Source organism: Haliotis cracherodii, unplaced genomic scaffold, assembly GCF_022045235.1.
Source record: "Haliotis cracherodii isolate W230 unplaced genomic scaffold, xgHalCrac1.p SCAF_6, whole genome shotgun sequence".
In the NCBI taxonomy this organism is placed as follows: Eukaryota; Metazoa; Mollusca; class Gastropoda; order Lepetellida; family Haliotidae; genus Haliotis; species Haliotis cracherodii.
In genome coordinates this window covers 53,292,463-53,421,533 of record NW_027266319.1, presented here as the reverse complement: position 1 = coordinate 53,421,533, position 129,071 = coordinate 53,292,463, and the positions used below count along the sequence as shown (strand labels likewise).

At 41.0% G+C, this 129,071-nt stretch overlaps 2 protein-coding genes across 2 annotated transcripts; one reads left to right on the top strand and one right to left on the bottom strand.

Annotated features, from left to right (window-relative positions):
• The first annotated feature begins 10,702 nt into the window (after positions 1-10,702).
• LOC139445503 (ceramide kinase-like) lies at positions 10,703-39,085 on the top strand. The gene is made up of 12 exons (XM_071226645.1): positions 10,703-10,853; positions 24,565-24,837; positions 27,146-27,274; positions 28,119-28,182; positions 29,618-29,760; positions 30,828-30,902; positions 32,579-32,731; positions 33,466-33,571; positions 34,229-34,305; positions 36,104-36,309; positions 37,511-37,722; positions 38,424-39,085. Exons 1-12 carry the CDS (start codon positions 10,703-10,705, stop codon positions 38,521-38,523), a joined length of 1,689 nt encoding a protein of 562 aa, XP_071082746.1. The 3' UTR covers positions 38,524-39,085.
• An 18,895-nt stretch (positions 39,086-57,980) lies between these two features.
• On the bottom strand, positions 57,981-122,927 carry LOC139445187 (glutamate receptor-interacting protein 1-like). Its single transcript, XM_071226315.1, has 21 exons — positions 122,777-122,927; positions 92,421-92,477; positions 88,201-88,272; positions 87,429-87,492; positions 85,810-85,955; positions 83,893-84,052; positions 83,375-83,520; positions 81,780-81,927; positions 78,905-79,086; positions 77,475-77,684; positions 75,590-75,782; positions 74,745-74,884; positions 73,565-73,642; positions 72,834-72,966; positions 66,227-66,372; positions 65,913-66,054; positions 64,882-65,024; positions 64,617-64,642; positions 62,787-62,949; positions 61,772-62,364; positions 57,981-60,232 (listed from the first exon to the last, which is right to left on the bottom strand). Exons 1-21 carry the CDS (start codon positions 122,925-122,927, stop codon positions 60,032-60,034), a joined length of 3,294 nt encoding a protein of 1,097 aa, XP_071082416.1. The 3' UTR covers positions 57,981-60,031.
• Positions 122,928-129,071: the final 6,144 nt, after the last annotated feature.

Genomic DNA, 129,071 nt, shown 5'->3' with positions numbered 1-129,071 from the left:
AAAGCAAGCGGCGCGTCACGTCCAGCTTACATGTGATGGTACCAAAGTAAGCAGCGAGTCACGTCCAGCTTACGGGCGATGGTACCAAAGCAAGCAGAGCATCACGTCCAGCTTAGAGGCGTTGGTACCAAAGCAAGCAGCGCGTCACGTCCAGCTTACATGTGATGGTACCAAAGTAAGCAGCGAGTCACGTCCAGCTTACAGGCGATGGTACCAAAGTAAGCAGCGCGTCACGTCCAGCTTACATGTGATGGTACCAAAGTAAGCAGCGAGTCACGTCCAGCTTACAGGCGATGGTACCAAAGTAAGCAGAGCGTCACGTCCAGCTTACAGGCGATGGTACCAAAGTAAGCAGCGCGTCACTTCCAGCTTACAGGCGATGGTACCAAAGTAAGCAGCGAGTCACGTCCACCTTACAGGCGATGGTACCAAAGCAAGCAGCGCGTCACGTCCAGCTTACAGGCGATGGTACCAAAGTAAGCAGCGAGTCACGTCCAGCTTACAGGCGATGGTACCAAAGTAAGCAGCGGATAACGTCCAGCTTACAGGCGATGGTACCAAAGCAAGCAGCGCGTCACGTCCAGCTTACAGGCGATGGTACCAAAGTAAGCAGCGCGTCACTTCCAGCTTACATGTGATGGTACCAAAGTAAGAAGCGCGTCACGTCCAGCTTACAGGCGATGGTACCAAAGCAAGCAGCGCGTCACGTCCAGCTTACAGGCGATGGTACCAAAGTAAGCAGCGCGTCACGTCCAGCTTACAGGCGATGGTACCAAAGCAAGCAGCGCGTCACGTCCAGCTTACATGTGATGGTACCAAAGCAAGCAGCGCGTCACGTCCAGCTTACAGGCGATGGTACCAAAGTAAGCAGCGAGTCACGTCCAGCTTACAGGCGATGGTACTAAAGCAAGCAGCGCGTCACGTCCAGCTTACAGGCGATGGTACCAAAGCAAGCAGCGCGTCACGTCCAGCTTGGAGGCGATGGTACCAAAGTAAGCAACGCGTCACGTCCAGCTTGGAGGTGATGGTACCAAAGCAAGCAGCGCGTCGCCCAAACAAGGACAATGTGTGATAAGAGCCTCTTTGAATCCAAATGATCTTCACCATTTAAGAAATGAGGGTACTAAAGTACTGGGCAAAAGAAAGTATACACTTGAAAATTGGATTTGGCCGAAAATATATAAACGTTATCAAAAAGTTACTAGTCACCGAAAAACTGCAAACTTAAGGTCCAAAAACACAACTATGATACCCGTATCAAATACATCACCATCGAATAACCATTTCTTGTTTGGTTTATTTTTGTGCCACCATCAAACATGGTGTATACTTTCTTTTGCTCTTCACAGTTTAGTATTAAGTGTTCATGGACAACTGAAGATGTGCTTGTGGGTCGATATTTCCCTGTGATCTTTGAAAAATTGAAATAACAAAATTCGTAAGTACAATCAAATGCCATGGAGAGAGATATTGATTTACTGGCATATTTCAAGGATGTGTCTACATTCTATTTCCTACAATATCTGTTTAATGGATCATCGATAAACAGTCATGAGCATGTCTGTCCTTGATAACGCCCAAGTTATCGTCGAGTGTGATATCGTTAGACAAGAAGCTATACCTATATCTGTACGTACATACTATACTGTGCTTGGCTCCTGTTATCTTCACACATACTGCTGGCCTCACGACTGGAGTGAGTGAGGATGGTTTTACGCAGCTTTTAGCAATATTCCAGCAATATCACGGCGGGGGACACCAGAAAATGGGCTTCACACATTGTACCCATGTCGGGAATCGAACCCGGGTCTTCGGCGTGACGAGCGAACGTTTTAACCACTAGGCTACCCGACCGCCCTCACGACTGGAGAATTGGTAGATTACTAGCGTTCGTCATGGTATCACCAGGAAATGACTGATGAAAGCGTTGAATTTTTGCCCAATGACCTCACAGATTCTCGGCCATATCAATATGAGCCCGTAGTTATTCAAACTAGTCTGGACAGCACGGAAAGACTGGAGAACACAATCTGGTATTACATGCTGTCCTGAATGTAATAGACGTGTATCTAATAACAAAGAACCCGCGAGGCAGTTATTTTTGTGTAAAAAGTACCAGGTGTAGATTGGCGGTTACCATTGTCATGTCTGTAGCCATCATTGAAGATATGAGTAGAACACTATGGATTATAATACTTCCTATATTACCATTGAAGATATGAATAGAGCACTATGGATTATAACACTTCCTATATCACCATTGAAGATATGAGTAGAACACTTTGGATTATGACACTTCCTATATCACCATTGAAGATATGAGTAGAACACTTTGGATTATGACACTTCCTATTCCACCATTGACGATATGAGTAGAACACTATGGATTATAACACTTCCTATACCACCATTGAAGATATGAGTAGAACACTATGGATTATAACACTTCCTATACCATCATTGAAGATATGAATAGAACACTATGGATTATAACACTCCCTATACCATCATTGAAGATATGGCTAGAACACTATGGATTATAACACTCCCTATACCACCATTGAAGATATGAGTAGAACACTATGGATTATAACACTTCCTATACCATCATTAAAGATATGAATAGAACACTATGGATTATAACACTTCCTATACCACCATTGAAGATATGAATAGAACACTATGGATTATAACACTTCCTCTACCATCATTGAAGATATGAATAGAGCACTATGGATTATAACACTTCCTATACCACCATTTAAGCGTGGCAGGGAGAGTCTTGACGACGATCAAAGTCCTGGGCCCCTTGCCACAAAGCGATCTTAGCGCTACGATTGTAGTAAGTCAGTGTTAAAGAATGGGAATTACGATCGACTTAGCGCTAAGATTACTTTGTGGAACGTGGCCCTGGCCGGTAGTCATCAACACCAAAAATTATCCAGAGAATCCACGGTATGGTGTTGACCGACTGCCGAATGACTGAGCTTCATATTGTTATTTCATAAGGCATTTTAGTGGCGAGATTATATTTTATTATACAGAAACTTTGGCATTTAAGAAAGTATCAGCTCGTTGGGTTCCAAAGCAGCTGATCTCTGATCGAAAACGCACCAGCAACATTACTCGTGATAAACAGCTTCTGTTTGAAGCTGACCCAGAAAGGTTCTTGTAACGTTGTGTGACCATGGATGAAACTTGGGTAACCACTTCAATCCTGTGTCCAAACAACAATCTGAACTGAATTGAATTTTATTTATATTCAAGGCTACATAACAGTGCATATTGAGGTTAACAGAGAAAATAATAATATACAATGGCGATCTATACTTATTATATACAATCATTGGTGGGTAGAAGTATTTCATATATTACTTAAATGTCTTAATAACGACTTTGCAGAATTTTGCAAGTTTCCTACGAACGTTTACTTTTTTACATCGAAACATATACATCATTTTATTGACAGGGGGAAATTGGGTAAAGTATACATGTAAGTATAATTTCCGATGATAACTAAAGTAGTCACCTAGTAATGATACCCATCGCCTAAAAGGTTACATATTCATTTAGAAACAGGTAATTTGTTTCATTTTTCAGTTTCTATGGGTAGTCGGTGACACGAGGTTCTGCAATGATAGAGACTTGGGAGGTAGAAGTACAATATATCTTTTCTATTTCGAACATTTGATTATATACTCTACAAAAAAAGAAACGCAAAGGCAGATATGTGTGAGGTAGAAAGATACATTTATACGAGGAACCGTACAAGGTATTGAGCCAAAATGTTGTGGAGAGAACACTTGGTGATTGTAGTCATCTTAGTTATCGGTACATAGGAAAAGTCCAAGGTGAAGGTCAGCTACAATCAATAACGCGTATGTCCCTCGTTGGAATCGATAGCGGCCTAACATCTCTTGCTCATGGAAGAGACGAGTATGCGAATCGTATCTTGTGGATTGGTAGCCCACAGGGCCTGCAACGCAAAAGCCAGCTGCTGCAACGTCCAGGGTGGTGACGTCGGCGTAGCCGTCTATCCAATTCACCCCACAGGTGCTCTATCGGGTTCAAATCCGGAGATCTGGAGGGCCAAGGGAGAACATCAACGTTGTTGTTGTGTAGACAGGCTCTAGTGGTCCGTGCTGTATGCGGTCGAGCGTTGTACTGCTTGAATGCACCGTTGCCGTTGGCTGCAATTGGGAGGACGTGTGGTAGGAAAATTTCGTTGATATATCGTTGAGACATAAGATTGCCCTGGATATGGACCAAACTTGCCCTGCCCATCATAACGCTACCCTACCAAACCTGTAAGCAGTTTCCAGCGTAACGTTCTCCCCGACGTCAGAAGACCCGTGCTCTTCCATCCCCTCGACGGAGGAGAAATCTTGATTCGTCGCTGAACCAGACATCTCTCCATCGCAGTTGAGACCATACCCCGTGTTGACGACACCAATGCAGTCGCTGTTGACGACGTTGTCGACTCAATATGACGCATCGAACAGGACGTCTTGCTCATAGACCTGCTGCTCTTAAACGGTTTCGTACGGCCTGGTCGGAGATTCTGCGCAGTCCGGGTATTTGGGATGCGGTTGAGGTGGCTGTGGTCGTCCCCGAAATCACGTAGGTGGCGCAGTCGGATTTAGCGATCTTGGGCGGGGGTGGTTACTCTTGGTCGACCTTGGCCGATCACGTGTTGACCAATACGGTTGAAACCGATCCCATAGTCTTGTGGGGGTGCTGGGCGCTACATTGAAAAACCTGGCTACAGCTGATCGGGATTCCCCCTGCCCGCAAGCGGCCTAAGACGTTGTTTCTTTGCACTTCTGTCAATCTTGGCATGTTGTTGAACTGTCACTGTTCGATTGACGCGGATGCAAGTCAATCAAAAACCCTTAAATACCGTTCACTGTGCTGCTGCACGTGCAGTGCGTGCGTGCAGGTCCATGGCCCTTTTGTTAATGCACTGGGTGCGTTTTTCCGAATTGTACGTGTTTCCCAAATAATTGTTTGCATGTCCTTGTAGTGATCATTTTTATCCGGGAAATTTGTCGCTGACACTATAACAAATTAAACTTCTTCATTTTGCACCTCTTGGTTCGCTAACTTTGCTTTTATGGCCAAAAATATCCGTATGGTTTGCATTAAAAATCAGAACACGTGTGTAGAAATAATTATATATTTATCCCACCTCAATGTATTATCTCCCTGTTCCATTAGGAATTGTGCCTTTCATGCCCATATACAGATTAAAATTAATAAATGCAGCAGAGGGTCTGGGTGATCCTGGCTGGCTAGGCTCATCATCAGCTCAGGGCGCTTGCCCCCTCTACACGCAGCCCAGACAGCGAATGTGACTTCTCTCATGAAGCGCTACCTTGTCAAACTAGAATGTTTCGTAGAATGTGAAGACTCCCTAACAGTGCAGCCTTCTGCATTACCAAGATTGTCAGAAGGGCTGTATTCCTGGTAGCAAACTCGGGTACTCTCCCAATGTCAGTCATCAGATTGGGAGGTACCAAGCCTAAGGCACCGAGAACAATGGGCAGTCAGACAACTTGGTACTTGGGATGCAAGCGTGACATTTCGAAAGCGAGGCCTGTATATTTGCCTTGTTTTTCATGAATCATGTCACTCACATTAGTGTCAAAAGAGACAGAAAATTCAATGATATAAATGATTTCCTTGGATTTATCAAAAAGGACAAGATCAGGTTTGTTGGCCTGGATACGTCTCAGGCTGCATACGGGCTTATTCCAAATACTTTTGTATTTATCATTTTCCATGGCCCCCTGTACATATTCTGGGTCGTACCATGGGTGGACCTCTGTGTCAAAACGACAAGAATTGCGAAAAAGGTAAAAAAAAAGTGTCGAGACAATCCATCATGTCGCTTAAGATGCTGTGTTTGTGCCAAGGCTGGGCATCCACTGATGTGTTGGACAGTCTCGTCAAATTTATAGCATTATTTACATTTCTTTCATATTTTGATACAAAATCACACAGTGACGATTTCGAGTGGGAAGTGACTGGTCCTGAGCAACAAAGAGAAAGCCTTCTGTTTCACTTTTCAGGCCAGTCGACGTCATCCAAGCAGGGACTCTGCAGGGTTGCTGAGCTTCTCAACATACTTAATATAACCTCGATGCAGTCGTTCAGATAGCCCCCTCTTGAAAAACTGAGTCAGGGCTGATTTGATATGGCACTTCGCTGGGTTGACATTCATTTCTGTATCATCCAGGAGTACACAACCAGCAGCACATAGATTTTTGCATTCGTACTCTGCCCGAAATATGTCTTTAATATTCTGAAGTTTGTCCCTAACCTACTAACTCAATAGATAATCAAATAGCCACTACCATGGCCAAGGCACAAAACATGTCAAAAGACACTCTGTTCCTGTGTTTCGTTAGAAAATATCACAGGATACGATTATGAAAAAACTCTGTTTTATATGGAAATGTATATGACAACACATGTATTCTCATATAAAATAGACCCGTGAAGATTCCGGGGTAGAATAGGTCTTCAGCAACCCATGCTTGCCGTTTATTGTGACTATGCTTGTCATAAAAGGCGACTAACGGGATCGGGTGGTCAGGCTCGCTGACTTGGTTGATGCATGTCATCGATCCAAATTGCGTGGATTGATGTTCGTGATATCAATCACTGGATTTAAACACGTTAAAACAGATTTTTAAACATAGTTCGAATTTAAACATGTTTAGAGTTAAAACATGTTTCAATAAAGAGCATGTTTATAGTGAAAATTACATGAAGGGATTTAATTTACTGAAATTCGGTGATGACACAGGGGCGGGCGGGTAGCCTATTGGTTAAAGCGTTCGCTCGTCACGCAGAAGACCCGGGCTCGATTCCCAACATGGGTACAGTGTGTGAAGCCCATTTCTGGTGTCCCCCGCCGTGATATTGCTGGAATATTGCTAAAAGCGGGGTAAAACCATATTCACTCACTCAGTGATGACACCAGGTGCTTGCTCAAAGGGTTTTTAAGTCCGTATTATCCATTTTATAATTATATCCATTGTCTGCTGAGTGCGTTGTATTTTCCAGTACACTATCAATGGTGGTGGCATGTCGGTAGACGTCGGTGGTCAATCATGCGTGCCAATATCCAATTGCAAATATACCTCACAATGAGCTCTGTGTGACACGTCAATATGCTGATACTACAATGTATCTAAACAGATAAGAATCCAAACGCTTTGAACGTGTGATAGTATCGGCGACATACTAACATATGTAGCTATTGTGCGTATGTAATGACTGCCGACGTGCGGGGAAATATAACGTGTAATACACCTGACGTACATGCATGAATATTAGTTTATACATGTATATATTCGTAAAACAGCTGAATAAATTATGATAGTCGGTTTCATTTTATGCCGCCTTTAACAATATTCGATGCATGTCACGACGGCAGAAACGAAGAATGGGTTTCGTACATTGCTGCCATGTAGAATCGAACCGAGGTCTTTGGCGTGACAGCGAATGCTTGCACTTCCGGCCTACCCAACCCTCTCTCTCTCTCTCTCTCTCTCTCTCTCTCTCTCTCTCTCTCTCTCTCTCTCTCTCTCTCTGATCACTTCGGGCTTTCCTCCCACATTAAGCTGACATGCAGTGATATAACTGGAACACTGTTAAAAGCGGCGTTAAACCCAACTAACTCACTCACGCAACTCAATTGAACAGAACTAACCATTATGACCCTATTATCGGCTAAGGTTACGAGTTGCATTGCTTTTTGTAACTGACGAAGGTAACTGATGTTATCGAAGGCCACGGTAAGTGCATATATGCGTGTAGGAACGGCTGCACAGATATTTCAGACACAATCTTGTAGGTGTCGACCCGTTGCTCGTGAGACACCCCGCAAATATTACCCACAGGCACGAACACCTTAACGTCGCACGTGCCACACATTCAGTTATGTGTGTGTGCGTGTGTGTGTGCGTGTGTGTGTGTGTGTGCGTGTGTGCGTGTGTGTATGTATGTATATACGTTAGGTTACACTCCCCAGTGGGGACACCAGAACTGATTGTGTCCCTGGGGTTCGATCCCCGGCTGCGTCATACCAGAACACGTTAAAAGATGGTCCTGCTTGTTACCCTGCCTGGCGCTCGGCATTAAGGGGCTAAAACAAGGACTGGTCGGCTCGGAGTCAGGATCCTGTGTCTCAGTGGGGTATTCATGTGAAGATGCGACATGGTATCTCAGTGGGCTAGCACTAGGAAATCGACATTACTTCGGACTAGTACAAGCAGACACACACACGTGCATGCACTTCGCCGTATTAGTGCAATAATCATAGACGCGACGTTAAACCCCATTTCACCTCACCGTACACCAATAGAGGATATATAACAGGGCTAATATGCGTCATACATAGAAGGTATCACGTCACAGTGAAATCTTTTTGTTGTGGACAGTAAACGTCATGTAGTGAGTGAGTGACTATGGTTTTACGCCGCTTTTAGCAATATTCCAGCAATATCACGGCGGGGGACACCAGAAATGGGCTTCACACATTGTACCCATGTCGGGAATCGAACCCGGGTCTTCTGCGTGACGAGCGAACGCTTTAACCACTAGGCTACCCGACCGCCCCAAACGCCATGTAGGTATATCCACCAAAACCTTATGTCCACTGAGCAAATTGTTTCGTTTTAACAAGTCAATAAATAAACAGGGGCGACCTTTGGAAAATGGACTAACTGGAGGAACGTGCTCTGGTCAAGAACTTGCAGAAAAGGGGGCTTGAGGGAGATGCAGTCTAAATATGGGATTAAATCATTTAAAATGTAAATGTGAACTGAAACATAATGTAATATTATTCAAAATAAAACGATATAGAACCTCAACCTAGAAATTATTTTCACTCACAACGAGGGAGGAAAGCCAGAAGTGATTAAAGCCTCACACGTTTACGAATTTGGTGAAACCCACGCGCATGAGAATGTTGCTGACAAACCTTGAAACATTTTCGGGGATTTGAACCCGCAGCCATAGGTTTCTATTGTGCCCAAGGGACGCAACTCTAGATCTGCACAGCGAATTGTGGCGCCTTAGACGATTGCCCCCCATGGGCGGATACAGCTTTTTTGAAAAGGGGGGTGGGGGGTGCACAATTAAGATCTATTTATTGTCTTTGGTGGTAATTTATACAGAAATAAAGATTTTTTTCGAAATATAAAGGGGGGGGGGGGGGGGGGGGGGGGGTCACACACCCTCCGTATTCCCCCCCACACACACACTTCAAAGGAACAACTTTGAAAGCCAATTTCGGCGCCCCAAACTTGCAATATGAAATTAATACAATCGCTGATTTAAATACGTTTAAGTCATATTCAAGTCATGCATTGTAAATTTACATGTTAAATACATATATCATATAGCACGACATATAAGACAAGCACTGAACTATAAACTATAGCTGTGCCATATTTATACCATGTGTGTGTATATATACTAGTATATATGTATATTGCTCTGTGTGCCCTGAATTCAACAAGTTAGTATCTTTGAAATTATCTTCATTCATGGCTTTATCAAAATTAGATCTGTTGGATATTTCTGTCAAAACAAATAAACTGATATTTATGTACATTTCAGTTTATATTAATTGATAAAAATATCCAATGGTGGTATTTACCATAGTATGAGAGATAAATTAAATATAATGATCTTTTTAAAGTTTTATCCATTGTGACTCGCCATCAAGTAATATTTGTTCAATATAATGTGTTTCAATATATTACAAACGCGTGGCGTGATTTATGCCTTGATATATCGGTGTAGACCTTGTGATAACTGGGTGATAGTCTCTTTGTATAATTGTTATATTATCATAATGACTAATTAGGGCAATCGTCAGCTGCGAGATCGATCTAATGCATAAAATGTGAATTAGCAGACAAAGTGTTTTTCAGCCACATGAAACAACAATCCTGCTGGAACTGTCATTTGGCACGAGTCTGTCTTATAAATAAGGGACTTTTAAAATTGTTGCGTCTCTGTTAAATACGGTACATTTTTAAAACATTAGTATCATTTTTAATGCCTGTGTACTGACATTATTATATTGAAGAGGACTCTGTGTATATATGTGCACGTATTTTTTCATCACCATCATCATCATCAGCAGCAGCAGCAGCAGCATCACATAATATTAATGATGATGTGGTTGATGATGATGATGATGATGGTGGTGGTGGTGGTGGTGATCATCATCATCATCATCAGAGAAAGGGTGAAATAACCAAGACCTTGTCCATAGTATGATACCCTAACTCACCTTGGCTTAAATTGAGCATTCGAATTAGGCCCAGTCTACACACTATACATATTCGTAAACGGGACATAATTCACGTTGAAAAAATTTCCTAATTTAGGCATGATGTTTCATATCAAAGCTCTGCTATCTGTCCCATACGTAGTTTTCGTATACAAAAGCATTTGGTAGGATATGTGCTGATGAGTCTGGATCGTGAGGTTTGTGTTATTGCGATGTCCTCGAGCTCCAGCGTAGACTCCTTACTGTGCGTGACGGCGAACGCAGTTCTCATACTGTTCACTCACTGAGAGACGCGAGCCGTGCGTGGAGTTTCAATGGGACGCTCAATCGATTCACGACCGTTTTGTAGTTGAGGGCAGTTGTCAAGAAACTAGTAGAAGTATTCCGATGATGGCTGCCAACGATGTTGTGATCTTACAGTCACCAGTTGATATAGACAATAAGAGTCATGTCATATCCCTAACACCCTCTCAGATCATTGTCGAAGGATGTTGGCGAGCCGCTGGAGACGATTCCGCAACCCCAGAACCTGTCTTTCGTAAGTATGCGTCCCTGACATAGGATTTTCCATTTGTCAACAAACAGCTGACAACGGACAAGTGCGAACTGATCACTAGAGCGATTCTACTCCAAACTTCCCGTCATCTGGAATCCATGTTAAAGACAAACAGCTGATATTCCTATTTTATATGACGATACATCCATTATGCAACCATTTATAACTTGTTTTATATTTTGTTATTGTCATTCTTGGCAAGTGTCCAGTCATTGTTTACGTCCGTCAAAATGTCTGGACAAAGAAAGTGAGAGAGGGTTTGTATAGCATCTGGCACATTAGTAATGGAGACAGGTCACGCAGCTGTCTATGTTGTGTAACGCTAACAGGCTTTCCATGCCTGTGGCCCCTAGTTCAACCCTCTCTCAAAATGTATACATGCCTTCACATCGAGTCATCTTTGTTCACTGCAGACTCACAGTGTTCAGGAGCTAAAAATAATCTCTCTCTCCTGGGGTTGTGACTAATGCCAGAGCGTGATGAAATTTGTTCATCGGTACTAACATAGGAAATAAGTTAACTTGTGTCTTTGCAAAACAGCTTCTCACGACAAGGTTTATGTATCTAAATTTACATATTGTCTAGCTTGTCACACAAAGCACATTGTTAACCTTACGTTGCTCTCAATATTTTTCGAAAGGGTTTTTAAAATTCCTGTCAAAATGTGTCAGGCCTTCTATGGCCTACCTTTTGACAAACCAGATGTAGGTGCACCTACAGAATACTTGATACCAATCCGCCATGTTTGATTGAGGCTACTAATATAGCAGCATGTGACATTTAGACTGACACATCCCAGAAATAAATTATCTTAGTTAAAAATATATATCTTCAAAATAAAAATGATAATACCCAAATGGGGCACGAAATAATACCTTAATTTCAAGAAAAATGAGCCCACTTGCATTTGTATGGTTTAGTATGAACCTCAAAACTGAATATCAATCCAGTTCCTCAACATCAAAAAATGGACATAGACTTGAATAGGGGACACATTTCAACATGTAATTTTCATCAACTTTGGAAACTAAAGATGACATTTACTATGATAGCATTTATTTCAAGTCACCTGTTATTTTAGCGTGGTGGAATATGGTGGAAGATATTCTGTACACCTGCACACATGTCATGCCCTACTAATTTACAGACAGATAAGATCAATCAATGGATGTGTTTTGTATTGATTGTCACTATTTTTTACACATAAAAGTGTTTACTTGGTATTTGTTTGATGGCTGTCATTGTCAAGGGCTCTGTGCACAAACTCCACTGTCAAGCTACATTCAATGACAAAAACCCTGAGTAGATAGGTTTCATTCGCAAATATTGGCGAGAACAGCGGTTTTATAAATGACTTTTGTCCTCAATTACATGTCAGTGTTTACATAAGACAGCATCATTACAATGATGCGAGTTATTGCTTTCTATACCGTACAATCAACTATCATGATATCTTTCCAATCTTTCCCGGAAAGTCTCAGCTGTTTAATTGTCTTGTTATGTTTCTGTATGAATGCAGGATCATTTAATTGGAAATTGAGTCTTTAAGCGCTTGAATTTACTGCACATCATAAACTCATTATCCCATGGAGCTTAATGGATAAAGTATTGCATTAATCATGGTGCTTAAAGCTAATTACCACCAGGTGATGCAAGTACCTGTCTGCACTTCCTTTGATGTCAGTTTATGTACCTACAGGTGATGGGTTGTATAAATGGTAATGTTACCCTAAGGGTGCCCGATGTCAGTTAATCAATTTTCCCAGCGGATGAGATTATAGCTGATGAAGAGTTTATATAAGGCGCACTAATCTCTAGCTTCTACTGGCTGTCTGATACTGCCCTCTCGGGCTCATACGCTGCAGTGAGTCGATTTGCTTGCACAGGCGGAAAGTTGATGGAATACACCTGTATCTGAGTGCTGTTGTAAAAACTCCATACTTTGTTCAAAGGATTAGCCGATAATGCGTTGATCGATTGCTCATTGTTATATAACCCAATGGATTTTCCGTGGATATCATGAGACCTATGTGAAACGCCTGAAACAAGTTGAGAAACAAACACAAGTTTTAATATCCGATTCACTGTATGTATTTTAAAATATTAGATTGTTACAAAGACATGTGACATCGAACAAGTCTCTTTCTACAGATGCAGAGGTATGGCATATTGTTCCTTTATGTGGATATTTACGGATAACCGCCTAATATTATACTTATGACTTCGGTTGTAGTTACAATATGTGCATTTTGTTTTCATTCATTTGCTGTAGCATTGAACAGAATCATTCTTGTAGCTCTAGGGAAGTTCTTTGATATGGGTAAGTGAGTGAGTTTGGTTTAACACTTCTTTTAACAGTTTTACTGTTATAAACACGGCGTGTCTGTTTAATGTTGGAGGAAAGCCTGAAGTGATGCAGATCTCAGACGTTTACCACTTTGGTGAAACCCACGAGCATGGATATGGTGCTGACAAACCTAGAAACATAATTGGGGTGAACCAGGATTTGAAACCAACATGATCTGGGGTAGAATAGGTCTTCAGCAACCCATGCTTGCTGTAAAAGGCGACTATACTTGTCGTAAAAGGCGACTAACAGGATTGAGTGGTCAAACTTGCTGACTTGGTTGATGCATGTCATCAGTCCCAATTGCATGAATCGATGTTCATGATGTCAGTCACTTGATTGTCTGGTCCAGACACGATTATTTACAGACCACCATCATATAGCTGGAATATTGCTGAGTGCGGCGTTAAACAACAAACTAAACCAACCAACCAAAGTGCTTAAAAACATCACAACAGACTAAATATGCTGGGATTAGAAGCCAAAATATATAGGAATGTACTTTGACATTCGTTTTATTTTAATCCTATCATTTTCAGTCACAGGGTGATAAAATTAAACATCAAAATGTTTGGAATTCATTATCACAATAAAATAAGTGAACAGATTTTTGGGGCAATTTGTGAAATAACTAAATATTTAAGCATTTAATAAATTGCCTAAGGGACAATTTAGAAAGTAACATTTTTAGTCCACTAGTCCTTATGGTGATAACTTATAGCAAAACCCTTACAAATGAAAAAATTCTACTAGTTCTTATGATGCCTTAACTATGGGTCAGTTGGGCAAGGACTACAGGACTAGTGCCAATTTCTAACACTGATTTATCACATTGACTGTAACATATACACACGATAAAATAAGCAGTGCTTATGTGAAGTATTTAGTTTTAGTTAGCACAATATTACAGCTATTTGACAGCAGATTGTAAATATTAGAGTCAGGGCAGACAATCCAGAGATTGACATAATCTATCAGGCCTTCCCTGCCCATGGTTTGTCACCTGATAGATTGTTTAATGACAATAACAATAATCTCCATGGTTACACTACAGGTTGCTAATTATTGTATATCTTTCTGACTGCAAACATTCCTTCTGAATAATACATGTTCGAGTAAAGATAAAGCTGCAGTCAACTTCAGTGTATGCATGATCAGATCGTTTTATACATGTATCTGAATGATTTGTGCCAGGTAACCAGTAAAAGAATTCCCAATCAGACATTTTGTACCCAAATCTTGAGACCTACAGCAGGTACCCGGGTAGGGTCAGGTAATAGGGGGTTGGGTACCCGAGTGGTACATTTGAACTTGGTTATGGCATTTTGATCTTAGAGTTAGAGCCCTTAGATAATCAATTCTTAACCTTAGTGTTATGACAAGGACACTTTTTTCCTCTATTTTCAAACACTGTTAGTGTATTAAGTTTCCCTGTAGCTCTTTTGATTAAATTAAAAATGAGTACAGTGAGAGCCTTTGACAACATGAAGCCATTACATACTTTCTCTGTGATAATTCAATGCTTGCCTGTGGGTGATGCATCAACTCTGTTATGCACTTAGGAAGACTGATGCATTTATGCAGGGATGGACCCAGTTTGATTAATGATCCTCATTGTTTCATTAGGAAACATGCTTTCGAGATGATTACATGACTTGTTCCTATTTCTAAGGCAATGCTCAAGGGGGGTTTGTATGGACTGGGCACTGTTAATGTCAAATACGGTAGCTTTCATAAGACCGATGGCTGATGATTAATTTTAGATCTAATGTGGTGATGACAAATTAATTATTTGTCATGGTTCAACATCAACAAAGTCCACTTGTCTGCGACCAGTAGAATTCAGGAAGGACTAGTGACATTTCCTTGTTGACCACCACTTTTACCATTAGGTAGATGGCAAGTCAGTAGCAGATTGTTTTTGTGGATTAGGGAAAATATAAAGTGTTGATGTTCTGATTGAGTTCTTCAGGGAATCTCAGCTGAGCTTTCTAAAAATGATTCTTCTTCATCAGTTAAAATATATCCTGTTTCGACCTTAACCATGGTAACTGACCATAATGATCAGAGTAAAGATTATAATGAGATAGTACCATACTGTTGATATTGTAGGATATTGTATTGTGTGTTGCTGAAATTAGCTGCCTGCACGCTAGACTGTGGTAAAAAAATTAGTCAGGCTAAAGATTCTAAAACGTCCCTAGCCCGACTGCCTACTGAAATTTCAATTGTGATTTGTTTTATGCACACCTCTTAGTCAAGATTAAGAAAAGTTCACCCATGTCTGTAAATCAATATGGCCATCAAAAATAAAATTGATATTTGTCACGAATCGAGGTTGGGAGGTTAAAGTAACCCCTATTCATCTTGTTTGAGTGTCTCTTAAACTGTGTATAACATCCATGGTTTGATTGTAATTCATAGTTGAACCAATTTACCAGCTTTGCTACTTAACAAATGATGACAACCAATGTCAAATATTGCATTGACGATCAATATTTTTTGCTTCCATTTAACCAATTTAACCAGGACCAGGGTTCCAGATAATGTATTGAGCCATTTGAGTATTTACTCACAAGTTATCACTCACAATGGGTAATCATAGGTTTCTTTGGGTAGTCAATATGTATTTTTACTCCCTTGGGTCCAGTCTAATGGCTACTTTTACACCGACACATAGACATTTGATAAAGATAATTCCGATTAACATGCTTCAAAAAGCTCTTCGGGTGCCATCTAATTTGTATCTGGTCATGTGCTGCCCTAAGTGTGTAACATATATAATAAACTCACAATAAGCGAGACATAGCAATATTTATGCATTATACACTGCAGTAGTGTTCATTCATGTGTGATGCCTGTAAATATCGATCTATGAAGAAGTACAGGTAAACAAGCTGTAGAGGCTACATTGGGTAATTACACACAGTTTTATATACATTATACACTGCAGTAGTGTTCATTCTTGTGTGGGGCGGTCGGGTAGCCTAGTGGTTAAAGCATTCGCTCGTCACGCCGAAGACCCGGGTTCGATTCCCGACATGGGTACAATGTGTGAAGCCCATTTCTGGTGTCCCCCGCCGTGATATTGCTGGAATATTGCTAAAAGCGGTGTAAAACCATACTCATTCATTCATTCATTCATTCATTCATTCTTGTGTGATGCCTGTAAATATCGATCTATAAAGAAGTACAGGTAAACAAGCTGTAGAGGCTACATTGGGTAATTACACACAGTGTTATATACATCATACACTGCAGTAGAGTTCCTGCATGTATGATGCCTGTAAATATCGATCTATAAAGAAGTACAGGTAAACAAGCTGTAGAGGCTACATTGGGTAATTACACACAGTGTAGTTATATACATTATACACTGCAGTAGTGTTCATTCATGTGTGGTGCCTGTAAATATCGATCTATAAAGAAGTACAGGTAAACAAGCTGTAGAGGCTACGTTGGGTAATTACACAGTGTTGTTCTACTACTAAGTTTGTAAAATTTCATGTGTATTTGTATGCAAGCAACTAAAATTACTTGGGTAATGGTGATTAATCTTGTGTATTTTATGCAAATACCCAGCCTATCAGGAGCTCTGTGAGATAGCAGGATAAGCTTCCAGGTGTTGAAGTAAGGTCAGGATTGACACAGAGGCTTCTTTGTATTGATTGTGTCACCTTCACTGGGTGTTGCCTCCACATGCTATATTACTGGACTTGTCACGGCTACCTTACAGTAAGCAACACTATATATTTTAATGGGATTATTCTGGCATATGATTGGTTGAATTTCAAGGTCACTACTTGTGAAATAAGCAATAAATTCAGATATAACATCTGACCTCCTTGGCACAGTCAACAGTTGGATAAACTTTGGCTGACATTTCCCGAAAGCTTAAGGTCACCATAGTTTAAAATGGCAATTATGATAGAATTGAACATCTGTGTGTATTACATGATTTGATTTTATGATGAATAGAAATGTTCCCATGCTTTGTTTACAATCAATCTGATATTGATTTATTTTGATAAATATTTTATTACCTAGAATTCAGGTTGGCTTTATTTGATTAGCTATCACTGTCAAGAATAGCAAGGAAAGTGTCTTTTCACATGAATTTGACTGGAATCACAGATATCGGGAACATATATATAAGTGGAATATGACTTGGTGGTCATTATTTTGTCAGCATATACAACAAAATATGAGGTCATTTTAAAAAAAATAGTCCCTTCTGAGTACTTTTTTTAAAAACTTTTGTATCCAGTTATTGGGTATGATGGTTTTTTTTACAAAATCGGGATCACCTGTTACGTCATCAGTATGGATGTTAATGTAAACTGTTTGAATCGTGTGCTGTTTACATGGTTTAGATAGGAACCCAGTCCATCCAAATGCCTCACCATAGTAGATCTGATTTATATAACTATATGTTAATTCTTCTATGACTGTATTGGAAAATACGCAAGGGTTGTAATGCGATACATGTATTGCCGAGGGTAACATTGTAATATACCGGTATACCAGTAATATTGCACCCCAAAAAACTCTACCTATATAAAGTGGCATCAGTCGTATACACTCACTGACCGCTTTGTGCGGAGAACGGAGGGTTAGTGGTTTGACCCCCAACTGCATCATATCAAATCTTTAAATATGGTATTTGTTTTTACCCTGCCTGGTGCTCAGCATTTGGAGGATAAAACAAGACCGACGTCTTGATTCTACCATGACATTGAGGAATGCTTGATTCTGATTAAAAAGAGGTTTCCTTTTTGCTACAGAGAGCGCTCGGTTCCAAATTAGTATAAGAGGTATCTACTCCATGAGGGGATACAGAGGCGGGGGTGCGCACCCCAACCCCCCCCACCCCCCCTTTTTATTTCGAAAAAAACCTTTATTTCTGTGTAAATTACCACCAAAGACAATAAATAGATCTTAATTGTGCACACACACTCACCCTTTTCAAAAAAGCTGTATCCGCCCATGTACTCTACAGTGGGACTACATCAAAACACAGTAGGTTTATGTCCTAAGTATACTGTGTCTGAGTGGTATGGTATCTCAATGGCCTAGCACTGTAAAACACATTTATGTCAGACTAGTACAAGCAGCCACACACATATACATGCATCTGACACAACATTAAATCCATTTCACCTCAACTTATTCATCCAATTCTATTATAGTATCAAAGTTTTCAACAGTGAAAGTACTTTACAAGCCACTATGGTGTGACATGATGAAAAGAGTGTTCAATGATTTCCAAGTTCAATTCAACTTATTAGGCAAGCTTTTCTGCAGTGCCTATGTGTTCATTGTAGTGTTGCGTAAGTAGTATAGGTCAATACATGACCCAGTCAGGAGCCCGCTGAGCACACTAGCTGTTTGAACAACGCATATGGATAAGCAGTATCCGACATGTTCAATAAACTCACTGCTAATCATGTTAATTGTCAACTCACATTGTGTGCAACACGCTAGATTTCCCCTGTGGTCTTTGGTTTCCAACTCTAGTCATGGTGATAGCATATGTTGTTAGCTTTCATGTGTTTACCAGGCCATTGTTGTTCTCATAATAGAAACATAAATGAATATAATGCAGAAACAATGATATGACTGATTTATGAAAATGAATATTCTTTCATGTCTTTGTTTTTGGAATAACATATTGTCAATATGATCTTCCTGAAATATATTTTGATTGTCCTGAGTAGGTATCTGAATAATCAATCTGACGTGTGAATTAAATATGATATTATATCCATATTATGTCAAGGTTCGACACTAGTGCAACCTGTTACTGAGAAGTGCAACCTAATATTTATGCCTACATGGACCTAGTGCATGTTGAAATCATTCAAATTTGTGTCCAACCGTTACATGTCCACATAACATTTTTTTTTAAACACATTCAATACCTTGAAGCTTATTTACCACACAGCGTCGATAATCTCTCTGATACGTGTAATTTGTCAAGCTTTTGGGGGCTTGATGTCTTCAAGCGTCGGGGACTTCAAGATTATGTGGACATTTCTACTTTGATAAGTTTATGGAACCTGTTTTGTCTGGTGCAACTAGGTTTTATGTCAACCTGCACCTAGAGCAAGTTATCAAGTTCCCTAAATCAAATGAATATATGAGCATGATGAGAATAGATGATTGTTATCTTGTGCATGAATAAAACATGTGATGTCAGTAAATAATTTACCAGAGTACAGCCGTGATGTTACTATAGGAACAGGATTATTTCCTCTGTTCATATCAATATCGAGTGTACTAACAACGCGTGTCGGTCCGACGTTGATTAATGTACAATTTGCATACTCGTATATGCAAGGGGCCTACGTATGGTTCCTGTAGGAAGTGACAACTTGGAGACGATGACTTGCGGTATATACAGTTTTACTTTATACATGTAGATATATACATACAAAAGACACTATGTGCCTGGTCAGCACATGGTGGTAGTGGTTGTTGTCTAGGTGCCCCGGAGCACCCAGCCTAACCCTAGCTAGGCTAAGGGTAAGACCTTTTTTTCTCCTTCTCTCCTGTCTGGACCAAGGCTTATATAGCCAAGGTCACCTGACATTTAGTAATTAATAAATATAAATGTAAACAGTAAATCATCAGTGACATACTTGCACACCCTGTTCAGGGTGGCAGACGGTCGATGTACACAAAAATGGGGATTAACAATTAGGATGAGCATCTTATAAATAACAGCAATTGAGTGTTTCAAGGCATATAGATGTCATGGCTCCAGGGTAATGAGCCTTTGCAATTAAATGTTCTTCAGACAATGGGTGTTGTAAATCAGTCGCTATGACAGTACTATGATCCAGTTAGTATGTGATAACTGTAACCATGGTAACCAGTGATAATTAACATGAGAGTAGACAGTCTCGGTTATGAACCTGATAAATTAATAATTGTTGCATAAACATGTCCATTTTGAAACAATTTGATAAGACTTTAAAAACAATATATTGCACACTATGTAATCATGTTCTTATGTGTGGTTTAGCAGACACTTCAAGTGCAGAAATTTGATCCGATATTCTCAAATCTTTGAAAACACGATCATATTTATGTTTTTTAGAACCCAGGTACGCCTTACTCATCTCATGACATACTCGGATTACTGAAATTACATGATTTATGCTCCTTTTCTTTGAATATTTTAGTTTCATATCTGTACTGGTTTCACTTATCATCTAAGGGCTAAAATTTGCCTTGCTGAGTTGCGACCAATAACCTGTGCCAGAAACATATGATCAGGGGTTTGAATCCCGGTTTGCCCTGATTATCATTCCAGGTTTGAACTTGTGCTTGTCGCAAGATAGACACAATTTTTATGGATAACAACTTCTTTAATACTGTGAAAAGCGACGTTTCGGTATAGATCCTTATACCGTTGTCAAGCTAGACTAGAGATCTATACCGAAACGTCGCTTTTCACAGTATTAAAGAAGTTGTTATCCATAAAAATTGTGTCTATCTTATCATCCGTCAACTTCTAAGTAATGCCTATCAAACAATTGTGCCTGTGGGTTTCACCAAAACCATCTAAGACCTGCATTGCTTCCCTTGGCTTCCAACATCAAGCCGAAGGTTCTGATGGTAAAATATAATGTGTACCAGTACTCAAGTTTTTGTGTCTCCCTTTGTGGGCTAGGATACCTGATTTCAATGGTAATATGCTACACAATCGACATTTTGTTCTTTTTTTTCATTGCATCATATTCATCAAATTGTGTTCAGACACTACTGTTTCTCTCCCATGTCTGCACCATGATTTATCGAGGAGTGAAGATGTGGGTTATCTCCCCTGGTCGGATACTCAAGTTTTTGTGTAGGACTCTAGTTCATCTAAACCCAACCCTTGCCCCACTACTTGAATACTTTCTACCCACGAAGATCCGGTGTAGATTTGGTCTTCATCAACTCATGTATCCCGTAAAAGGCGACGATGCTTGTCGTAAGAGACGACTTTCAGGATCAGGTGGTCAGGCTCGCTGACTTGGTTGATGCATGTCATTGTATCCAAATTGCGTAGATCGATGGTCATGATGTCAATCACTGGACTGTCTGGTCCAGACTGGATCTTTATTTACTTTTATTATTTCGGCCCATCATGTAGCTGCAATACTGCTGAGTGTGGCTTTAAACAACAATTGATGAGGTGAAATAAGGGTTCAGTTTCATTCAAGATGATTTCATTTACATTGTGGCGTGTGTGGCTGCTTGTACTAGTCCAGACTAATGGCGGTTTAATAGTGCTAGCATTGGATTGGAGATACCATGGATAGTCCTGCACCATGACTGTGGAATATATTTATTTTATGAACATGAAAGAGAAAAGGGCTTTAGTGCTTGGTTTCACAGTATTGCCTTTAATGCAGTGTTAAAACACAATGTTAAAATACAATTAGAGGAAGAAAATAAGCACTTTAGTATGTTTAAGAATGTCCCAATTTTGAAAAAAAATAATTCCAAAATTTGTCTCCCAGAGATTCCAGATACACATGCTTTCTTTGTGATCATGTTTCACTGTCTGAGACCCCAGAGGACCTGTACCATGTATATTGTCATGTGTGTGTATCATGTATATTGTCGTGTGTGTGTGTGTGTATCATGTATATTGTAATGTGTGTATCATGCATATTGTCATGTGTGTGTATCATGTATATTGTCATGTGTCTATCATGTATCTTGTCATGTGTATATCATGTATCTTGTCATGTGTGTGTATCATGTATATTGTCGTGTGTATCATGTATATTGTCGTGTGTGTATCATGTATATTGTCATGTGTGTATCATGTATATTGTCATGTGTGTATCATGTATATTGTCGTGTGTGTATCATGTATCTTGTCATGTGCATATCATGTATATTGTCATGTGTGTGTATCATGTATATTGTCATGTGTGTGTATCATGTATATTAAATTGTCATGTGTGTATCATGTATAATGTCGCGTGTGTATCATGTATATTGTCGTGTGTGTATCATGTATATTGTCATGTGTGTATCATGTATATTGTCATGTGTGTATCATGTATATTGTCGTGTGTGTATCATGTATATTGTCGTGTGTGTGTATCATGTATATTGTCGTGTGTGTATCATGTATATTGTCGTGTGTGTGTATCATGTATATTGTCATGTGTGTGTATCATGTATATTGTCATGTGTGTGTATCATGTATCTTGTCATGTGCATATCATGTATATTGTCATGTGTGTGTATCATGTATATTGTCATGTGTGTGTATCATGTATATTAAATTGTCATGTGTGTATCATGTATAATGTCGCGTGTGTATCATGTATATTGTCGTGTGTGTATCATGTATATTGTCGTGTGTGTATCATGTATATTGTCGTGTGTGTGTATCATGTATATTGTCGTGTGTGTATCATGTATATTGTCGTGTGTGTGTATCATGTATATTGTCATGTGTGTGTATCATGTATATTGTCATGTGTGTGTATCATGTATATTGTCGTGTGTGTGTATCATGTATATTGTCATGTGTGTGTATCATGTATATTGTCATGTGTTTGTATCATGTATATTGTCGTGTGTGTATCATGTATATTGTCATGTGTCTATCATGTATATTGTCATGTGTGTGTATCATGTATATTGTCATGTGTGTATCATATATATTGTTGTGTGTGTGTATCATGTATATTGTCATGTGTGTATCATGTATATTGTCACGTGTGTATCATGTATATTGTCATGTGTGTATCATGTATATTGTCACGTGTGTATCATGTATATTGTCATGTGTGTATCATGTATATTGTCACGTGTGTATCATGTATATTGTCATGTATAGTATCAGTTGTGTGGAATGCAGTTTGTAGTTCAACAGAATGTATTTTGCTGGGAATGTTTTCATCTGTTGACTTTGTCATGTTTGTGACACCTGGGGTATTCTCACTGTTACCATGGTAACATTATCTGATGCTATGTGTTAATCACGATCTCCATCTGATGCATCTATTGCTGCTGAGTTACAGTTTTACATCACACATTAAACACGCTCTGTTTTGATATGCTGTCTGCATACCTGGAGCCTTTGACTGTTAGTGTTACCATGGCTACGTGGCATAATGTTACGCGTTAATCTTGACAAGCATCTGCAATAACTGTGGAGTTACAATTTGTGTCATGTCCTAAGCTGGCTACATGGTAAACTTTGCTTGTTGTAAAAGGCAACTAACGGGATTGGGTGGTCAGGCTCGCTGACTTGGTTGATGCATGTCATCGATCCCAATTGCGTGGATTGATGCCCATGACATAATTCACTGGATTGTCTGGTCCAGACTCGATTATGTACAGATATGATATAGCTGGAATATTGCTGAGTGCAGCGTTAAACAACAAACAAACAAACGTGGTGAACATTATCATGTTTATTATTATCAAGTTCACTTTGTCTGATAGTTAACCAGCATGGTGGAATGTAGAAACACAGTACAATAAGTATAACAGCTTTGCTTCACATAACCCACTGGGATACTCTGACGTGTAAACTTGACCACCAGATCCGTTTAGTTGCCTCTTACAACAAGCACAGATTGCAGGGGATCAATATTCTTGTCTGGACTCACCAGATGTTTTTTTTGTCTGTAGCGGAAAGATTTTCGTCTGGAACACCTGCTTCAAATTTTGACCCTAACCCTAAATTCAGATATTTGTAACTTAGGTCTGTTCCTCATCATATTTAAGTATTACATATTGGTAAATGATTTTTTAATACATCTAAGGTTAGCTTAAGAAGTAATTTTACAGGGCGTATGGTGTTTGTTACATCCAGATTTGACTTAAAGAGTTCGGGTCTCTTGGATTCAGTGTTTGAAATGATTTTATAGCCCAACTAGACCAATAAATGTTGCCTGCCCATCTTCAAAGTTACCTGCCATCATTCAGACATAAATATTCATTATTGAAAACAAATCGTGTCTTCATTCAGTTGAAATAATGCATACGATCACTGGAGAATCTAAGAGGAGGTATGATGAAACAGAATGTCTGGTCTCATATTTGATATATAAGTATCTCATTTCAATCAATAATGTATTTCAAATTAAAATGGAGTGGCAACATAAGTACTTTCTATTATAAAATAAAATAACAAGTTCCCCAGATGTGCACTCAAAGTTAAATAAATTAAATATGAATACATAGGTCTATGTGTGAATTGATACAGGATTAAAATATGAATTGATACAGGTAAATATGTATCGTTTGAGAATATTATCAATGCAATGATGTATTGGTGAATCGTGACACCCCTAGTTTGCATGGTATGACCGTGTGTTCCAGGTCGTCTGAATAACCTTCTAGAGCTCCAGGAAGTGATCGGGGTACAGTTGGAACAGCAGCATGTCAACAAAGATCGGTTCAAGCGGAAAGATGGCACCAAGGTCTACCTCTGCATCGAGATGCAGCAGATGCATTCCACTGCGTTCTGCGTGTACTACGTCAAGCGGCAGACCAAACATCGGTGGCGCCACAAGAAGATGGTGTTTAACTGTAAGGACCACAGCACTGCACAGATGTGGGTGGACAAGATTCTGTATCTGCTACAGGGACCAGGTATTATTTTTTGTACTATTTTTTATACATGCTAGGGATGGGACGAGTCCAAATTTACTAGCCGGGTACCCACCCCCCTATTACCCAACCCTACTCGGGTACCTGCTGTGGGTCTCAAGAGATAAGTACACAATGTCCGATTGGGAAATGTTTGACCGTACTCCTGTCAAAATGTATCTAGATACAGGTATATAATGATCTGGTCAGGCATACACTGAAGTTGACTGAAGTTTAATCTTTATGCAAATATATGAATTCAGAAGGAATGTGTGCATAGTCAGAAAGAAATGTGAACATTTGTCACTTATAGTGTAACCATAGAGTTCTAGATAATTTTTGCCTTTAAACAATATAATCATGTGACTAACCATGGGTCCAACTCAGTACCCACCCGACCCGAGTACCCAAGTTACCCATCCCAGCCCTATTTAATGCCATCCACTATGGTCCAGAGTCCATTTTCCACCTTTGCCGAACTAGTCTGGAATTTCTGGGCTCGATCATACCGCCACCAGTGGAGATTACGAGTTATGTCCCTTCTGTGTCCTCCCTATTGACCAATCAGATTCCACCTCACATACCACTTGAAATTGCTTCAACCAAAATGGTGGCGCCCAGTCAAGTCGATCTGACTGATAATCGAAATCTTTATTGCAATAAAATGGGTCTTACCTCGCGAAGTAAAACATGAAGCGATTTTGAAATCATCTGTCAATGCTCAGGTGAGTGAACACAAGCTCTACAAATCCTGCAATCAACCAAAATCGCCATGTTTTTTGCGAGCCATGTGTCGATTTCGTCAGTCCAGCTAAAATATGATTCCATAATTCCAGCCTATTTTGGCAAGGTTGGAGATTGGACTTTTATAGTCAGTTAACTCCCTCGGGAAGATGACTATGGTAGGATTTGGCAGCTCCATGCCTTTCTGCTTGTAGCCAAAAACAAAATGATTTCATTTACTGGTTCATATTTGAAACTGTATGCATAGCTAGCATTGCCATTGTGTCCTTCGATTGATTCACATGTACCTTATTTTCTTGTGTATAATGCTCACTTTCCCCAAAAATATATAGAGCTCTTTGTAGAGGGGAGTGCTTTATGCAGACATAAAAGATAGCTATAAGATAAATTGCAAAGAACAACCAAGAACAAAGCGTGCTTTATGTCACGATAAGACATTGTTCTGAGATTCAAACAGGCGCTCACTACTTGATGACGTTGTAAATTGGACGACGTTATTTTTGAGAGAAGTGTCTGCTGGGTTGTTCCTCACAGATGTAGCTGGACAGCACCGATGAACGCAATGGCTGAACGATTGCATCCCAAAGTGGGAAAGATGTGACAATCGGTTTTGTATTGCGAGAAAAGGTGCAGATAATTGGGGTGAAAATTGTGAAAATACCAAACTTACACCCCCTGTACATAAAATGGAGTCGTCCGACATTTGTGTGGTCGGATTATATTCGGGGAGTGATCATTATTTAAATGTTTTCAAAGCTTGTACAATTTAATGACATTCTTGAACATGTTGAAAAGGCTGTACAAAATGTTGATATCCCATATCAGAAATAAACGATGCGTGGTCGTTGTTTATCATACAATAAAACACTGGAGGGAGAATAAACCACTCAGGGCTGCATCCCTCATGGTTTATTCCCCCTGTAGGGGGCACGGGTGGCCCAGTCGTCTAAGGCGACGCGAATCGCTGTGCAGAGTTGCGTCCCTTGGGAACGCCAGAAACCTATGATTTTGGGCTCGAATCCCGGTTCGCCCCAATTATGTTTCTAGGTTTGTCAGCACCATTACCGTGCTCGTGGGTTTCACAGAAGTGGTAAACGTCTGAGACCTGCATTACTTCGGGCTTCTCCCACATTAAGCTGACACGCCATGATATGACTGGAATAATGTTAAAAGCGGCGTTAAACCCAACTCACTCACTCACTATTCTCCCTGTACTCTTTTATTGTACAATAAACAACTCCCACTCGTCGTTTATATCTTAAGTTTTACAAATAGGCTTTACTGTTTTTCCATGTGAAAAGACATTACTGCTGGTTTATTGCTGAGGGTGGCTTTTTACAGGAAACAAACAAATAACACTTTTAACACTTGAAATATCAGTGCATTGTTTAGAATGATTTAGAATGAGTGACATAAGCTGGCACATAGTGGGTCTCTTGCTGAGTGACATGTGCAGAAATGTTGCTGTCAGATGGCCTTCACTGAGTTCTCTCATGGGCTAATATGGGATGTAAACGTTCTAGAGATCTGTGGCATGAAGTGTTAACCAACGGATTGACTGTTACAGAATTTCACAGACCAAGGAGGCTGTTGGTGTTTGTGAACCCTTTTGGAGGCCGGAAGAAGGGACCATCTGTGTACAACATGAAGGTGGCGCCGTTGTTCGAGCTGGCAGGGATCAGCACAGAAGTCATCAGTGAGTGGACTCGGGCAGTACCTGTTGACAGTCAACGGCATGTTCTTCAAAGAGGGGCGACTATGCTTGTCGTAAAAGGCAACTAAAGGGATCGGGTGGTCAGGCTCGCTGACTTGGTTGATACATGTCATCGTTCCCAATTGCATGGATCGATGCTCATGATATTAATCACTGGATTGTCTGGTCCAGACTCAATTATTTACAGACCGCCGTCAAATAGTTGGAATATTGCTGAGTGCGGCGTTATACAAAAAAAAAAAAAAAAAAAATCAAAAGGGCTACCTCCTCCCATATGTTAACATAGATTTAAGCTTAGCTGAGGTGAGGTGAAATGGCGTATAACGTCGCGTTAAAGATTATTGTACTCATATAGCGACATGCATGCACATGTGTGTGTGTGTGTTCGTGTATGGCTGCTTGTACTAGTCCGAACTAATGCCAATTTTATAGTACTAGCCCACTGAGATACCATGCCGCAGTTAAACATGAATACCCCATTCAGACACAGTATACTGACTCCGAACCGACCAGTCCTTGTTTTAGCCCCTTAATGTCAAGCACCAGGCAGGGTAACAACAAGTACCATCTTTTAACGTCTTTGCTTTGACGCGGCCAGGGATCGAACCTCAGACATTCCGCTGTCTGGGTGGATGTTCTACCACTAGACCATGGAGGTTGTCTGGGCAGATACTCTACCACTAGACCATGGAGGCGGTCACTTAAGCCTAGGGAAAATGAAGTATTCCCATCCAGGGATGTGATGTAAGAAGTGCCATGAAGCCTGAAACTTGGGAAACAAGCTATGGTAGAATGAGCCTGATGGGACTTCTCTGTTGTGTTTCAGTGACGGAGAGGCAGAACCATGCCAAAGACGTCCTCCAGGACTACAACCTGGACTCCATAGACGGGTGAGTTGACTGATGTCTACTGTCAATTGGTGAGTTGACTGATGTCTACTGTAGATGGGTGAGTTGACTCCTGTCTACTGTAGACGGGTGAGTTGACTCCTGTCTACTGTAGACAGGTGAGTTGACTGCTGTCTACTGTAGACGGGTGAGTTGACTGATGTCTACTGTAGACAGGTGAGTTGACCGAGATCTACTGTAGACAGTTGAGTTGACCGATGTCTACTGTAGATATGAGTTGACTGATATCTACTATAGACAGGTGAGTTGACCGAGATCTACTGTAGATGGGTGATTTGACTGATGCCTACTTTATTTGAGCTAATCTATGCTTTTACCTCTCCAAGAAAATAACATTCTCGATTATCCAGTGTATTACATGCCCATTCTATTATGATATATACCCTGATATAGGGTGATATTTCATGATATAGACCAAATAGCCATCATAGCTTTGGTTGAGTCCTAAATATGACACAATGCTTACCTTAGCCACCAAAACATATCACAGTGTTCTTTCAAAAGTGGTGATAGCACCAGTACTCAACTTGCCTTTTTGCAAACCATCTCAAATCACACTTATACTCGAGATAACATATTTTCCAGCTAAAAGTAAATAGTGTACCGATAGCTTGGAGGTTGCCATTTTGAATGTTCGTCTTTCCTAAACTCTTATTCAGAAGAGGCATTTTGATTGGTTCAGTGTGCCCTCAATTTTCATTCTCAGCCTTGGGTAGTATACAACCAAAGCTGCCTGTGACGCGCAGAGGGTTTACAGCCACATTATAGTATATATCATAACAGAATGGAGATTTGATACCCTAGATAAACGAGAATGCCTCCATTAGCTACTTCAAAAAAAGCTGGTGGTGGGCTCGAACCTATTGCTTGTGGTCCTTGCTGTGTCAGCTCATGGGGTTCACCAAGGTTGTAGTCTACCCCTCTTGTGACCCGTGAAGATTCCGGGGTAGAATAGGTCTTCAGCAACCCATACTTGCCGTAAAAGGCGACTATGCTTGTCGTAAAAGGCGACTAACAGGATCGGGTGGTCAGACTCGTTGACTTGGTTGGTGCATGTCATTGATCCCATTTGTGGGGATTGATGCTCATGATGTCCATCACTGGATTGTCTGGTCTAGACTCGATTATTTTACAGACGTCATATAGCTGGAATATTGCTGAGTGCTGCGTTAAACAACAAACCAACCAACCCCTCTGGATTGTTGAGTTTTCCTGCTACAAGAAGCTGACACCCTGGGCTATAATGGAAACATTGTTCAAACAGACATCAAAGTAAACTCACAGAAAACCATCTCCCTAGCTTGCTTGATACTGACTGTCCAAATGATTGTTCTCAATCCATCCAAAGTATTTGTAAAATGTTGTTAATATATATTCTTGAACATTTCTGTCCTACATTGTCATGTTGTGCCCCCAGGGTGGTGTGTGTGGGTGGTGACGGTACCTTCTCCGAGGTGTTGAATGGTCTGCTGGACAGATCCACCAAGGAAGGCGGGGTCAACCAGGAGACTCACCACCATCCTATACAGCCAAAACTCCGCGTCGGTATCATTCCTGCAGGTAAATATGTAGTGATTAATGCCCTGTTGTGACCCCTGTGTCAATGCTGTGTATATACACTGGGACCCGTTGTACAAAGCGATCTTAGTGCTAAGGTGATCGTAACTCAGATACCTTAACATAGACTTACGACAGTCGTAGTGCTAAGCTGTTTCGTACAACGGCACCCTGGTCATTGTGGATGAACCTGTTGTGTATTCCATGGCAGAATGGGGCACAGGTGGCCTAGTTGTCTGTGATGCTGTTTATTGTGCAGAGTTGCGTCCCTTGGGCACGCCAGAAACCTCAGATCATGGTTTGAATCCTGGTTCGCCCCGATTATGTTTCTAGGTTTTTCAGCAACATACGCGTGCTCGTGGGTTTCACTGAAGTGGTAAACGTCTGGGACACGCATGAGTTCGGGCTTTTCTCCCACATCAAGCTGACACGCCGTGATATAACTGAAATACTGTTCAAAGTGGCGATATACCCGACTCAGACACTCACTCACTCACTCCATGGCAGAATGAGTCACCCCTACTCCAATTTTGTGAAAAAAATGTGGATTTAGTGGCTACAGTATGTGATCGTGATGGCTCTGTTGTCGTCGTTCTCCAACATGGTGAATTGTTACTCATGTTATCAACCACTGGTTTGTCTCATACAGGTTTTGTTTTTACAGGCTGTATCATCCCGTGTTTTGGTCTTAAGCAACCCATGCTTGCCGTAAAAGACAACTATACTTCTCGTAAGAGGCGACTAACAGGATCAGGTGGCCAGGCTCAGTGACTTGGTTGATGCATGTCATCATGTCCGAATAAATTAATGCTCATGAAATCAATCACTGGATTGTCTGGTTCAGATTTGATTATTTACAGCCGCCGTCATATAGCTGGAATATTGTTGAATGCTGTGTTAAATAACAGTCAACAAACAGGCTGTCATATATTTGAATATTGCTGACTGTTTTGTAACCTTCATTCTCTGATACAAATAGGATGGTGTGGTAGGAGTATGACTAAATATGACTAGTTTTACACGTGCACCTACTCATGACCATTGTGTATCACAGCAAGCCTTTGTTTCAGGGTCGACTGACGCTATTGTGTATACCAGCGTTGGAATCAACGACCCAGTTACTTCAGCAATACATATCATTATAGGTAAGACTCCTGTTTAGGTTCAATCAGCTATTCTTTGCTGTCATGACTCCATTTCATTGATTACCTAGTCATCAGAGGTAGTGCTGTTCAAGTGTTCATGTTAAAATGCAGAAACGTACGTGTAGTTTTTGATGTCATTATTAGACTTATTACCAGCCAAGCTTACTAGACCAAACGGGGCACGGGTGATCAGTCGTCTAAGGCACCACAATTTGCTGTGCAGAGCTGCGTCCCTTGGGCACGCCATAAACCTAGCATTGTGGGTTTGAATCCCAGTTCGCCCCGATTATGTTTCTGGGTTTGTCAGCGCCATACCCGTGCTTATGGGTTTCACCGACGTCTGAGGCCTGCATCACTTCGGGCTTTCCTCCCACATTAACCTGACATGTCATGATATAACTGGAATACTGTTAAAAGGGGTGTTAAATCCAACTCATTCACTCACTACTAGACCAAACAGAATTTTACAAGACTCAGGCTTCAGACAAGTGGCTAAAGTTACATACTGCATTTCCATCATATTTTTATTGTATATACACCTTGTTATTTCCCTGATAGGAATTCAGTGAATTGTGCTTGAAACTTAGTGATTTGGGTTGTCAGACTCATAGACTTGTATACCCTGGGTTGTTGCTTATTATATCTCTCACTGGTCATCATCTCATCTTGTCATTGTCCCCAAGTAGCTGAGGATTCTGAGCAGATTTTAGGTCCCAACCTATGCTTGTTGAAGAGGTGACTAGATTAAATCAGGTGGTTAGACTCAGTGACTTGGTTAATTGTGTGGCACTTAGTTCACGATATCAACCAGTGGTTAAATGATAAACATCAAACAAAACAATCCCAAATTCAACCATGAATTTTGTAAATACTTGATTTTGATTGGTCAATCAGAAGTATTAAATCACGATAAAACCACTCTAATTCCAACAGCCAATTTGATGGCTGTATCATTGCGGAAGCATATATAGTTTTAAAATGGTCCTTCTTTTAAAGTCTTTGTCAGTAGACGGATTTAGATAATAATAAGGTACAATTATATGCTACAAAATGCAAAGTTGCGGTTACTAAGATATTCAAAGGATGTGTGATACTTTCATTCAGAAAACATGACTGAAATCTGCAAAGAGAATGCATTTCATGCTTTGAGGATAACAGAGAGCTTCCTATTTGGCGCTTTTCTTTGTAAGATTGTGATGTAATATTTTTTATGTCCCAATGAGCAATATAATGTCATAATAGTGACGTGCGATGTAGAACGAAATCTTTGCAAGCCTTGCTGAGTTTTCTTTAGTGGTGGCTGCCACATTTTAAGTTGCTGTGCAAAATGCTTTCAGTGCCTGTCATAAGTTCATGTGAAGTAGTACGGTGTAACAAACAGCTTGGTTACATGTTACACAACAAACAAAACAATCCTAAATTATAGTCATACAAAGGGGACATTTGCAGGGAACAGTCATTATTAAGTGAAGGGAGTAATCATTACATGCCGTAAGTTAATGTGATAGGGATCATTAATTTCATCAAATGATAGACCCAGCCTCTATTATAGCCCTAGCGTTTAAAGAGGCCTAGCTTTCATTTTTTACAAGACCTGGCGTTTATTGAAGGTCTGGCATCTAATAGAGGATTCACGGTAATTTTGAACATTTTGACTAGCCTGTGACTGCTTGCAGGTGACTCAGTTGGGATGGATGTGTGTGCACTGTACAACAGGGACCAGTTTATCAAGTACAGTGTGTCCATGATTGCCTATGGTTACTATGGCGACCTCCTAGAAGACAGTATGGGGCTCCGGTGGATGGGTCCAGCCAGATACAACTGGTGTGGTATGTATTAATAAGTGGAATATATTTTATCCTGAATCATCTTTTGTTACCTTCCAAAGATTCGTGAAGTCCATTTCTGGTGTCCCCCTCCGTGATATTGCTGGAATATTGCTAAAAGCGGCGTAAAACCATACCCACTCAATCCAAAGATTCTGTGTATGTGTCTCCAAGTGCTAGATACGGAATGCTGTGAAATAGCAATTATTTCTTCCCAAACAACTCTACATACTGGTCCACAGAAGCTTATTGTTTATAAAGGTATATGTGCCATGAATGAGGTTCTGAAAGAGCTTGGGTGGGGGTGGGACAAAGTTTGCTGGCTCATAAATTTGCCGTAGTTTAAAGCCTGATATGCATGCAACAAATTCCATTTTAAACTTAAACAAATACATGTACTGTTACAGAAACTGGTCAAGTCTGGTCAATGTTGTATTTAGACATGGGACCTTGGTAAGAATAGGTAAACAAAACGTGTTGCTTCTTGTAAGTGGTGACACAATTAGATGAGGAAGTCAGGCACAGTGGCTTGTTTGATTGTGCCATCTGACCCAACGACATTGAATGTTTCTCATAATTTCAATCACCAGTTTTACAGTCCAGACTTGATTTTCTAATAGAGGCTGCTGCCAGATGGTTTGAATATTGATGACTTCAGCTTAACACAACAAACAAGCAGTATAATTTTCCCCCTCCATTTCATATTAAGTAATAGTATATACATGTATTGTTGCCAGGTTTCAAGAAGTTTCTCGCCAACAACTCCTACGAAGGGGAAGTATCCTTCCTGCTGTCTGCTGAGAGTGAAAGTCATCCCCGTGATGGGACCAGGTGTCATGCAGGGTAATGCTTTCAGTCCTGATGTTTTATGCTTCTCAGCAAAATTATTCCTGATGACTATAAAATGATTTTATCATGATAATGGATTATTTAAGTGATAATGGATCATATATTTAACTTAAAGTTGTCTATCACTTCAGTTAGGGGGAAATGGGTAGCCCAGTCAGCAATTGGCTGTGCAGAGTTGCGTCCCTGTTACCATGGGTTCGAAATTCTATTCACTCACTCTATTGGACCATCCTTATTATTAAAGGGGGCACGGGTGGCCCAGTCGTCTAAGGCGCCGCGATCCGCTGTGCAGAGTTGCGTCCCTTGGGCAGGCCAGAAACCTATGATTGTGGGTTCGAATCCCGGTTCGCCCCGATTATGTTTCTAGGTTTGTCAGCACCATACCCGTGCTTGTGGGTTTCACCGAAGTGGTAAACATCTGAGACCTGCATCACTTCGGACTTTCCTCCCACATTAAGCTGACACGCCGTGATATAACTGGAATACTGTTAAAAGCAGCGTAAAACCCAACTCACTCACTCACCTTATTATTAAATCCTTATATTTCTGCATTGTAGTTTTCCCATTGAGGATGGCAGGTTAGAATGTGTACCTCTTTTGATTTTTTGCAAAAAGATAGTGCCATCTTAACTCATGAATATGTTTTTGCAGGTGTAATGTATGTGCCAAAGCAACAGAGAGGAACAGGGATCACAGTGCATCAGGAGTCACACGGCCATTTTCACCAGGTAGGTGTTACAGGTGTCGGTTTGGGTGACTTGGGTTATCACCCTTGGATTTCAAGTCTTCTAGTGTTCATTGGAATACCATTGAGCATAGGGACTTTCATGAGGATGTGTTTCCTAATACACTAGCCTGTAGTGTCTCCCTATTGTACAACAAATAGCTGGAAGTGTCTCCCTATTGTACAACAAATAGCTGGTAGTGTCTCCCTATTGTACAACAAATAGCCAGAAGTGTCTCCATATTGTACAACAAATAGCTGTTAGTGTGTCCCTATTGTACAACAAATAGCCCGTAGTGCCTCCCTATAGTACAACAAATAGCCGGAAGTGTCTCCCTATAGTACAACAAATAGCCAGTAGTGTCTCCCTATAGTACAACAAATAGCCAGTAGTGTCTCCCTATAGTACAACAAATAGCCAGTAGTGTCTCCCTATAGTACAACATATGAGAGTGTGTACCACAATCTCTTGGTGGGAAACACTGCTAAATTGGATTGGAAACCTGGTCTTCGGGATTATTATCACCAGGTATGACAACTTTTGGATTGGTTGGTTACAGTGTGTGACCTGAGTGGCTTTGTGGCATCGTACCACATTAGCATAGATTGTACATCCTCCTTTCAGTCCATTCCACACAACTATTTCTGAATCATCAACTTTTATCTCAACTGCAGATATTTATTACATGCAATGTCCAACGATCCTGTTTTGTAAGGCAACTGTCATTTTCAAACAAAGTGTTTGCCAAGATGTTAGGATGATGAAGTCACCAGTTTCAGCTGAATTCTAGGCCTGCAGTGTTTGTTTCTAAGGTTACTGAAGATATTCTGCAAGTATTATGAAAATACCAAGAAGTTGCTATGAATTTGAGAGCCAAATACGTACATGAGCTCACACACTGTGAATGATATGGGTATTCTAGATTCTGGGGATACATTTTTGTGACCCGCAAACTATGCATAAACAAACAGTCCAAAGGAATTCATTTTGACCGACTGACCGCGTTACCTAGAGTCTGGAAGGTAATTTAAGGTACTGACGTTTACTACAATATCTGAAATACTATCGGACCTACTCCAGTCAAAGTTGGTATGAGATTATTAAACAGTCATACATCACAGGGCCATATGACACAGTTGAACCAATTAACTCAACTCGAAAGGTTGCATGGGAATCACGCACGCTCGAATACGGTGTTAGCGTTGGGCGTCTCAACGTGCGTGATTCCCATGCACCCTTTCGAGTTGAGTTGATTGGTTCAACTGTGTCATATGGCCCTGTGACACAGGGGTAGCATTATGCAGATGGCTGTTTCAATGAATGCTCGTTCCACCCGTGACGAACAGGTCTGGTTGTTGATGAAATATAGTGATAGCTAGATAGACAGATGTTTTATTCATGCACCGATTGTCTTTAAATGTAATATCCAGATATGTATGACTGTTTGATAATCTCATACCAACTTTGACTGGAGTAGGTCCGATAGTTTTTCAGATATTGTAGTAAACGTCGGTACCTTAAATTACCTTCCAGACTATATATTAAGATAATGCTGTAAGAAGTGAAGTGGACAAGGAGCTTAGTTTCATGGATCAGGTGGTCTGGCTCACTTACTTGTTTGATGCATGTCAGTGTTGATCGATGCTCATGATGTCAATCATTGGAATTGTCTGGTCCAGGCTGGATTTTTTACAGACCGCCGTCATATAGCTGGAATATTGCTGAGTGTGGCGTAAACAACAAACAAACAAACTAAACATTTGGGAACATCCACTGCTTAACTTCCTGATTGGGTCTACAGGAGCAGATGGCTGGCACAAGGTGCGTGGCAGGTTTGTTGGCATCAACTCATTCAGTATGAGTTGTCGCACCGGCATGACGCCGGAAGGAGTGTCTCCAGCGACTCACCTCGGCGACGGCTGTCTCGACCTCTGCATCATCTACAACTGCTCTCGTATTGACTTCCTCCGACATCTACATCGGTGTGCTGACAAACAAGCGGACCAGGTGAGAGAATGGAGATGTGTTGATGCGACTTCTTAACCTCCTTCATAGAACCAGAGTCTATTACAATGTCCAGATAGTATTTTCGACCATTGAGTGTTAACTCACAAATTATTCGCATTGGGTACTGATAATTTTATTTCTGTATTTTGTCTAGTCTATTGGTTATTTTTGCACCAATAAGTAGAACTTTATTTAGATAATCATGCTTCAATGCTGTTTCAGGTGACTTGTAATTTGTATCACTTTGTGTGTGTCACACCCATGTGTGTCACACCCATGTGTGTGACATGTCACATAAACTCTCAATAGCGATATACCGTATTCGACGTAAAAAGGGACCAGGGTGCTCTCAAAATTAGAAATAGGGGGCTCTTATTAGAAGATTATTTTGGTGAATAAAAGAGAGTTGAAAGATAAATTTTGTGGTTTATGCTGACAGCCTGAAATGTTTATATACGACAGATATATTTTTTCAGAATTTAATTGCCCATAATTAAGGGTGCATGTAACACACGAGTGCGTATTATACGCGAATAAATAAGTCTCTTGTACATTGATCAATTTGAAGGAGTGCTAATTGGGATTTGGGCGCTTATTATGTCGAATACGGTATGTGTATAATTAGGAGATAAACATACTTAGCTAGGTTTCGTGTAGATTTAACCGCGCTGAATTGAATTTGGACACGAACCCGCAGCGTGAGGTTTCAAATGTTTTATTTTCCGCGGTAAAACTACAGTTAACCTAGCTCTACATTGAAAACACTGTGTGTTTGTCTCCAATAAAAAGCAAACTCTTTGGTGCTGGCAAATATATATATTGAGTGAAGCGGCATGGGTTGAGAGGGTTGTCAATGTGAATTACGTAATCATTGACAAAAGCCTTTAAACAAAATATTGCGCTGTATATGATCAGATTTAAGGGGATAGAACAAGGACTGGTCGGTTCGGAATCAGTATATTATTATTATTATTATTATTATTGTGTTATTTTTTGTTAAACTGGTACCTCAATGGGCTAGCCCTATAAAACCAGCATTAGTAGAAGCAGCCAGACATGCACACATGCATGCACGTCGCTATGTAAGTGCAGTAATCTTGAACACAATGTTAAACTCCATTACAAAGCCCCAATACAGCCTGATGTAATACTCCCTGAACTGTTGACGTGTTGACTACATCGTCTTGACTTGCTGTTCCAGTTTGACTTCGACTTCATCCAGGTGTACCGTGTCAAAGAGTTCCGATTCCAGCCTCTCTTTGACTCGGACATTGAGGAAGCTGAGGAGGCCACAGCCTCGGCCTCTGCCTCTGTCCTGAGGAACCGTCTCGGTCACAAACAGCTCAAGTCCCCCCACAACAGTGTGTGGAACATTGACGGGGAGCTTGTCACATCTCCAACTGTTCATGTCAGGTACACAGAGTTTCTTCTGTTCTATGTGTCTGTGATCTGTTCTATGTGTCTGTGATCTGTTCTATGTGTCTGTGATCTGTTCTATGTGTCTGTGATCTGTTCTATGTGTCTGTGATCTGTTCTGTGTCTGTGATCTGTTCTTTGTGTCTGTGATCTGTTCTATGTGTCTGTGATCTGTTCTATGCATTTGTGATCAGTTCTCTACGTATCTGTGATCTGTTCTCTACGTATCTGTGATCAGTTCCCTATGTATCTGTGATCTGTTCTATGTGTCTGTGATCTGGTCTCTACGTATCTGTGATCTGTTCTCTACTTATCTGTGATCTGTTCTCTACGTATCTGTGATCAGTTCCCTATGTATCTGTGATCTGTTCTCTATGTATCTGTGATCTGTTCTATGTATCTGTGATCTGTTCTCTATGTATCTGTGATCTGTTCTATGTATCTGTGATCTGTTCTCTACGTATCTGTGATCAGTTCTCTACGTATCTGTGATCTGTTCTCTATGTATCTGTGATCTGTTCTCTACGTATCTGTGATCAGTTCCCTATGTATCTGTGATCTGTTCTATGTGTCTGTGATCTGGTCTCTACGTATCTGTGATCTGTTCTCTACTTATCTGTGATCTGTTCTCTACGTATCGGTGATCAGTTCCCTATGTATCTGTGATCTGTTCTCTATATATCTGTGATCTGTTACAGGGTACACACACAGCTCATCTCACTGTTTGCTAGAGGTGTGGAGAAGCTCGGCAAAGACCCGGTGCTCAACTGTCCTCCTTGCTGCTCCAGCTGTGAATAGTGAAGATGTGAGTAGCGAAGATGTGAACAGTGAATGCTTGAACTATCTATTGAACACGCCGCAGGAACATCTGAACCGTCAACACACATCACATGGACGCGCCCTCCATCTCGTCTCGGATATCACCTGAACCTGCAATATGTTTATTAACAGATATTCCACTGGCTTGAGATATGGTTATAACAGATTTCCCTAGTGCTTGAGATATGGTTATTTACAGATATAATGCGAGCTTAAGCTGAAATATTGTTATTAACAAATATCGCCTGAGCTGGTGAGGTGGTTATTTACAGATATAACTTGAACTTGCAGTGTTATTATTTACAGATATTACATGAGCTTCTATTGAGATATGGTTATTGACATATATCACATGAGCTTGTGATATGGATAGTAACAGATATCACATGCGCTTGTGTCATGGATATCAACAGTCAGGATATGATAATGGTGGGCTTCAGATGCAGAAGATGCAGAAGAGCTGTGTCAACTTATTGTTATGTTAGGGACCAGTTCAAAAGTTTGATGGTGGATAAATATCTTAGTTCCTTAAGTTTAAGGATGGGGGTGTGTGTGTATGCGGTGTGTGGGGGGGGTGTGGGGTGGGGGTGTGTGGAGGTCATGTCTGTATCTGACAAAATCAACTTACCTGATTTCTCAATGTCTTATATAGTTACTAAACTAAGCAGAACCTCTGATCCTATTTTCACCATGAGATTGTGACCTCCGTCAGTACGAGTTGAGAGAAAGAATCAGTTAACTCGGCACCCAAGCTCTTCGCACCACTGGTGATGTAAACTGTGCCACATCGGAATTCGCCAGGCATATGCTGTTCGGAGTTGTCAGGAAATATATCCCATCTTTTTTTTCCCATCGCCATCTACATCACAGTGTGTTTTTGAGTATTACAAGGAATGCAACATTTTCAGAATTAAGTTTTTCGTCTGGTGGGGGTATGTCTCAAAAATTAAGGAATTAAGTTTTTTATCCTACATGGAACTTTGGAGCTGGTCCCCTGCAGTTACTACCAACACCCTACTTGTAAACCAACTTGAGAAGTACCGGGACATACCTTTGTCAGTACATCCAGAGCTGCCCAACTTTGCAATAATTAGTGAGTTCCTTGGACGCTTATAGAGTTCATGAGTGCGTGATGGGCACATCTTTTCTTGTTAATCCAGAAATGATGTAGATAGGGAATTCCGTCAATCTCATTAAAATCAGATCTAAGTTCTCGCTACTGCTAAAACAAAGACCTGAGGACATCCCATTACGGGTCACGTCAGACTGAACTTGCACGAATTTTGACCAACCAATGGAAGGACTGTCAAGGAAACGACATTAGCCAATCAGAAGGCAGCTTTCTCGTGCTTTACGGCACTGATTTCAAATTGGCGACTATGCTTTGAACCATATTTTGACAAATTCTCGATTAAAAAATTGAAACCTGAATGGAATGGCTAATAGATGGTCTAGATTGTATGGATTCAGTCATTTAACCCATAACTATCGTTCGGAATACCTAGTGTTAAAGTTTTCGAGGTTGCATGATTAGAAATAACATTCCGGCTGTCACTTTCATGATCTGGTAAGCGACGCTCTGATTGGTCGGATGAAAGGTCGTTCTGACGTGACCCCTAATGGGATGTCCTCAGATCTTTGTATGGCGGTAGCGAGATCTAAGATCTCATTTTAATGAGATAGGGAATTCCGTGTGATCGACACATCCTTTCCAAGCTCTGCAACATTGTGTGGCCCAGTTCAATGCAAGGTCAAAGTTGTTCTCAAGGTTATTCTCAAGTTAGTTTTTAAGTAGTAAATCCAGTCCGTGATTTTATCGTGTTTTTTTATGATGTCAGTCAAAGTTGCTGTATGCTTTTGAGGAAATGTAGGGTCAGCAATTGATGTTTTGAAATTCTCTTATCAAGAAAGAATTGTTGAATATTGTATATTGCTTTTTAATTTGGCAACTTAGAGGTGAAACAAAACATCGGTGCGCCGATCATGAGTTTTCTGTATCGATACTTGCTAAAGTACATTACTTACTGCTTGTTTAGTAACCCTCTGGCATTTTGTCATGTAAAAAAATCACAAAATGTGTTGTAATTAAGTTAACTACTAAACATAGCAGCAACGAAACCATGCTAGCTTTTCCTTTTGAACCTGCTCTGAAATATTTATGGTCAAGACGGTTCTACGCGATTTGATGTAGATATGCATATTGCGATGCATATTTTTTTCAAGAGAAACATGGATTTGTTCAGGCCTAACATGTTAGATTATCTAGTCATGGATAATAATATACCGTATTTGATGTAATAAGCATCCACGGCGATATTTGCTACCCCGGTAATATATTGGCTAGTGAACAATCCCAATTAGCACCCCTTCCAATTGATCAATGTTGACTTATTTATTCACGTATAATACGCACTAGTGTGTTATATGCACCTTAATGATGGGCAATTATATTCTGGAAAAATATATGTCGTATATAAACAGTTCAGGCCGTTAGCATAAACCACGAAATTTATCTTTCAACTCTGTTTTTTCCATCAAAATAATATTCTAATAAGAGCCATCTATTTCTAATTTTGAGAGCGCCCTGGGCGCTTATTATGTCGAATACAGTAACAATAATTATTATACAGTAAACACATGCAGTATTGTTTTGTGATACTGTGTTTAACTGATGAGAAGATAGAGACAGCTAGTTAGGATATGTTTATGGGATAACAGTATTGTAACATTGATACCAAACATGTAAAGACGCTGGCTAAGAAAACAGATTGTATGCTATATTAATTTTTGCATTTATCAACTAAGCAAAGCAATTTTTCCGTTAAATGTTTCATGCTTGTTTTGTTTGTTATTTGTTAGCTATTAATGTTTTTTCAATACGCATTTTGTTCAAATGTTATATCTAGCCATGGATGGGAGTACAGCAAAATTATGAAGATCACATTCTCCCTAAAACTGATTATCATGATAATGGCAATCACAAGTCCTGCTTCAAACCTAGGGGTCACATAGTGTTCATGGGATATGTGATGCTGTTATATTTTGCTGTATTTTTTGTTTTTGGCGAGGAAAAAATACCCTGGGCCAGAGTCCTGCTTTTGGTGCTAATGTCAAAGCTAGATGGGACAGTCTTATTCTAAGTACAGTTAGTGATTAGAACAATGAATGCAGTAATTTAATAATTAGTATGCTCGGTGCTAGCTTGTCATTAGTTGTATTGAACTGGTGGAGTGGATCATCCTCGGTTCACAGGGGAAATTGTTTAGTAGGATTAATATCTTGGAGGTATTAGACAAGGTGCTCATTTATTACCGTAGATTCGAAGAGTCTAGTCAAATTAACTCTCTGGATTATCACTAACACAAGCATATTTGTATCCTTGCAAATTATTTAATTACCGACATGAAACAAAAAAACTTTTTAGAAGGATTATTTTAACAAATGTGCTTGTCTGTCAACATTTCAATTCTTTTTGTTTTGAAAAAAAGGTTGGTTGTTAAATATCCAGGACTATTATCAATGCATTAGAGATACATGAGACATATCAACTTCAGCAAAATATTGGCATGGTCATTTGTAGACATGTTACAAAGCTATTTAGAATATCACATATTATCATCATGTTCATTTCAGGGTTAGGTCAGTCAGGTGTCACAAAATTAGTTGCATGGAAAACATCTTTCGAACTGTTGAAGGTTGTGAGAGCTTGTTTTGATGTATTTTTCATTATGAACATGTACCATGACTGAATGTTAGATAAGGACAAAGATATTCACAGCCTAAACATGACATTTACTATATATCTTGAAATTGTGAAGGTTGTTTGCTATTATCCACCATTAAAAAGTTTAACTTTCATCTTTTATTGGGCACGGGTGGCCCAGTCATCTAAGGCACTGCAATTTGCTGTGCAGAGTTGCGTCCCTTGGGCACACCAGAAACCTATGAGTGTGGGTTTGAATCCCGGTTCGCCCCGATTATGTTTCTAGGTTTGTCAGCACCATACCCGTGCTCGTGGGTTTCACCAAAGTGGTAAATGTCTGAGACCTGCATCACTTTGGGCTTTGCTCCCACATTAAGCTGACACACCGTGATATAACTGGAATACTGTTCACAGTGGTGTTAAACCCAACTCACACACTCACCTTCATCTTTTTAGATGAACATGGCACAATTTACAAACATGCTCATGATATCCTGAAAATATATCCTAATATACACATCAGGATATCATGGACGGTTTGTCTGCACCACTAGATTTTACCAGTTGTGTACAAATGTTGTGCACAAAGGAATTTGGTTGGATAATTTTCAGAATGTGTTTTTCTTTTCATCATTTTCATCAAAGAACATTGATCGGTATGTTACCATAGCAACACTTTGACATATTCAGGAATTTGCATGTAGTTAGTCACAGTAGTGATGACTGCAGTTATAACGGGAGGATAGACAGTGAGCTTGATACCAAGACCAAGATTGGATGATAATCTTTTATGATGAAATCAAACTAGTGTAATGATGCTTTTCTGGTTGATTTTTTTTTTTTAAATCCTCATTGTTGTGTGAAACTACTAACATGAGCAACATCAAAACTGTGAATATTTTAGTTTTTGGTTGTAATTGTAAGAGTTATAGGTAATTATTGGTGTGGTCAAGGAGGTTGCCGATTGTATTTTTGTGTGCAATATACGCACATGCACAAGGTGAAGGTGAACCCCATGTTATTTAGGTCAGTTTAAAATCTTTTATTTAATTCATGCTATCGTAGGCATTTCTTTTAGCAAGTTTTCAATTTACGTAATCGTCTGTTTTCCTTGTACAATGAAACAGAAATAGCTGTCACCTTGAAATATCCAATAGCCAGGCTCCCATTCTCTACTGGAGATTAAGTCAACAATATCATGCACTCTCATTTCAAAATATTGCATCTCTAATTAATAATAATAGTAATGCTTAAATAAGGATAGATATTGTATTTATTGCTTTGATATCCTTCGTGACAAGAGGCATCTTAAAATCATGGTTTCAAACTTGTGCTTGGCTATGTATTCCTTAAAGGTAGTCATTAATCCATACCCAACGTCTGGAAGACCTAAAGTAACATGTGATCTAAATATGTCACAACAGAATTACAGTTCTACAAACAGCACCATTGTTGTGACTACCATTTAAGATGTATGTGTGGGTTAACACAATGAGCTAAGCATTCCTTGAAAATGAGTGAGTGAGTATAGTTTTACGCCGCTTTTGGCAATATTCCAGCAATATCACGGCGGGGGACACCAGAAATGGGCTTCACACATTGTATCCACGTCGGGAATCGAACCCGGGTCTTCAGCGGGACGAGCAAATGCTTTAACCACTAGGCTACCCGACCGCCCTCCCCTGAAAATGAAAGTCTTTTGGGGGATTATGCAGTGCTCCGAATGTACGCTCAATGATTACCTTTAAGTGTATAAATATTTTTGCATCATTACTTTGATGGTGATCTCATTCTGTGTCAGAGTGCTTCTTTAAGAAAACATCTGCAATTATTGATCATAACTAAGGTTAATAATAATTATGGTTAATGAAAATATAGGCATAAATATTATTGATAATAAAATCTGGCCGGGAGGTGTTTTGTTTTGAATGAGTACCGATGTATGATCATGCTTCTCTTGGCTTAAGGTTTGTTTTTTGTTAAAACTTGCATGGTCATCTCTTTCTGTTTCTGGGGCAGTCTGGTAGCCTAGTGGTTAAAGCGTTCGCTCGTCATGCCGAACACCCGGGTTCGATTCCCGACATGGGTACAATGTGTGAAGCCCATTTCTGGTGTCCCCCGCCGTGATATTGCTGGAATATTGCCAAAAGCGGCGTAAAACCATACTCACTCACTCACTTTCTGTTTCTCCATTGTCAGCATCCGAAACATGTTGAAATAGTCATTAAATCTGGGTTAATGAAAGTTTCTTTTGGGTATGGGTTGCCTTGACCCCAGAATAGGATTGAACATTTCAGTATTTTATGTTTTATTGGGATTGTTTATATTTAATAGTTAGAATTAAATTAATTAAAATTAAAATGTTTACTTTACTGTTGTTTCATTGTACTATCCCCTAGTGCTTAGTTACAGTTTCTATTTATTCTAGTATCATAGATACGTGTGTGTGTATTTATTCTGTATTTAGTGATGAGATGCTATGCTTATCAAAAAATATGAAATTCAGCTAGAGTGCTGTAACACTTTCAGCTCCTTTCAGTCTGCTGAAGTAATAGAACGGTTTAAACAGTAAGATCATGAAAATACATCAGATATTAATCATTGTTTCTTTCTTGTCATATAAGATGTTTATGTCATTGAAGGACCTGGCAAAGTTGATATTTTTATTTGTGAGTGAAAACGTCAACTTTTTCTGTCCTGAGCCAAAAGCCAAGTCTCCCCCATGTATTCTCAAGCAGAAAGATGTACATGGTGGCTGATTTATTTTTCATTACTGTTACCATAGAAACTGATGATGGTTTTTAGCCTGCAACCATTTTCTGGTGTGAACAATAACATGGTATCAGGCTTATGTGATATATATGCCAAATGTGATAACGGACCCAAACTGGAATTACCAAAATATGTCATCTTTGTTCAGTGTTAAATGTCTTGTAATGTCAGAATGTATTACGTAAGTATCAAATTGCAGATATCTGGTATTTTCATTGATTCATGTCATATGGATGATAGCATTTGCGGTTTGTAGACCATTGTCTTCAGATATGACTAGCTGATTATATATCCATACTACCATATTTGCCGTATTAAGCACCCTGCTCCAGTGAGCGCCCCCTGCCCAACTATACTAGTCTGTAAGTATTCTTATGAGCACCCACTCTTTAGATGAAAATTTACATGATAGTCGTTACTTTCTTCTGCAGTGCAGAATTGGTATATAAATGCCTTGTAACTATTATCAATAAGAGTTATTTTCGTCGACATTTAAGCAAAGCTTGTTCACTATCACTTGGTTTCTGAAAACAAATTTAACACATTGTGTATGGTTTTGATAAGTGCCCCCTTCGCGAGTTTTTTAAACACCCTGGGTGCTTATTACGGCGATTATGGTATTGATGATACCCATTCACTTTCTCATACTGGCCTTGGAGATTGCCTAGCAACCTACCTCTACAAGACAAATTGGTATTTTCTGTAGTTTTTTTAAATGGTACTTTTTAAGGAATACTAGAATAATGCCATGAAAACTACCTCTTGAAAACGCCTTTCATGTATTTAGAGTGGATGGTTCAACATTTTGTTGGGGTTTAGAAATGAATGCTTGATCACACGTCGGCCAGTGATGTTCCTAACACTTCAACAGTCTTTGATAGTGAAACCCCACCAATCTGGATCTTGTTAATCTGGAAGTCTCTCCGGGCAAATTGTTACTGTTGGGAAGACAGTGCTCAGTAACCCGGACTTGTAAGGCTAAAAAAAGTAATAGTGTTGGTTCTCCGGCACCGCCCACAGCATTAATGAAGTCGGGTGCAGGTTTTCGTTTTTATTTTCATTTAAAAAAAAATGAAATAAAAATTCTAAAACTGTAAATAAAAGTAATGTGATCCAATATAGCACACAGTTACTTCCCTTTACATGCCCACTGCTTTACTGCGCATCTCGTGTTATGGTCATGGCAGCAATAGGAGTTTGTATGCTTGTTTATGTAGGGAGGCCCTTTCCAAGGTTGATGGTACACAGCTGTTTATTTGGTTACATACTAGTTTGACCAAGCCCTGCCTGCCCACACAATATTTTCAAAAGTCATTGCCTGAGAACCAATTCTTATATTTTTTAAAGTCTAATTTGTAATGTGGGCAATTTCACTTGGAATCATCGTCAGTACTACGATCCTCCATGAATTTTACGTCTTTTTTGTGGTGTGGTCGCTATTTTTAAGTAAAGAATACACATGGTTCAAGCAAGAAAGAAACCAGAGAGCATGGAGACCAATAAGCCCTCTGATAACATTGCACAAAGCAATGTTTTGCTTGACATCGTCTTCCACACATTGCTTCATTGTCAGGCAAAGGGAGGGTTGGCACAAAGTGCTTTCACGGAGTAGGGCTCGTTTGATTTATGTCAGTTGTTCATGGCCTCGTTTCTTGAGCTGACTAAAATTAGACACACATGACTATGACGCTGCATAAAAGCCCAGTGTATTCTCTGGGGATAATGGAAACATAGTGTATACATACCCTTGAAGTATTGATGATACCTAGGAAGGTAACACTCTTATTACGGTGATGTAACTACAATCAAGTAGGTTTAAGTAATTGTCATGAGGGGAATGTTCAGGATTTGAGAGCTGAATGGACTGAATCTCCTTGACCCTGAGAGTGAAATGATATACGTGGACTTTGATACGATACATGGTACATACAGACCTGTATTATGATAATGATGATGCAAATACATAATATTTACTTAACAAATGATTAACGCTATCTCAGTAGGGATACAGCTGGGTTCAAGAGCCGGCCATGTCCTACAAATCAACTGTTTGGGATCATTTTGGTTTCTTGGTCTTTCATGATGGACAGGACAGTGAACAAGGAAGAAACAGTCTATGGCCAGTTTTTCACTCATCGGAAATTCCCGAGTATTTCAGTTCATGGCCTTTGTGTTGTTATCGTATCGTATCATGATTAGTGTATCGCGATACATATTGTAACATGGCCTCCATATCGTTGCATCCTTATAACCTAAGTGTCTGTTGCAATATTAAGCCATTGTGATGACGTCACACTATTGTTGTTGCAGTTGATTCCGAGCCCGAAATTCTTTGGACATTCTAACAAAATTTAAACAAGTAAAATTGATGCAGCTATAGGTCATTATCGAAAAATTATACTGAAATTATACATCAACCATAACATGGTTTAAGTCGGGGAAATCATCCGAATCTGTTGATTCGGATTCAAGTGATTTTGCCATTAGGTAAACATTTTGGTTGTATTTGACTTCGATATATAAAGTTTTCTACTAATGTGAGTGTGATCTGTATTTTTTAGAAGGTAGCTAAGCTCGAGCACTATGTTAGATGGTTTTTTTGTTCAGCTAGTGCAATTTGTCGTAGAAGGAGTGCTTCAGTCAGTGATGTAAAATGCAAACTCTGGCTGTTATAAGTGGTGCTTGTCAATTGTGCTAACATTCCTACTCAAAAGATATGATTTTCTTCATGTGATTCCACGGTGAACTTTCTATAGAAATGTGCCAAATGTTGTAGAATGAAACACTAAGTCTGTGAGATATTCATGGATTCTTCACTAATATGTGAGTTTCAAGAGCCATACGCATGTAAGAAATGTTCGGATTAAAAGGACTGGAAATTTGCTGTTTGGGGTGAGTTGAGAGGGTTGGGGTGAGGAGAGAGGGGTGGGGTGGGGTGGGGTGGGGAGAGAGGGGTGGTGAAAAAGGGTTGGTGGCATTGAGAGGGTGAAAACCAGGGTTGGGGCCAAGTAGCAAACAAAGTAACAGGATCTGGGCACAGAAATGATATGGTACACAATTTTTGGTCAATGACATCCATTTTACAGTTAAAAAAATTAAGATATTTGGGATTCATGTGAATTTCATAGCAAAATACTTACGCATCATGGGAAGCATCCTGATGTTCGCACCCCACCCCCCACTGCGAATAACCAGTCCATCAGTTGTAATCAAAATAAGCTGAATTTTGTTATGTAGGCTTGTGCATGCCAAAATCCACAGATATTTTCTTAAATCTCTTCTTTCATGTATGAATGGTCAAAAGGTTTTGGGGTAGAATTAATGACTGAAACTATATCATTTGTTACAGTTTATCTTTTAGTCAAGGTTTTGTGACAATAATTGTCTCTTGTGTGATGTGTGTATTACAGAAATCAGTTGCATATCTGTCTCTCTAGCTGAGTACCATCGATGTCGAGTTTTACTGGCGAGGACATGATTATACAACGAATACAGGTCATCTGGACCTGTCTTGGTCAGGGTGTGCTTTGATAGGTAGCTAGTTAAGACGGAATGATTCATATTTATTGTGTTAAAGGACTCAAACTTTTTTTCAAAACGTCCTTGCCAGGAAACCAACAATTTGATTATCCACAGTTTCTGCCAATTATACTGCAGTAGGCGAAACAGTACACCTCATGAATTTTCAGCCTTTGTTAAGTTGAGGATTATCGGTATGTGCACATTTTTGGAGCCCTCTTCAAATGGGTTGCAAGGTGGTCCAAAGTGCTGCAACTTGCTGTGCAGAGTTGTGTCCCTTAAATGTGACAGGAATCGTAGGATGTCTGTCAGCAGCTTTCATATAATGTTAGAAGTTGCATCTACATCACTATGAAACCCAAGTCCCTGTCATGACTCCTACAGATCAACCTGGTAACTCTGATATCTCAGTATGTTTAGCTGTCTTAGCCAAAGAGTCCTATTTGTTTCCTTTGAAGATGGAGGAGATTGTCTTGTTACTTAGCAAGAGGTCTTGACCAGTTTACCGCACAATATCATCCCATGCTTCAGTAGGCAGGAGCAATATTCAACCAATATCACAGTGGATTGTTGCTCACAATATCGACAACTGGATTGTCTGGTCCAGACTCCATTATTGACAGACCTCTGGCACATAGCTGGAGTATTGCAGAGTATGACGTTAAACAACAAACATACAGTGGGTGACCAAGAATAGGTCAGGCCCATATCCATTGAGGAATCGAACCAGTACTTTACTGTTTAAAGGGACACTTATATTCCTGTTTTGAAAAATATTTGACTTCTAGTATGGCCTTTGAGTAAGGGAATTTTTCGTTAAACGTCTCTTTGAACAGTATTTCAGTTATATCAGCGTGTGAGAAGAAAGCTCAAGGTTACAGGTATGGAGGTTGCAAACCATGAAACATAATCAGGGCAAATCTGAGAATGAAACCCACAACCATAGATTTGTGGCATGTCAAAGGGATGCAACTCTGCCCAACGACACAGGGCCACCTGCACACCCTCACTGGAGGCCGTTGGGCTGACACTTGATGAGGTGTACTGTGCGCACTGCAGAATTCACATCAATCTTCCAGTATGTATGTCAATGCAAGAACCTCAGTCCAGGAACAACAGTGTATGTATGTAGTGTTACTGCTATGTGTCTTGCCGGGGGGAGGGGGGAGGGGGAGGTCCTATGCTGTCTATAATCTGCTTTATTATCCTTCGGGTAAGAAATAACCAAGTTCATAAAAATCATATTTGCACTAGTACAAATATCAAGACGCACCAGTGTATTGTGTACGTCATTGGGAATTCATTGTTGACGTCATTCGTACCTGAGCGGTCATGATCAGTGCTTGTTTCTAAAGGGGATCTCAAAGAGTATAAAGAATTTTTACACTTGCATAAGGATTCTTGTATTACCCTCACTCTAGCTCGGGAAATAAAAGAATTTTCACAATCATTTCATAAAATCAGTATGACACACATGCTTGTATCATCATCTCTGTTGATATCATATTTGTTCATATTCTATTTCTCGGCCTGGAACTGTTAATAAAAGATCTCCGAAGATGAGAGCAATTCTTGTTCCATCCATTGTGAAATCTTCAGTTTTTAATGATCGTTTTGTTGAAGTGTTTAAATCGGCTTTGCAATGGATTGTGGGCTGTTTAATTTCAAATATCTTTCCGGTTGTAACTTTTTCCCGAATCTACAATGTCATTTGTGATGAATGCTGGATTTTTAAACTGTTCGGCAATATGTGTGTATTTCATAATTTCTCTGATAATTCTACTGTTTCATCAATTGTGCTACATTGACGTTACATTCATAACATGTAACTATCGAGTGTGCTATTGCTTACAGTAATATGTATTAATATTGCTGAAGCTTTTCCAATTTTGAACCAAAGCAAAAATATTGTTTTTCTGGCAGAGCCATAATTTTAGTTAAATTCAAATTGTTTTTATAATGATCATTTAAGAACATATATGTATTGTTTGAAATATTGCTATTTTGAATCTTGTATTTAATTTGAAAATGTGTACTGTATGGATAATTTTTTAATAATGGTTTGAAATAAAGTTTGTAAACTAATCGCAATGCATTGAAAAAAATACAAATATACTTTTTTCCTCTCCACATCACTAAATCTTCTTTAATCATAAATATACTACTCAAAAGAAGTTAAGGATCACCTGATTCTTTCATATTACAATAGTTAATCTCATGCCATGACAGATTAACATTACCAATATGAAAGAATCGAGTGATCCTTAACTTCTTTTGAGTAGTATATATTTTGTCATTGAGGTGAGGTATGAATTTACAGTTGAGTCAGTGATTGTTTCTTGAATGTCATGTTTGTAATTCAATGTTGTGAAAGGAGTCTTTCAATAGATCAGTAATCATTCTACAATACTATAGCCATTCTGTTTAAGATGATTTGTTGTACATATCATATATATGATTATACATATCTGGTGTATAGAAATAAACTATATTATGATGTGTATTTGTAACTTTCTTATATGGCTTTCTTTCTGGAAATGTTCGTTCCAGTGTCAACCATATACACATGTATATGTGTGCTTGAAGAGACGAAATTGGTCAAAACGTAAATTGTGCGATAAACATTGCCAGTGACAACCTTACAAAAGAAACTACTAAATCTACTAAGGCTTTGAAAAAGGGAAATGTGTCTCACTTTAAATACTGTGCGTCATATTTGTTGCCAATATTTTTCAAATTTCTTGCATACTTCCTTTTGTCCATAAAATGACATCCTTGACAAGTGACATTGTACTTCAGAGGGGCGGTCGGGTAGTCGAGTGGTTAAAGCTTTCGCTCGTCACGCCCAATACTGGGGTTCGATTCCCCACTTGGGCACAATGTGTGAAGCCAATCTTGGGTGTCCCGCACTATGATTTTGCTGAAATGTTGGTAAAAGCGGCACAAAACCAAACTCACTCATTCACATTGTATTCCAGAGCCGAGTTCAATTGGTTGGTGGGGAAATAATAAAAAAGTGTTTCTCCTGCATTACTTACAGGAATAATCAGTTAAAGTCCTACTGCCCTCCTGACCCATGCAAGTTCCTCACCAACTGGTTGATATGAACAACCACATATCACCCAGGTCAGATGAAAACACAAGCAAATGGTGTAAACGTGTATCATATTTTCACTCAAGTGATTTGTTCATTGTTTAATGCCACACTCAACTATATCAGGCCGGTCTGTAAATAATCGAGTCTGGACCAGACAGTCCAGTGATAGACATCATGAGCATCGATCTATGCAATTGGGATAAGATGACATGCATCAAACCAAGTCAGCAAGCCTGACCACCCGATCCCGTTAGTCGCCTCTTATGACAAGCATAGTCGCCTATTAGGGCAAGAATGGGTTGCTGAAGACCTATTCTACCCTGGATCTTCACAGGTATTGACTCGAGTTAAAATTGAACGTTGCATCAGCATTATTTCAGCCATATAGCGATGAGAACAAAATGATAAATAAACACAACTGAGTCATGAATACAAAGTTATATTAAAGAACAAACTTGTCAAACATATTTTATCTAACAATATTATTTACAACTGTTTAAAACATGGGCTATTAGCCACCAGCAACCAAAGCTAGGTCACCTAGCTTCCTGCACAATACCCCAGCAGGATTTACGTCATCACTTTAGCTACTGGTGGTTGTGCACACTACTAGTCAATATTAAAAATATGCTTAGCAGTGGGTTGGCTTAAAATCCTGACTTAAAATATCTCAATATGTGGGAATACATTTCCTGTTAAAAATCATGTCCCAAGTTTGTCCCAAGATCACTTTGAGGAACCAGGCCCAGCTTGATCTGGTCTGGTGATGACCTTTGTTGCACACATCACCAAAAGAAGTGAGTGAGTATGGTTTTACGCCGCTTTTAGCAATGTTCCAGCAATACCACTACAGGGGACACCAGAAATGGGCTTCACACACAATACCCATTTGGGGAATTGAACCCAGGTCTTCGGCGTGACGAGCGAACACTTTAACCACAAGCCTACCTCACCGGCCCTGCTAAAAGAAGAAACACAGGTGATGTTTGGCGATTTTATTTTTGCACAAAATAGATGATGGATTTGCAGGGAAATAACAGATGGTCGTAACAATGGGAGACAATGACTAATGGAGACTACCATCTGCAGGTGCAGTTGAGCTGAAAGATGACAGACTTGTACTTCAACGCCCTCATGCCCATACGCATGGCACGATTAAAACTTCAAGGGGTAAATATGTTTTACAATTGTCTGTATAAAGGATGTTGAGTGAGTTAAACCTAAATGTTGTATTGGTGACCCAGCTATAGCAATTAAGTCGATGACCACTAGCTTGTTGAGCCTTGTCATCATTCAAATACATGTTAGTCACATGATATGTCACGTGACAGGAAGTGGCAAGAAGAACAATATCACATGATGGATGATTTGTAAAAACCTTACACCAAGCAATACTGTAATACTATTCATGTTCTACTGAACGCGAAATAGCAACACAGGTAGCAACCATTGAGGGACTGTGTCAACAGTGCATTTGTCATATTTATTAATAAATAAAACTTTATGAAATTCATCCATGTATATACATTTCATTGTATTAATAATGCTAGGAAAAAAGTCTGTTAAGTTTGAGAATATATGATGCTGCAGCTTTTGACACAATTCCTACATTTCGGAGGACAAGGCACATGGCGGAGGAGTAATGTCAATCTGTGATGCACACTCTTCGAATGTGGGCGAAATAATGAAATGGGATCCATAGTGAAATAATTTCAATGAAATTCAATTTTAAATAATGAGCATAATAATGAATAAAATATGATGTACAATGAGAAAAAAATAGACAATATTTCAGATATAATTAAAATTCAATACAATTTGCTTCAAGTTAAAGATATCCATTAAAACTTTGATATTCTATTGTAAACATGAAACATCAGAAGTTTGACATGTGCCTGACACATACATGTGAAATTGACATGGTGTACATTTCAACAAGTTGAATAGTTGTATCAGATCCTGCTTTGGAAGAAGACATGATCTGTGTGTTAATGGATCATAGAAGAGTTAATGTTGCATGGGAAACTATGTCAATAATATCCAATGACAATATCTTACATATCAGAACAAGGCAGAACACAGAAGTGATGTATATAGCACCGTGAAATGTTTTGGCAATTCCAAAATCCATTCTCACACACATTTCTACAATGACACAGACAAATAGAATACCAGAGATACAATCATTCATTTTCAAGATACAGAAATGAAATATGCTGTTCCGAATCTCCACTCGCTCTACTGAGAATTTAGACTTTTCTACACTGATTGGCCTATTAGAAAGTTCATCTCATGACTTTGATCTAAACAAACAAGAAACCTACTTTTCGTATTGATGTATACACATGACTACTGAAACAGTATTTTACGTAAGGATTTCACCAGTATTTTGTAACCCTGGAAATGTTAAAAAAGACAATAATACCCTGAAGCAAATGCCACTAAACAATCTGTATGAAACATGAGAAATTTCATGACCACTTGAAATGAATAACTTACAATAAACCCATACAAAAAAGCCATCACGAAAATAGTATCAAGAACACTTTTGATCCTGAAAAAACATACGATCAAGATCGGGAAAATAGTATCATGAACGCTTTTCAGCAAGGTAGAGCATACCGACAGAATCAGGAAAATAGTATCATGAACGCTTTTCATCAAGGTAGAGCATACCGACAGAATCAGGAAAATAGTATCATGAACACTTTTCATCAAGGTAAAGCATACCGACAGAATCAGGAAAATAGTATCATGAACACTTTTCATCAAGGTAAAGCATACCGACAGAATCAGGAAAATAGTATCATGAACGCTTTTCATCAAGGTAGAGCATACCGACAGAATCAGGAAAATAGTATCATGAATGCTTTTCATCAAGGTAAAGCATACGGACAGAATCAGGAAAATAGTATAATGAACGTTTCTTGATCTTGACACATCTAGAAGACCATGTTCCGCATCTTGTCTTATAGACCCCACACAACACATAAATATAATAATCAACTAACATACTCTCATGCAGTTTGCATCATATACCACTTAAAAGAAGTTAAAGAACACCCAATTCTTCCATATGTTATACTTTTAATCTGTGATGGCACGACAGATCAACTATAGTACTATGAAAGAATTGGACATTCTTTAACTTTTCTTGAGTGGTATATATTTCCACTTGTTGCTTAGCAATGTGTGAAAACATGAATTTCAGACTTCACCCAATGAATACAGGTACAACATTTTCGACTGTTATTCCACTGAATTCTCCAAGACAGAATCAAACTAATTGTGTTTCAGTTCATCAACACCAAACAATATTTCTAAATCAGAACATCAGAAAATAACAAAAAGACAGCACATACTTTCAGAAAATAATCATAAACAAAAACAGTCTGTTCTATAAATCTATTAATAAATATGTTTATTTTCAAGTTGAATATTTACAGAAGTATTTTGCAAAGACTTACAAAGCTATATACAAAGCATCATGTACACACACATACTGAAGAATGAAGCACTATATACAGGCTGTGGGGGATATCTAGCTGTGGCAGCCACATCCAAGTGCTGCTCCCTATAAACGACTATGACTTTGTCTGGTTGCTAGACGGAGCTACAGGCAGTTCCACAGGGTGTTCCTAACATATTCCCGATCTGGCACAGATCACACAAACAACCCTGCCATACATGAATCTTATCTCACGAAAATTGCATCATGACTCCCTTACTAAAATCCTTGCCTTGAAATATGTGTACCTATGTTTTCAATCATGCAACTTTCTATGTACCTATCAGACTGGAATTATCAAGAGGGTACAGATTTTTGGCGTCATCTCTAAGAGCAATGGCGGATACCAATCATTACAGGTCCAGTTTCCACCTCAATAAGTAAGTACATTGTTGCATGATCTTAAATATAAGTACTGTATTTGTAGGCAAGTGTCTTAATAAGTGAATCATGCTGCATTAGTCGTTAGATCATGACACATGCACTTTGCTGAAGCATATAAAGTGAGACACAGATGTGGATCGGGGATCTATTGGGAAAGCACTATGGGACAGCCTGTAGCTGTGTGTAGAGACAAGTCAGTTTCAAGATGTAGGAGCAGTACAGAGATATGGTTACTGCATCTAGGAGGATGGCTTGCTACAAAATCATAGCATACATGTCCCACATCAACTTGTCCTGAAGACATAGCAACAATTCACATAGCAGTAACATTCTAATAGAGACCGATGCTGATTTTATACTGGGCTTCACAAACTTGGTCACAGTGCTTCTTAAAAAAGAAAACAGAGGAAATCTTAATATCCCCTAATTCCAAAACACATTTATCCTTAAGTACAGCAAATATGTCAATTCTTGTCATGTTTTATGTTTGTTGTTGTTTAACGCCGCACTCAGCAATATTCCAATTATATGATGGCAGTCTGTAAATGATTATCTAATGATTGACATCATGAGCATTGATCTACGCAACTGGGATACAATGACATGCATCAATTAAGTCAGCGAGCCTGACCACCTGATCCCGATAAGTCTCCTACGGCAAGCATGGGTAGCTGAAGACCAATTCTAAAAAAGATCTCCACGGGTCATACGAGTTATGAAACTGTAAACATGAAGGGTTTGAATACACTACCTTGGCTGCTGTGTCAAAAACAGTAACAGTGGCTATATGCAGACAAATCCATCTTCTTTCAAATAAATACTGACTAAGCTTGTGGAGTTCAGTGCAAGATCACTGGACCCTATCACAACGTTCGTTGCTGTGAGGGAGCATCAGGGCTATCTAGATGTAAGACAGTAGAAGTGGAGCAATACATTGCTATGATTTCATACGATGGTGTATGTACAATGAGGTATGTGGTGACTCAGAGAGCCTGTAATCTCTCCTTATCCTCTCTAATACTTCAGAGCATGCTGGCAATTGGGTCTCTCTGCAGTCACTGTAACAGTTTCCTGCAAGTGAGCGAGTGAGTTGGGTTTAACACCACTTTTAGCATTATTCCAGTTATATCACGGCGTGTCAGCTTAATGTGGGAGGAAAGCCCGAAGTGATGCAGGTCTCAGACGTTTACAACTTCGGTGAAACCCGCGAGCACGGTAATGGTGCTGACAAACCTAGAAACATAATCGGGGTGAACCGGGATTCGAACCAACAATCATAGGTTTCTGGTGTGCCCAGGGGACGCAACTCTGCTCTGCGAATCGGGCGCTTTAGACGACTGGGCCACCCGTGCCCCCGTTTCATGCAGGCTCTGTTAACCTTTATATTAGCACAGAGTTCAGAGTCAGTCAACCAGGCTGTGATCAAACAAAGCATTTCACAGATTTGACTGTTGACTGATCTCAAAACCACAGAATTATGCAGGTGGTCATGGAGAGTGCAGAGATTCTCATCCTGAGTATTAAGACAGTGTAGTCTACTACAATAAAATAAAGAAATAAAGAATCTAACATTATGACAAATATTCAGACATGTGAAGGCAGCTTGACCGGTAGCTAAATAACTTGCTGTTCCCAAATCAGTTACTGAGTGAGTGAGTGAGAGTGGTTTTCCCCAGCTTTTGGCAACATTCCAGCAATATCACGGAGGGGGACACCAGAAATGGGCATCACACATTATACCCATGTCGAGAATCGAACCTGGGTCTTTGGTGTGACGAGCAAACACTTTAACCACTAGGCTACCCGACCACCCCACAGTTCCTTGACACAGATTAAATGGTAACTCAGACATCAGATCCACCAGAGCATTAGACCACACTGCACATGTTGTTACGGTGAGATTACGTATACAAACATCACTTGCGTATTACCAGGTTCCATACACTCAACAAACTCATGCTCATTCTTCTAAATCATGACATTTGTAATAGATTTTAAACTGTTCGAAAACGAAAATTAAAATCCTCGTACACTTACATAGAAGGGCATATAATTCACTTTGCCTTCAGATGACATGCTGGAGAAACACAAACATCTCACATTATAAAATATGGGCTAACATCTCACTGGTATCTAATACTGATGGTTTCAAATGGTATCACGTACAATTTTCAAAATGTAATTATCACACTCTGTAAATGTTTCATGTAAAAAACATCAAGTAAGTCTCCCAACACCCAGGTACAATAACCAACACAAAACTTGGGCAGTGTTCTGAAAAAAAAGGTCTTAGATCTTAGAAAAGTCTTGAATCTTGAACCAGTGGAGCTATATAAACACAGAACTGATGAGGAAAACAAACAAATGTGGAGGTCATCGGGATGCTGAGAGGGATGCAGAGCTTTCACACCGGAAACGGTTGAGATGAGAGAAGTGACGCTTAAACATCAGACAGAAGCCTTGAACACAGACTTGAGGCTAACTACTCAGGCCAGACCAATTCATTCCTGTTTATGTTTTTTTGGTGTCAGAATGAGAACATATACATTTTGTCTATTAAAAAACGTAAGTGCCGATTTATGATGAATTACCCCATAAAAGATTTAAAGTTGAAGTTTGAATTCATCTTCTATCAGTGAGTGAGTATGGTTTGACGCTGTTTTTAGCAATATTCCAGCAATAACACGACGGGGACACCAGAAATGGGCTTCACACATTGTACCGCCTTCTATCAGAGATATTGGCTCCACATACCACCATGAAGGGATGGTTGTTGTACTGAAAAGAGCCCTTGATCGATTGAAACAAAAAGATATCAAAATCAAGCATATTTTTCAATGAAAGTATATGTCATTTTGGACATCTTTTTGGTCACATTTTCAAAATTCATCTGGAAAACAGGAACAATTTTTGTCTGCCTTAAACATTTTGTTTGAGGTTTTTCAAGGCTGTGAAATTATCATCTATACATAATACGTAGAAACATGTTCTACATCACAAACACAAAGACACGAGGTAAAACAGGTCTGACAAGACACAAACATAGAAAAACATCTGAAACACATCCAAGGAAATAAACAGGGTGTCAGCTTTTCATCAATAGCGATGTTACCTCTGTCTGTGTGACGAAGTCTTGATCAGTAAGAAACCAACACTCTTCTCAATATCAAGTGGTTCATTGAAGTAACCTTGTTTTACACAAACAGAAATAACATAACTGACATTTCATGACGACTGCTTTTGACAAAATAATATATACATCATCATTAGTCAGCATTATTGTCGTAACTGTATCAGCTTAGGGGCCGGCCATTTGATACTAGGGGCTTTTAACAGTATTCCAGTTACATCACGACGTGTCAGTTTAATGTGAGAGGAAAGCCCGAAGTGATGCAGGTCTCAGACGTTGACCACTTCGGTGAAACCCACGAGCACGGGTATGGTGCTGACAAACCTGGAAACATAATTGTTGCGAACCAGGATTCGAACCCACAATCATAGGTTTCTGGCGTGCCCAAGGGACGCAACTCTGCACAGCAAATCCCAGCGCCTTAGTTGACTGGGCCACCTGTGCCTCAGAGAAGCAATAAGAAGTTGGAGTTCTAAGTAAGGATAAGATTTATGGACGAACAATGCAAAAGGGAAGTTTTTCATTCATAAATTTTATCCTTACTGAATGGAGATTTAAAACATATGATTTGGAGACTTGAGGCCGCCAATACCTACTGCATGATGCATGCTGCTACCTCGGCTGATTTTAAATCATTCTATGGCAAGAGCACTGTCGTGATGTCTCCATGTCACTCATGGTAAGCAGGGGACACATATAATGCTGATGAAGTTGGACTCCTGACTGTTGTCATGGTGACACATCATCTTGCAGGACTAGGCACATCTTGAACATTGCCATGGTTACCCTGTTTTAGCGTATCTGTGACTAGACCATAATAATGTCACGATCATATCGGGTTGCTGGACTTGTTTCTTGAAGACGTTATGTTGCTATGTCAACTTCTCATCACACAACTGTCATTGGATTGTATTGCCTTACAAACTACCTGGCCCTCATTGTAAGAGTTGAAATATGTCTGTAGTTCCACTTTGTTCCACAGCTTTTCTGGGGGCTCAGTAGGCTCCTGTTGCCATAGTAACAACGATTACTCTGAATATGTCACTAGATTTACATGTTGCCATGGTAACAAATGGTTACAGAATAACGCAGGTTGTATCACCAGAGAATCTTGAAGCAATTGTTACATATGATCAAAGCAGTTGGAGGATGCTTCACTAGATTATGTTGCTGTCATAGCTATGAGATGTCACAGGTAAATAGACTGTCATGTTGCCATGGTTACATGGTTTTTCAGATCAAGCCACTAGACAGGCTGAACATATTTTTGCAAAAGTTCCATATAGTCGATGCACTGGAAGACATTAAACTAAATTCTCTCACTGCCACAGCAATGAGTACTGCAGTCACAGTTTGCAAAACATGTTGCCATGGTTACACTGTCTTGCAAGACAAGCCACTAGACTGCGTGGTGTTGGCGGCGGTGGGTGTCTCTGTCACGTACAACTCCTTCTGGTTCAGCTTCTGTCTCAGCAGTGGGTTTCTACACACAACCATGTGAAGCCTGTTGCCTGCCTCGGCAATCAGCGGCACGGTCAGACAGCAGTCGAAGTCCCGCGTCTTCACACGATTCACCTGCATCCACAATACAAACAAACCTTCACATCAAACATCAAACCTGCATGGAAGCGGTCTACAAAACAGACCTGCTCATCATAGATTTTTTAATTACAAATCTTGCAGAAAATGAATACTACTTCACATTGGTCACCACTCTAAGCAATCCGTAACCTATATGAAGAAAAGACTATGGTGACATAGGTGTCATATTGGTGTCGTGTTAGACTGCAATATGACGTACGTTACGACATACCAAAATGCTTTGCAGTGTTGACAAAGTGATTATAGTGCTACTTCAGCCTTAATTTAATTTTAAGTATGGGAGTAACGATCACCTTAGTGCAGCGATGGCTTTGTGGAACAGAGCCCTGGATTTCCCTTGGCCACCATACCACAATCCACACACTCACGGACCCCTTGCAGCTCCATCTGGGGAGGGGTTTGCACCCCCAAGCAAGGTCTAACCATATGACGTGTGTGTTCACTTGGGTACAGTGAGTATACTCCTTCCCAACCTTTCCAAAATCCTGAATCAGTTTCTGAAACTTCATCCCCTTACTCCATCACCCACTCTGTCCCAAGTAAGGATAAGAATTTATGGATGAACAACTTCATTATTACAATTAAGAGCGATGTTTCAGTGTAGGTTCTAACACCGTTATCAAGCTTGAACCTGTTAGAACCTGTTAGAACCTACACCGAAACGTCGCTCTTAATTGTTATAATGAAGTTCTTCATCCATAAATTCTTATCCTTACTTAGTATTCCAACTTCTAAATGCCCATCAAAGAAGTCACTCTGTCCCCGTTTGATGTTTGTTTCTGCTCACTTTGAGATTTGGGCAAAATGAGCATCCCAACCCTCAATCCTGTTTCATAAATCCTGGATCAACCTCTAAAAGCCGCCCTTATCCCCCTCACTACCTCCAACCCTCAACCCTGTTTCATAAATCCTGGATCAACCTCTAAAAGCCGCCCTTATCCCCCTCACTACCTCCAACCCTCAACCTTGTTTCATAAATTCTGGATCAACCTCTAAAAGCCCCCTTATCCCCCTGTCCCTCCCCCTCCAACACTCATCCCAATTTTTCCTCTTGAACCTCACCCACACCCTGAACCCTCCTCATCACCTTCAACCCTCAGCCTGTTTCATCAATCCTTGATCAACATCTGAAACCCCACCCACACCCTCAACCCCACCCTGATCACCACCTCCAACACTCATCTTAATCTGATGGTCTGAGTCCCACCCTGATCTACACCTCCAACACTCATCTAAATCTGATGGTCTGAGTCCCACCCTGATCTCCACCTCCAACACTCATCTAAATCTGATGGTCTGAGTCCCACCCTGATCTCCACCTCCAACACTCATCTAAATCTGATGGTCTGAGTCCCACCCTGATAACCACCTCCAACACTCATCTAAATCTGAAGATCTGAGTCCCACCCTGATCTCCACCTCCAACACTCATCTAAATCTGATGGTCTGAGTCCCACCCCGATCTCCACCTCCAACACTCATCTAAATCTGATGGTCCGAGTCCCACCTCACCTGTAAGATCCGATCATACATCTTGAGTCCAGCCCTTTGAGCAGCACTACCCTGCCTCACAGCACTGATAAACACGCCCTTCTCATACATGCCGTCCGACAGACTGAATCCGAAGTCCTCCACGGCGCTGTCTTTCTCCACCGTCACTCGATGCAGCTGTATGGGCATCGGGGTGAAGATCGTCTGCATGTGTTCCTGGAAGGTGCGCGACGCCGGCAACGACTCCTTGGACCGCGACTTCACCCCCGAGTTGTTATACCGACTGATACAATCCTGCGACATGGCACTCCGGTTCATACGACAAGCACTCTGGGATCTTGGCTTCCTTACGTCGTCGTCCGACGCACGTGACCGGCGATCCAAACTGGCACAGCTTCGTTCACGAAGACTTAATCCGATCTGTCGCAACATCTCGGAGCCGGAGCCCTTCTCGAAGTCGGCCAGCGTTTTGGCCCACTCGTCGGGTTCGAAGCTGGAACAGTTGCTGCCCGAGTCGTCATCCCAGTCTTCATCTGACATGTGCATGTCGGCCATTCCTTCCCCGCTGCCCTCCAGGACTCCGGCCGAGTCTGTCGACATTGGTCGCATCAAGTCTGAAGAAATGACACTAAATCTTAGGTCTGCACCAAGACAGAAATATCAGTATTCAAATAGAATATCATATCATGAAAAATAACAACCAAGGGTTCGGAAGAAATTTTCCACAACTCTAAAGCTGATATAATTTTTTTAGTTTGTTTGTTGTTTAGCAGTATTCCAGCGCCATGACAGCAGTCTGTAATTAATCAAATATTCAAGTCTGGACCAGACAATCCCGTGATTGACATCTGAGCATCGATCTACGCAATTGGGATACGAGGACACAGCAAGTCTGACCACCCAATCCCGTTAGTCGCCTCTTACGACAAGCATAAACGTCTTTTCCAGCTAGCATGGGTTGCTGAAGACATATTCTACCCGGATCTTCACAGGTAAAAGCTGATACGAAAGATACAGAAGTGGTGTGCACATTTACCCATCATTTTCTTGTTCCTGGGTTGTGGTACTGCGACTACCAGAGGCTGAGAGTTACCATTGAGATGACTGTGACCGATATCCTGCCCGGAGCTATCCCAGGACTCAAGAGCACTGTCCACGCTGGGGATGGGCGTCGCCGGCTTCATATCCTCGCCCTCGTACTGGAATCAACAACATAGAGGGTATTGTCTAAAGAGGCAGCACATTTTGAATCAGTTCCATAGGCTCGGTGAATTGGTTGATGGCAGTCATAGTTTCCTGATAGCATGGGTTGGTGCTCATAATATCAACCACTAGTTTGCCAGGATTTGATTAGAAAATAGTATACAGCCTGCTGTGATATAGCCAGTCTCTTCCAAATCTGATGTTTTACTCCGATATGATCACTCTGCTTAAAGGGGAAGTGTACACGCAAAAATCACTTTCTTTCTTTTTCTAAACAAAACGCAATTTTAGAATTAGTTAGTATCTGTGTTTGAAAATATACACTCATTTTTTTCCACAGTGAAAGTAGGAAGCTCACAATAGTGTGAAAGTGATATGCCGTTATGAGGCCTTCGTTTTACGATCGAAATAGGCCTGAGTTATCCCCCTTAGATTATGACGTAATTGGTGCCAATTCAACTGGGTCCCTGTCTATTCTCAACGCAAAAGATATCAAGGACCAGTTTGCGGTAAAACAACATGGTCTACGACACATTCCGACGCAGTGGTGACTCAGCATAACACAATTCTGGCTGGCATCTGAGATGCTAGAATCACAAAACTGTACCTACACCACGTGAAGCGGCTCTAACAAAGCATGATGACGTCATAATGTTTATCAATTGGCACCAATGACGTCATATTGCAAGGGACATAAGCCATGGTGTTTTTGTTATGGAAATAGAACACTTGGTAAATGTGAAAAATATAAATCGTTTTAGTGCAAAAAATATGTTAATTAAATATGATGTTTTTATATTTTTGTCTATGACACTTCTATGTTAACACTTTTAATGTGGAAAAAGTACAAGAAAAAAAGGTTCATTTCCGTGTGAACTTGCCCTTTAAAGATCTGATGATTCCTCCAGAGGAGGCCAATCAGCATTGAGACCTCTAAATTCTCAGACCAGCATATCTGGTTTCTATATACTGAGGATGAAGTTAATCATCCTGTTAACCATCCATCCTGACAACTGTAGTCTAGAGCATGTACTTTGTGTACCCCTCTGTCAAGTGTAAATGGACACTGCTCCCATGGCCGAAAGAGATGAATACACAATGCCTTTAAGAAGGCGGTGGTCAAATGTAACAAATGCTGTATTTGGGTACCGTATATCGCTGTGTATAAGGCGAGTTTTTCGTACCTAAAATGAGGGGGCTAAGAAGGGGGGTCGTCTTATACACGGAGTCGAAGATCTCACATTTTTTTCCACTGGCGATGTCAACCGGCATTCGATAGCCAGCCCAGCATTTGACAATAAAACTTCGCATTTCGTCCTAAATAACTGTTCCAATAACTATTTCCATACATAAACATGATTTGTATCTCTTTTCCTTGAATAAAGTTTAATAATTTCTGAAAATAAAGTTGAAATGACCCTCGCCTCGATGCAGATTGTCAAACCACCTGACACGGTAAAACAATCAACATCCGTGAGCAGAGAGCCGGAAGTACCGGTAAGCATTTGCATATTGCACATGTGACCTATACATATCTAGATTACCAGTTGTCAGACTTCAATTTTAATATTTTAACTGACATAACAAGGAACATCGACTGAGGTCTTCCTCGCGACTGGTGGAATACTTTTTTTATAATATTTGTCATTCCTTACAGACTTACCAGTTGCAGCAATCGATGTTTAGATCCTGAAAGACAGATAAAACATGTCAATGATATGAGTAAAATTATACTAAATAGACAAACTCTTTGGGGATACAAGAATACTGTCTGAACTCTTTACCAAACACTATGGAAAACGAAATGAAATACTCCACATGCAACTAGACCATACTTTCATAAACATTTTCAAAATTATTCAACAGCAATCTTCCCATGATACATCTATTGCTCTACTTTATGTGCAGAGTATAACATCTTTTCTCACCAATCAGAATGGGCCTGGCTATCTTGAGAGTGACGATATCTCCGGCCATCTGTAACATGTTGATCGCCACAGACAAAGGTTTTGCTCGGGTCAGTTTCCCATTGATGGCCAAGAGACGATCACCAATGTGAATAGCACCTGTCCTGATGAACCAAACACACATCATTAGTTGCCGATCTATGTGCTATACAGCTGGAAAAAAGTTAAACACCACTCCTTTACTTACATATATTCTGAGCTTCCATCTTTGGGAATTCATAGGCTGGCGGAGGTCTGACATACCCACGGGCCCCATCTTGCCAAGGCAAGGGAGTTAACTGACTACAAAAGTCTCGTTTCCACATTTGTGGAACTAGACTGGAACGATGGTGCTATATTTTGGCTGGACTAACGAGTCCATGCATAGTCCAATCAAAATGGTGTAACAAAATCCACATCCAGTAAACTGACAGGATTTGCAAAACATTAGCGCCAACTCAGCGGTACTCATAATCTTGTCATGTTTTAAATCAAGGTGCTCATGAGATTTGATACACTTCGTGAAGTAAGACCCGTTTTACTACAGTATAGAGTTTGATTATTGATCAGATCGTCTTGGGTGGGTGCAGCCATTTTGTTTAAAGAAAACGCAAGTCATATGAGAGGAGGAATCTGATTGGTCAATAGGAGGGATGTAGAAAGGACAAAACTCATAATAGTCACTGGTGGTGCTACAATCGAGCCCAGAAGTTCCAGCCTAGTTCGGCAAGGGTGGAAACTGGACTTTTTCAGTCAGTTAATGCCCTTGCCTCAGGAAGATGATTGCCAGCATGCTCTGAAGTATTAGGGAGAATAAAGAGAGATTATAGGCTTTCTGAGTCACCACATACCTCACTGTGCACAAAGCAGACTTACAGAAGTGTCATAAGACAATGTTAATCATTCAAACTAACAACCATCTTGGCACGGAGATCGTCTTGCTTCTCCATTGAAATAGTGTTATCAATAATTTCTCCATGCATTTATTCTGTAAACTGTACTAATTGACCTACTTCTCTGCGAGTCCCCCTTCGACGAGGTCGGAGATGACGATGGGGTCGAGTGGGTCCTCGGTGCCAGTGATGGTCACCCCCAGGGGTCCCCCGTGTCTCTGCAGCTCCACCGTGTATGTCACGCAGCCTTCTGTGTTGTCCTCTGTAACAGATGACATGCCATGATTATCTCCCTTTACAGATAACACTGTCATCTCGTATGTGGATTTTGGGGAAGAAATTCATTACAAAAGTACTTCAGGAAAATTCTCGAACAGACAACCTTTGTTATCGACCACTAAGCCACGGAGTTGATGGAATTTCTTGAGAGTTACCTGCGTAAGGGTCTTCCCTCTTGAGCTTCAGTTTGATGATGTCCTCGGAGGACTCCAGCAGCACTAGAGCATCCTCGACTGAGCAGTTCTCCATGCGGATGTCATTGACGGCCAACAGCTTATCCCCCGGCTGCACTGAGCCGCATCTACAGATGACAGACATACACACTTGTGGTTAGACAGGATCATGTAGGAGTGACATCTTTTGTTCTGGACACTACATCCCACAAAAACAAGTCAACTGAATAATGGTTTTGCTGTGACAAGTCGGTCAAATATGCAGGGGTCTTTTTGGGTGAATTGGACAGCTAAATCCCTTAAAAACCAGGATCTGTTGGTTGAGGATGTTAATCGAATCAACTCTGTGAGCTTTGGTTTCTCTACCTTACAAGTGTGCTCTTGGATTAAAGATTCCACAATTGTCTGCCCATACTATTTGTTTGCTTGTTGTTTAACGCCACACTGAGCGATACTCCTGCTACATATGACAGTGGTCTGACCACCCTGGTGAGGTAGCCTAGTGGTTAAAGCGTTTGCTTATCATGCAGAAGACCGGGTTCGATTCCCCATATGGGTACAATGTGTGAAGCCCTTTTTCCACACGACAACAATCTTTGAACACTCTCAATATCACAAAAATGTGTGTACCATACTACATCACTAATCCTTGTGTTATGTGTAATTTGTCATGCTTTCTCAGGCTTGACGTAATCAAACAGTGGGTACTTCAAGGTTATGTGCACATCTTCCCCGGCCATTACAGTCTACAGCAATGTTGTCATTAATTTATGTCATCTCATGACACAGTGGTGAGAGAGCTGAGATCGTATATATTTAGACGAGTTAATGCATCTATATTTGAACTTTGATAAAATTATGGGACCAAGGTGCAACCTGGTTTTGTCATATACAGTAACACACTAGCCTAGACTGTCAGTATGTCATATACGGTAACACACTAGCCGAGACTGTCAGTAAGTCATATATGGTAACACACTAGCCTAGACTGTCAGTATGTCATATACAGTAACACACTAGCCGTGACTGTCAGTATGTCATATACGGTAACACACTAGCCGAGACTGTCAGTATGTCATATACAGTAACACACTAGCCGAGACTGTCAGTATGTCATATACAGTAACACACTAGCCGAGACTGTCAGTATGTCATATACGGTAACACACTAGCCTAGACTGTCAGTATGTCATATACAGTAACACACTAGCCGTGACTGTCAGTATGTCATATACGGTAACACACTAGCCGAGACTGTCAGTATGTCATATACGGGAACACACTAGTCGTGACTGTCAGTATGTCCTATACGGGAACACACTAGTCTAGACTGTCAGTATGTCATATACGGTAACACACTAGCTGAGACTGTCAGTATGTCATATACGGTAACACACTAGCAGAGACTGTCAGTATGTCATATACAGTAACACACTAGCCTAGACTGTCAGTAAGTCATATACGGTAACACACTAGTCTAGACTGGCAGTATGTCATATACGGGAACACACTAGCTGAGACTGTCAGTAAGTCATATACGGTAACACACTAGCCTAGACTGTTAGTAAGTCATATACGGTAACACACTAGCCTAGACTGTCAGTATGTCATATACGGGAACACACTAGCGTAGACTGTCAGTATGTCATATACGGGAACACACTAGCTGAGACTGTCAGTATGTCATATACGGTAACACACTAGCCTAGACTGTTAGTAAGTCATATACGGTAACACACTAGCTGAGACTGTCAGTAAGTCATATACGGGAACACACTAGCCTAGACTGTTAGTAAGTCATATACGGTAACACACTAGCCTAGACTGTCAGTAAGTCATATACGGGAACACACTAGCCTAGACTGTTAGTAAGTCATATACGGTAACACACTAGCCTAGACTGTCAGTAAGTCATATACGGGAACACACTAGCCTAGACTGTTAGTAAGTCATATACGGTAACACACTAGCCTAGACTGTCAGTATGTCATATACGGTAACACACTAGCCTAGACTGTCAGTATGTCATATACGGTAACACACTAGCCGAGACTGTCAGTATGTCATATACGGTAACACACTAGCCTAGACTGTCAGTATGTCATATACGGGAACACACTAGCCGAGACTGTCAGTATGTCATATACGGTAACACACTAGCCTAGACTGTCAGTATGTCATATACGGGAACACACTAGCCGAGACTGTCAGTATGTCATATACGGTAACACACTAGCCTAGACTGTCAGTATGTCATATACGGGAACACACTAGCCTAGACTGTCAGTATGTCATATACGGGAACACACTAGCCGAGACTGTCAGTATGTCATATACGGTAACACACTAGCAGAGACTGTCAGTATGTCATATACGGTAACACACTAGCCTAGACTGGCAGTATGTCATATACGGTAACACACTAGCCTAGACTGGCAGTATGTCATATACGGTAACACACTAGCTGAGACTGTCAGTATTTCATATACGGTAACACACTAGCCTAGACTGTCAGTATGTCATATACGGTAACACACTAGCCTAGACTGGCAGTATGTCATATACGGTAACACACTAGCCGAGACTGTCAGTATGTCATATACGGTAACACCCTAGCCTAGACTGTCAGTATGTCATATACGGTAACACAATAGTGGAGATTGTCAGTATGTCATATACGGTAACACACTAGCCGAGACTGTCAGTATGTCATATACGGTAACACACTAGCCTAGACTGTCAGTATGTCATATACGGTAACACACTAGCCTAGACTGTCAGTATGTCATATACGGTAACACACTAGCCGAGACTGTCAGTATGTCATATACGGTAACACACTAGCCGAGACTGTCAGTATGTCATATACGGTAACACACTAGCCGAGACTGTCAGTATGTCATATACGGTAACACACTAGCCGAGACTGGCAGTATGTCATATACGGTAACACACTAGCCGAGACTGTCAGTATGTCATATACGGTAACACACTAGCCGAGACTGTCAGTATGTCATATACGGTAACACACTAGCAGAGACTGTCAGTATGTCATATACGGTAACACACTAGCGGAGACTGGCAGTATGTCATATACGGTAACACACTAGCCGAGACTGTCAGTATGTCATATACGGTAACACACTAGCCTAGACTGTCAGTATGTCATATACGGTAACACACTAGCCTAGACTGGCAGTATGTCATATACGGTAACACACTAGCCTAGACTGGCAGTATGTCATATACGGTAACACACTAGCGGAGACTGGCAGTATGTCATATACGGTAAAACACTAGCCGAGACTGTCAGTATGTCATATACGGTAACACACTAGCCGAGACTGTCAGTATGTCATATACGGTAACACACTAGCGGAGACTGGCAGTATGTCATATACGGGAACACACTAGCCTAGACTGTCAGTATGTCATATACGGTAACACACTAGCCTAGACTGTCAGTATGTCATATACGGTAACACACTAGCCGAGACTGTCAGTATGTCATATACGGTAACACCCTAGCCTAGACTGTCAGTATGTCATATACGGTAACACAATAGTGGAGATTGTCAGTATGTCATATACGGTAACACACTAGCCGAGACTGTCAGTATGTCATATACGGTAACACACTAGCCTAGACTGTCAGTATGTCATATACGGTAACACACTAGCCTAGACTGTCAGTATGTCATATACGGTAACACACTAGCCGAGACTGTCAGTATGTCATATACGGTAACACACTAGCCTAGACTGTCAGTATGTCATATACGGTAACACACTAGCCGAGACTGTCAGTATGTCATATACGGTAACACACTAGCCTAGACTGGCAGTATGTCATATACGGTAACACACTAGCCGAGACTGGCAGTATGTCATATACGGTAACACACTAGCCTAGACTGTCAGTATGTCATATACGGTAACACACTAGTCTAGACTGTCAGTATGTCATATACGGTAACACACTAGCCTAGACTGTCAGTATGTCATATACGGTAACACACTAGTCTAGACTGTCAGTATGTCATATACGGTAACACACTAGCCTAGACTGTCAGTATGTCATATACGGCAACACACTAGTCTAGACTGTCAGTATGTCATATACGGTAACACACTAGTCTAGACTGTCAGTATGTCATATACGGTAACACACAAGCCGAGACTGTCAGTATGTCATATACGGTAACACACTAGCCTAGACTGTCAGTATGTCATATACGGTAACACACTAGCCTAGACTGTCAGTATGTCATATACGGTAACACACTAGCCGAGACTGTCAGTATGTCATATACGGTAACACACTAGCCTAGACTGTCAGTATGTCATATACGGTAACACACTAGCCGAGACTGTCAGTATGTCATATATGGTAACACACTAGCCTAGACTGTCAGTATGTCATATACGGTAACACACAAGCCGAGACTGGCAGTATGTCATATATGGTAACACACTAGTCTAGACTGTCAGTATGTCATATACGGTAACACACTAGCCTAGACTGTCAGTATGTCATATACGGTAACACACTAGCCGAGACTGTCAGTATGTCATATACGGTAACACACTAGCCTAGACTGTCAGTATGTCATATACGGTAACACACTAGCCTAGACTGTCAGTATGTCATATACGGTAACACACTAGCCTAGACTGTCAGTATGTCATATACGGTAACACACTAGCCGAGACTGTCAGTATGTCATATACGGTAACACCCTAGCCTAGACTGTCAGTATGTCATATACGGTAACACAATAGTGGAGATTGTCAGTATGTCATATACGGTAACACACTAGCCGAGACTGTCAGTATGTCATATACGGTAACACACTAGCCTAGACTGTCAGTATGTCATATACGGTAACACACTAGCCTAGACTGTCAGTATGTCATATACGGTAACACACTAGCCGAGACTGTCAGTATGTCATATACGGTAACACACTAGCCTAGACTGTCAGTATGTCATATACGGTAACACACTAGCCGAGACTGTCAGTATGTCATATACGGTAACACACTAGCCTAGACTGGCAGTATGTCATATACGGTAACACACTAGCCGAGACTGGCAGTATGTCATATACGGTAACACACTAGCCTAGACTGTCAGTATGTCATATACGGTAACACACTAGTCTAGACTGTCAGTATGTCATATACGGTAACACACTAGCCTAGACTGTCAGTATGTCATATACGGTAACACACTAGCCGAGACTGTCAGTATGTCATATACGGTAACACACTAGCCTAGACTGTCAGTATGTCATATACGGTAACACACTAGCCGAGACTGTCAGTATGTCATATATGGTAACACACTAGCCTAGACTGTCAGTATGTCATATACGGTAACACACAAGCCGAGACTGGCAGTATGTCATATATGGTAACACACTAGTCTAGACTGTCAGTATGTCATATACGGTAACACACTAGCCTAGACTGTCAGTATGTCATATACGGTAACACACTAGCCGAGACTGTCAGTATGTCATATACGGTAACACACTAGCCTAGACTGTCAGTATGTCATATACGGTAACACACTAGCCTAGACTGTCAGTATGTCATATACGGTAACACACTAGCGTAGACTGTCAGTATGTCATATACGGTAACACACTAGCCTAGACTGTCAGTATGTCATATACGGTAACACACCGAGACTGGCAGTATGTCATATATGGTAACACACAGAGACTGGCAGTATGTCATATACGGTAACACACCGAGACTGGCAGTATGTCATATACGATAACACACTAGCCTAGACTGTCAGTATGTCATATACGGTAACACACTAGCCGAGACTGTCAGTATGTCATATACGGTAACACACTAGCGGAGATTGTCAGTATGTCATATACGGTAACACACTAGTCTAGACTGTCAGTATGTCATATACGGTAACACACTAGCCTAGACTGTCAGTATGTCATATACGGTAACACACTAGCCGAGACTGTCAGTATGTCATATACGGTAACACACTAGCCGAGACTGTCAGTATGTCATATACGGTAACACACTAGCCGAGACTGTCAGTATGTCATATACGGTAACACACTAGCCGAGACTGTCAGTATGTCATATACGGTAACACACTAGCCGAGACTGGCAGTATGTCATATACGGTAACACACTAGCCGAGACTGTCAGTATGTCATATACGGTAACACACTAGCCGAGACTGTCAGTATGTCATATACGGTAACACACTAGCAGAGACTGTCAGTATGTCATATACGGGAACACACTAGCCTAGACTGTCAGTATGTCATATACGGTAACACACTAGCCTAGACTGTCAGTATGTCATATACGGTAACACACTAGCCGAGACTGTCAGTATGTCATATACGGTAACACCCTAGCCTAGACTGTCAGTATGTCATATACGGTAACACAATAGTGGAGATTGTCAGTATGTCATATACGGTAACACACTAGCCGAGACTGTCAGTATGTCATATACGGTAACACACTAGCCTAGACTGTCAGTATGTCATATACGGCAACACACTAGCCGAGACTGTCAGTATGTCCAGCCTTAACTGACCTGTATGAGACACTGCCTTTCCTGACGCCCGTGATGATGAGCTGGTCTCCCAGCTTCCGCTGGGCCTGAGCTGTAACAGGGGGACACCCATCAGTCAAAGTCTTGTCTTGAACCCAACTCCTCGTGGGGCAATCTAGTTGGGACAGGCCACCAATACATGTTAATGTTTACAAGGCAAATGTAAAAGTCAATAAGTAACTACATGTAATGAATACAGTATGAGTGAGTGAGGAGGTGATTTGGGTTTAAATCCATTTCACACAGTATTTCAGTTATATTACAGCATCACCGCTTGATGTGAGAAAAGATGCAGGTCTCAGATGTGAACCACTTTGTGAAAGCCACGAGCATGGGTACGGAGCATACAAACTAAGAAACTAAATCAGGGAGAATCTGGGATTCGATCCCGCATAGGTTCCTGGCACACCAAAGGGATGCAACTCTGCACAGAGAACTGAACCAACTTAGACAACTGAGCCACCAGTGCCCCACCACTCCCTGATGAAAAGAATGAAGTAAATACTACGTTTGAGATTCTAACAGTACTATTCCCTTTCAGTGAAACAGCTGCTTGACTGATGTAGAGTGTAGCTGTATGGCTGTTGTCTGATGCCCTGCCCTGCCCTGCCCTGCCCTGCCCTGCCCTGCCCTGCCCTGCCCTGCCCTGCCCTGCCCTGCCCTGCCCTGCCCTGCCCTGCCCTGCCCTGCCCTGCCCTGGCTACTGATCTTACCGATGATGGTCATGCCGAGGCCGCCGGGCTTCTTGGGAATGCGAACAACGTAGGTTCCAGAACTTGGTGTCACCGATTCTGAAACCCCAGATACATCAGATCAACCTCAACTTGTAATTAATGTCAGATCTTCTTATTTGATCCCAGAAACACTTATGTGACCCTGTGTGTGTGAGCGTGGGTGCATGCATACATGAAATGTGTGTCCGTGTTTATTGTTTAATGTCAAACTCTGCAATATTCCAACTATATGACTTTGGCCTGTAGATATCAGTCTGTAACAGTTATTACAGTGATTGATATTATGAGCACCGATCCACAATGTCACATCATCCATGTCATCAAGTCTGACCACCGATCAATTCGGTCGCCTCTTACGACAAGCATAGGTTGCAGTGGACCTGTTCTAACCCTGCCATAAAGAACACCTGTCTTGTTATATAACAGTTTGATAAAAACAAGACCTATCTTGTTATATATAACTTTTTCCCCTCATTTCATAGTCAGGATCCTAAAATGGTAAATATCTGCATGCTGTAAATCTGGAAGGTTCTGCGAGGAGAAAAATACTGGGAAAACTGGAGGTGAAACACACTCGCAAAAGTTTCATGACGCAGTTATTTCTGCAGACCAACTACATACAATAACCAGAATCTCTAGTCTAACAATCACTGACTGACACTGAGTTACCATTTCACCATGTCGCTTTCAGTGTCTGAAAGAACTGCCTACCCCCCTGCCTGTGGCTGGCAACTTTTCTTTAGGGCTGCATGAAATATACCTCCACCTGCTTGGCTGTCTGGCAGATAATTTTAAGATTGCTTATTAATTCAACTGAATCAAGACATAATTTGTCTCTTATTTTTTTTCGATTTTTCAATATTAATCATGCCTGAATGTTGGCAGTTAACTTTGAAGATGGGCAGGCAACACATCAGCCACCTGACTGAGTGTCGTGTTGGGTTTTAAAATGATTTCAAACACTGGTTGCTTCCTATTTATAAAAAATAACACATGCAGGAGTAGATTTAATATTTGGTAATGTTTACAGTGTGTCAGAATACTTCCAGACTCAGTTAAGGCTAGTGTCAGCCACTTACAGTAATTTCACGACACAAAACTTTCCAGAGTTACAGTATTTCAGTGTTAGACAAACACTCTAGGTCCACCATGCTCTCACCCGCCACATCAAACTCTATCTCCATCATACACCGTGGCCGCGAGTCTCTCAGCAACTGGTTCACCTCCTCCAGGGTCTTGTCAGACAGGTCCACGCCGTTGACAGTCAGGATCCGATCCCCCTCCTGGATCACCCCACACCTGCAGATACATCCAGCAGTGAGACACTGGTAGTCATAGCAACCTTACAGTGCCATAGCCAAGTTCTGGTACGGAATAACTGAGTGTGTGTTTTGAACTGTACTTCAGTTATCACTGCATGCAAACGTAAGGTGGGAGTAAAGTACACAAACAGTATGAATGCGATATGCTTCCCAAGATCAGCTCCTGGCACAGCCAAGGGACACAACTCCACTGAAATGTTGTGCATGAAACAACTAGACTGTCCTTTCTTCACGTTTAAAATATCCTATCAATATATTCTACATTATCCTCTAAGGTTTACGAATCCTGTCGAATCCAGCAAATTGAAATGTGAACAAGATATGAACAAATTGAAAAGCAGTGGGTTTTTTATTCCACTGACCAAAAATTCATAAAATTTTATTTAAAAAACCTCTTTACCATCCCTATCAACAATGATCAATATACATACGTTATTTAAAATACTATAATTAAAACCTGATTAGAATTATACAAAACAACAAATAATAATGAAGCACAACAGATCCATACCTATAATGGAAGGGAGGTTACTCTAAACTTGTTTCCTTTCCGATTCCTCCCAACCCACTTATTAAAATGTTTGCCTTCCTACTTAACATTTTGAGGGGAGGGGGTGGTTGAATATTTGAAACAACAACAACAACAACAGCAGCAGCAGATAATCAGCTTCCAAGGTCTTACTGTTCAGCAGGACTATTTGGGTCGATGTAGGCGATGACAGGGGGCTCGGACAAGATGGCGGTGGAGAAGACGCCGCCCTCCAATGTGATCCCGAGGCCCTTCTTGTCACAGAACAACATGACCTCCGTGGCCTCAGGGTGACACACCTGGTTGTTGGCGGTCAGGACGGATGTGGTGTTGGAGGCGATTGACACTGTAACAAGAAGACACACTGGTTTATCTGCATGTTACAGTTTGTTTGTTTGTTTGTTGTTTAACGGCGCACTCAGCAATATTCCCGCTGTATGGTGGCGGTCTGTAAATAATCAAGTCTGGACCAAACAACCCAGTGATTGACATCAAGAGCATCGATATACGCAATTGGGATACGATGACCAAGTTGCATCTACCAAGTCAGCAGCCTGACCACCTCCCGTTAGTCGCCACTTAAAACAAGTATGGGTTGCAGAAGACCTATTCTACACAGGATCTTCACTGGTCGCACGTTACAGTACCTATTACCTTACGTGTTCTTTTACATGGCTGCTGGCTACTGGGAGCAAGACTGGACTTTCTGTTGGCGCCACAAAATAACAAGTAGGATAAGAGTCAATTTTGGTTCACTGGAAAGTTGTCGAACACATTTAAATGACTGTTAACAATTTTTTTTAATTTCTATCTCTTGAATTATATTTCCTATGACATGGTCAAAGCATAAACGTATATCTGACGAGTGAATCAATGTATTCACTGACTAGGAAAGCCCAGATGTTTGGCAGGATGTTTGGCCCGGATGTTTGGCCTGAATGTTTGGTCCGGATGTTTGGCCTTGACGCTTTTTGGTATGGCGGGGCCAAACGATAAAACCAGCGACCTTACGCTCTGGGCAGACGCTCTATCCACTACACCACTGAGGCAGTCTCCGGATAGATACTCTGTATCCTATATCACTGAGGCAGTCTCCGGATAGATGTTCTATCCACTACTCCACAGAGGCAGTCTCCGGATAGGATGTTCTACCCACTACACCACAGAGGGGGTCTCTTGATAGATGCTCTATCCACTACACCACAGAGGCAGTCTCCGGATAGATGCTCTATCCACTACACCACAGAGGCACTCTCCGGATAGATGCTCTATCCACTCCACCACAGAGGCGGTCTCCGGATAGATGATCTATCCACTACACCACAGAGGCCGTCTCCGGATAGATGCTCTATCCACTACTCCACAGAGGCAGTCTCCGAATAGATGCTCTATCCACTACACCACAGAGGCAGTCTCCGGATAGATGCTCTATCCACTACACCACAGAGGCGGCCTCCTGATAGACGCTCTATCCACTACACCACAGAGCCAGTCTCCGGATAGGATGTTCTATCCACTACACCACAGAGGCGGCCTCCGGGCAAACACTATCCACTACACCATGAATGCTCTATCCACTAAACCATGGAGGGGGTCTCCGGATAGATGCTCTATCCACTAAACCATGGAGGCAGTCTCCGGATAGATGCTCTATCCACTAAACCACAGAGGCGGTCTCCGGATAGATGCTCTATCCAATACACACAAGAGGCAGTCTCCGGATAGATGCTCTATTCACAACACCACAGAGGCGGTCTCCGGATAGATGCTCTATCCAATACACACAAGAGGCGGTCTCCGGATAGATGCTCTATTCACAACACCACAGAGGCGGCCTCCTGATAGACGCTCTATCCACTACACCACAGAGGCAGTCTCCGGATAGGATGTTCTATCCAGCACACCACAGAGGCGGCCTCCGAGCAAACACTATCCACTACATCATGAATGCTCTATCCACTACACCAAGGAGGCAGTCTCCGGATAGATGCTCTATCCACTACACCAAGAAGGCAGTTCTAGCTGATGTTCTACTCACTGCAGGAGGATATCTTTCTGTCCGACCGAGTCCAGTTCTTCTTGCTGCGCCCCGAGCCCCGTGACGGCAGAGTGCCGAAGGGTGCGGACGCCGAGGACCCAAGGGTGTTGTAGCTGCGAGTGGGGAGGGTCCCAAAGCCGTTGAAGGAGGAGATGGACGGCGGCAACTGCGGCAGATTGGGGGAGGAGGCAGCGGGGATGTTGGCCAGAGCTGGAAGGACGTGTTAAACATACAGATTGAACATGGTGCTGGTTTAGTACATCTGCACTCAGTGAGAGATATTTTAATCAGCTTCTAAAACAACAGGAAAATATATTAGCAGGCTAAAACATCACGGGGAAGTCTGCGACATCTTGAGACAGATGACAGACGTGTTTAAAACAAAAGAGAAGTTAACTTCAGGTAACATCACGGGGAAGTCTACGACACCTTGTGACAGATGACAGACGTGTTTAAAACAAAAGAGAAGTTAACTTCAGGTAACATCACGGGGAAGTCTACGACACCTTGTGACAGATGACAGACGTGTTTAAAACAAAAGAGAAGTTAACTTCAGGTAACATCAAAGGATTATGAGAACACCTCCATGACATGCGAGTTTATGCTACGCTGCTCTGCTACATCCGGAGTTATCTTCCCACTAAGAACAGGGAATAGAACCTGGGCATTTTATCTGACAAACAAACACTTTAACCACAAGGCCACTTCCAATAATTGTTGAAGCTAAAAAAAAAGGCATTTGATACATAAAGGTATCTCAAAAATTACTTCCACAAAGAGTTAGCTTGACTATAATGGGAAATATTGAGACTATCCTAAAATTACTCACTGGGGCACCGAATCAGGTGAAAAAAGTCTCAGTAATTCTCACTCAGCAGTATAATGTTTGCTTTATGTTGATTTGCTAGTTTATCAACACACATTTATCTCGATTCCTTATTATAAATACCATCTATATAAACAAATAGATATATAACATAGATATAATATTACAAACATTATTCAGTTTGGTAGATAATTCATAATTCCTTGTACAGTTTCATTAAAATCAGATCTTAGTACTCACTACAGCTGTACAAAGATCTGAAGACATCCTAGTATGAATCACATCAGATTGACCTTTCATCCAACTAATGCCAGCTTATTGGCTTATGTCGAATTTTGTTAACTATTTCATTGGTCGGTCAAAGTTTGTGAAAGCTCATTGTTATGTGACATATAATTGGATGTCCTCAGATCTTTGTTTAGCTGTAGCAAGAACTAAAACCTAATTTTGATGATATTGTTCCTCGTAGAACACGTTATTTTCTAAATATCCTGTGGGTACTACTTTATGAACCCCGTGTATTCATCAAACATGGTTGACTGGATACATTTTGTGCGAGCTCTAACAAGGATAACAAGGATGACAAGTAACCAATCAGAGTGACCTGTTTTGGTCAGCGCCTCCCTCGATGCCTTGTACTCAAGATGTGTGACGGGCAGGATCTCCAGCTTGATCAGCTCCTCTGGTCCAGACTTCATTAACTGGGTTGCCTCGGCAACAGACATGTGTTCCACACTGGCGCCATCTATTGCCAGAATATGGTCACCAACATGAAGAGCACCACTCCTATAAGGGACAAACACCATTGAATCATTAAACCTTACAAACACTGCAAAGAGCTCAAAACAGTTTATACCACAAGTCTTCTAAGATCGTACTAAGAGCATACTGGTGTCAACTGAAAGTATGCAAATATTGAGCTTTTTTTAATATTTTCAGTTTAATATTATGTTGCCTGACCATAAAATAACACAGTAATTCTGTAAACATTTGAAAAAAAAACTGATTTGTCTATGCTGCGCTATGCTGTGACATGTAGCTGTGTTATGCTGTGGTGCTATGCTGTGTTATGCTGTGGTATGTTTCCGTGTAACACTGTGGTGCTATGCTGTGTAACACTGTGGTGCTATGCTGTGTTATGATGTGGTGTGTAGCTGTGTAACACTGTGGTGTGTAGCTGTGTAACACTGTGGTGTGTTGCTGTGTAATGCTGTGGTGTGTAGCTGTGTTATGCTGCGGTGTGTAGCTGTGTTATGCTGTGGTGTGTAGCTGTGTTATGCTGTGGTGTGTAGCTGTGTTATGCTGCAGTGTGTAGCTGTGTTATGCTGTGGTGTGTAGCTGTGTTATGCTGTGGTGTGTAGCTGTGTTATGCTGTGGTGTGTTGCTGTGTAATGCTGTGGTGTGTAGCTGTGTTATGCTGCGGTGTGTAGCTGTGTTATGCTGTGGTGTGTAGCTGTGTTTTGCTGTGGTGTGTAGCTGTGTTATGCTGTGGTGTGTAGCTGTGTTATGCTGTGGTGTGTAGCTGTGTTATGCTGCGGTGTGTAGCTGTGTTATGCTGTGGTGTGTTGCTGTGTAATGCTGTGGTGTGTAGCTGTGTTATGCTGCGGTGTGTAGCTGTGTTATGCTGTGGTGTGTAGCTGTGTTTTGCTGTGGTGTGTAGCTGTGTTATGCTGTGGTGTGTAGCTGTGTTATGCTGTGGTGTGTAGCTGTGTTATGCTGCGGTGTGTAGCTGTGTTATGCTGTGGTGTGTTGCTGTGTAATGCTGTGGTGTGTAGCTGTGTTATGCTGCGGTGTGTAGCTGTGTTATGCTGTGGTGTGTAGCTGTGTTTTGCTGTGTTGTGTTGCTGTGTAACACTGGTGCTATGCTGTGTTATGCTGTGGTGCTATGCTGTGTTATGATGTGGTGTGTAGCTGTGTAACACTGTGGCGTGTAGCTTTGTTATGCTGTGGTGTGTAGCTGTGTTAGGCTGTGGTGTTAGGCTGTGGTGTGTAGCTATGTTATGCTGTGGTGTGTAGCTATGTTATGCTGTGGCGTGTAGCTGTGTTATGCTGTGGTGTGTAGCTATGTTATGCTGTGGCGAGTAGCTGTGTTATGCTGTGGTGTGTAGCTGTTATGCTGTGGCATGTAGCTGTGTTATGCTGTGGTGTGTAGCTATGTAACCCTGTAGTGCGCAGCTGTGTAACACTGTGGTGCTATGCTGTGTTGCCATGCTGTATTATGCTGTGGTGTGTTGCTGTGTAACACTGTGGTGCTATGCCGTATTATGCTGTGGTGTGTAGCTTAGTTATGCTGTGGTGTGTAGCTTAGTATTCTGTGGTGTGTTGCTGTGTAACACTGTGGTGCTATGCCGTGTTATGCTGTGGTGCTATGCTGTGTTATGCTGTGGTGTGTAGCTGTGTAACACTGTGGTGTGCAGCTGTGTTATGCTGTGATGTGTAGCTGTGGCATGTAGCTGTGTTATGCTGTGGTGTGTAGCTGTGTTATGCTGTGGTGTGTAGCTGTGTAACACTGTGTTGTGTAGCTGTGGCGTGTAGCTGTGTTATGCTGTGGTGTTATGCTGTGTTAAGATGTGGTGTGTAGCTGTGTAACATTGTGGTGTGCAGCTGTGTTATACTGTGGCGTGTAGCTGTGTTATACAGTGGTGCTATGCTGTGGTGTGTAGCTGTTTAACACTGTGGTGTCTAGCTGTGTTATGTTGTGGTGTTTAGCTGTGTAACACTGTGGTGTGTAGCTTAGTTATGCTGTGGTGCTATGCTGTGGTGCTATGCTGTGGTGCTATGCTGTGTAATACTGTGGTGCTATGCCGTGGTGCTATGCTGTGTTATGCTGTGGTGTGTAGCTTAGTTATGCTGTGGTGTGTAGCTGTGTAAAACTGTGGTGCTATGCAGCTTAGTTATGCTGTGGTGTGTAGCTGTATTATGCTGTGGTGTGTAGCTGTGCTATGCTGTAGTGTGTAGCTGTGTAACACTGGCGCGTAGCTGTGCTATGCTGTGGTGTTATACTGTAGTGTGTAGCTGTGTAACACTGGTGTGTGGCTGTGTAACGCTGTGGTGATCACATGCAAACTTTATTGTCATGCTGATTGTACATGGGTACGGAATGGGTTAAATAGTAAAGTAGAGGCAACAGATGAATAAGGCAAGAGTATTTTTGGACGAAAACAGGGTGCGGCGTGGATGGCGTCATCCAGACAGTATTCAATGAATTAGCAGAACTGTAACCCTCTGCCATGGCAAGGCAAACAGGAATAGCACTGGCTACTTTGTACTACCTCCTGAGAAACAGCAGGCAGAAAGTTTTAGACTGCCTCTGTAGAAGCAGTAGCTGAGAACCCAGTGTTAGGTGTAATGGATGTGCAGTCCCGCCAGCACCATGCCCACCCCACCTAGTTTATTGAATGATCTGTAAAAATATATATACAAAAGATTGTTTGTAGTTTGGGATTGTGGTGTGAAGCTGTGTACTGCTGTGGTCTTACCTGTCTGCCACACTCATGGGTGCGATGGTATCGACACAGACACAGCGGCGTCCCTGGTGAGCACTCTGTGACAGTGTGATCCCAAGGGCTGCCCCCGGCATCTTGTCAATCTCCACCAGCAGGGGGCCATTGGCGTTCTGTACGGACTCTGGGGAGAGAGGGATCAAGATGACAACTTTCACATATACATCATATAAGGGAGTGAGTGAGTGAGTTGGGTTTAACGCCGCTTTTAACAGTATTCCAGTCATATCACAGCATGTCAGCTTAATGTGGGAGGAAAGCCCGAGGTGATGCAGGTTTCAGACGTTTACCACCTCGGTGAAACCCACGAGCACGGGTATGGTGCTGTCAAACCTAGAAACATAATTGAGGCGATCCAGGATTCAAACCCACAATCATAGGTTTCTGGCTTGCTCAAGGGACGCAACTCTGCATAGCGCCGTAGACAACTGGGCCACCCCTGCCCCCCATACATCATATCAGGGTGGGTAAGAGTGGGGACGATGCTGCCTTGAACAGTGGGTGGCTGAGTTAGGTCTAACACCACCTTCAACAGTATTCCAGTTACATCACATTCATGTGGGAAGAAAGTCTGAAGTGATGCAGGTCTCGGACATTTTTCATTTCGGTGAAACTCTTGAACATCGGAATGTTGCTGGCAAACCAAGAATCCCCACACTCACCCATGACAGCCACGTTGTACTCGATGGAGAAGACACCCTGCTTACACTCACAGCCTCATGCCTACAGAACTGATACAATGACTGTCCAGCCCCACACTCACCCATGACAGCCACGTCGTACTCGATGGAGAAGACACCCTGCTTACACTCACAGCCTCATGCCTACAGAACTGATACAATGACTGTCCAGCCCCACACTCACCCATGACAGCCACGTCGTACTCGATGAAGAAGACACCCTGCTTACACTCACAGCCTCATGCCTACAGAACTGATACAATGACTGTCCAGCCCCGCACTCACCCGAGACAGCCACGTCGTACTCGATGGAGAAGACACCCTGCTTACACTCACAGCCTCATGCCTACAGAACTGATACAATGACTGTCCAGCCCGCACTCACCCACGACAGCCACGTCGTACTCGATGGAGAAGACACCCTGCTTACACTCACAGCCTCATGCCTACAGAACTGATACAATGACTGTCCAGCCCGCACTCACTCATGACAGCCACGTCGTACTCGATGGAGAAGACACCCTGCTTACACTCACAGCCTCATGCCTACAGAACTGATACAATGACTGTCCAGCCCGCACTCACTCATGACAGCCACGTCGTACTCGATGGAGAAGACACCCTGCTTACACTCACAGCCTCATGCCTACAGAACTGATACAATGACTGTCCAGCCCCACACTCACCCTTGACAGCCACGTCGTACTCGATGGAGAAGACAGCATCATGCTCACACTCACAGCCTCATGCCTACAGAATTGATACAATGACTGTCCAGCCCCTCACTCACCCACAACAGCCACGTCGTACTCGATAGAGAAGACACCCTGCTTCCACTCACAGCCTCATGCCTACAGAACTGATACAATGACTGTCCAGCCCCACACTCACCCATGACAGCCACGTCGTACTCGATGGAGAAGACAGCATCATGCTCACACTGCTGCATAAACGCCATGGTCTCCGACAGACTGAGGTGGGTCACCTTGTAGTTGTTGATGAAGATGATGCGGTCACCCTCCTTCAACGAGCCCTCCCTGGAAGCACCAACATCGGAGTCTTACACTGAGACGGACTCCACACATATAAACTCACTGTACTCTTTGACACTAAAGCCACAATTTGGCTGAAATATTGCCGACTTGACTTTAAATTATAACTCACTCACTCTTTCAGACTACCATTGGGCCATTACATGTTTTTTAAAACTTTGTTTACATATACACCTCCAAAAAATTGAATTACGATTCTTTGTTATGAAAAGCAGCGTTTTTTATTCCGCTAATCAGGAACATGAAGCACGACCCGAGGTGGAGGCATGGATTATTTTTTACTTCTTTCGTTTAAAACGCTGAATAACCCTGTCCACTGAGATAAAAATGAAGGGACTGTCAGACACAAGGCTGTACCTGTCTGCCGATCCCCCAGGCCGGATGCTGGTGATGGTGAGGGGGTGGGCCCTCATCTGGTCGATCTTCATCCCCCCGCGCAGCGTGAACCCGAAGCCCATCCCGTCCCGGTCCAGCACCACCTCCGCTGTCTTGCACTGCACACTGAATGACGTCCCACCTTCACACACAGGAGAAAACACTCATGTACATCCAGGATCAAACATGGATGGGTAGGGTGACACGCCATCAGCCAGATCTCACACTGTGCGGTCAGGTGAAATGGGGTTGTCAAGATTATTGCACTTACATAGTGACATACAATAACTTAAAATAAAAATAAGATATTAGGAACACTAATATGAATCATTGCTTCAGTATGAGGTAATCACAATCACCATACAATTGTCCTCTTCCACTTGCACAAACCATGTAGTCAGGTGAAATAGGGTTTTCAAGAATATTGCACTTACATAACTCACATACACCCACTAGTCCCGACTAATGACAGTTTCGTTCTGCTGGCCTGCTGAGATACCATGTCGCAGTTTAACATGAATACCCCACACTCAGACACAGTTTACTGACTCCTTGCCAACCAGTCCTTGTTTTATCCCCTCAATGACAACACCAGGCAGGGTAACAACAACCACCATTTTTTATCGTCTTTTGGTATGATGCAGCCAGGGACCGAACCCCCGACCTTCTGCTCTACTGGCAGATGCTCTATTCACTCTAGCGCCAGTTCGAAATGTTCAAAAATCTTTTTCCCTTATGAAAATATATCCCAGTTGTATATTCATGATGAATTTTTATGTGTAACAATGTTTGGATTAAATGAATGAGAAAACTTTACGGATAACAACTTCTGGTTTATTGCATATCGCAACCTTTCAATAAACCAGAAGTTGTTATCCGTAAAGTAGTATATTTTCTTGTTTACTCACCAACTTCAAGAACACCAATCCAACAGTTGTTAAATGAATGGTTGCACATTTGAACTTAACATGTGACATAAGATATTAGGAACACTAATATGAATCACTGCATCAGTATGGGGTAATGCTTCAATCATCTATTTTTATCAATAATGGGGACATGATCCAGGCCTGAGCACACCAGAAACCTATGATTGTGGGTTCGAATCCCAGTTCGCCCCGATTATGTTTCTAGGTTTGTCAGCACCATACCCGTGCTCATGGGTTTCACCAAAGTGGTAAACGTCTGAGACCTGCACCACTTCGGGATTTCCTCTCACATTATGCTGACAAGCTGCGATATAACTCGAATACTGTTAAAAGCGGCATTAAAACCAAACTCACTCACTCACTCACTCACTCCAGGGCCTACTTGCACAGTGCAATCTTAGTTACAGTTGATCTCAGGCACCTACAATCACCATACAATTGTCCTATTCAACTTGAACAAACCGATCTTGCACGCTATTTTGTCAAGTTTATTCAGGGTCTACGGTGAACTTAGCTACTTAAGATTGATCTGGACCAATTGTAAGTATCGACTGTAATTTTTGCCAACAACTGTTTTGTGCAAGTGATGTTTGTAGCCGAAGCCATGAATTTACAGGATTCACAATAATTTACGTAGCATTGAGACTGCGTATTGTCATAAAATATACCAAAAAAGTCCTCATTCCCCAAATAATTTGAAAATAAATATACAAGTTTATGCAAATAAATATACGAGTTTATGCGACATGCTACATACTTAAAGCGGCATGCAGATACAAATTGCTTGGAAACTGTCTACTTACTGATGTAAACTAACCAATAGATAGGACACAAGGGAGTAGACATATAATAAATACCCAAAGAAAACTATCAATACCCAATGTGAATGATAACTTGTGAGTAATATTCAATAACTAAAATAATCAATATGCGAAATCTATCACAACTGTAACAGCATCCCGTAGCTCACCTATATCTGGCAGCTCGTACTCCACCTCCAGGATGATTCGTTCCCCAGCATTCTTGAGCAGGTTGACGATCTCGTCATGCTTCAGGTTTACTGTGCGGATCCCGTTCACAGATAGAATGTAGTCACCCTCTGTCAGAGAGTCTGACCTGTACACAACAATACTTGTTACCTAGCAACACAGTCACCCTCTGTCAGCGAGTCTGACCTGCACACAACAATACTTGTTACCTAGCAACACAGTCACCCTCTGTCAGCGGGTCTGACCTGCACACAACAATACTTGTTACCTAGCAACACAGTCACCCTCTGTCAGCAAGTCTGACCTGCACACAACAATACTTGTTACCTAGCAACACAGTCACCCTCTGTCAGCGAGTCTGACCTGCACACAACAATACTTGTTACCTAGCAACACAGTCATCCTCTGTCAGCGAGTCTGACCTGCACACAACAATACTTGTTACCAAGCAACAGTCACCCTCTGTCAGCGAGTCTGACCTGCACACAGCACTTGTTACCTAGCAACACAGTCCCCCTCTGTCAGCGAGTCTGACCTGCACACAACAATACTTGTTACCTAGCAACACAGTCCCCCTCTGTCAGCGAGTCTGACCTGCACACAACAATACTTGTTACCTAGCAACACAGTCACCCTCTGTCAGCGAGTCTGACCTGCACACAACAATACTTGTTACCAAGCAACACAGTCACCCTCTGTCAGCGAGTCTGACCTGCACACAGCACTTGTTACCTAGCAACACAGTCCCCCTCTGTCAGCGAGTCTGACCTGCACACAACAATACTTGTTACCTAGCAACACAGTCATCCTCTGTCAGCGAGTCTGACCTGCACACAACAATACTTGTTACCAAGCAACACAGTCACCCTCTGTCAGCGAGTCTGACCTACACACAACAATACTTGTTACCTAGCAACACAGTCACCCTCTGTCAGCGAGTCTGTCCTGCATACAGCTCTTGTTACCTAGCAACACAGTCACCACTGACCGCAAGTCTAACCTGCACACAACAATACTTGTTACCTAGCAACACAGTCACCCTCTGTCAGCGATTCTGTCCTGCACACAGCACTTGTTACCTAGCAACACAGTCACCCTCTGTCAGCGATTCTGTCCTGCACACAGCACTTGTTACCTAGCAACACAGTCACCCTCTGTCAGCGATTCTGTCCTGCACACAGCACTTGTTACCTAGCAACACAGTCACCCTCTGTCAGCGATTCTGTCCTGCACACAGCACTTGTTACCTTGCAACACAGTCACCCACTGTCAGCAAGTCTGACCTGCACACACAAAAACACTACCACTCCTACAAGTAAATCAACCATTGGAGCGCAGAGCTAAATCTGTACCCTCATAAACAGTTTTAAAACAGTAAAGTTCTTATGAATACCAATGCCATTCTAAACTAAACATTACATTCTTTCTGAAGAATTATTTTTAAATTAACAAAGTGTTAATGAGATCTTCATAAGCTACGCCAAGAAATCAGGATATCACATGGATTGATCTATATTCTTACTGAACTCCTTGTAGCACAGTACAGTCATGTGTTCAGTCAACGGAATGTGCAACAACAAGGGAGCTAACTCTGCAGTACCTGTGTGCTATTCCTCCCGGTCGGAGTTTGGAGATGTGTGGTCTTGATCCTTTGTCTGTTCCACCTGCAAGACAACAAGATTGATTGATTGATTGATTGATTGATTGATTGATTGATTGATTGATTGATTGATTGAAAATAACAGGATGTAACGGCATTTCAGCTTCATATGTTTAATGCTGCTTTCAGCAAAATGCCAACCTTACACAATGAGGAACATAGTTCTACCATTTCGGAGTTATCATCAGGGCCCAGTTTCACAAAGCGACTTTATAGATACAACTGATGAACATCTATGTCAAAATATGTGACTTATAATCATTTCACCTTTGTGTGGGCAGAGGTAAGGTGAAATTGGGTTTAATGTCATGAACACGATTATTGCACTTAAAATTCATATTATATTTCACTTAAGGTTCAAAACACCATGATTAAGCCCAAATCATAAAGGAGTGAGTGAGTGAGTATGGTTTTACGCCGCTTTTAGCAATATTCCAACAATCTCAAGGCGGGGGACACCAGAAATGGGCTTCACACATTGTACCCATGTCGGGAATCGAACCCGGGTCTTTGGCGTGGCGAGCGAACGCTTTAACCACTAGGCTACCCGACCGCCCCAAATCATAAAGGCTGGCATCTTAGCGAGAATGAGGAGGATGAATCCAGGATCTTGGCAGCTAATGGACGCTCACTCTGCACAGCAAGCTGAGACCCCTTCAATGACTGGTCCCTGTCGTGTAAGCTGTAGTTTCTGCATGTGTTCAGGGCCTACCTGAGACGGTGAGTCCGAGGCCGTAGCCTTCCTTCTTCTGTAGCTCCACATAAGCCACGCCCCGTCTCTCCTCTGTAACACAGAACACACACGTCACATACATACATACTCTCTCGACACGTGAAGATCAGAATAGGTCCTCTGTAACACAGAACACACACGTCACATACATACTCTCTCGACCCGTGAAGATCTGGGTTAGAATAGGTCTTCTGTAACACAGAACACACACGTCACACACATACATACTCTCCCGACCTGTGTCGATCTGGGTTAGAATAGGTCTTCTGTAACACAGAACACACACGTCACACACATACATACTCTCTCGACCCGTGAAGATCTGGGTTAGAATACATGGAATAGGTCTTCTGTAACACAGAACACACACGTCACATACATACATACTCTCTCGACCCGTGAAGATCTGGGTTAGAATACATGGAATAGGTCCTCTGTAACAAAGAACACACACGTCACACACATACATATTCTCTCGACCCGTGAAGATCTGGGTTAGAATACATGGAATAGGTCTTCTGTAACACAGAACACACACGTCACATACATACATACTCTCTCGACCCGTGAAGATCTGGGTTAGAATACATGGAATAGGTCCTCTGTAACAAAGAACACACACGTCACACACATACATATTCTCTCGACCCGTGAAGATCTGGGTTAGAATACATGGAATAGGTCCTCTGTAACAAAGAACACACACGTCACATACATACATACTCTCTCGACCCGTGAAGATCTGGGTTAGAATACATGGAACAGGTCTTCTGTAACACAGAACACACACGTCACATACATACATACTCTCCCGGCCTGTGAAGATCTGGGTTAGAATAGGTCTTCTGTAACACAGAACACACACGTCACACACATACATACTCTCTCGACCCGTGAAGATCTGGGTTAGAATACATGGAATAGGTCCTCTGTAACACAGAACACACACGTCGCATACATACATACTCTCTCGACCCGTGAAGATCTGGGTTAGAATACATGGAATAGGTCCTCTGTAACAAAGAACACACACGTCACATACATACATACTCTCTCGACCCGTGAAGATCTGGGTTAGAATACATGGAATAGGTCTTCTGTAACACAGAACACACACGTCACATACATACATATTCTCTCGACACCTGAAGATCTGGGTTAGAATAGGTCTTCAGCAACCCATGCTTGTCGTAAGAGGTGCATACTGGGATCGGGTGGTCAGGCTCGCTGACTTGGTTGATGCATGTCATCGTATCTCAATTGTCTGGTCCAGGCTCGATTATATACAGACACCCATCATATAGCGTGAATATTGCTGAGTAGGTCATTAAACAACAAACAAACAAACAAACAACATACTCTCTCTCCTCTTCCTAGAACACTTTATAGATTGTTTTTCAAATGATGTTTGTTAGTTTGTTGCTTTACACTGAACACAGCAATATTCAAGCTCTATGACATCAGCTTGTACATAAACCAGACCAGACAATCCAGTGATCAATATCGTGAGCAGAGATCCATGCTGTCAGGGTAAGATGACATGCCGATCTATTTAGTCACATCTAACGACCAGCATAGGTTGCTGGGGACCTATTCTAACACAGAATCCCTGTGGGGTTGTTTAAATGACCTTATATAGGTCATGATAAACTGATTATTTGATTTTCACCCCTGCACCTCCCCCTCCCCCTCTGCAAACTCTCATACATATTCCAAGCAAACATTCAATCTTCATGAAAATCACATCTGTTAAAAGTTAGTGTACACAGATGCATTGTACAAAATGTTTATATGATTACAAATCATTTTTTCGAAAAAAACCTTCTTCCACTCCTTTTCAAAAGATCTGGATGAAAATCTAGTACTTAATTTCGTGTAGCCTTAAGTCTTCAGCAACCAAAGCTTGCCCTAAAAGGCAACTATGCTTGTCGTAAAAGGCGACTAATGGGATCGGGTGGTCAGGCTGACTGACTTGGTTGATGCATGTCATGAATCCCAATTGCGTGGATCGATGATCATGATATTAATCACTGGATTATCTGGTCCAGACTTGATTATTTACAGACCGCCGTCATATAGCTGGAATATTGCTGAGTGTGGCGGTAAACAACAACACACCAAACCAAACCAAATCTTGTAGCCTTACAGCAAATTCTCTGAATATCTCTAAGATCTAAACATACAATCTCCTCTTCATCTGGCCGACTCAGGATACAATAATATTGTGAAAGGCAACTTGGTGATATAGAATTTCCAGTTAAGAGCTGGAATCATAAAACTAATTTCCGTATTGTTATTTTGGTCCAGCTATGTAGCAAGCAGTATTTAATCAGGATGTATGGCCATGGTGTAATAGGGGTAGGGTATTCACAAGAATTGTTTACATTTGTTATGATTACCATGGAAACGTCGGGTAATGGGAAGGCAGAATATTCAATTGTAAACACCAGATGGATCACCCTAGTTCACAGTTCATGTAGTTCATGTAGTTCACAGTTCATGTAGTTCATGTAGTTCACAGTTCATGTAGTTCATGTAGTTCACAGTTCATGTAGTTCATGTAGTTCACAGTTCATGTAGTTCATGTAGTTCACAGTTCATGTAGTTCACAGTTCATGTAGTTCATGTAGTTCACAGTTCATGTAGTTCATGTAGTTCACAGTTCATGTAGTTCATGGAGTTCATAGAGTCCATGGAGTTCATGTAGTTCACAGTTCATGTAGTTCATGGAGTTCATGTAGTTCATGTAGTTAATGGAGTTCATGTAGTTCACAGTTCATGTAGTTCATGGAGTTCATGTAGTTCACAGTTCATGTAGTTCATGTAGTCCATGTAGTTCATGTAGTTCATGTAGTCCATGTAGTTCATGTAGTTCATGTAGTTCATGGAGTTCATGTAGTTCACAGTTCATGTAGTTCATGTCGTTCATGTAGTTCATGTAGTTCACAGTTCATGTCGTTCATGTAGTTCACAGTTCATGTAGTTCACAGTTCATGTAGTTCACAGTTCATGTAGTTCATGTAGTCCATGTAGTTCATGTAGTTCACAGTTCATGTAGTTCACAGTTCATGTCGTTCATGTAGTTCACAGTTCATGTAGTTCACAGTTCATGTAGTTCACAGTTCATGTAGTTCATGTAGTCCATGTAGTTCATGTAGTTCACAGTTCATGTAGTTCACAGTTCATGTCGTTCATGTAGTTCACAGTTCATGTAGTTCATGTAGTTCATGTAGTCCATGGAGTTCACAGTTCATGTAGTTCACAGTTCATGTAGTTCATGTAGTTCACAGTTCATGTAGTTCACAGTTCATGTAGTCCATGGAGTTCATGTAGCATTAAACTGATGACTTGCAGGTCTACACAAGTAATTTCTATCTCCCTGTACACATACACAGTCTGTGAGTAGCCACTAGTCCAAAGCCTGAGTCTAGGAACATTTTGTTAATAACAACAAAAACTGAAAATGATGCTAAAACCTATGTTTTGGCCTGTGTCTCAAAAGCTTTTGTTACAGACTACAAACAGAATAAATGATTAATAGTAAACAATATGGCGTGATACTTTTGAGTCGTCAAAACGATACTAAAATTGCCAATCAATGACATCTAATTTCAGGGGCAAAACCATCAGAGTCTCAGAATGGGGTCTGACTGTAACCTACTGACACGGTAAGCTACAGACTGTAACGAAGAGAGTGTAACCTACTGACTGTAAGCTACAGACTGTAACCATGGTAACCTACTGACTGTAAGCTACAGACTATAACCATGGTAACATACTGACTGTAAGCTACAGACTGTAACCATGGTAACATACTGACTGTAAGCTACAGACTGTAACCATGGTCATCTACTGACTGTAACCTACAGACTGTAACCCACAGACTGTAACTACTAACCTACAGACTGTAACTACTAACCCACAGACTGTAACTACTAACCTACAGACTGTAACTACTAACCTACAGACTGTAACTACTAACCTACAGACTGTAACCCACAGACTGTAACTACTAACCTACAGACTGTAACCTACAGACTGTAACCATGGTAACCTACTGACTGTAACCTACAGACTGTAACCCACAGACTGTAACTACTAACCTACAGACTGTAACTACTAACCTACAGACTGTAACTACTAACCTACAGACTGTTACCTACAGACTGTAACCATGGTAACCTACTGACTGTACTGACCATCAATCTCCTGGTTGCCGGGAGGGGCATCTGTGACTGGCCGCAGCTGGACTGGGTCTGAAACACACATTACACACATCTGTAACGACCGACTGTGAAGATGTACTCTGGGCACTGCTAAGTAGGCTAAGACTCATTTCATCACATACAGAGTGGCAGGAAATGTGTGATATCTTCAAACAGTAAAGTCTACTGAATTCATCATACAGGTGCTAGATAGTTCATCATACAGGTGCTAGATAGTTCATCTTACAGGTGCTAAATAGTTCAGCATACAGGTACTAGATAGTTCATCATACAGGTGCTAGATAGTTCATCATACAGGTGCTATATAGTCCACCATACAGGTGCTAGATAGTCCAGCATACAGGTACTAGATAGTTCATCATACAGGTGCTAGATAGTCCAGCATACAGGTACTAGATAGTCCAGCATACAGGCACTAGATAGTCCAGCATACAGGTACTAGATAGTTCATCATACAGGTGCTAGATAGTCCAGCATACAGGTACTAGATAGTTCATCATACAGGTACTAGATAGTCCAGCATACAGGTACTAGATAGTCCAGCATACAGGTGCTAGATAGTCCAGCATACAGGTGCTAGATAGTTCATCATACAGGTGCTAGATAGTTCATCATACAGGTGCTAGATAGTCCAGCATACATGTGCTAGATAGTTCATCATACAGGTGCTAGATAGTCCAGCATACAGGTGCTAGGTAGTTCATCATACAGGTGCTAGATACAGGTACTAGATAGTTCATCATACAGGTGCTAGATAGTTCATCATACAGGTACTAGATAGTCCAGCATACAGGTGCTAGGTAGTTCATCATACAGGTGCTAGATAGTTCATCATACAGGTACTAGATAGTTCATCATACAGGTGCTAGATAGTTCATCATACAGGTGCTAGATAGTTCATCATACAGGTGCTAGATAGTTCAACATACAGGTGCTAGATATTTCATCATACAGGTGCTAGCTAGTTCATCATACAGGTGCTAGCTAGTTCATTATACAGGTGCTAGCTTGTTCATCATACAGGTACTAGATAGTTCATCATACAGATGCAGCTGCTGCAAGAGCTATAGTCTGTCTTACAGATCTAAAACAAATATATCAAATAGAGCCCATGCAAGTCTATAATGTCAAGATTACTGCAGAATCTGAAAATCACGAGCGTCCCTGGGCTCAATTGTATTATATTTTATCACTATTATTTAACAACTGTTTTTTTTCTGTAAAATACGTTCAATTCAGAGGCTACATGTTGGTCTACCTGATCTAGAGCAATTCAAGGAACATCCCCAAGGTGACAGTCAGCATATTTTCCGTATAAGAGAGTTTCTTTCACCAGTCTTCCATACTTATAAATCGTAAAAACTGAACCAAGACACATGGTGGTGGTCATCAGATCACCAAAAGCGTTTCCCCAACAACTGATCATAATATTATCAAACACCACACCAATACATAATAAACAGCTGGATATTCCCAGGGCTCCAGATAAGCTTTTGGTGTTGTGGGTATTTTACCCATGCATTTTAAAATCATTGGGTATCAGTAATTCTATCTGCGTATACAAATTTCTGTTACCCACTAGTTTTTACACATGTGGGTATTTAAGTTAAATATTAAAAAAACCACAATGCATCTAGTCCCTGCAAACTGGTGTCGTGTGGATTCGAGAGCTTTATAGGACTCAAAAATACCACGATACTTCCACAAGAAAGTGTGATGGCAAATGATCATGATGTGACTGTCATCGTGTAGTTTGGCAAGGTTGATGGAATGCCCGTTTATAATTTCAAAATAAGTTGCTGATTTGCTAATCGAATACGCAGGGTTACTTCACAATATGTTGATGATACGCACAAGTTTTATTTTTGTAGCGTATCTGTGTAGTTCATTGCGTATTTGATACGCTTGGATTATATTTTACTGCGTATTTCTGCATTTCTGATGCATATTTCACGCAGATACGCAGCTTATCTGGAGCTCTGATTCCGAATAAAATACATGTCAGAAAAATAATTGCCATCTGATCCTCTTATGCCAAAAACCAATATGGTTGAACAATGAACCAGAACAACATCTTCTAGCCGTTATCTCTCCATTAAACTGGATGAGTGCTCCTCCCACAGCATGGGATGGGGGCGAAGGAGAGAGGGGCTATTGTCACCCCACCATACACATACATGGTAGTGGGAGGGAGGTTGTTTACACAAACATGTACTTGTATCAGTAAGATTACTGCATGTTATCAAGTGCTTCACTGGCGGAAACTCGCTATTAAGGTCCCAGTTATTCCAGTTATATTGCTCCTATGTACTTATGTATTCATAGACCAGGCATGTTTTTCATTTCTGAGTTTACAGATTGTGCTTGTGAAACATTGTTGTTGGTAGTTTGTAAAAATTACATTTCACAAATAGCTGATCTTGTCAGTTGTGTTCGTTATCACATTGTTTGCATTTACTGGAAAAAGGGAAAAAATTCACTGCAAATTTATTTTTACATCTTGTATTTTATTTTCATTCGTACAACAGATAAATAAACCAATTCAAATAAAAATATTCTCCTCCCGTATCTATAGTTACCATGGAGTGTGAGTGAAAGTTCTTCTGGAAACAAAAATGGTTCCAAATTAAGGCAGGGTTTGTTTGTTGTTTGAACTTTTTTATTCAAAGAAATCCTGCCAAAATGTTGCTAGTTTTGTTTGGGATTTATTTGTTTTCTCAGTGGCAATGGATCTGATAGTCTCTCTGTTAATCGTGACGACAATATCTCCATGCCTCAGTGACATTTGCAACAACAAAAACAAACCAAAATGACAACTAATGGTTGAATTGTTTGTTTCTACACATACTTGTACAATCCTTAAGATGTTTTCCAGAAAACTGCCAAAAAAAACATATTTAGAATCAGCAAAAGAAATAGTTTGCCCGTTTAACAGTGAGTGACTTCTACCATCTTGGAGTTATCAGCTAGGGCGATTTTTACACCTAAAGCTTGTTTAATAATAAGTCCAGGCAATGTCTTTAATGACCTTAAAGAGGTTACTATGACTTTAATATCTTTAAATCATAGGTCAGCAGGACTAGTCAGCCTTATACAACAGCCCATCCAGTTAACTATTATTACAAGTAGTTCACCACTGTGCAGTCATAGGTCAGCAGGACTAGTCAACCTTACACAACAGCCCATCCAGTTAACTATTATTACAAGTTGTTCACCACTGTGCAGTCATAGGTCAGCAGGACTAGTCAGCCTTACACAACAGCCCATCCAGTTAACTATTATTACAAGTAGTTCACCACTGTGCAGTCATAGGTCAGCAGTACTAGTCAACCTTACACAACAGCCCATCCAGTTAACTATTATTACAAGTTGTTCACCACTGTGCAGTCATAGGTCAGCAGGACTAGTCAATCTTACACAACAGCCCATCCAGTTAACTATTATTACAAGTAGTTCACCACTGTGCAGTCATGGGTCAGCAGGACTAGTCAATCTTACACAACAGCCCATCCCGTTAACAATGATGTTGTAGCGCCATGGATGCAGCTACGGAATGCAGAGATCAGCATCTCGGACGCCAGTTGCTGGAACAGGTCCAGATGAGACACCCGGGGAGGCGAAGCCGGCAGGATACCGCCACAGGTTTACTCAGGTAAACAATGGCATACCTTCCCCCATGTCGACATGTGCTACAACCCTACTGACTTATTCTTACAACGATAAATTAGCATCAGGTGAAATATGATAATGCTACAACCCCTTACAACTGTACAGAAATAGTAGCATCTATTGAGGCTTAATAATCACTATTCCCGAAAACATCTGAATGACAATTTTCTCCAGTTCGTTTTCAATAGTTTACACTGTAACCATGGTTACAGCTCAAAGGGAATCAAAACACTACATCATATGCCAAATACATCTTATTGTACAAATGTGATATGGTCTTGTTCTTACGCATGTCATTCAAAATCAGACAGACAAAATATATTTCAGTGTCTTGAAATCATGATATTCCTCATATTAACATGTTCAACAACTTCTTGAACAAAAGTACACTTGCGTACAGAGAAAATATATATTGTGTCCCTTCGGACGCAAATAATTTTCATTGTACCAAATTCTTGACAAGAAATATTTTAGATCCTGTAAACAAATGGTAAGTTACGTAATTATCAAATCTTACAGTACACTACACTAAACAATGATATTACATTGCAGGACCTTCATATTTAATTCAAATTTCATAAGGACCCTTAAATTAATTACTGGGATCACCTGGACCTTCAGTTTTAAGCTAAGGTAAAATCTTGGTACAGAAACTGGCTATCATATCTTCCCTGAAGCTACAGTTGGCAAGTTGACAATACTCAGACGGTGAATGAAGCAGCCACTCCATCCCATGTCCACTTACCAGCATCAGGACCACAGTTATAATGGACACTGTAACTGTAGTAGTAAAACTTGTCCTCCTGTTTTCGTAATCCCTTCAGTTTGGAAACCAACTTCCTGAAAATCCCAAACTTGGTCATTGTTTCGCCATGTGTGCTTTGAGAGCCTGGCCAATTTAACTGGTGCAAAGTGGAATGTGACGGTTTGCATTCCAAGCAAGTCACAAAAGCACAGGCATATATATCAAATGTACGACACTATATATATACCATACTTCCTCCAAAAAACTTCAACAGATCCTTGTAATTGGCACCCAGCAGTTTGGTACTCGGCAAGTGATGTGTTGATTTCATTTCCTCTGTTGCTGCAGCCTCATCAGTTGTTCGAAATCCGGATGTGTTTTTCACGAGTTTCAAGTTTAAGATCTAAATCTAATAAATAGGAAGTAACAACTTAACACTCCAACACAATCAAACCTGTTCAGTGGTAAAGCTGTCAGCCGAGTTAATTGGCGAGCAATCGGCAGATAATTGATATAATTACACTAACAATCACACTTGTATTCAAATTCAAATACAACAGTTGCTATTAATACAGTACTATTAACAGAAGTATTCCATTACAAGAGAGACAAGTATCCATTGTAACGGATGAGTCAGAACAAGGAAGCAGGACATCTACGATTGTAACAGATAACGGATAAGTATCGGTGACATGTTACACGGACCACCCCAGGAAACATCTGTTAGGGGAAAGATATGAGAAACGTTTCTCATCTGACACTGAAAGCAAGCACCTGCGATGAATGGTAAGTGCATGCATAAATTTCAGAAATAATCCTTTTACCTGACATTAAGTGAATATTCAGCCATGAAGCAGGGTAGTGATACCATTAAACTAAACAGTCTCATGTTAACTTGATTGCAGCATCCATCAAATTAATCAGCACATGCATCGACCTCAACTTGACATATTGCACGCATGGTTTTATCAATACAGAAAACCTGGGGTGACAAGCTGTGTCAGGCATCAATTTGACAGATGTGTCAATTTCACTACATGGTGATATATACATCATGGGGTGGGATACATCTCGTAATACATACATGTCAATAGGATGTCACACAGTGACATGAACATCACCTGGGGTGATATGCCTTATAATATGTGCATCCAGGAGTGACAGATGTTAGGGCATGGTTTAGGATAACGAGGATTCAGTGTACAGAATTAATTAGAAAGTCAGTATGTCCTTTAGTCTCCCAGACCCAAGAGAAAAAAATTAAAAAGGGAGCCCAACTCAAGGCTAGAATGAGGCTTGTTCTGCGCTACATTTGGATTCTGTTTTCTTTTATTTTGTAGATATATATTCTAAATAAGATAACTTTATTTCCGGAACTAAATGTCAATCTAATGCTCCTTGTCTTAATACTAAACGTGAAAGATTCAGGATTCAAATCCTATGGAAGACCTTAAGGGTCCACTCTGGTCAGGTTGCCGGCTGAAATGTCGAACATGGAATCGATCATTAATCTTCAGACGTGACTATATCATTCATCAACAGAACTAAATTCTTGGAAATGTCCATGCGCTCAATGAGCTATTCATTCATCTGATTTCTGCCATGTCTACAGCATCGCTCATACTAAGGCTTTTATGCAGGATTTCAAACTATCAGTGCCTATGGCAGGCAATTTGGGAAAAAGTCTGTATATTCCTCACATTGGTCAGTGAAATAGAAGCCACTTCTACAAAGCCATAAAATTAATTATTTTTAATTAGAAAAAGGAAGTTTGTAATTTACAATTTGGAAATTTTAACTACCATTTGCTGACTTGAGCCGAATATCAGCCTCTGAGTAGGTCTGGATTGATGCTCCTGCTGCTGCAGCCTCATCTTTACCATGGTTACAACTGAATCAACTTTCTCCACGGAACCACATAGCTACTGTTTTCAAGTACAGTAAAGTACGGTTATTATAATGAACTCAGAGGGACCCCTAATTTTAGTTTGTTATAACCGTAGTTCTTTATAGCATATATACAGCAAATGGACAGGACCAAAAAGAGTTTGGTATATCCACCAGTCCGTTATAAGCATGTTAGTTATATACATAGTTTACTGTATCTAACAACATGTTGGTGAAACGTTGATATGTTATTTGCATATTCGCATATGCACTGGGTCAGCGTTACTGGTTCTGGTGGGAAGTGCTAACATCAAGTCAATGGCTTGCGGTATATAGAAGTTTACGTTATACAGGTAGACATATACATACAAGAAGCACTATGTGCCAGGTCAGCACATAGTGGTAGTGGTTGTTGTCTTGATGCCCCGGAGCACCTAGCCTAACTCTAGCTAGGCTAAGGGTAAGACCTCCTCTTTCTGATTTTCATCTCTGGACCAAGGCTTGTGATTTTATGTCTCCTTACAATCACTGCCCTCAATTGCCTTTCAGTGCTTTTTAAATGTCGTTTTTGTGTGGTGTTCAACCCTGCACTTAGCCATACATGTCGACCATAAAATGTTGAGTCTATGGACCAGACAAACCAGTGATTGATATTGTATGCAACTTTCATAACCACAGGGGTATGACTGTATGTAATCAATCAAGTCACCAAGCTTGACGACCTGAAAATACTCTTGTTCCGGTTGATGCCATACAGACCCAAAACAACTCATCCAAAATATCCCCTGCTAAACCATAACAGTTCCGCATTCTAGACATCTTCAATGTCAGGAAATGAAGAGATTTTCTGACCTCCTCTCTACATCTTCCATCTACTGTCACCCAAATTGAAACTTAAGGTAGTTTCTGTCCCAACAAATAAGAATAAAAAAATCTGACCAATAAAATATCTTATATGAGTTTGACGTTGAATGTTTAAAAAGTGTGAAGCATTTAGTCACACTTTTATTTGACAAAAAGTCCATAAATATCTGCAAAAACACAGCATAGAAGAAACACCAAAAGAAAGTTTCAATTTTGGTCCAATACGGTACTTCCTGAGAGAAATTACACGTACATAGTTTACAAACATCTCTCATCACAACCATCCTAGATATGCCCAAATGGTTCATACAACGTGGGTTAGACACAACCAACCCAACCTGCCAATCCTGCTCCAGACCCAGCTATGTACACCCCTTTTACTATCTGCCCCAGTACAAGATGCTGCCAGGAGCACCAGTGTTGAATGCCCTGTATCAGGTGCTGGTCATTGTTGGCTGATTCCAGTGAAGAGAGAGTGTATAAACACAGTAATTCCCTCGCACCTGAGTCAGCCCACGTGGCACTGATAGCCACCATGTTGGAGTGAGAGTGAATGATAGTACCTACTACTATACCACTGCGGTGTGCAGATGTCCACCAGATGTTCGTGTTTTCTTCCCCAGACCAGAAATAAGTAAAATCTTCAAAACGAATTCATTCACTGTCTTTATCAACATAAATGAATTACCGTATTCGACGTAATAAGCGCCCTGCTCTAATAAGCGCCCACGGCGATATTTGATAATATATTGGCTAGTGAACAATACCAGTTAGCACCCCTTCTGATTGATCAATGTACAAAACACTTATTTATTCGCGTATAATACGTACATGTGTTATATGCACCCTTAATTAAGGGCATTTAAATTCTGGAAAAATGTATCTCTCGTATATAAACAGTTCAGGCTGTCAGCATAAACCACAAAATTTATCTTTAAACTCTGTCTTTTTCACCAAAATAATATTCAAATAAGAGCCCCCTATTACTATTTTTGAGAGCGCCCTGGGCGCTTATTACGTAGAATGCGGTACTTAAAATACTACCACTAAAACCTGTTGAATCTTAAAAACAAATCACAAATTACAAGTCATGACAGATCTGTGGCATTAACGGAAGTGAGGTAATTCTAAACTTGCCTCGCTGTATCTTCACACAAACATGGCTTACTAACATTTTGAGGAAATCAAAAAAATATGTTTGTTATTTTTGTAAATAGTATTTCAGTGTTATCGCTATGATCACAGCCTGTCAGCTCAATGAGGGAGAAAGCTCTAAGCATGCTAAGTGATGCAGGTCATTCAGCATTTTGCATGATGAGGCAAATAGTTTTTTAATCTTTTGGTTATGGATTCAACCTAACCTGTGTTAAAAAGAGCAATTATATATACAAGGAGACGGTTTGACTTCATATTTAATTACCTAACCATACTATTATCATGATTATGTCTGTTCGACGGTTTGTCAGCACCCATGCTCGTGGGTTTCACCGAAGTGGTAAACCTCTGAGACCTGCATCACTTTGGGCTTTCCTCCCACATTAAGCTTACACGCCACGATATAACTGTAATACTGTTAACAGCAGCGTTAAACCCAACTCACTCACTCACTCACTGTTAGACGGATTAGCAAAGTAGATAGTAATAGCAACAAAAACAGGTTTCATTTCAGGCTATAAGAGACGACTAACAGGATCGGATGGTCAGGCTCGCTGACTTGGTTGATGCATGTCATTGTATCCCAATTGCTTAGATGGATGCTCATGATATCAATCACTGGATTGTCTGATCCAGACTCAATTATTTACAGACCGTCGTCATATAGCTGGAGTATCGCTGAGTGCGGCGTAAAACAACAAACCAACCAACCAACCAACCAACCAAGCTGCCAAGAGTTTATTGGTTAGCACAAAATCTGCAAATAAGGCAAATACGTATCCATTTGGTACTAAGGATCATAATTGGATTCAAACATACCCCAGTCTGTACCACTAGACTAATGTTTAGGCTCCGAAAATGTATCATTTTGATAGAAACAAACAACTTCATCATGTACATATAACTTGAAAAGGAACCTGAGTTTTGACAGGTGATTCAGAACCTGTGGAAAATCTAGACTTGCTTCATTTATGGCCATAGCGTTACAGTAAGAGCTGGGTGGAAGGGAAAATAATATGAGAGACCAGAAGCAGACCTTGGTGTGCAATCTGTTCTCATCTAGTTCTTCTCACCACTTAACATTATGATTAAATTATGCAGAAGCTAATATTTCCTCTTATAACAAGGGTCAACAGCAGAGATAAAGCAGGTGTTTCGAAACAGAGGCAGATGATTTATCAAAATACAATACACATTTAGCCAAGGGGATTAACAATGAGATATTTTCCGACAATGAAACATGATGAAAATTGACGGTCAGCAATTATATGATAGTTTCTCCTGAGTCAATGATTGCAAACTGGATCACATGTAATTCAAAGGGTTACACGTTCACCTTCTGCATTAAGAACATGCAGATGCCTTCATTTCTCAATCAACTTTTGCTTACGGATTAAGATCGATATCACGCCTGGATAAATCTACAGCCACATCGTTCCTCGTCCCTTCAGGGTGATTACCATGATAACTGCTGGCAACGTCTTCATATACATTGTGCTACTCAAAAGACAGGACTGATTCACCACAGTCACATGAAACTTGGGTGTTCCTTAACTTCTTTTGAGTAGTATACAAACGGCAAATTGACACAATGTCCATTAATGGTTAATCTGGGCAATTTCATCGGGAAAAGTGTCGCGTACAAGATTATTGCACTTACATAGCGACGTGCATGCATGTGTGTGTGTGTGGCTGCTTGTACTAGTCCGGACTGATGCTGATTTACAGTGCTAGCTCAATGAGATACCATGCTGCAGTTTAACAACAAGTACCATCTTTTAGCGTCTTTTGGTATGACACAGCCTTCCTCTCTACCACAAGACAACGGAGGGGGTCGTGAGTGAGTGAATGAGTGAGTGAGTGAGTGAGTGAGCGAGTGAGTGAGTGAGTGAGTGAGTGAGTGAGCTAGCTAAAATATCAGTCCAGTTTGAAAGTCAAGTGTCTATTCCATACAGACAAGGTCTTATAAAGGATTCCTAAGGGCCCTTGGCAGGCAAATTGGGAAAATATCATTACTTTGTTCAATATTAGGATTTTATTTAAAGTTTATAGTTTCCTAAATTCAGAGGTATTTTAACATTAAATGACAACATTGCATTCAATGCCATAACGTTAACTAAGTCTTCGGCTCTTCACTGGTCCTGATGTCAGTGAAAGACAAGTCACCTCAACTAATACATGACATTAGTTATGAATATAACAGCAAGAAATGGGAACATTGTTTCTTTCCAATTTGGGAAGTTTTACAGACATTTGCTGCATAGACTAGGGGCTGAACAAGATTCAGCCTCTGAACAGGTCGAGATAAATCCCTGAAAGAATAGTGACCCAATGTCACCCCTCCAAATATAGGTCAAACTATTTTTTCTCTCCACATACAGATGACATACAGTGCTGATATTTGTACCCCATTGGGTAACGGCAGGCTGTTCTCCACGAGGAAGCCACATTCCAGCCATACCCACTTGGGCCGACACTCTCACACTCTCTCCCCAGTCCTCTCCTACACTCCACAAACTCTCACACAACTAGCTCTCCATCCTCCACTGCAACATTTTTCCCAGATCAAGTTACACTGCCAGTGCTTCGTCTACACCGTTCATGCAATACATAGACTACACATAGTATACTCTGCTGAACCCCAGCATAGACAATGCTATAGACAGCATCATGCAATATATAGACTACACATAGTATACTCTGCTGAACCCCAGCATAGACACTGCCATTGACAGCATCATGCAATATATAGACTACACATAGTATATCTCTCTCTGCTGAACCCCAGCATAGACAATGCAATATATAGACTACACATAGTATACCCTGCTGAACCCCAGCATAGACAATGCCATAGACAGCATCATGAAATATAAAGGCTACACATAGTATACCCTGCTGAACCCCAGCATAGACAATGCAATATATAGACTACACATAGTATACCCTGCTGAACCCCAGCATAGACACTGCCACAGACAATATATCATACCTTGAAGCATACAGGCAGACAATGGTGCTGACAACAGCACATACAAAGAGTACACTTACTCACAATGGCATGTTCAGAGAAACAGGAGGTAAGACAAGGGTCTGTAGTTTTATACAACAAATATCTGTAGGCAGTACAGCAGTAAATAGAAATTAGCTCTCAAACCCACTTTGCCATGACTGTTGTGAGGCCATGTTATGATGTGTAGCTTTGTTGGGGCTGCTCTGTTTCTGACATGAGCCCAGAATGAGTATACTACTCAGCCAGTATTAACTCAGATACCCTCTTCAGTACAGCAGACCCATATGGTCAGGTGCAGATATGAATTGCGCCATAACGAAACACACTTTTTCATCACAGTCAGTTATCTGATATAAAACATTATCAACTGTTTCTGAAAGTCTGTAAAGATTAATTCGTGTCAATTGAATTAAAGGGAAATTTTGCTAAGAATATATCCAGTCCTGTGAACATGCTGAAAAGTTCCAGCGAGTATATAGACTCTAACATGGCACAGAAACGAAGAGAAATGAGGAATTATTAATCTTGAAGACAAACAAAACATATATTGCCATGTGCTCAAAGCATATGTTCCCATATCATACCTCAGTGTAGACCACACATTACACAAGGTAATAACATTATCAACACACTAAAGTTTCCTCAAGATCGTGATGATTACGTAACAGGGGTTTAATGTGTCGCGTTCAAGATTATGCACCTAAAGCCATATACGCATGCAGTATACTGACTTCGAGCCATATTTTACCATTCCATGTTCTATCCCCTTAATACCGAGCGCCAGGGAAACAACAAGAAACATTTTTTTACGTCTTTTGGTATGATGTGGCCGAGGATCGAACCGACCTTCCATTCTCCAGGCAGATGCTCTATCCACTAGACCACGGTCTGATAAAACAATAAGCTATGACTTCAGTGTTGTATAAATCTGTTGGAATCAATACAGAGCATGTGACCCACCTGTTCCCCTCCTGCTGTGGCTGCGGCCACTGAAACATCCGAACCACTTCATCGGGAGCTACACAGTGTAAGCAGATATCCAATAACTCTTATATCATCAAGCTTCTCCTCACAAGGCTACGATTTTCTCCACAACATTGCAGTCAAGAAGCTCATCGGAACACATAGCTCACAGTTGAGGATATATATCCATATTGATTTCCTTCTCAACTCAAGTCATATGGGGCATCACTTGAACCACAAACTGTGCACAGTAAATTCAACCGGATAATCGATTTAAACACATCACACAGAGAATCGGACTAGGTCCTGCTGGGGTTTCTTCATTCCTCCGTTCGGACACGTTTGTGCGTAAACTTGTGTAAACTTGGCGTAAAATGTCAGCGTAGACCACACTCACACCTGAGCCTCAGATGGTGTAAATGCACGCCTGGTATCTATTATGAAGACATTACCCTACAACACTGCTAATGCTGCCAGCGATGAGGCTTGGGAGTAGAGGATTAGGGGCTGTGATGCCAATATATCCGCTTCCAACACAGCTTTACACCCAGGACAATCCTATTGTCAGCTCTCTCCACATGAACTGTGAGGTTAGTCAGTTCCTCTGAAATGTGGCACGTTACCCCACTGGATTGAACGCAAGTGTTTATAATTTACCAAACAGATTTCCGGAATATTTCACAATGTTTATACGACAAGCGTGCAACACAGTGTGAATTATGGTTTGACAACCATTCACTGAATTCCTTGTGGAGAGAAGATTTATTTCTTCAATCAAAGCTGATTTGTGAGCAGTCTTAATCTGCTCCAGTTTATCACCTGACAGTGTCTTACACAGATGAACAAGGCATGGAGGTAATCAGAAGATGTCTTGTTGATGAGGTTGAATACATCCACTGTTGTCACAAACACCTCATTGTCGTGATTTAAGTTCAAACAGGTCCAAAGGAGCAATACTGTTTAAAGAATCTGTGAATATTTTGTAACATATGATTACATTACAAAAATTCTCTATGCATTCTGAAGGATGCCAAGCATTCTTTACATGGCAGTCTGAAGGTTACATGCCCCTGGGTCAAGGGCAGGAGTTAATTATGGAACAATAGCTGTGTTGTCAAAGTGGAAAGTCCACAATTGACAATGGCTAAAATGCCTTACTTATATCATCTACCTGGTGGGTAAAGTCGATAGACAACAGTATGGCTCTGTCATCAGACCAGCTCACTATCCATCAGCAGTATGACATCCATCAACAGTATGACATCAAAGTATCCATCTTCATTATGACATAACAGTATTCATTGTCAGTATGACAAAGTATCCAAAGTCAGTATGACATCCATCAACAGTGTGACATAACAATATTCATTGTCAGTATGACGTAACAGTATCCGTGGTCAGTTTTACATAACAGTATCCATGGTCAGTATGACATCAAAGTATCCAAAGTCAGTATGACATCAAAGTAACCAAAGTCAGTATGACATCAAAGTATCCATTGGTTCGTCCATCAGTCTAAGCGCACACTCTTGCATGTCCTCTCCAAGCCTTTGGAATACTCCACTGAGGTAATCCAGTCAGCATGCCTGGCAGGTAACAAGATCCACGTTATTATCCCCCATAAAGAAGTCTTACTTTTACTTCACTGTGGCAGTTTCACACAGTGCAACGGTGCTGCTGTTGGGATCCTGTGTTGCATGGCCGCCCAATGCGTGATGTCAGAACCAGACAGCTAAATCTCAGTCACGTAACAGTTTTTCACCTGATTCTTTTCTCCCAGATACTAAATCACCAGATTCGCTGACACAGCCCACCATTCACAAACAAAATGTCAGTCATCTAGGTTATAATTTCCGTCAATGGGTTTACGAACAAGTGAATCATTCCTTAGAAAATAGGAACTCTGTGTCCAAGAAGTTATTATATACAAAAACAGCTTCAACAATAGACAAACAGAAGTCTTCACAGTTCAAAGTCTGGTTGACATGTGTGTCCTGTGATGAATAAAACAAACAAGTGATCCCTGAATCCTTCCCCTCATCATCTGGGCATCTTTCCGACCTGCCCCTGGTCACAGCCTGAAGCTCTGTCGGCTGACACTGGGTAGTTTATATGATAAACATCCCGTGGACAGGAGCCTGACCATCTGGTTAGTGTAGCCCACACAATAGTTGGTGCTAGATTAATCTTAAATCAACACAGCTAGATACACAGCAGCCATGCCAGTAACACAACACCCCATAACAGGCCTGATATCCTTCAACTGGTGGTTCATGAACATCCGCTGGAGGTAGATGACAAACAGAATCTGGTCTCAGTTGTCTTCTTCCTATGTCTGGAACTCTTTCACATTCTTCTCAACAAAGGTGTTGGTCAAACAGTTTTCTTAAAAACAACATTAAAAAAAAACGACTTCCATTGCCATCAAGCGAATCAGTGATTACCAGTATAACTCCAACACAGTGTTCAAATCTGTCTCAGTCGTCTCAAGTTCAGATTCATCTCAGCATTGAAAGATGGTATTTGGTCAGAATATTGCCTTCACCATCAAGCCAGTCAGTGATTATACCAACTCCAGTATTATATTTCTTGTAAACTCCTTATGAAGATGACAGTGCTTCACTGCGTAGACAAGCATAAACATACATCGCATATAAATAGACATGAATACCAGGAAAAAGCCTCACAAATCTTGCATTTTGCAAGATTGCAAAACCACCTTGTATCTTGCAGGAATCCAAATTCCACTTGCTAGAAGCACCCTGCTGATGTTATCTCTACTATTAACACCACTTTATCTGTGTCAGTAGGAGTGAAGCTTGTACAACACACACTTCATGACTTCAATCTCAACCTCAGACTCCTGACTCCTTATAATTTTCATAACACCAGTCAAGTTGGATTATTTCAGTTCTAATGTTTCTCGAATTTGGTGCTGACAGTATGCCGAGTAACTCAAGCCTTTGTTTTCATTCTAAATTACTATAAAAGCTTTTAGGTAGACTGCACTCAAGTCATTTACATCATAGTTCCTCCTTCAAGGTGATGTAGGCTGATATGACTGTGACAGATATACAAGCCATGCTCCTACATCCATGAATGCTTCACACACAGCACTGACTGGTAAATCAAGCTATCACATCTCTCTGTGATGACCTTAATTAAACTTGCTCAGATAATTGCTTATGGGGCACATAGCCAACCAAACTATTAGTCTTTGTATCCTTCTAAGTGTAAGTCTGTCCTGATGGTAAAACAATTCACAGACGACCCTGTTAGTTCTCTGAAGCCATAATGTTTAAGCTCCAATGGCATCGTTCTGGAAACTGAAATGTGTCCACTGGGAAGACATAACAGTCTGTGTGTATGATGCACTTCTAGAAATCATTGATGTAAAACATTGAGTGCTGAGCGCATCACTAATCACCACGTTTCAGTTCTATTGACAATCGTCTTGAAAAGTCAGTCACAGTTGCAAGAGTGTCCATTCAGCTCAGACATAAAACAACATGCACTTAATTCAACATCCGGTCTTGCAAACAAGTCAAAGGGTTCACACAAGTCAGCATAGAGTCCCCTTCTCACAAAAGTCAGCATAACGTCCCCTTCTCACAAAAGTCAGCATAGAGTCCCCTTCTCACAAAAGTCTGCATAGAGTCCCCTTCTCACAAAAGTCAGCATAACGTCCCCTTCTCACAAAAGTCAGCATGGAGTCCCTTTCTCACAAAAGTCAGCATAGAGTACCCTTCTCACAAAAGTCAGCATAGAGTCCCTTTCTCACAAAAGTCAGCATGGAGTCCCCTTCTCACATAAGTCAGCATAGAGTCCCTTTCTCACAAAAGTCAGCATAGAGTCCCCTTCTCACAAAAGTCAGCATAGAGTCCCCTTCTCACAAAAGTCAGCATAGAGTCCCCTTCTCACAAAAGTCAGCATAGAGTTCCCTTCTCACAAAAGTCAGCATAGAGTCCCCTTCTCACAAAAGTTAGCATAGAGTCCCTTTCTCACAAAAGGCAAAAATGTAAGCCTGAATACTCGAGGAAAAGAGTCTTCAATCAATCAAGTCACACAGGTTGCGAGGTCACCTGAGACCCAGCATCTCTCACACCTCACAATGAATGCTGCGGGGCATCTTTTGTAACAGTAAATTCAGCAGACATAAATGTGACAGCAATCATCTGTGCAGCTGTCTTACTGTGGGATAACACCTGGAGGTGTGACGATCCGTTCCGTGCACTGCCTGCACTCACAACGTGTGATGCCAAGTCAATAATTCAGGAGGCAATCAGATCTCACTGTATCAGCTTCAGAAACCTGTGTGAAGGCCTTGTTCCAGCACTCACCAGGATACACACTAGTATACACAGTACATCTCCACACAGTACCTGGGGTATACCCCTCTGATCATGCATTCAGCAATACCAGACCATGACAGCCATTATCTGCCATTCATCCTGAACAAAACTATTTTCCGTTCAACACGATTGTATCCCGCACTAAAGGTTAATGAATACACGTCTCACAATTTCCTCATCTGATGACTACACTTACAAAATGTCAAACAATATTTCCCATTAACTCCATAAACTGTTCATCAGCAAGTCTATCACAAGTCAAAGGAGTTACGGTATTACCTTCATGTAATGTATCCACACAAGCTGTCGACTCCAAGCTTACTGTCCCTACCTAGCGTCAAGCTATGCAAGTGTATTTGAGCTATGTGGCCTGTTTCAATATAAACCCCTCGGGGTGACAATGATCTTTTCATACCAGGTCCTCCAACATGTCAGTGAAGCTAGTCAAGGAGATTCTCCTTTCAGACCCTGCCTCTCTTGAACAAACCTGCTATTGCAGGAACTCTGAAGATGAAATGCAGGTCTTATGCAGGAACATGTAAGTAGAAACAGTCACACTGCAGTTCACGCCTGTCGGGGGACCAAACAATACTATACAAACACAGACAGTGGGAACAGTAGACTAACATCTAGTCTCTGAAATGAACATATCCTACAGAAAAATACAGTTGTTCGGTTATCTTAATAAAAATATGATAAAAAGGAGCCCAGCGACTTTCTTCATTTTCGATCTAGACTTGCCAAACATTATAGACTTGCATGGGCTGTATTTGATATATATTTGTATCAGGGTCTGTAAGACTGTCTGGAAGGAGCCACTGAGATTGACGGGTGGAATGGGTCCCTGTGTCAGGGTATGTGTGCCATGTATGGGGCTCCTGTTACCATGGGTTACAGGGTATGTACATGATGTACCTCTGGTCTGATGTCTGGTTGACCAGTCTGACCAGACACCTGGACATCTCCCACAGACACTGGGTGATGATGTGTTACATTCAACAGTTGTCACCACCAGGAAGTGCTACACATGAGACAAGTCTGGTTTTGACCTTGACTTACAAAATTAGGGGTCCAGGGGACCCCCAATAATTAATGTCAAGGGTCCATGCAGGCAATATGAGGGTCCTGTAAAGTAATGAAATTCTGTAGCATACTGTACATTTTGATAATTACTTTATAGATTGAATGAATCAATGATCATGTGGACAGTGGTCATGATTGATGGATGAAATAACAGACCCCCATAACTGCTCTGGATGCGCTGTAGGTACAGTGGGTATTATTGTGCATCCCTCGGGATGCCCTATATGTTTTTTTCTGCATCCAATCTCAACATTTGTGAGTACTGAACGTACATTTATTGTGTGGCGTAAAACCTTTGGATAACATTCTGTCATAGTTTTCAATAAATATTTGACAATAACATGTCATCTGGTTTGATTTTAATTGCATCATTCTCACTAATTCAGGTAATTAATTGATCCTTTACATTAGTGTCAGTTAACAAAATATTCCAACATATCGGTGTATGTCAGTTTTATTTTCAGGTTTTTAATTTTCAACATGTCCACGAGAGGCATTTTCTTTATTCAGATAATTACAGAGTTTTTTTTGTTATTCTGTCTTTTATTGATATAATAGATATAATAGTCTATGAAAACATTTCTTAAAAATAATTGTAATCTATTTTCATCAAAAGAACCTTTCCTCTAATGCCGTTTTCAATCAAGGAAACTAGACTTGGTTTAGTTTGATCTAGACATGCCAAGGCTTTTAGAAAATAAATATCTATAATATGAATTCCACATGCATGGCGCAGGACAAGCTCTACCTCTCTTGTCTCCCACAACTCAGATCCTATACAAGCTTATATGTTTAGTTCATTTTTTATAAATATAAAAGGAAATACAACAACAAATTCAATTATCGCACACATACACACATTTTTTATATTTGTGGCAAGAACAACAAATTATTTTTCTCGCCACTCAGATTCAAGAGATTGACCCTGACAGACCATCAGTATATTTCCTGACCACCCACAGAGATGACCCTACACCTACACCACTGCCAACATCCAGCCTCCTAGCCTTGCTCCAAGTCTATACTGAATGATACGCATGTATGTGTAGTAACTCCATCCTATTAATGGGCAAGTCTAGATAAAAAGACAGGATGCCACTCTGTTAAAGAGACAACTTATTATTATTAATATGATCTAGGAAATATGATTTAAACTATTGATCATTTCCTTAGAGACTTGTGCAAGTCTAACAGCCTCCATACATATGAATGTATAACATTATCCCCGCTAGTCCACATGTAGTATAACTCCTCCAGCATGTTGAACCAAGTGGGGTCGTGTCCTCAATTCCACCTCATCTGTATCCAAGTGTAACAGATACCATGTGTCGACAAAACTCACATTCAATTGACAAGCATCTCAGACAAGTAGCTACAACTATTGCCTGGGTCTGTTGTCGTATCCCACATATGTGGACATTTAATCAAAATCTGTATAACAGATAGCCATGGCTATTTCAGTCATGGGGCTTTGTAGTGTTGATGGTTTTACCATGGAGTTGAAGATTTACATAGCCAGGGTTTTACCAGAAGCAAAATATTGTATCTAATATGTATAAATATTGAGAATTGATGCAGATAATATACGTTGTGCATCTCATTGGGAGAAGGGTAGTCTGTGTTACACAAATGAATTACTGCAAATGAAAAGAGAGTCTCTGGGCTCCTTTTTATCATATTTTTATTAAGATAATTTAACAACTGTTTTTTTCTCTTTACGATATGTTCATTTCAGAGACTAGATGTTAGTCTAGGAAAGATCTTGAAAGGATATATTTAACAGAAGCTTGGACACAAGATTTGTTATATTTCCTTTCTGATAACAAATACAATCAAATACAAGTCCATGCCCGATTTCCTTCACTCAATAAGTTTTGACTCAAACAAGGAAACTCCTATCTCAAGATACTTTGTGAAGACTCCGTGCAGAAGCAGTGACACAATTCTATAAACTATATAAACATATATACCCTATGAGACGTAATAAGCGCCAAGAGCGCTCTCAAAATTAGAAATAGGGGGCTCTTGTTAGAATAGCATTTTGGTGGAAAAAACAGTTGAAAGATAATTTCGTGGTTTATGCCGACAGCTTGAAATGTTATATACGACAGATATATTTTTCCAGAATTTAATTGCCCATAATTAACAGTGCATATAACACACAAGTGTCTATTATACACGAATAAATAAGTCTTGTATACATTGATCAATCGGAAGGGGAGCTAATTGGGATTGTTCAATAGCCAATATATTAGCAATTTTAGCCTTGGGCGCTTATTGCAGCGGGACGCTTATTACATCGAATATGGTACATCATAAATCAAAGATAACCATACAATGTACCCAAACAAATATAATGTGCCCATAATGTAAGATTATCTTTCAGCCATAATATGATGACATCACCCAATTGTTGAGCAGGTGAATCTGATCCAGGAATTCACTGGCCATTCTCAACAAAATTTAAACAAGTAGAACTAAAGCAAGTATTGGTCATTTTGCAAAATTATTGAGAAATTATGTATCAACCATAACATGGTAAAATCAGAACAATCACTTGAGTCTCTTGATTCCGGAATAAAATCAACTTGGAAAATGGTAACCATGGTAACATCAAGTTTTGCCAAGGTGACTTGTATTCACTGACGTCAGGACCAAAAAACAGGATACGGCTTTAATGCTTTGATTTACATTTTTGCACTGAATGAAAGTCCCCCTGAATTAAAAAAAAAAGATTAAAAAATCCCAAGCTAAAACAAAACTGTTTTTCCCCTAAGCCATCAACCAAGGGAATCCTTGCTATGGCACAGACAGGCTTAGATAGCACAGTGGTTGAAGCACATGTCTGGCACACCAAGACCAGGGTTCTATTCCCAACAGGGGCAAGAAGTAGAAGTCCATTGCTTGTGTCTCGCCATGACAGTGCTATACAACATAGTAAACCCTCACTCACATCTAAGCTGGCTGTAGGATGATTACCACATGTTACAAATGAACTAAATTAACATGAAACACACTCGGCCATGTGGATGAAAACTTCACCAGCTATTTACACTGCCATCATGGGTATGCATACAGAGTTCCATCACACAAAATATAATTAATGAATTTCTCTCTTCACCAAAGTCCTGACCCACCATGTTGATCCCGTTACATGAAGGGGATCACATTTCAGGTCATGTCACCTGCTCTATACACTCATTTGCCTAATTCTCATCCGGAATATATTGGATTATTGCAGCCTCTCTAAACAATTTTAATGCTGCTGTCAGCAATGTTCAGCTACATGACGGCGGTCTGTAAATAATCAAGTCTGGAGTAGACAATCCAATGGTTGATATCATGAGCACCCAATGCCTTCCGTGTTTACAAGTTTTGTATTGAAACTCATCTCAGTGTTATATTTGAACTCATTAACAAACTTAATGTTCTTAAGATTTTTTGTTTTGTAGAACAATTTAACGCCGCACTCAGCAATATTCTAGTATATGAACCAGACAATCCAGTGATGGACATCATGGACATCGATCTATGCATTTGGGATACGATGACATGCGTCAACCAAGTCAGCGAGTCAGACCACCAGACCCTGTTAGTCGCCTGTTGACTTTTATTCTTGTCTTCTCAGCTTCATTGCTTCAAAGTAGGGACAGATTGTTTGTTTGTTTGTTTGTTGTTTAACACGCACTCAGAAATATTCCAGCTATATGGCCGCGGTCTGTAAATCGAGTCTGGACCAGACAATCCAGTGATTGATATCATGTACATCGATCCACGCAATTGGGATCGATGACATGCATCAACCAAGTCAGCAAGCCTGACCACCCGATCCCGTTAGTCGCCTTTCACGACAAGCATAGTCGCCTTTTACGGCAAGCATGGGTTGCTGAAGACCTACTCTATCCCGGATCTTCACGGGTCAGGGACAGATTGATTTAAAATATGTTGCTAAAGGACTCCCCATGGACGACAGTTCGAGTTTCACAATGAACATATGATTATACCAGCTGATATTCATAAAGACAATCATGGCGTGCATAGTCTCGACTTCGTCTCTGTAAATACATAATTTTTACAGAAAAAAGCAACTACATTTAAATTGAAATGAAGCGCCGTGAGAAGATAACCTTTGGAAAACACGTAGGCCTGTGCTTCATACAAGGTTATAGCATTACAGTAAGGGCTGGGTGGGATGTAGACTAACAACTAGTCTCTGAAATGAACATATCGTACAGAAAAAACAGTTGTTCAGTTATCTTAATAAAAATATAATAAAAGGGAGCCCAGTGACTCTCTTCATTTTCAGATACTGCAGTAATCTAGATTTGCCGAACATTATAGACTTGCATGGGCTTTATTTGATATATATTTGTATCAGGGTCTGTAAGACAGACTGGGTGGGATGGAACATAACATGGTCCAGGGACTCCAAGACAGCCTCCTGTTGCCCTGCCCCCATACCTTCATATGGTATGTTAATGTGGCTCTCACGGCTCTGTATCCCTGAAACAATGACAGGTATGTGGCACTGTCACTGACACTGGAGAATGTCAGGCATGGTAAGTGGGGGATATCAGGTGTTATTGCCCACTTAGACTGACCGCTCCCTGCAGCCATCCATCAGTCCGGCCATTGGTCACTGTCACTGACCAGTGTGTCCAGCCACATGCATGTACACCTGGGGAGAGGGGGATGGTTACTTGAGAAGGCACAGGTCAAAAGTTAATGAGATACCTCAATCTGACCTTGGGTAACAAGATGAACATGATGCTATAACACATAGCTGTGTTTGTTAGTTTGTTAAATACTGCACTAGCAATATTCCAGCCTTAAGACAGGGCCTGTAAATAGCTGATACAAACCACTGATCGATATTATAAACACGATCAATGCTGCCGGGGTATCATAGCACACAATCATCCGGATCGCCAAGTTTTACCACCCAATCCAATAAATCACCTCTTTCCTAAATTCTTAACGTAATACCCACTGCAGGTGATGGTGAGAGAATGCTCCTTTATGCAATATTGCATCTATACATCACATAGACCTAAAGCCCTGTGAAGATCTGGGGAAGAATGGGTCTTCAGCAACCCATGCTTGTCGCAAGAGCCAAATAATGGGATCGGGTGGCCAGGCTCACTGACTTGGTTGATGCATGTCATCGTAACCCAATTGTGAGGATCGATGCTCATGACATAAATCACTGGACTGTCTGGTCCAGGCTCTATTATTTACAGACGGCCGTCATATAGCATGAATATTGCTGAGTGCGGCATTAAACAACAAACAAACACAAAAATTGCTGTGACATATTTTTGACAATTCTTAAACAGAGAATATTCCTTTTCTACAACATGGATCAGATGCAAATAAAAAATGGATGGCATATTATGCATGGATAATTTATCACAGGTGAGTGTCTAGGAAAGCTTTAACGTTTCCCTGTATGACAGTGGTCTGTTTACAATACAGGCTGACAGGAGATAGAGGATGGTGACTGACATTGGGTGTACAAAACAGGAGTGGAGGAGACCTCATGGAGCCGCATCAAGCCAAGGGCGTGCAACCTGATTGGAGCCAAAAGCAGCATTGGAATCTATGTGTGGAGCCAAAACCAGAGATGGAGCACACTGGAGCCACAGGCAGAGCTACAGCAAGATGTGGAGCCAAGACCAAAGTTTAAGACTCTTCCTGAAGACTCAGTAGAGCTAGGCATCAGTAGAGAGTAGCTAGGTGTGTAGCCAAGGGCAGGGGTGGAGCCATAATGGAGTATTTGAAGTATGTGGAGCCAAGGGTCACAGAGGATGGAGCCCTCAACTGAGAAAGAAGATAGATGAGGAAATTACAAAGAATGAACCTGCTCATGAAGTGAAACAGATGTGACCGAGCAACAAAGCCAGACAAGAAGGTATGTCAGTAGTTATCCTCAGTCAGTTCTCATACCAAGGCCACCAATGACTAGTTCTCATACCAAGGCCACCAGTGAATGTGCATGACTTGATACTATACAATGCAGCATGCAAACACTGGAAACAAGTCACAGTGTTGTAGCTCCCAGACTCCCATCCAGAAACATGCAAGTTTATACATTCCAATATCTAGCACACAAGGGTGACTGGCTAATGCTAAAACCTTGGCACTGCGCCCTCAGGAATATAATGGTATGTTTGAACTGGTTAAAACTCCTGAAAACATAAGGGCTCTTTGCTGAACTCATTCTCTGAACAATTCTCTGGCAGGACTTCTTCATGTTTGATGACGATGTGAGATGTCAGGAATAAGTCTTCAGCAACCCATGCTTGCCGTAAAAGGCGACTATGCTTGTCGTAAAAGGCGACTAACGGGGTCAGTGGTCAGGCTCGCTGACTTGGTTGATACATGTCATCGATCCCAATTGCATGGATCGATACTCATGATATTAATCACTGGATTGTCTGGTCCAGACTCGATTATTTACAGACTGCCGCCATATAGCTGGAATATTGCCGAGTGCGGCGTTAAACAACAAACCATCCATCCACCATCCATCCATGAGATATCAGGTCAGCTGAACACACAAGATTTGCTAAAAAGATAAGGCTAAATATAATTGAAGGTTACATAGATGCGCTTGTCTTAGCACATTCACTATCATGATATAAGGATAACTATTCACTAAGTGTTGTTATAGCAACCTCAATAATATAAGGGAAAATATGCACTTGTTACAGCACACTCAGTGATAAAAGACTAAATTTACACTTGTTATAGCACAGTCAAGAAATAATGTTAAATTTCTTGTCATAGCACACCCAAGAAAATAAGGCTGAATCAGTACTTGGTATAGCAGACTCAAGAAAATATGGACAAATTTGCACTAGTCTTAACACATGCAAGAAAATGATACTGAATTGGCACTGAGTGTGGTGTTAAACAACAAACAAACTTGTTACGGCCCACTCAGAATGAACCGGTTGTGGATCAGTTCCTTGAACTGGCATGTTGTCCTGATCAGCAGAGCACAAGCAGCATCCTCATCAGCTCATCAGCTTACTACCTGTACCTGCCCAGGTGGTCCCCCACTCACGTTACACCACCTCCAACAAGTGTTTGGGCTGCAACTCATGTGAGATGTACTTCCAAGATGACTAATACCTTCAAGCAGCAGTAAATGGACAACCGATAGCAACATCTAGCAAACCATCTACATTTAAAATCCGCAATTTACAAATCTCAGCATGGGCACCTTGCCAAGGTTTTGTCAGGGTTCAGCTCCTATTATTTCAGGTTAATCAGAAACTCACAATCTATCTCAGTGCTTCATGTGTATGTTTCAATCTAGACTAACGCTGAGTCTCTGAAAATACGACAGAAACAAGAAATTCCATTTATATTGAAAAGGAGCCCCAGTGAGATAGGGAGATTCAGACCCTGTGGAAAATCTAGACTTGCTTCATTCCGGCTTATAGCAACACAGTAAGGGCTGGCATAGCTGGGAGGAAGGGAAACTAATATGGTTCAAGGACTTACAACAGTGACACAGACAAGTTTAAAACACATGACAGTTATTCAAGACAGTTTTTTTACTACATCTGAAATGAGAGCATCTTCTGCTGGCAGAAATATTCTAGTTACTGACGAAAAAAGGATTCCCTAATTTTGACAACACAATTTCGATTTGGGAGCAACCCTGACTATTGACCATTTTGATTAGATCCTTGATACACTATATTGTGTTTCTAAGTTCATTGTCTAATTTGTCTTTAGTCAAGATGAAATCAGAATCAGATCTTTGAACAATTTTTTAAAGTGCTTTTTGAAAGTCATTGATGAAATTGATTAACAGTACCATCAACATGATCAACAAACGTGAGCATGATGAGGAAAGAGTTTTTTACTGATGACAATTCAAAGGGCATGTTCCTTCCTAACTGACCTATTCTGAAGTTGATACCCAAATCATAACCAATATTAGTAACAGACTCTCAGCCAGAAGAAAAAACAGACAAAACATTGAATTCAATTGCTTAAGAACAGTTCCGACCCAGACATCCATGGAGGGGTAATTTAAAAAGACACATCAGGTGAGGTGAAATGGGGTTTAACAGCGCAGCCACGTGTTTGTGTGTGCTTGTACTAGTCCGGACTGATGCCGATTTATAGTGCTAGCTCACTGAGATACCATGCCGCAGTTTAACATGAATACCCCATTCAGACACAGTATACTGACTCCGAGCTGACCAGTCCTTGTTTTAGCCTGTTAATGCCGAGGGCCAGACAGGGTAACAACAAGTACCATCTTTTAACATCTTCTGGTATGACATGGCTGGGGATCGAACCCCAGACCTTCCGCTCTCCAGACAGATGCTCTACCACTAGACCACGGAGGCGGTTGAAAAGACACATCAAACATGTTGTGAGAGCACAAGGCAAATTTCCAACAGACAGAACAAATTACCTCTTATCAGCATAGTTATCACCCTGGTGTTTCCGTTTACCATGTCAAACACACCCACAAAGCATATTATCTCTATTGTCAGAATGTGTAAAGACACAGGTTCAATAGTCAGCCCTAATCACCAGCCCCGCCTCATACAAACATACACCCAGTATGATGTAAGAGCATCCGTGAATGAAGTTCATGGTTCAAGCGTGTGGCCTATCATGTGATAAGTTCAGCTAATAGCTCCCTAATGACTGCACCAGGAATAACATGAGAACTGCTGTGGACGGGAGCTCCACCACCAGGTTCTTCTCCATTGGCCACAGATCTCAGCCACTTGATGCCAATCCCCATCTCTATCGGGTGGCAGACTCATATCTGTATCCTAGCAAGTCTATGTTAATTTACTTCCCTTTACTCAAAGGACAAAACAAAACAGTGCTGGAAGACATGAGAATTGGAAAAAACGTCTTCTTACTAAGTATGTTAACAGTTGGCAGATTCGTTCCATGATGAGGCAAATGTTAACAGTTTCTTGCTATCATCATCATTTCCCAGACTCACAGCATCAGACTTTCATGATTCTGTCACACAGCTCAGGTTCTGTCATCAATGTTTGGTTTGGGTGGAGAAACTGATAACTCTGGAAGTGATGAATCTTTACAACCAGCTCTCCATCAATGATTTGTCATAGACTGAATCTATGTATATAAACACTCCCTGAATTAATGAAGATTGGATGTTCCTTCACAAAGCTTATTTTCACTGGCTGTAATACAGCACTGTAATGTCTCCCCATCTTGTATAGGTTGTTTGTTTGTTTGTTTGTTGTTTAACACCACACTCAGCAATATCCTAGCCATTATGACAGAGGTCTGTAAATAATCGAGTCTGGACCAGACAATCCAGTGATTGACATCATGAGCATCGATCCACGCAATTGGGATACAATGTCATGTATCAACCAAGTCAGCAAACCTGACCACCCGACCCTGTTAGTCGCCTCTTAAGACAAGCATTCTTTTATAGAACAAACAAACAAGATATTTGTGTTTCAGGTGATTTATCATCTACCCGAGGCAAGGGAGTTACTGACTACTGACTATAAAGTTTCCACCCTTACAGAATTTAGGCTGGAATTTCGGAGTTGTAGTTAGGCTGGACTAATGAGTCTATGTAGTCCAATCAAAAATCGTGTAATGAAATTGACATCTGGTTCGTAACCAACATGGGGATTGCCTGCGTTCGATTGCAGAATTTGCAAAGCATGTGTATTGTCAACTGGGTGTCAACAGATATTTTCAATCAAGGTGCTCTGTGATTTCATGCACTTTGCAAGGTATGACCTGTCTTATTACAATATAGATTTTGACTATCAACCAAAGTGTCTTGCCTGGGCACCGCCATTAGACCAGTACCATGCGCCAAGTTTTATGAAGAAATATTGCATTGTTTGCTCTGGAAACAAGCATCCCTATGTTAAGTCTAATTAAGCCAAATTTGTCGCCATGGAAACTTGAAAAATAAACATTCAAAATTCTGAAACTATCAAAAGCACCTGTTCACCACTAAACCTATCTATGTGCCAAGTTTGGTGAAGAAATATTGAATGTTTTTCAAGATGGGATTCAGAAACGAGCATGCAGCCACTATTTCCAGCCCAAGTCAAATTGGTTGCCATGCAAATTCGACAAAACATATTTTTTTAAATCCCAAACTATCAAAAGGCACCCAAGTTCACTACTTGACCCATCTATGTATCAAGTTTGGTGGAGAAATATTTTACGGTTTTGAAGATCTGCTCTGTTAAATTGACATCTTGCATGAACGGACAGTGTCCATTATAGTACACACCATATACCCACCCCACCCCACCCCTCAAAACATGTTGTAGGGGGATAACAATGGGAGGGTTGGGTGACCTGAAAGACAAGTACTTTGGGGGGAGCCCCTGAAATGAACAAAATGGCATTTGGAAGAGATTGTTGAGCTAGACTTGCCCATATTTATCATGTGCATTTGTTTAAATCACAACAAAGGTAGATATTCCCCAGTTAGACATGATGGAGGACAGGTTTATCATTTGAATCCACACTTGCAACGCCTCAGCCAGGCACATGGATGGCTGTGGATCGGCAGTCACTTGATGCCAGGTCTCCATCAGATGGTAATGTAATGGGAAGCTATCTGGGTGAGGAGGAACTCAGGCAGTTAATAGTCACAGTGATCATTGGGTGTAACAGGACTCTACTGACCATCCTGTACAACACAGGCCACCTGCTGGTCAGGCTGGACCATGTGGACTCAATACATGCTCTCCAAGATGGCTGAAGTGATGAGAGTAGCCTTTGGTCAGAACTGACCACCTTGCCTTGGGGAATGGGAACTATCAGGTTCAACATACAAGCATTCAAGACATTGTTTAGGCAAGGGCCCATTCCAGCAATCCTTGGCACTACAACTCCCATACTTCAGGATAGACTTTGGATATTCATAGTGCTAACACTATGTGGAATAGGCTCTGATATGCCTGACCAAATTCATTTCTCTTTGAAAGATTATCGTTGCTATCATGCCAAGATGCTGGCACAAAAAATATATAAAATGCTCTCACCATGGTCGAGGTTGAATGTGTTTCAAAACAAATCTATAATGAAATCCCTTTAAGATTTAATCAGAACTTAAAAGTTGAGTTAGTGAACATTGATACTTGATAAAAACATTCATGAACATTCACTCGGGAGGAGGAGGGGGGGGGGGGGGGGGGGGGGATGTTTGTAATATCACAAATATTTGCAGATCAGAAACATGAGCTGATGAGGTTAAACCATATGGGTCATTTGTAATGGTCATGTATTACGGAGATGGCCATGAAACGGTTGAGTTAAGGCCATGAAACGGTTGATCATGGCCATCACCATGATGATGATGATGATGATGATGATGATGATGATGATGATGCAGAAGGGAGTTTCACTCTCCACATCAACATCCCATCAACATCCCACAGCCAGAGTGGATACCAAGTCAAGCCATTAAGGAAGGGTTTTCTACTCATGTTCAGGTTGGTACTCCAGTTCCACCGCTGCCAGTGGCACCTGACCAGTTTCTGGTGCCTATCATAAAAGTGGATGGCAACAGGTGTGAGATTACTAAACTGCTCTATCAAAGAGTTTACACAGACTCAAACCTTGAAGCAGTGTACTTAACAGACTTACAGGAAGATACTGAGCTGTGCAGGAGAGGAAGCGTTTCACCATGTCAATAGTGGATCTTGTGCATGTCGTGTACTGGTGAAATATTGGTCGCTGTAGCTGGTAGTATAGACTAACGCTTAGTCTCTGAAAGAATATGATTTTCATAGAAACAAACAGTTCCATTTATACAGTAAAGGATTCCCAGTGAGATGGGAGATTCGGAATTGTGGATAATCTAGACTTGCTTCATTTAGGGCTCATTTAGCATTACAGCCAGGATTGGACAGAAGGGGAAAAAATATGGTTCAGGGACTGTGTGACAGGCTACTGGTAGTATTTCCAGCAGTTCCTTGATCAGGAGGGAAATGTTCAGCCTGCTTGTAATTCAAGCTCCATTCCTCAAAGTGATCTTTGCCTCCCATAATCATAACAGAGATCTGTAAGCACCACACATTTTCATGAAGTCCACTATAACTGAATGTGTCGCAAGCCTAGGCCAGGAACACACTTGTTTACTTAGTGTTAACACTGCACTCAAGCGCCATGAAGGGTAACAACAAGTACCATCTTTTATTAACATCTTTTGGTATGATGCGGCCAGGGATTTAACCCCGGACCTACCGCTCTACCACTAGACCACAGAGGCTGTTGCGTCTTACACTAAGCATAGGTTGCTGGGTATCTACTGTAACACAGAAAACAATGACCCGCAACTAGTCCTACTGAGTGACATGGAGAACGACAAATATTCTCATAAAGGATACAAACAATAACAACATAAAGCATTAGTTTTTTGCCTCCAGAAAATGTTCCTGTTTCTGTCGAGGATTCTTTGAAGTTTTTACATATACATATGGTTCACAGGTGTATGAAGATACATAAAAAAAATCATAATTCCAACATCCAGAAAACACACTGACATACATCCAAGGCCCACATAAGCAACTGATCACTTAACACTCTACAAGGGACCTACTTTCACATAAGCATGTACTTCCCCCATCAGAAACACAGAGTGATGACCGCCTCCTTGACACTGCCTCAAGATTCCCGGTCTCTCCAAGCTGGACTCTCGACCGCCTCAAGATGTCCTCTACGTCCCGCAAATAATCGGACTCCCCGTCCATCACACACAGATTACATCCAAGCCTCTCGGTGAATATGAATCTGACCCCAATTCCATCTGACCCCAGCCTCCATGGAGACTCTGACCCCATTAAAGAGCATGTGCCCCACCTCGACTATACATGCTGTAATCACTCATGACTCCAGAATGTCATTATCATCTGGATCAACATGGTAATATATGTTTTAACCCTTATAGCTTTCAGTGTTGGCATTCTGAACAAGCTCAAGGACGACACAGAGGACTGTCCCCAGAACATGCTTCAAAAAGAAAAACATTTCTTGATTCAAGGAACTTGATTTAATGTGCAACAGGTGCGTGTTGACATGTGAGTGAGTGAGTGAGTGAGGGAGTGAGTGAGAGTGAGGAGTGAGTGAGTGAGTGAGTGAGTATGGTTAATACCGCTTTTAGCAATATTCTATCAATATCCTGGCAGGGGACACTAGAACCCATGAGTGGAATTGAACCAGGGCCTTCGACTTGATGAGCCAACACTTTAACCACTAGGCTAACCCTCTGCCCCATGTTGACATGAAAACCTAGTTGCACCAGACAAAACCAGGTTGCACCAATTTACCAAAGTTGAAACATATAAAAGATGCTTAAAATAGTCAAAATAAAATAATCTTAAATCTCTGATGACTGTTTCATGATTTTACATAGATTAATGACAAGGCATCAAGACAAATTACACATAACATATTGGATTAGTGATGTAGTCTATTGACATAGAGCTTAGAGGTATTGAGTGTTCAAAGATTGTTGCTGTAAAATGTTTTACTTCAATCTCATTAAAATCAGACCTTAGTTCTCGCTACCGCAAAACAAAGATCTGAAGACACCCCATTTGGGGTCATGTCAGAACGACCTTTCATCCGACCAATCAGAGTGTCACTTACCAGATTATGAAAATGACAGTCGGAATGTGATTTCTAATCATGCAATTTCGAAAACTTTAACACGGGGTATTCCGAACGATAGTTACAGGTTTAACTGAATCCATACAATCTAGACCATCTATCAGCCATTCCAGAATGTTTTTTTGTTCAGGTTTCAAATTTGTAATGGAGAATTTGTCAACATATGTTTTGAAGCATAGTCGCCAATTTGAAATAAGTGCCGTAAAGCTGGAGAAAGCTGCCTTCTAATTGGTCATTCCACTGGTCGGTCAAAGTATGTGCAAGGTCGGTCTGACGTGACCCGTAATGGGATGTCCTCAGATCTTTGTTTAGCGGTAGCGAGAACTATGATCTGATTTTAATGAGAGTGGTTTTACTTGCACTTGGTGCAGGTAGACATAAATATTAGGTTGCACTTTTCAACAATAGGTTGCACTGGTGCATGTTTTATATAGCTAAATAAAGCCCTGATAACCGTAAGCCTTGTACACAATTAATGAACATGTTTCATTTCTATAGGATGAGTGGGAAATGAGTGAGGGAGTGGTATGGTAGATAAGTGTATCAAAGACAAGAGTGAGTGAGTTGGGTTTAACGCCGCTTTTAACAGTATTCCATTTATATCACGGTGTGTCAGCTTAATGTGGGAGGAAAGCCCGAAGTGGTGAAGTGGTGAAACCCACGAGCACGGGTATGGTGCTGACAAACCTAGAAACATAATCAGGGTGAACCGGGATTCGAAACCAACAATCATAGGTTTCTGACGCAACTCTGCACAGCGAAATCTCGGCACCTTAGATAACTGGGCCACCCGTGCCCCCTCATAAGACAAGAACAGGATTTCTACTGTAGGCTGTACATCAGAGTTATCTTTAGATATTCCGTGCCTCAGGAGAAGCTAGAATATTTTGATTCAGAACTAAAAGGGTTAACGTCCATGCAGCCTTTATGGAAACTTGTTTGTGAAGACATGCACAAAGAATGTCATTTTTTCATTCTTTGATCTTTACTGTGTAACGCATGAACTTTGTCACATTGATAAATCTTAATTCCATCCTTATCTGACGTAAGCATAAAAGAGGTCAGTCAAACGTTAAAGATGGTGGTTACTTACTTTAACAGATCTTATATCCATGAAGTTCTATGTCATGTGACCAGTCCATGACGCTGCATGACAACTACCAGGGCAAAAGAATGGGGCATGGTAGGCCGAGTGTGTCTCAGTCCCTGAACCACTAATGCTATAGCCCTATAGGAAGCAAGTCTAGATTTTCCACAGGGTCTGAAATTCCCATATCAATGGGGCTCCTTTTCAATTTAAAGGTAGTTGCTTGTTTCAATCAAAATCCTATACATTCAAAGACTAAGTGATAGTCTAGAGGCGGTATGGTACACCTCGAGAAGTAAGACTAACTGACAATTGTTAATGCTGAGATAGCGAGGCAATCTGACACCACAGAAAGAGTTAGTGAGGGAATGAGTGCGACACATCATTGTTCCAGCACTGGTAGGAGTGAGTGAGTGAGTGAGTGAGTGAGTGAGTGAGTGAGTGAGTGAGTTAGTGAGTGAGTTTGGTTAAATGTGGCTTTGAACAATATCCCAGTTATCTCACAGCGTGTCAGCATATTGTGGGTCAGGAAAGCCCTAAGTCATGCCTGTCTCAGACGTTTACCACTTTGGTGAAACCCACGAGCACGGGTATGGTGCTGACAAACCTAGAAACATAATTCCAACCCATCAACATAGGTTTCTGGCATAGCCAAGGGACGCAACTCTGCACGGCGAATTGTGGCACCTTTGACAAATGAGCCGCCTGAGTGCCCTCTCATATGTAACGATGTCTGTAATTGATGTGAAGTGAATCACGTCTTAGAGAGTTCATGCATATTCATGGACCATACCACTGCACTCTCGCATGCTGGCTTAGTTCATGAATAAACATGCATTTTGGTAAACTTTAAGTCCTGTGAGTGAATGCCTTGGTTTTGTGCAGAAAAAGATGTACATTATATCAAAATAATGGTGTCAGCCAGTTACCGCAGATACACATTAGGCAGGCTAGTAGTTACTAGCATGACTATAGTATTCATATATTCAGGGTACTAGAATCAAGTCTCCAATCCCACGTTCACCACAAGTCTGAAGCTTGAGTTTTAGTCCAAGGATGAGGCAGGATAAAGACACTTTTTGACCAACTGGAAATGGCGTATTTTAAAGTTACAGCAAAGTCTGAAATATTGGTTTGAAAATTATCACACATCATGTGTCTGCACGGTTCTTATCTACATAAACAAACATCAGAATGGTCCAAGACTTGCTCAAGTACAAATATTAGAAAAACACATTTTCCGAAAATCCCTGAAATGATCCCTTATAACACATTTTTGCCTTACCTATGAATCTGTTATTGTTAAAAGTCCAAAACATGCAAGTGTTCAAATGAACAAAGTCTTGTTCTCAACACTATGAATACATCTGATAACTTTCAAAATGATTTGCAATTTGGTCCAGTAGTTTAAGACTTCTTATCAGTCATAATTTTCTAAATTATTGCACCCAATGCATGATACTTATTGTGATCTTTTCAGAATTTGATACTCCAATGGGATTCCATGTAAGAAAAGCTCCCTATCAGCAGCCTATGCTTATACTGGGTGTTGTAAGTGTGAGTAAGTGGATTTGGTGGTCAGACAGATTGTATGTCACTATATCAGGGCATGGATGGTTGCTCATGATATTAGTCACTGGTTTGTCTGGTCCAGACTCGCTTGTTAACAGGCCACGGGACAGCTGGAATACATCTCATTGCTGTCTCAGTGTGCTGGCAAACAACCTACCCCTCCCCCCAAACATTGTTTTAACAATTCTCACAGGAGAAGCATAGAATAGAACAGAATTCATTGTCAGCATCAGTGGGTATACATTTCCTGAAACACTCCACCCCCACTGTCAGGACTACGTGGGTACAGGGCCTGCCATTGTTGGCTGGAGATCTTAATTGGCTGGGGGACGTGGAGCCCATAATTTATTAGGCAGTCAAATGTTGGGTTTCTTTGATAGCTGTGGATGATATAGACTAACATATAGTCTCTGAAATGAACATATCGTACAGAAAAAACAGTTGCTCAGTTATCTTAATAAAAATATAATAAAAAGGGAGCCCAGTGATTCTCTTCATTTTCAGATACTGCAGTAATCTAGACTTGCCAAACATTATAGACTTGCATGGGCTGTAGTTGATATATTTGTATCAGGGTCTGTAAGACAAGACTATGGATGATAGTGTGTAAACTGTTGGGGTGCAGTTTCACAACCAGTTCTTGTTGATCTTCCCCTGATTGTCACATATCCTTCACACATGTCCAGCCATTGTGACTCCATGTTTGACAGTTCTGACAACCATGATGAGCATCATCGGGATCATTCCCAAGGTGGAGTCTGGTCCAAGGGACACAGAATTAGAACATCACCATGGTATTTTGGAATATCCTTGAATAAGATTCAACCTTGTATTTCTCTTATCATGATTATGTTGCTAGTGAATGATACCTGATTTATCACATCAAACATAAGTAATAGAGATTTTAACCCCTTGTTACCATAGTTACCAAAATAACCAACTTATGCAATCTTCATCACTATATATAAAAGGGTATGTTTGTTTATTTGTTTGTTGTTTTAATGCTGCACTCACCAATATTCCAGCTATATGACATAAGCATGTAGATAATCCAGTCTGGACTAGACAATCCAGTGATTGATATTATGAGCAACGGTCCATGCCATTGGGGTATGATGACACCAAGTCTGACCACCTGTGGTTGACAGCATGAGCATCCATCCATGGGTTCGATGACAGTCAACCAGGTCACACACACACTGGAACCACCCAATCCCCAACATTAGCCAGCGCTATCAACAAGCATAATGTCCTTGGAACCTCCTCAACCCCAAACCAAGAATCATGACAAGAAAGGGAGTATGCATCATCATTAACCATGTTGATAGACATTTAACAATTTGACCGCCTCCGTGGTCTAATGATAGAGCGTCCGCCTGGAGAGTGGAAGGTTTGGGGTTCGATTCCCAGCTGCGTCATACCAAAAGACGTTAAAAGATGGTACTTGTTGTTACGTTGTCTGGCGCTCGGCATTAAGGGGCTAAAACAAGGACTGGTCGGCTCAGTGTCAGTATACTGTGTCTGAGTGGGGTATTCATGTTAAACTGCAGCATGGTATCTCAGTGTGCTAGCACTATAAATCAGCATCAGTCTGGACTAGTACAAGCAGCCACACACACATACACGTGCATGCACGTCGCTATATAAGTGCAATAATCTTGGACGCGACGTTAAACCCCATTTGACCTCACCTCACCTCACCCATTTAACAATTATTTGTTAAAAAAAACATAATTTTTTTTTTTTAAAACCCACAAATGTATAATGTAACCATGCCTTGCAACATGAATGAATGAGGTATTTCTCTGACATGCTTAACATGTTTAAAGCATTTACAATAATAGCGCAGGTCACCGCGACCCGGCCACTCGGCAGTATAGGAATAGACTGTCACTTGATAATGTCATCCTACTCAGGGCTTGTTCAGGAAGTAGGTGGAGACACGGACTCCCGAGTTTGGAGTGGAATGTCTATCATACAGCCAGCACCCTCCTCTATTACATAAGTGAGGGCTACATAAGTGTGCATTTGGCGTAACAAGTGACCATTTGGCTTGTTCTTGACACCAGCTTCCTCAATTCATCCATCACATGGCACGTGCACACCACTGTGTCAGTCTCATGTATGTCATGAACACAAAAGGACAATATCTCTATGGTAGATGGAACTTTCTAACTCGCATAAAATCTTAATGGGCCCTAGCTGTTAATTCCCCATGTTTTGGTTTGGTTTGTTGTTTAACGCCGCACTCAGCAATATTCCAACTGTATGACGGCGGTCTGTAAATAATCGAGTCTGGACCAGACAATCCAGTGATTAGTGAGTGAGTATGGTTTTACGCCGCTTTTAGCAATATTCCAGCAAAATCACGGCGGGGGACACCAGAAATGGGCTTCACACATTGTACCCATGTCGGGAATCAAACCCGGGTCTTCGGCGTGACGAGCGAACGCTTTAACCACTAGGCTACCCGACCGATCCACGCAATTGGGATCGATGACATGCATCAACCAAGTCAGCGAGCCTTACCACCCGATCCCGTCAGTCACCTTTTACGACAAGCATA

Bases quoted from the DNA above. Each gene is read 5' to 3' on its own strand.
- LOC139445187 (XM_071226315.1), bottom strand. From the start codon at position 122,927: ATGGACGGGGAGTCCGATTATTTGCGGGACGTAGAGGACATCTTGAGG. The intron at 77,685-78,904 runs GTCACTCTGATT...ACGTCCTTCCAG, and splicing joins GGAGGCGCTGACCAAAACAG to CTCTGGCCAACATCCCCGCT. The intron at 73,643-74,744 runs GTGAGAGCATGG...CTGGGGTTTCAG, and splicing joins GATAGAGTTTGATGTGGCGG to AATCGGTGACACCAAGTTCT.
- LOC139445503 (XM_071226645.1), top strand. From the start codon at position 10,703: ATGATGGCTGCCAACGATGTTGTGATCTTACAGTCACCAGTTGATATA. The intron at 24,838-27,145 runs GTATTATTTTTT...TGACTGTTACAG, and splicing joins GTATCTGCTACAGGGACCAG to AATTTCACAGACCAAGGAGG. The intron at 34,306-36,103 runs GTAGGTGTTACA...TTGGGTCTACAG, and splicing joins CACACGGCCATTTTCACCAG to GAGCAGATGGCTGGCACAAG.